At 33.5% G+C, this 121,896-nt stretch overlaps 10 protein-coding genes, 3 long non-coding RNA genes, 1 other non-coding gene and 1 pseudogene across 23 annotated transcripts; 9 read left to right on the forward strand and 6 right to left on the reverse strand.

Moving 5' to 3' along the window:
- Positions 1-17,837: 17,837 nt before the first annotated feature.
- LOC106449450 lies at positions 17,838-19,439 on the reverse strand. The gene is made up of 8 exons (XM_013891209.3): positions 19,163-19,439; positions 18,933-19,063; positions 18,754-18,831; positions 18,634-18,678; positions 18,507-18,551; positions 18,374-18,425; positions 18,200-18,296; positions 17,838-18,088 (listed from the first exon to the last, which is right to left on the reverse strand). The coding sequence occupies exons 1-8, from the start codon at positions 19,407-19,409 to the stop codon at positions 17,923-17,925; spliced, it is 861 nt and encodes a 286-aa protein (XP_013746663.3). The 5' UTR covers positions 19,410-19,439; the 3' UTR covers positions 17,838-17,922.
- An 18,391-nt stretch (positions 19,440-37,830) lies between these two features.
- On the forward strand, positions 37,831-38,573 carry LOC106409405. The gene has a single exon (XM_013850051.3). The coding sequence runs from the start codon at positions 37,911-37,913 to the stop codon at positions 38,322-38,324; it is 414 nt and encodes a 137-aa protein (XP_013705505.1). The 5' UTR covers positions 37,831-37,910; the 3' UTR covers positions 38,325-38,573.
- Positions 38,574-40,019: 1,446 nt separating this feature from the next.
- LOC125591063 lies at positions 40,020-40,138 on the reverse strand (annotated as a pseudogene).
- A 1,886-nt stretch (positions 40,139-42,024) lies between these two features.
- On the forward strand, positions 42,025-43,507 carry LOC106410715 (epoxide hydrolase A-like). Its single transcript, XM_013851286.3, has 3 exons — positions 42,025-42,711; positions 42,805-43,049; positions 43,136-43,507. The coding sequence occupies exons 1-3, from the start codon at positions 42,121-42,123 to the stop codon at positions 43,383-43,385; spliced, it is 1,086 nt and encodes a 361-aa protein (XP_013706740.1). The 5' UTR covers positions 42,025-42,120; the 3' UTR covers positions 43,386-43,507.
- Positions 43,485-45,742, reverse strand: LOC106410716 (nudix hydrolase 7-like). Of its 2 annotated transcripts, XM_048762867.1 has the most exons (9): positions 45,725-45,742; positions 45,343-45,621; positions 45,201-45,266; positions 44,962-45,102; positions 44,734-44,811; positions 44,281-44,331; positions 44,150-44,184; positions 43,967-44,078; positions 43,485-43,865 (listed from the first exon to the last, which is right to left on the reverse strand). In XM_048762867.1, the coding sequence occupies exons 2-9, from the start codon at positions 45,463-45,465 to the stop codon at positions 43,638-43,640; spliced, it is 834 nt and encodes a 277-aa protein (XP_048618824.1). In that variant the 5' UTR covers positions 45,466-45,621; positions 45,725-45,742; the 3' UTR covers positions 43,485-43,637. The 2 variants fall into 2 exon arrangements, with proteins under 2 accessions (XP_048618824.1, XP_013706741.1); XM_013851287.3 differs by having other exon boundaries at positions 45,343-45,727.
- Positions 45,743-49,311: 3,569 nt separating this feature from the next.
- LOC106408369 lies at positions 49,312-50,250 on the forward strand. Its single transcript, XR_007326246.1, has 3 exons — positions 49,312-49,401; positions 49,603-49,695; positions 49,856-50,250. It is a non-coding gene; the product is annotated as an uncharacterized LOC106408369 (long non-coding RNA).
- A 193-nt stretch (positions 50,251-50,443) lies between these two features.
- Positions 50,444-52,888, forward strand: LOC106382633. Of its 2 annotated transcripts, XR_007326245.1 has the most exons (5): positions 50,450-50,631; positions 50,746-52,223; positions 52,302-52,409; positions 52,479-52,630; positions 52,867-52,888. It is a non-coding gene; the product is annotated as an uncharacterized LOC106382633 (long non-coding RNA). The 2 variants fall into 2 exon arrangements; XR_007326244.1 differs by lacking the exon at positions 52,867-52,888 and having other exon boundaries at positions 50,444-50,631; positions 52,479-52,695.
- Positions 52,889-65,835: 12,947 nt separating this feature from the next.
- Positions 65,836-73,327, forward strand: LOC106410196. 6 transcript variants are annotated; one of them, XR_007326243.1, is made up of 9 exons: positions 65,836-66,207; positions 66,329-66,819; positions 67,319-67,397; positions 71,644-71,884; positions 71,995-72,117; positions 72,199-72,555; positions 72,628-72,700; positions 72,769-72,864; positions 72,970-73,327. XR_007326243.1 is itself a non-coding variant. In XM_022705913.2 (3 exons), the coding sequence occupies exons 1-3, from the start codon at positions 66,061-66,063 to the stop codon at positions 66,733-66,735; spliced, it is 369 nt and encodes a 122-aa protein (XP_022561634.1). In that variant the 5' UTR covers positions 65,884-66,060; the 3' UTR covers positions 66,736-67,011. The 6 variants fall into 6 exon arrangements, 2 of the variants coding, with proteins under 2 accessions (XP_013706133.1, XP_022561634.1); XR_002659883.2 differs by having other exon boundaries at positions 65,839-66,207; positions 66,329-66,573; positions 66,729-66,819; positions 72,769-73,327; XR_002659884.2 differs by having other exon boundaries at positions 65,839-66,207; positions 66,329-66,543; positions 66,729-66,819; positions 72,769-73,327.
- A 438-nt stretch (positions 73,328-73,765) lies between these two features.
- On the reverse strand, positions 73,766-76,908 carry LOC106408370. Of its 2 annotated transcripts, XR_002659624.2 has the most exons (8): positions 76,326-76,908; positions 76,038-76,156; positions 75,622-75,775; positions 75,235-75,385; positions 75,009-75,117; positions 74,740-74,917; positions 74,463-74,591; positions 73,766-74,281 (listed from the first exon to the last, which is right to left on the reverse strand). It is a non-coding gene; the product is annotated as an uncharacterized LOC106408370 (long non-coding RNA). The 2 variants fall into 2 exon arrangements; XR_002659625.2 differs by lacking the exon at positions 75,622-75,775 and having other exon boundaries at positions 76,326-76,907.
- A 19,930-nt stretch (positions 76,909-96,838) lies between these two features.
- Positions 96,839-103,522, forward strand: LOC106408371 (probable leucine-rich repeat receptor-like serine/threonine-protein kinase At3g14840). Its single transcript, XM_013849159.3, has 23 exons — positions 96,839-96,920; positions 96,992-97,175; positions 97,246-97,317; positions 97,390-97,458; positions 97,526-97,597; positions 99,117-99,188; positions 99,268-99,339; positions 99,425-99,496; positions 99,596-99,667; positions 99,779-99,850; positions 99,952-100,026; positions 100,128-100,199; positions 100,280-100,345; positions 100,413-100,475; positions 100,559-100,597; positions 100,673-100,713; positions 100,814-101,196; positions 101,284-101,476; positions 101,564-101,725; positions 101,967-102,296; positions 102,414-102,651; positions 102,726-102,879; positions 102,971-103,522. The coding sequence occupies exons 1-23, from the start codon at positions 96,839-96,841 to the stop codon at positions 103,499-103,501; spliced, it is 3,186 nt and encodes a 1,061-aa protein (XP_013704613.1). The 3' UTR covers positions 103,502-103,522.
- Positions 103,523-103,709: 187 nt separating this feature from the next.
- On the reverse strand, positions 103,710-107,506 carry LOC106411353. The gene is made up of 7 exons (XM_013852106.3): positions 106,999-107,506; positions 106,494-106,691; positions 105,815-106,087; positions 105,434-105,536; positions 105,187-105,305; positions 104,755-104,931; positions 103,710-104,623 (listed from the first exon to the last, which is right to left on the reverse strand). The coding sequence occupies exons 1-7, from the start codon at positions 107,281-107,283 to the stop codon at positions 103,829-103,831; spliced, it is 1,950 nt and encodes a 649-aa protein (XP_013707560.2). The 5' UTR covers positions 107,284-107,506; the 3' UTR covers positions 103,710-103,828.
- A 2,158-nt stretch (positions 107,507-109,664) lies between these two features.
- LOC106407560 lies at positions 109,665-111,571 on the forward strand. The gene is made up of 5 exons (XM_013848438.3): positions 109,665-110,157; positions 110,291-110,508; positions 110,600-110,789; positions 110,878-111,055; positions 111,142-111,571. Exons 1-5 carry the CDS (start codon positions 109,879-109,881, stop codon positions 111,393-111,395), a joined length of 1,119 nt encoding a protein of 372 aa, XP_013703892.1. The 5' UTR covers positions 109,665-109,878; the 3' UTR covers positions 111,396-111,571.
- A 106-nt stretch (positions 111,572-111,677) lies between these two features.
- On the forward strand, positions 111,678-111,751 carry TRNAT-AGU. The gene has a single exon. It is a non-coding gene; the product is annotated as a tRNA-Thr (tRNA).
- Positions 111,752-115,656: 3,905 nt separating this feature from the next.
- Positions 115,657-119,037, forward strand: LOC106411444 (two-component response regulator ARR2). 2 transcript variants are annotated; one of them, XM_013852208.3, is made up of 6 exons: positions 115,657-116,089; positions 116,558-116,716; positions 116,795-117,181; positions 117,252-117,328; positions 117,680-118,663; positions 118,765-119,037. In XM_013852208.3, the coding sequence occupies exons 1-6, from the start codon at positions 115,954-115,956 to the stop codon at positions 118,831-118,833; spliced, it is 1,812 nt and encodes a 603-aa protein (XP_013707662.1). In that variant the 5' UTR covers positions 115,657-115,953; the 3' UTR covers positions 118,834-119,037. The 2 variants fall into 2 exon arrangements, with proteins under 2 accessions (XP_013707662.1, XP_013707663.1); XM_013852209.3 differs by having other exon boundaries at positions 115,665-116,089; positions 116,558-116,710.
- A 641-nt stretch (positions 119,038-119,678) lies between these two features.
- LOC106407535 (GATA transcription factor 17) lies at positions 119,679-120,853 on the reverse strand. The gene is made up of 3 exons (XM_013848407.3): positions 120,686-120,853; positions 120,436-120,609; positions 119,679-120,221 (listed from the first exon to the last, which is right to left on the reverse strand). The coding sequence occupies exons 2-3, from the start codon at positions 120,607-120,609 to the stop codon at positions 119,862-119,864; spliced, it is 534 nt and encodes a 177-aa protein (XP_013703861.1). The 5' UTR covers positions 120,686-120,853; the 3' UTR covers positions 119,679-119,861.
- Positions 120,854-121,896: the final 1,043 nt, after the last annotated feature.

A 121,896-nucleotide genomic window follows, 5' to 3' on the forward strand; every position in this document is an offset into this window, starting at 1 on the left:
CGTGAGAATTCTGCCATCCCCCGTAACAATGCGCCGTATGGTGTTCCTGACATTACGACTTTGAGTGACCTTGTGGAAAAACCGAGAGTTTCTATAGCCAAGCCCTAGCCACTGAACTCTAGATTTCTGATAGAAAAACTGCTCCTCAATGCCTGTTATATGGTGCCAATGCTCCCAAGCATCTGACGCAGCCTCAAAGGTGGACGTATGTGGGTTCTGCATAGCCTATGTTTGCCTCTTACATAACTCCTCATAAGCCTGCCTGACCCTACCAGGAAGGTCATCATATAAATCACGATTCAGACTCCTCATCTCAACATTTAGAGCTTTCAGCTTCTCCTGGAATTTTCCAAGGGCAGAGCGAGAGTGGAACAACGGTGGTGTCTCATTCCAGACCCTTGCCACCACTTCAAGAAATCGGGGATGGTTGGTGACGTGCGTGAAGAATTTGAATGGCTTCATGTTGCTCTGGGGGATGTCACGGAGCTGAACGTGCATGCGTAGGTGGTCGGAGAGTCCTCCCGACTCGAAAGTAGCAAAGGATTGGGGAAATGCACTTATCCAGCAACTATTGGCCATAACGCGATCCAACTTCTTACTTATGGGGTTTTCCTCTTGACAGTTTGTCCATGTGAAAGAGGGACCAACCTGAGCAATGTCCATCATGTCACACGACTGAACCACATTCTGGAAATCCCTTATCGCATTGGTGTCCATTATGGTATCAGAGAATCTTGACTGTTCCTCCGTTGATAAGGCAACGTTGAAATCACCCTGAATGATCCACGGGTTCTGCTCTACTGACCTCCCAATCACTTCCATCTCACGCCACAGCTCTCTGCGCTCACTAGCATAGTTGAAAGCATAAACAAACGAACATAGAAAGGTATCTCCAGTCGCTTTATATTTTACCCACAAGGTGATCATTTGCGAGCTGTTAGATACCGTACAGACCTCAACCTCATCCGAGTAGCAAACCCATATACGACCCAGACGGTGGCTCGAGTAGTTGTGAACACACCTCCATCCTGAAAAAGTAGCATCAAACACCTTTTGAAAATTTTCCTCCTTAACTCTAGTCTCAAGTAAACACCCAAATGACAGTTTAGCAGCTTTAACCCAGTACCGAACCGCCTTTTGTTTGCGTGGCTTATTGAACCCACGCATGTTCCAAGCAAAAATCGACGACATCAGTGCTTCCGGAGGGAAGCTTTCTTGCTTGTCTGTTTTTCCTTATATTGCTGCGTAATGACTTGAACTAGGTCTCTAGAGTTGACAATCTGTTTCTTCAAACCCCTACCCCTCCCACGACTATAGGAGCTTTGCCGTTGAATTGACACCCTTGTGTCACCAGTAAGATCAACACTCGCGTCTACAGACGGGGGGTCCTTTACTACAAAACCATCCTTATCAGCACCACCATCCTCTTCTACTTCCACCACCTTCGCTATATATCCCTTTAATACATCATTCTCCATATTTTCCTCCACAATGTCTTCATCCTCCCCATCAATCTCACCCTCCTCTCTCAGATCCTGAAGGACTTGGAACCCATTTGGCGATCTACAACTTTCAGCCTTTTTTATGGGAGAAGCCTGCCCACCTTTACTAGTTCCCACGTAAGCCCACTCTTCCTTATCAGTTGATTTCTCCGCTGCCACATCCAGAATAAGGGGTTTGCTACCCGTCAAACTCTCCTTCTCAGTCATGGATTCCAACTCCTCTATTAGCTTTGTCACGATCTCCTTACTAGCTTTCCCATTTTCCTCCTTAGAGGAGAAACCTTCCAACTCTACAATGTCGTTCTCACCCACTCTTGCACTATCCTCAGGAGTAACACGAACTACCGGTTTCACTGCTTGACAGTCATTTGCACGGTGCCCCCAGCGAGAGCAAGAGTTACATTTTGGAGGTAGCCAAGGGTAGTTGATAGTGATAGAGACAGGAACACCCTCCCGGTTCTGAAACGTGATCAAGTTGGGGAGAGGTTTAGTCAGGTCAACTTCCACCAAGACCCTAGCAACATCCATTCTGATGCACTGCTCCGTGCTTGGATGAAGCTTAATAAACCTCCCTGAGGTTCTGGCCAAGAACTTCAAGCCCTTCCTCGAGTAAAGATACCCTGGAACATTCAATAAATCAACCCACAAAGGCATAACAGAGAGATCAGGAGGAGAACGAGCAGTCTCCGGAGTCCATTCTCCCAACAACAGTGGAACATCGGAGATATGCCAGAACTTCCTATTCAATACCATGTTCCGTGTCGCAGCATCTTCAATTTTGAAAAGAACAGCCGTTTTTCCAATGAACTGAACATCAATCTTGGTCTTCTTCCCTGGTGAGCTCCAGATTCTATTCATAGTAGCGTGAATAGAGCCAATATGAGGGGCATCATTCATAAGGTACCCGACAATGAAGCTCCTCCACAAAGGCTCCACATCTTCGAACACTTCCTCATGAATCGCAACCTCTGCAACTCCATCTTTTACCACAAACTCGGGGCTATGATCAGCCGCCGAAGAGCCCTCCACAAGGGCCAAAGAATAGGAGACACGCTCCTCCCCAATTGATCCCAAAAAATGGCCAGGAGAGCCCCGATCCTCTGATATCTTCCGTTCCCCCTCAATCATCATCACTTTTGCAATCCCCACGCCATTGTCGGAGGAGGGGCCGCCGCCTCCGTCTTGTTTGGATCCAGGATCACCGTCGATTTTGGAACCGCCGTCGCCTATCATTCGCTTTAGGTTTTAGTTCTGTATTTGATCAATATTTTCAGAACAATAAGCGAAATTGGCTATAATATTAGTCATTAAAATTTCAGATTAAATATGAGATAAAAATAATGATGATGATATTATCGGTAGATATTGTTAATATCTATTTATTATTTAAAGGTCCTAAATTTCATGATAATTATATATTAAAGTATATTTTTAAAAAATATTAGTATATATATTGGTAAAATAGGTTAAGGTTTATTAATTATTTTAAATATCATGATAAATATATAAATATAAAAATAAAATTTAAATAATAATATTAATTAAACAAATGATTTATCCTAAAATTACGGAAAAAATGACAAGTAAGCAGATTAATTAAAATCATGGAGAAGAGGACAAGTAAGCAAATTCACTTGGTAAAATAAGTTAATGTGTATTAATTATTTTAAATATCATGATAAATATATAGATATAAAAATAAAAATTAAATAATAATATTAATTAAATATTTATCCTAAAATCATGGAAAAAATGACAAGTAAGCAAATTAATTAAAATCACGTAGAAGATGACAAGTAAGCAAATTTACTTCTCAAATAATAATATAAATAGATTAAGAAAACTAATTTTAGAAGTAAAAACGAACTTTAGTATAGTATAAATCAACGCTGGTTTCGATTACAATATATCTCTAAATCAAGTTCCAATATTAATGTGACCTAAAATTCATTCAAGAATGTAAATTTCTCTAAACAATTACAAGCAGTTACATACTGGATGGGAGATTCATAGTGATAGAAGACTAGGCACATCAACGCAGTGGTAGTTAAGAAAATGCGATCCTCTTCAGATCGACTGGTCTCGCCGCGATGAGTTGTTGTAGCAACCGTTATCTCTCGGCGCTTGCAGAGCGTACACCAGTCATGTCATTATGTGTTACGTTAAATCGTATATTATTTCTTAGTAAACATAGTTACTTATCGTCGGTCCATCCATCTTTTTCGATAAATTAGTATCATTCTCGATAGATTTACGAAACGCAAACTCAAAGCGTCCAAGACGCAGTTAGCTTAATTATATTTGACGTATCCCGTATATGTTAATGAATTCATCTTCTTGAAAATTCTCATTCTATAAATCAACCCAATCTACCTTGTTACGGCTCAGCTTTTTGTATCTATCTAAAATTGTAGGCTTTAGAGCATCATTATCCACGGTTTCTTAGGACGGGGTTCTTAGGGAAATATAAGAAACTGTTTCTTAATTTTCAACTAAAAAGTTAAGAAACTGTTTCTTAAAGTACTTTAAAAAACAATTTCTTATATTTTCCTAAGAACTCCGCTCTAAAAACCGTGGATAATGATGGTCTTATATGTCACCGTCTTTTGTTTGGTCAACACATGTAAACGATAAAGTCACAAAATCAAAAAATAATTGCAGCTATTAAACCCAATAAAATCTGGCTTTAATTGCAAAATGATCATACTCTTATCGTATACTCGTTCTGTTTCATAAATATAGACTTTTTAATATTTTCACACATATTAAAAAAACACATTAAACTATCATAATAAATGTATTGTTTTCTGTAATTTTCAATTTTCAATAACTCTTAACCAATAGTAATTCAATAAAGTCAATTAATTTTCTTGAAGTTTACAATTTTTTCATAGAAAACACAAAAAAATACATCTTTTTGAAACAAATTTTTTTTAAAAAAATCTATCATCAAAGAACGAATATAGTAGTATTTAGGTAAATCATTGGTTGTCATTCTGTAAATAAATGTGAATCTATATTCTGCTCAATTTCAAGAAATTTTCTTTCTTTCTTTCTTTCTTTCTTTCTTTCTTTCTTTGTGCTAATTTGATCTTTATATCATAAAGTTAATTTATTGGATGATTGCTAGCTTGTCATCGTGCAGAATATATAGCACGTGAAAACCAATAAATGTATACGCATGGTGTGCTGCTGGTGTCAGTGGCAAGAGCGCCAGTTGACTTAGATGGATTTTTCTATTAAAAGAAATTACTTGTATATTTCCTACAAAAACTGGGGAAGTATTGCAAATTTTAGTTAATGTCCCTGTAATATGTGTGATTTATGAAGTTGACTCTCCTAAAAGATTTTCTTGGCCGCCATTGGCCGTGGTGGGTGGTGGCATCATATAAATTAGAACCACCTAAAATAATGTGTTATAAGATATAATTACGTATATATAGCGTGTTAATTATCGGATCACATAACATAATATTTTGGTAGCCTAGACAATATCATATTAGCAAAGAGAGGAGCCAGTTCGTGGATGGAACATATCGATCGGGGCAAGGGGGAAGAGTATATTTTTTCAAACAACGTTTACTGTCCGGCGGAAGGTGACAGAAACACCATCAATCTATTGAATTTAAGAACGTGCATGCATGACTTTCTGAAAGAATCATAGGTAATCTCCAAAGAGGTAGATCGTATCAGGTTTATCATTCTCAAATGGGAACAACTGATTTTATCCTACACCATTACACAATTTATAAATTAGACGTACATATCATCCAACTATATATAAATAAGGATTGCAGTTTACGAGTTACCCATCACTCAGGAGATGCAAACATTGCAAGTGTTGAGACAAAAGATCATGAACTGTTAGTTTAATATTGAAAGAGTATCATGTATATGTTTTCCCCATTAGTTAATAATGAAAGTAAATTAAGTGTTCTTAGCAAAAAAAAAGAAAGTAAATTAAGTGTTTGATGAAAGAAATATATTCATTTGAAGTTGACTTTGCAGTTCATAATTATAGATTTTAACTGTTTTAATAATCGCCCCCGATTTTACATAATTCGACTTTTATACTAAGCATATACGTATTCGAATCACATGTATCGTCCTAACCTGTCAGAACATGTATTCATATATATAGTTAATAAAATAAAATACATTTATACGTAGCTAACGGAACGATACATCCTCAACTTCACCAAACCTTTTGTGTAACATTCAACTCATTAAAGATTTTACCGATGCAAACAGATATCATTTCACAAAAAAAAACAGGATCTAATCCGTTTTCTTTATTGGACAAAGAAATAAAACAGTCAATTCCGTATCATGATTCATGATCTATATCGCACTCTTCTAGTCAGGTCATGCCTGAATAAAAGCTGATAAAGCATATGCTTGAAGACCGGTGAAGATATATATTATAAATGGCCAATATTTCCAGAAATTTTATGTAGCTTAACCGGTTTCGTCATTGGCTTGGATGTACTGGCTTCGACGTTCCACAGTTTCATTTTTTAGAATTTTTACAGTTTATTTAAAAGAAATGAGCCAAAAAAATATTTATGCTTCATGGCCAATATATCTCGGGCACGGCCCTGCTTCTAGTGAAGAAGATTGAAAGTGTAGATATTTATTCTCATGTACGTTAGATTGTGTTGGAACTTGAAAGAAAAGTGAACGACTTAAGCAAAAAAATGTGGACAAGTATATGTAACCATCAAGCAACTATAAAAAGAATATTTAGATACGTACCCTCCTCCATCACACCTTCAGACTTAATTACAACCCCAATAATATATGACCACACTGATAATTTTTGGATTTTCTTTAGAATATAAAGAAACAAAACAATTTCCACTAATTTCAAAACGTATATGTTGCATAGACATGCCAGTTTGATATTGTAAATGGGTATAACATATACTAATTTTTATTTTATAAAATAAAAATGGTTGGAACATCGTTTTAAACAGAATATAAAATGTGCGACAAAAGCCACAAAAGAAAAGACAAGAAAATAACTAACCTAATTAATTTGTCGTATTACAATAATACAACATATTTTGTTCTTTGTTTTTTTGTTCCTCGTGAGACACATTTGAATGTGGACATATATTTTTGCCATTGGTTCCCTTCTCTATCTTTAAAATGACATGATCAGGGCTTTACGTCGTATCACACACAATCAAACCAACTCATGTTCTTGTGTAGTCATCTAAACCATTTATTTTCTAGATTCCTTCACTTTATCAGGAAGCAACCGGATCAAACAAACAAACCAACCACCTCCAACATGTCAGGACTCGACGGCGTGACAAATTGTAGTTTGATATCAAAAGTAAATTAAGTTTTATTGATGAATAAGCTTGGTTTATATACCAAGTTAAGCAATACTACAATAGAAAATCATAAAAGCCAATAGGAAATAGGATAAACATGAGAAAGCCTTATCTAAACTTAATTTGTATAATTCCTAAGTTATCTAGGAATCATACGCCAATACCCCCCCCTCAAGTTGGAGCATGAATATTGTTAATGCCTAACTTGAGAAAGAAGTCATCAAATTCCCGACGTCCCAAAGCCTTGTAAAGATATCTGCCAGTTGATCACGAGTCGATACGTAAGTGGTTCGAATGACGCCTTTGACAATTTCATTTTGAACAAATGCGCAAATGATACTCATGTGCTTGGTTTGTTCGTGTAGGACTGGATTTGCACTGATATGCAGTGCTGACTTATTATCACAACAGACGAGCATCAGATCCTTATGATCGATCCCAAGTTCGAGTAGTAACTCCTTGATCCATATAAGTTCTTTAGCAAGAGTTTTCATTGCTCGAAACTCAGCCTCCGTAGATGATAAGGAAACTGCGTTTTGTTTCTTCGTTTTCCACGTGATAGGAGAAGAGCCAAGTTGGATTATCCATCCAGTCAGGGAGCGACGAGACAGAGGGCATGCACCCCAATCAGCATCACACCAGCCAGTGACTGTAAATGGAGTATCGGCGCGAAATAAAACACCTTGTCCAATCGTTCCTTTTAAGTAGCGGACCACTTTCAAAGCAACACACCATTGCTCCTCACGTGGTTGTTGCATGAATTGGGAAAGAATGTGGATGGAGTAAGCAAGGTCCGGACATGTAGCTAGAAGATATATGAGACGTCCAACTAGATGTCGAAAGCGTTCTGGATCAGGAAGGAGATCCCCTTGAGCTTTGCTCAGCTTATGATTCTGGTCCATAGGTGAGCCGGCAGGTTTACACCCCAGAAGACCACACTCGGTGATAATATCTAGTGTATATTTTCGTTGACACAGATAGATACCCCTAGAGCTCCGAGCTACTTCCAATCCTAAGAAGTATTTGAGTATTCCCAAATCTTTCATGTGGAAACATGTAGATAAATATGCTTTGAATGTGTTGATCGCATTGGTAGAATCACCGGAAATAATTAGATCTTCGACATAGACAAGAATGCACAGAGATGTATTGTTCTTTGAGTAGATGAATAAGGAAGAGTCGGAATGAGTTTGAGAGAACCCGTACTTCACAAGCGCCTCAGTGAGTTTTGCAAACCAGCACTTTGGTGCCTGTTTTAATCCGTAAAGATATTTCCTTAGACGACAGACTCGTGTATTATTAGGATTAGAGAAACCTTGAGGCATCTTTATGTAAACCTCTTCATGAAGATCTCCGGGGAGAAAAGCATTATGAACGTCCATCTGATGGATTTCATGTTTATTCTTTGCAGCAACATCAAGAAACACTCGAACGGTTGTCATCTTGGCCACTGGTGAGAAAGTTTCTGTGTAATCCAAACCTTCTTTTTGATTATTCCCCAGAACCACCAGACGAGACTTATGACGTTCAATTGTTCCATCGGCATGGAATTTGATTGTATGAACCCACTTGGTGCCTAACGCCTTTTTGCCTGATGGTAACTCCTGGAGATCCCAAGTATGTTGTCCTTCTAGCGCGTCAACTTCTGATTTCATTGAATCGCGCCAAACTTTATGTTTCATTGCTTCTTTGAACGACTTTGGTTCAATGTTAGTTGCCAAAGCGATGAGATATCTGCAATGTTTAGTTGAAAACTGATCATAAGATAAGTAATCTGATAAAGGAAATAACGAACCTGAGGATGGCTGAGGAGTGGATGACGGGAGAGAAGGAGAGAGAGGCGGGATTGTAACCGAGCTGACCATAAAATCTCGATAACGAGAGGATTGAGTCTTTGTTCTGTGATCACGACCTAGATGTTCTTGAGATGGTTCTAATTCTGTATGCTTTGTTTCTGTATGCTCTGTTAGCTCTGTTTCTGTGGCAACAAGATGTACCGAACCAGTAGCTTCCTCGAGATATGATTGTTCCATAATATCTTCGTTATCAGAAGAAGATATGACAATTGGACATATAGCCGCAGGAGATTGCTGTGAAGTTTCAGCGTATGGAAATTTATTTTCTTGGAACGTTACATCTCTCGAAATAAACATGACCTCTTGCTCCAAATTGAATAGCTTCCATCCTTTTGTGCCAGAAGGATATCCTAGCAGGATGCATTTACGGCTGCGAGATGCAAATTTATCTCCTTTAGTATTTTTATTGTGAGCATATGCCAAGCATCCTAGAACCCGGAGATGAGAAACCGTTGGTGGCTGACCATTAAGGATTTCAAACGGAGTCCTATTTTGAAGAAGTGGAGAAGGCGTACGATTGATTAGATGAGCTGCCGTCAACACACACTCTCCCCAAAATTCAATAGGCAGATAGGCTTGGAATCTTAGAGCTCGTGAGATGTTGAGGATATGGCGGTGTTTTCTTTCAGCACGGCCATTCTGTTGTGGTGTATAGACGCATGAAGTCTCATGGATGATGCTGTGGTCTTTAAAGTATTGTGCGAGACACATAAATTCCGATCCATTATCACTCCTCAGTACCTTGATCTTCTTAGAGTATTGTCTCTCGATCAGGGCCATGAATTTTTGAATTTGTCGAGCTACCATTGTTTTATCTGGTTAGAGGTATAACCAAACTGCTCGGGAATGGTCATCAAGAATAGTCAGGAAATAACGGGAGCCACAGAATGTTGTAGTTCTATATGGTCCCCATAGATCACAGTGGATTAAATCAAACATCTCTTTTGCATTATGAAAACTATCTGAAAAACTTTGACGAGTTTGTTTAGCTCGAAAACATATATCACAAGACTTGATAAGATGGTCATCGTGTATCACTGGTGAACTATCTAAAGAAGAGACTATTCATGTAATGCGAGAAGACGGATGTCCAAAACGTTGATGCCACAGAACTGAATTCTCTCGACTAGTAGACTGAAGCGATGTCACAGACTCAATCCCTCGGAAACGGTACAATCCCTCTCACTCTCTTTCACCAGCTCCAATCAGCATCCTCGAGGTACGGTCCTGTAATATCATAAGCTTATCAGTAACTTGACCAACTAAGAAATTATCAGTAACTAGTTGGCCGAAAGATATAAGGTTTGTATGAAATCCCGCAACGTAATACACATTGGGAATGTGTAAAGTAGTTGTGAGCTTGATGTTTCCTTGCTTAGAGGCCATTGCCTCAGAGCCTGCGGGTAATAAAACCGGGATGGGTGTGATATCTCGTGTGTCTTCCATTATTTCTAAACAACCCGTCATATGATGAGTTGCCCCGGTATCCAAGATCCACACACATTCGTCTTTCTTACCCTTTAGATGCTCATTAGTTGTGGTGCCTTTGTTGATAAGCTTTTGAACAATTCTCCATTGTTCGTCAGTGATACCCGTGAGACCTAACCGATCGGCCTCTGTAACAACAACATTAGCTTGAACGTTTGATGAACCAGATTTAGTTACAGTAGCCGTGTTAGCTCGTGGTTGAACATTCTTTGCTTTATCGCTAGGTTTGTTGCGATTTTGAGTTCTGTTGCGTGGACGGTCCTCCCACCATTCAGGATAACCGATAATGGTAAAGCACCCTGAGGCTTCATGACCTGTTCGTCCACATGCAGTACATTGGCGAGAAGGATCTCTGTTTCCTGGTCACGATGATGTGTTTGGTTTTGAAGGATTATTTGAAGATTGAGATGAAGGTCGAGCTTGAGTTGAGAAGCCCATGACCGGTGTTTCAGGAGTTGCGGACGAGCGAATGATCTCGTTTTGTGAGACTGTCTGATAAACACTATCAAGATCTGGTAGTGGAGAGATTGCGCAGATTTGAGATCGTATCACCCCGTGAGTTGCATCGTCAAGTCCTGATAGGAAGTCATGAACTCGCAAGGTTTCTGTCTCTTGTTCTCTTGCTGAATTTAGATCACATTCACACTTTCCACAGCTGCATTGTTTGGAGTTCATACAGTTGGCGATACCGTCCCATATTTTGGTTAATCTCCCGAAGTAATCATCGATCGAAGAACCGTTTTGTTTGCAATTCGCCAGAGAAGTTCTTAGCTGCTGTAGACGTGCACCACTTTTGAGAGAATAACGCTTCCTGATCATCTCCCACAAGTCCTTTGCATTTTCCCCAGTTGAAATAGATGATCAAACTTTTGGTTCGATTGTTTGTTTTATCCATCCTGCAATAAGATGATTGTTTGCTATCCAATCTTCAAGGTAGGATGAATCGGCTGCCGGTTTTGGTAGACTGCCGTCAAGGAATCCATATTTCTTTCGCGAGCTTATGGCCATACGAAAGTTGATTGCCCATTCATCATAGTTTAACCCATTGAGAAGCGGTTGAGATATAAAAGCTCCAGGGTTATCATTAGATGATAGGTCATACGGTGAGATGGTTTTATACGTCAACTCGCCGGTCGTAGTTATCGACATTGTTTATGCCGTGAATGAAATCTTATTTTTCAAATCGAGAAATAAGAAGCCGAGAATAAGGTGGTGTTCTTGCGATTTTGCAAAGATCAACACCAAGAATAAGAATTTTGGATATTTTAGTTTTGTTCTTCCTCTGATACCATGACAAATTGTAGTTTGATATCAAAAGTAAGTTAAGTTTTATTGATGAATAAGCTTGGTTTATATACCAAGTTAAGCAATACTACAATAGGAAATCATAAAAGCCAATAGGAAATAGGATAAACATGAGAAAGCCTTATCTAAACTTAATTCGTATAATTCCTAAGTTATCTAGGAATCATACGCCAATACGGCGTAGAGCACAAAACCCTCAAGGTAAACGGCATAAACATGCACGTGGCCGAGCTTCCCGGATCCGGATCTGGAGGAGACCCAATCCTCCTCTTCATCCAGGGATTCCCGGAGCTTTGGTACACGTGGTGGCACCAGATGACTGCGTTTTCGTTCTATTATAGGTAAATATAGCATTCCTCTGTTATAGAAGAACATATTGGAGCAAAAATATCATCTTGATTTTTTTTTTTATTTTATAGATCTCTATTATAGAGATGGATTGGAGATGCTCTAAGAGAACTTGTTGCTTGCCTACTTTAGCAAACTCCGCCTCTATTTCTCCATACTCCTGCAAAACGTAAATCCCATTCTTCTGATTACAAAAAAAAAACAGAAAATTCAAAGAAAAAAAACACCATCTGGTGCCGCCACGTGTACTAGAGCTCCGGAAACCCGTGGAGGAAGAGTATCACCGAAGCAGGACGTGAAGCACCGTTGTCGGTGAAGGAGGGAGTTTTCTCGGTGAAGTGAATGTTGATTCCATTGACCTTCGCGAATCTGTTGATCCATGAAAGCTGCTCAAATTGTTTTGAAGAAAAATGATCGAAATTTTCAAAATTTGAGGGGAGAGATGAAGATGATCGTTCTTATCTTTTACTGTGACTGGTATAATAAGTAGCAGCGATGGAGACCGGTCGGTTCAAACTTGGAGTTGAGGATTTCACGCGGCTATTTCCGGTTCAATCAGATCAACTCCGGTTTACTTTTTTTTTTCTTTTTCTTTTTAAGCCAGTTAAACTCGACTTTCTATATCCAAGCCGTCCAACGTAGCCCATCGTTGTTCTTGTTATAAACCAAATGATGATCGACCATGGACCAGCCCGTACTGCAGGCCCAATCCGGAACATGATAAAGACAACCAGAGACTATGTGTTTATCTAGTATATATTCCATGTATATTTGTAACATAGTGTTTATCCTTATCCTTATCTTGTTAGGATAAACATGACCTTATGACTGTCTAATACCTTGTATATATATGGACCTTCTGGTCGACAGTAATAATAACAGAAGTATTTCCCCAACACTTCATTTACAACACGTTATCAGCACGACGTTGTTCTCATAAACCCTAACCCTAAAAACCAGAAATAAATCCGAGTAGTAAAAACCCTAATTCCCGACGAACTTCAAACATCTCTATCCCTCAGCTCCGGTGGATCCAGACGACAAGCCAGATACCAAATTAAATCTCTTGACGAGACGAAGCCAACGCCGCTAACCCCGCATCAATCGGAGTTCGGACGCGCCCTCACGCTCAGCTACAATACAGGCGGAAAATTTGTTCCAGAAACCAAAATCTCTCTCAACCATATACTAGTCTCCTATTTCAACAAGCAGCAACAAAAACAATAATTCCGAGCAATCCATCAGCTAACAAGGAAGATCTCTAACTGATAGACCGATCAACCCATCAAAAGTTTTCAGGTATCATCGAAAACTCATCTAAAACCCATAAAATATTAAATACCCCCATCCGCAACCATGTAGCTATATTTAGCAACATGTCTCTGGAAATAAAATAAAACCAGAAACCATAAACTCTTTAAAATCTCGAACCTGAACTTGTTTTGAACCTGTTCTTAATCTGAAACTGATTTTAAAATTGTTTAAAACTTTTCCTGATGATAGTTTCACATTAGAACTGTTTAGGATTGAAAGTTAAAACAATTTTTTTAAAAATCTGACTGCTATATGTTGAAAGAAACCGACTGTTACTTGCTTAAACTTATCATTATTGTTCTGTTTAATGTTCTTGTCTGATCTGAATCAACTAGAACTGTTAAGGACTGCATGTTACAAATTTTTTTTTGAAAATCTGATCATGGTTTCATAAATTAATCCGAGGTTTTACCTCCTGTTCTTGTCTGAGAAATTTGTTTTCCTGATGATTGATAACGACTAGAACTTGATTAGGATTGAAAAAAAATATATTTTTTTAATATTTAAAATCGAAATATCAGAGATATATCTGAGAAAATAAGATCTCAAAATCTAATTAGATCATGTTTGGAACAATATGAAACTAAAGATAAAGAGTGTTAACACCAAAGATGTATTTACATACATAAGAGCTCATAAAAGATTGTAGTACTTGGGATTTGAAGGATATAACCTGAGGATCATGAACCCACATAGAGTACTCATAAAACCTATATAGGGACGTGGGGTGTTCAAAGAATTCAAAGTAATTATAAGACAGATGGGCGTAGTAACCATGTACATACAGAAAAGCCATCTAAGAAAGAAACCAGTGATAAGAAATTTCGTGAGATAAGAAATTTCGTGAGATTAAAGGACATGACCACATGGTATAGTGTGTCCATGTTCCTTCTAAATAACGTTCAAGTATAGCTTGATTACACAAGAATACTCACAAGGACCAAGAAACAATTTATAAAGAGATATGCTCCTATATGGTGGATGCTACTACAGAAAATCAAGTTTAATTTTGTCTGGATATTTACTAAAGAAATAATGGTGTAGTAAGCAGCAAATGGATCACTGGATAAAGGTATCAACGTACCATAGAAATATGAGAAAGAAATTCTCATAGAACAAGCTTTGTTCCTAAGTTGTTTATGGATTGTAATATACAGCAGCTAAGTAATATGAAAGACTAAGTATTTACTTAGTACAGTCAGTCCATACAGAAAATATTATAATTCCTTGTGATCATAATAAAGACCAATTGAGAGAAAAATGTTTAATGGTTCAAAGGTTCAATGATACAAGTTATCGATTGATTAAACAGGCTATGTTTTACATATGGAAAGTCTGTAAAAAAATCATAGTCGTGTGTGTGTGTGTCAGCACGCCTAAGTGAGAACCATAAACCAGGATAGTGACAAGAAAGATGTCTGGTCGTGGCTTAATGATTATAAGCATTGCTAAAGCAAGAAAAGATCGATAAATATGTACAAAGGACATGAGTGTATGACTACGAATTCATTGTGTGATGAGTTTCATTGCAGCAAATAATTATTGATGTTATGACCTTAGGCACTCATGATTATGAACGAATATAGACAAGGTCTAGCTCAACATGGATCGACAAAAGAAAATAAAGAATGATTGGTTACAATGGATAAAGCCATTGGCACATACGAAGAGATATAAGTCCGAATGAACGAAAGATATGAAGTAGAGTTGTTCGTATGTGTTCTGGGTCTATGACTCAATATATATTGAATGTCCACGTTTTGGGAAAGCCATATAACCAAAGAGAATCCGTGGGACATGAAAAAAGACCTGCAAGTAAAGTTTTATTGCAGATTATAAAGTCCATCCGAGCACCGTTTGAAGCACCATCAGTTCATCCAAGACTTACAAGTTCATTCAAGGAGAATCCAGCTGATCATCTTCACCAAGTCATAGGCAACTTCAACGTTCAAGAAGACTCGGATACCAGATGGGAATGCGTCTACTACAGTGATGCATTCATCTGGGGGAGTTCATGTGTTGTACTCTTTTTCCTGTCTTTGGTTTCCCATTTTGCCACATTGGTTTTGGGGTTTTTCAGGAGAGGTTTTAATGAGGCAACATTAAGCATGCAACAAACCTGTACCGGATGTGTCGATCAAGGGGGAGTGTTATAAACCAAATGATGATCGACCATGGACCAGCCCGTACTGCAGGCCCAATCCGGAACATGATAAAGACAACCAGAGACTATGTGTTTATCTAGTATATATTCCATGTATATCTGTAACATAGTGTTTATCTTTATCCTTATCTTATTAGGATAAACATGACCTTATGACTATCTAATACCTTGTATATATATGGACCTTCTGGTCGACAGTAATAATAACAGAAGTATTTCCCCAACACTTCATTTACGACAGTTTTTTTTTTCTTCTTCTTCTAAATGTATATATTCTGACAATCTCATAGCATAGATTTGGTGTGGCAGAGGGATAACAAAGGTGTCGTTTTCACGCATTGCTATACTTTGTATATATAGTTTTCTGTCTCCTTCTTTGATGTGCACAAGTGTAAGGATGGTCATATTAATATTATATAGTACTGGCTTTTTTTGTTCATCCATCTACTCTCTTCACCATATCCTCTAATCTCTGTAGCTTATATTTTAAAGGTGTTACTATTTCTCAAACACCCATCACACTTGGTGGCAGGCCAAATGAATTGAGAGGTAACTCAATCATCATTATACGTGAATTGTATTCAAGCGAGTTTCATGGGGCGTATGTATATAGATGAGTAAGAAACATACCGGTTCATGTTTCAGCCCATTTATCGTAAAGCAATTCAGACCGGTCCGATCAAACTTGGTTATCTAAAAGTGTCTATATAGGCAAAAATATCAGTCAGCCAGTAAAATCATCAAAAATTAAAATATTATTTATACTAACAAATGATTGATGACACTACTAATAAAGTATACCAAATAAATAACTTAATTTCTAACAGATAATAAATCCTTTAAAATAAAATTCACTCTGGTTAAATTTGGAAAAAGGAAATTTAACTAACAAAAACAAAAGAAAAATCCATAGAACTGAAAAAATGATTTAAAAAGTAATCCCCAGATCATATTGACTTCTATACATGTCAACAGCATATTTTGAATTTATCAAAATTTTAGGAACAAGTTTTAACTATAAAATATAAAATATTAATCCATAATTTTTAAAAGTTTCAATAAGTAAAACATAAAAAGTAAGTGTTTGTATAAATGAAAAAGTGTTGCAGAAATGATTTTTTTTTGTCATCTGTATAAATGATTATATAAATACAACATTTAGAGGTGAATATGAAACAACAATCAAATTTGTTTCCGGACGACTTTATGATCTTCGTAGTATGCTGATCACATGGGATGATTGGTAAGTATTCCGAGTGCTTTTCATATCTTTTCTTTTTATAGTTATTTAGTTTACCAATCGTTATTTAAGAAAATAATTTAAAACTTCAGACCTAAGGTTTAATATAAATTATATTAGCTGAATTTTCTAAAGTTCTATAATTAATTTTCGAAAGTTATTGATATAAATTTGTAGATACAATATAAAAAGGACAATTTTCTCAAATAACCCTTTTAAAAAATTTGTCACAAAATAGTTTTTAAGAAAGAAAATGATCAAAATAGCTCATTTTAATTTTGAAATTTTAAATATTTATTTTTTATTTTTTAAAATTTGAAATCCTATCCCAAAACTCCAGCCATTAACTCTAAACCTTAAGTCTAAATTAGTTAAATCTAATGTAAAATGCATTTTTACCATTTAATAAAACTTATTTTGGTCTGAGAGTTATTTTTGTGACAAAAACTTAAAAATAACTATCATAACTTATAATATAAAAACTTACAACATATTCCCCTCATTCTGAAAATATTCATGTTTTAAAAAAAAAAATTTCAACAAGTATATTTTTACATTTTCAATACATTGTTTAATGGTAAAATATATATTTTTAAAAATGTGTACTCAAATCATATTGGTTAAAAGTTTTAGAAAATAGTTAATTGCAAAAAAGATTTATCAATAATCAAAACTTAATATATTTTTTAATAAGTGCAAAATTTCTAAAATTTACATCTTTTCGAAATAGTCTTCACGAATATGTTTATTCTGATGACAGAAAAGAAACATCTTTTTGAAACAGCATTTATACTTATGTTATAGACATGTTTCTTTTTGTCGACTCTCGATATGTTAATTTGTTTGATACATGAATAGCATCATAATAGTGTACAGATTGAATTCCTTCTGTGTGCAAACAGTTCAATTGAGTTAATCCTGTTAAGTTATTTGAGAATGGATTGTAGGTAGAACCTCGATTTGTATCGAGGCTTCCAAAAATTGACGGGCAGGACAACCAAAGTAAGGCAAGGCCCACTCGCCTTATAGAATAATGTCCGTGAAAATTTGGAGGCACGATCCGCCGTCTCTAAACGATCATAAGCGAATCATCCTTTTCCTCTGACAGAAACGGGTTACTTTACTTCGACCCACACATCCTCTTTTTATATCCCAGTGACAAATAACCCTTGCCCCAAACTCCCGATGTGGGACAAATTAAGTTTATAGTCGCCTGAGTTCTTAAGGTAATTTTACATTATTATTTATTTATTTATTTATTATTAACCTTTAATAAAATAAAACCAATCAGTTTGTATTTTTATATTATTAACGTCTTAAGAGTTTGAAAGAAGAAGAATATGTGAAGAAGCCATCTGTTTGATCAACCGCCATATCTGGACTTGAGAGCCTCAGGTGGTTCTTCCTCCATGATCCCTGAACCTTTGCTGCTTAAATACTTTCTTATGGTTGTCCTTCGATCTCCCAAGTATGTATGATCCAGAAAGTTATTGTAAGCTTCATCTCCCAGATTCTTAGCTGCCAACACACTGGAACCACCAAGATTCATTCCCAGACGTTCATTCAAGAAACCAACTTTTAGTGCTCTGTTATCTCATATCAAGTCTGAAATGACTTGGGAGTGAGAAAGTAGAGAGTACCAGTGTCTTAGATAGAGACGACAAGGTAAGATGTCGTCCCGCCATATCTTGTCAATGTTGAACCTTCCATAGTGTTGAAAGTAAACCTCTTTGTTTCCTGCACAAAACAAAAAAACAAGGCATATAGTTTCCACTTTTGAGATGTGTTTAGATAAGACTGAGAAGGGCACTAACCTTTGCATCTAATCCGGAAAAACTCCTCATCACTGTATCGACCACAAAGTACCTGTTCATGTATGCCTCGAAAACTCAGACTTCACAGTTCACACAAAGTCAGCATTTAGAAGAAAGATTTGTTTAAACTAACCGCAGAATGGGTGAAAGGATTGCCTTGCAATGTTTCAGGAACAACCTATAATGTGTGAAACAGGGATAGAATGAGCAGTGTTGATATCTTTAAAACTAAGAGTAAGAGGAGCTAAGTAACAACTCACAGCAAGAAAACGGAACTCAAGCTCCCTTTGAATAAAAGCAGGAATCTGTTGGAATCGTCAAGAGTCAATATATAATACCATCATCAACCAGGATTGAAGTCAAATAATGGTTTATTATACCTCAGTTTGTTTAATCTCAAAGACAGTCACTACAAGGCTCTCTCCTTCACAAGGCTCAACACTCAGGCTTGAGATCTCCTGTTTTCATCATCTCACACATTCACAAAACTCAGAGACTTGTTTTCTCTCTATACATCTATTATGCAAATCGAAACAAAACACACAAGCATTCGAGAGACCTTCGTTTGAAGATTGGCGATGCCGCGCTCGAAGAAGATGGGAGCGGCGTGTGCGAACACTCGCCGGAAGCCTTGCAGCTTCGCGACTCTGAAATTCTCCAAATCTGGGAAAGTACTCCTCGCGCTTCTCTCTAACGAGAAACAAAAGGCAATCAATCAATCAATCAATCATCGCGATGATCACGACCGATTATCATACACAAAGGGAGAAGCTTTTTAAATGTACTAACCGGAGAGAAGAGAGCCGAAGCCAGTGATGGAGATACGGTTCTCCGATGAGATGAGCTTCTCGAAATCAGATTCATCTACCAACTCCATCACCTGCGGCAGATCGGGGCTGCTGATGTCACAGGACATGGCTTTGTTTGATCGACGACGATCTTGTTTAAGTGGAGGAGAGGCGCGTGATTTGAACGTGCTAGACGGGAGCGCGTAGGAGAGAGGCAATGATGCGAGTGTGAGTGAGAGAACAGTCATTGGAGGAAGAAGACGGGTGAGGTGTGATGTGAAAGCATATTATATAGCGGTTGCCGCTGTCGCTGATGCCCGTGTTGAGATTTCTAACCGATTTAAGAAATTTGTACGATTTGGTTATGCTATTAGAAATTGATGTATTTGCGGATACTTATGATTGATTAACTATCAAATGCAATATCGATTCAATAATAAATTAACAATAATTATAAAATATCAAAAATTATAATATTATAATAAATCTAACAATTGTATTTAGAAAATTATAGTTTTAATTTTTTAAAAATTATAGAAAATATTTTTATTTGAAAATTTTATAATATTAATTAAAATATATTAGATATATTTTATTATTTTTGTAATTTCAATTTAATTTTTTTATTGAATATTTTTATTTTTGTATTTATATTGTTTTTTAAAAAATAAAAAAATTATCTTTTCGCAACTACCTACAAACGCAAACGCTAGCTGGAACCAACTTTTAAATTCATGAGGTTCAGAGCGGTTTGAAACGGTTTAAAGCGGTTTGAGCGATTGTTACAAAACGCCAACAACCGCTACCAACCGCAAAAGCTGCGTTAGCGGGTGGTAGCGGGGAAACCAGTCATGCAACTACAATAATTATATAACAGTATTTAAGTTGTACATACAAAATTATCAAATTTTGCACGCAATAGTAATAGTAATAGTAATGGTAATGGTAATGGTAATGGTAATGGTAATGGTAATGTGTGTGGCAACAGTCCGAGTTAACACGAGTAGAGGCTATATCCTGCTGAAATTTTCCCAAAATCTGTAGAGGCTTGCAAGAACAGCAGGCGCAAGTGTTGGAGGTGGACTTAGTACTCTGGTAATTAATCTACCATAAATCAAGATTGGTCCATTAAAATCTATTTACCACTTAAAGTCCACTAGCCATTTGACCTAATGGTTGCCATTAACTCCTCTATAAATAGAAATGTCTCTCATTTTTAGAGAGGATGATCTCTCTTATAGAGAAAACCCACATACAAAACATGCATTACAGATGGCTTGATTCCTTTCGAGCAGACATAGAAAGTCTCGAACGAGACACATCTATAAACACAAAACACCTCCAACATCACCTTATCATCACCTAGCCACAACTTCACTAACAACACGAAACTCTGGTTCCACTTCTTACTCTAAGTCTCTAACCAGTGGCGGAGCTAGGATTTGGATTTACATGATCTATTGAGACTTGAACTCAAGACATGCGAGTCAAAAGAGAGACATTGACCAGTTCACTACAACAATAACTTCATACATAAACTTAAAAAACTATTTTTTTAATAGATTTCATAGGGTTCACTTGACACCCCTCACTCTAAGGTGGCTCCGCCACTGACTCGGCTATTAGTCATAGTTTAAACACTATGTTGGATCTCCCCTCAACAACCAGTTTTATCAGGAAACACAAACTTGGAAAGGCAAAACAGAGATATATCTTAGGTTAACATTTCGAGTAGAGGGTATATATATATAGCCTGAACTCTTCCCAAAAATCTGTAGAGGCTTGCAAGAACCCACCACGCATGCAGCAGATCACAAGCACATATATAACAAGCCAGGCTAATCTCACCCAAACAGTTGGTGACAAATTAACGCACAACAAGGACCACATCCGATAGATTATTACTAAAAGTACATAACTACGTATCATAGCCCTTGTGGTGGTGCAATAACAACATTATCATTTATCACAAACTACTAGAATCGTTTACACTTAACTAGTGTAAAATCGTAAGAGATTCTCATTTTTGCTTCTTCTTCTATAAGGAAAATACATTTTTATCTCGTTATGATGATGGGCCATGTTCAAATGGCATAACTAATTGAAAAACTCACAACACTACAAGGTACACAACTCACTCTCATACAACACTACAAGGTACACAACTCACTCTCCTACAAGGTAACTAATTCAAAAACTCACAACGCTACAAGGTACACAATTCATTCTCCTACCTCACAGCCCCAACAGGAGAACAAAACTACTGAATTTTCCAAACTTGTCCAACACTTTACCCCATTAGTAGATTCTCAATCTGCTCCAACTGAAACAACCATTATGGAGTCTTCTCCATCAAACATTACCATCAACGCAGTCCTAAAAACTCCAGTTGTTGATCCACTTACCACAATACCTCAAGCTGGAGCATTTGAGAGTCCATCTTGCTTCACTGTGCTAGGAGTTATGGATGAGGTTGGAACGGAGCCAATGAGCTCCTTCAGCTTGACAAAGGGTGGGAAGGAGACAAAACCTCCAATCAAATACCAAGATATATAATGGAAGACTATGAAAGGGAGAGGTAAGCATAGTCGTCGTAGTCGTGATTCGTCTCATTAGCTATTTCTTGTACATTTCTTTGTTGGTTATGGTAGTTTCGTCCTAAGTGTTTTAGGTATGAACTCTTCTCTATCTTAAAGTGTGCTTCATGCAAAATTTTCCTAACTATAAGGTTGTTTAGTCTTATCTTTGTAAACGTTTATGTTTTATCTAAATCTAAACTATTAAAACATGAGTACAAAAATGAAATGATCTTGAATTTTCCTCAATAATTACCATGAAATGCCACTAGTATTAATTGTACACATTCACTGGTACTTAGATAAAGCCTTTTATGCCATATGCCAAAAATGAATCGATAAGCCCATTAACATTTTGATTGATCCAAAGAATCGATAAGCATTTCAGGTATATCACAATACCTGCATAAAATGGTTTAAAAAAATTAGCAAAACGAGATGCAAAATTCTTATTCAATTAGCATTACAAACCAGAACTAATACATAAATTTAATAATGTAACTGTAGAAAATATTACTAAAGCGGATTATATGTATTACATGAATTAGATACAATTAATATATTAATTTTAAATAAATAGAATTCAAATTTATATATTAATTTATTATTTTCTAGAAAATCAATGTTTATAGATTTTCTAACGATTTTGTTGCACCGATCATTAAAACAAGATATCAGCTAAATCGGAAATATCAGTTCAGAACTATTCAGAGATGAACTAACTATTCCTAAAATCTTTCACTATCTTAATAACTTAACATAACAAGTCCCTAATAAAGCTATCACATTTATAAAAAAATATAAACGTACATGCTAATCACGGATTGATAGATTGATTGCAACATCTTTAGTATTATTCATAACTTTAAGTACTTACCATGTGATAAAAAAAATTAACCATAAAAATCTTTGCTAAAATATTCATAACATTTAGTACTCCATCTGTTTTATTATAAGTGTCGTTTTAGGTTTCGGCACACAGATTAAGGAAACAATTAATTTTGTACATTTCCTATAAAAAAACACTATTACCTATACACATAACCATATTTCAACCAATAGAAAAATAAATTTTGCATGAAATTAATAAATTTTGCATAAAATTAATAAATTTTGCATTGAAAATCGAAAACGACATTTATTTTGTAACGAAAAAAATTCTCTAAAACGATATTTAATATGAAACAGAAGGATTAGTTTAGAATCAAGTTTTCAAATAATTAGTTTAGAATTTATTACCATCGATATCTCACCTATAGAACTATATATACTCTTCATCTACGTTGAAAAATAACAATCACATTCAGATCAGAACCCAAAAAAATGTCGAGCAATGCAAGTTTCACACCCCACAACAGAGACATGCGTAGGGTTCTGTAGTAATTATATTCATCTTATTATCAAACATTTTGCTTTAAAAAAACAGTTTCATTAGTTTTATTATTTTAAACGTTTTTAGTTTAATGTTTTAGTTGTTCATAACACAGGCATTCACATAGCATGCCGGTTATGAATCATTCAGTGATTTTTTTTAAAAAAATATAAGGATTGACTTGTCGCATTTCTAAATTGTTTATGTCCTGCATTAATTTCATCTCATGAACACTGATTATTCCATTATCTATTTGATTAAAGTAGAAATATTTTAACAACATAAATAGCAGGTAAAAAAAAACATAGTGTTGTTCAAAAACATAAATAGCAATATATTAAAAAAAAAGTAACGGACTTATGTTATCAAGAAAAATTAGAAATTCATTATATTATGAAAACTATATATATATATATACGGGACAGCTTTAAAATATGCAAAAATAGCTGACCCATTCTAATTACCTAAAAGCATCTTTGTCTAAAATAATCATTAAAAAAAATTAAATTTTATATACATATTTCAAATCAAAATATTAATTTAAAATTGATTTATATCAAAAATTGATTCAAAAATATACATATATTCAAAAATTGATTTTACTAAAATGTTTTTTATAACCATTATAAAAATGTTTTAAATATATTTACAAAAAATACAATACAAAGCAATTTCAAACATCAACGTAAATTATGATTTTTATATTTCATATTAAGTTTTAAAAATATAATATATATGATTATTTATATGATGGTACATATAAAATACTATTAATTATCTGATTACTTTTATGATGATAGGTAAAAAAAATATTAATTATATGATGACACATATATGATATTTAATAGTGACATGAAAAAATAAATAACAACATATTTTTGCAATATTATATTTTCTATCTTATTAAAGTAGAAGTACCTTTGCGAATGTTTGGAAACAAGAATAACATAATGAAAAAGAAATATAATGTTGTTTGAAAATATGGATAGCAATATATTAAAAAAAATAACGAGCTTATGTTATTAAGAAAATTGAAGTCCATTATATTTTTATAAATTATCTGTTTGGACCAGATTTAAAATATACGAAAATGACTCAATCTAATTACTTGTTTTGTGCAACTGGTCCAATCTAATTAACTAAAAACAAATTTTGTCTAAACTAATCATTAAACAAAATTCAAAACAAAAATTGATTCAAAAATATACATGTATTCAAAAATTGATTTTTACTAATGTATTTTCCAGTAACCATTATAAAATTGTTTTCTATGTATATAAAAAATACAATACAAAGGAACTAATAGATTGAGTAAACTTTTTTCTAATTTTACCATCAAAATAGAATTCGATATACAATACTAAAAATAGCTATAATATTTGGGTTACAATATCAAATAAACAAAGAAACAAAAAATTAATATATGAATGTATTAGTATTCCTTTATTCGTATTATAAATGCAATAATAGTCAAACAATAATAAATAACGGGACAATAATTTTTAAAATCCAACAATTACCAGTTAGTTATGAATTTATAATGTTCTTACAAATTAAAGCAAACACCTGTGCCACGCAAGATCGATCTAGTTTAAATTTGAAAGCCTTTCTTCAAAAAAAAAAACTCACAACACTACAAGATTAGCTTATGCTAAACTAACGTGTATGCATCACTATACAACATAACTAGTTTTAGGGTCAATAAGGTCTGAACATTACGTAGTTAATTAAATCCTGAAGCAAGCTACCGATCCGCTGCAGTAACGAGCTAAACCAAGGTTAATATTATGCAACTTGAAACCCTGCAGGTAGTAATATATTTTTGATGAACTTTTTACATGATTCTTTGCAGGGTATTCATGTCTACATCGTACATGCATACATAACATGTCATGGAACTATGGAAGTATGCATGCGATGGGGTATCTGCTTTGGGAAGGTTACATTCCACTCGAAGAAGAAAAAGGTTTGTTAGGGTCTGTTCTTCATTATTATATTCTCTATCATTCTTCCCGCATTGGCATCCGATTCAACTCTACTTATTATACCTCTATTTCTGCTTTCCACAAAACACTTGGCACAACACGAATTTCCACAAAACATTATTCTCTCATTTAGCGATCTATTCAACTCCACTATTATTCCTCTTTGCTTTTCCTCGATACTATTTAAGGATGTTTCTTTTAATGATTGTCGTTGGAAAAAACTAATACATATACAAGTGTTGTTTAATCTAAACTAGCATTCGTGTTCTACCATCTTTGCAAAACAGTATTGGATACACTTATTTTTTATTAAAAATTGAAAATATTAAATGAGTTCTTGATAAGTGTTAACAAAAAATTGAAAGATTAAGTTTCTAATACAAAATATGAATATTTCAGTCATAATTGGCAAATCTCTATAATTAATCCAAAACAAGTTTTGTTAATAAAATAAAAGGGTAAAAAATAGCATTCATTAACCATGCATAAAACTAAATTAAAATTAACAAAATTAGTAAAAACTTTTATTTAAAACTTAAAGTAAATATTTATTTAAAATTAATATGAATGTTTATTTAAAAATAAAATTAATATTTATTTAAAATTAATATGAATGTTTATTTAAAAATAAAATAAATATTTATTTCAAAATTATTTCAAAATAAATAAAAGTCCATTTATGATAAATTTGAAAAGGGAAATTTCCTAGGATAACTTTTTTTAAGTTTTTGTCACAAAAATAGCTCTCAACGAAGAAAATGACCAAAATATATTTTATTAAAAGGGTAAAAATATTTTTATCCTAGGGTTAACTAATCTAGACTTAAGGTTTAGAGTTGAGGGGTGAGGTTTTGGGGATAATGTTTTAAATTTTTTTTAAAAAAATTAAAATTAAAATTTTTAAAATAAAATGGTTATTTTGGTCATTTTCTTTCTTAAAAACTATTTTTGTGACAAAATTTAAAAAATGGCTATTCGAGAAAATTGCTCGTTTTAAAATGGCCTAAGTGGATATAGTGTATCCTAATATTTATATGCGGTCAACAAAATGGACCGGAACGGGTCACAAACCCTTTTGCGAAAGAACGTAGCAGGCAAAGGAACCAATCTATCTATACTATTAAATTAGGAACATGACCTATTGATATAGGTTAAGTCCAACTATTTTTATAACTCCATCTAAATTATTATACATAACTAACTATGCATGTTTCAATATATATTTTGTAATCATTCTTCAGTTCCAAAATAATCAGGCCCACTACTTTCTACGGCTTTTTTTTTAACGACCTATACATCAAAAACTGTATGTATCTTATATTTTTGCATAGGTCCATTTTCTTTTTACAAAATCTATGTATCCTTATAGAATAATACATATAAAACAAATCGTATAATGATATGTCTATTGATTCCGACGAGCAGAAAACATATCTATTTCATTTAACTGTTTTTTCACAGAAACCCAGTTCTAATTACAACTTATATATTTGTTCAATTTTGACATTGTTCAATAAAGTTGTCAAAAATTATATTAGATTACTATTAAACACACATATAATTACAAAAAGCACAAATATAAAAATACTTTTTTTAAAAGATAAAAAAAAAAATATACCCGTCCTTTCAAGGACAGGTCAGAATCTAGTTTCTGTTTAAAAATAAAGTTCAACGTCGCATATATAAGATAATTTATATAGCATCTAAAACCTGACTTATTATGTAATGTGTAGATAATAATCGTTGCATGCGTTCTAGAAAAACAAAAGCAGAAACATTTAATACTAATTCTATTTAAATTGATCTAATGAAATAAGCCTAATTGGTGTAACTAGCAAAATATATTTAACTTGGTAAAAATAAGTATTTAATAATAATTGCGAAATTATTTAATTATTTAGATATAATAAAGTTTTATTTTTTAAAAAAAAATTGTATATTTATATTTTAAAATATATACCAAATTTTTACTAGATTATAATTTTAGAAAATTTGTGTGAATATTTTTAGTTGTTTTATTTCAATTAGTCGTCTCTTGAAGTCATGATTCTCTATTCCTTTTTTTTTACTTCGACAAGGCGAATACAAAATTTTGAAGGTTTCTCTTGCTTTTCGATTTTTGTTGCTTATATATGTTCAAGAAAAAAAACAAAAAGAGAAAAAAATTATTCAAAAAAAAAGATGTTATATTCGTGTTCATAGACTTGCTAACATGGAAATGTCACAACTCAAAATTCTAGATATAACTATGATCACGATCAGGGCCGGCTCATTGGGGTTTACAAGCGGTGCGACCGCTCCGGGCCCCAGTCCGGGTCTTCCGTAAAATAATAATTAAAAGGTCTAATTGTTTATAAATCTATATTTTATATATAAGAAAATTATAAATATAATAAATAAAATTGAAAAGGGTCTAAAATTATTTGATATGTATATAATTTTATTTTTATTACAAAATATATAAAATATTACTGATTAAATTTTAAAAATATTTTAAACATTATCTGTATATAAATTTTAGAGGATAAAAATAAAATTGTCCAAGAGCTTCCAACGGTATCGAGCCAGCACTGATCACGATGTGAAATTTTGGAGTAAGTGGATATGGACATGAATCACCATGAAGGATTCGTTTATGATGATTTTTTTCTTATGAAGAATGATTATGGTGATGTTTATTAAAAAAAAATATTATGGAAAAATCTAAATGAAAAATAAAATAAAATAAGGAATTGTTGTCTATGACTATCTTGAAAAGGAAAATTCGTCTTGCATGTACATATAAATACCAAACTGTTATAAAAAGAACTGGAATTTTATTATATCGCGCGAATTTAAATAAGGGCAAGATTTATACCCGTAGAATCTTTAACACTGATAGAAAGAGTTTATTATAGAGAGAAGAGAAGGTTGAGGGATGCGATTTACAATGAACGAAACGTTCGTATATATAGAAAGAAATTTACTGTGCAAATAGTGCAGCGGGCCCCACATCCTTTTATATTTTCAACATATACGGCTGCTTTATTTGACTTTCATAACACTCCCCCTTGGGGACCGGTGTCACTATCCATTCTCGCTTAACGTCTTTGTTGCCTCGTTAAAAACCTTTCCAGGAAAACCCTATGGGAAAAACCATAGTAAGGTAAAAAGAGTACAACTACGTAAGCTCCCCCTCGAATGAGCAGTCATAGATCCTTCTGATGACGCATTCCAATGTTGTGGATGTGTTTTCTGAATACCGAGGTAGGGAGTGATTTTGTGAAGAGGTCGGCTGCATTGTCGCATGATCGAACATATCTTACTTCGATCTCTTTATTCTTCTCGGGCTCTTGAGTGTATGAGAAGAACTTCGGAGGTATATGTTTGGTTCTATCGCTTTTGATATATCCGTCCTTTGTTTGAGCAACACATGCTGCATTATCTTCATATAGAATAGTTGGATCCGTATTTTCGCCAATCCCGCTGCTTGAACAGATGTGTCGGCTCATTGATCTCAGCCATACACATTCTCTACTTGCTTCATGGAGTGCAATGATTTCAGCATGATTTGAAGAAGTAGCCACGAGCGTTTGTTTCTGGGAACGCCAAGATATAGCAGTGCCTCCGATCGTAAAAACGTATCCTGTTTGCGATCGGGCTTTGTGTGGATCTGAAAGATATCCTGCATCTGCAAAACCAACCATTTGACCTTTTGAACTTTTAGGATAAAATAAGCCTAAATCAATGGTCCCTTGGAGATAACGAAAAACATGCTTAATCCCATTCCAATGTCTTCGAGTTGGGGATGAGCTGAATCTTGCCAAAAGATTCACAGCAAATGATATATCAGGCCGTGTACAATTTTCAAGGTACATCAACGCTCCAATTTCACTTAGATATGGTACTTCCGGACCAAGTATCTCTTCTTTTTCCTCAGGTGGTCGAAATGGATCACTTTCAATATTAAGTGACCTAACGACCATCGGGGTGCTAAGAGGAGTTGATTTATCCATGTTAAATCGTTTCAACACTCTTTTAGTGTATGTGGATTGATGCACAAATATACCATTTTGTGAATGTTCTATTTGTAGGCCAAGACAATACTGTGTCTGTACAAGATCTTTCATCTCAAATTCTCCTTTGAGATAGTCTGATGCCTTTTGTATTTCTTTTTGAGTTCCGATAATGTTAAGATCATCAACATATACCGCGATTACTACAAATCCGGATATTGTTTTCTTGATGAAAACACATGGGCATATAGGATCATTCACATATCCTTCTTTTGTTAAATGATCACTGAGACGATTATACCACATACGTCCAGATTGCTTTAACCCATATAATGATCTTTGCAATTTTATTTCACATAACTCTTTAGGTTTGGAACTTAATGCTTCTGGCATTTTAAATCCATCAGGAACTTTCATGTAGATATCAATGTCTAATGATCCATATAGATAAGCTGTAACAACATCCATGAGACGCATCTCTAGATTTTTGTCAGCTGCTAGACTCATCAGGAATCTAAATGTAATGGCATCCATAACTGGAGAATACGTTTCTTCATAATCGATTCCAGGTCTTTGAGAAAAACCTTGAGCCACTAGACGAGCTTTGTATCTCGTAATCTCATTTTTCTCATTTCGCATTCGAACGAAAACCCATTTGTACCCAACTGGTCTCACATCTGCAGGTGTGAGCACAATAGATCCAAATACTTTTCGTTTATTAAGCGAATCAAGTTCAGCTTGTATTGCATTTTTCCATTGTTCCCAATCATGTCTCTTTTGACATTCATAGACAGATTTTGGTTCTGGATCATCGATTTCTTCATTTATTTCACTTGACACAATATATGAGAAAGCATCATCAAGGTCATTTTGTTCATTTCTATTCCATATCCTTTTATTATGGATGTAATTAATAGAAATCTCATGATTATCTTTCGATTCATGATGCTCTGATTCATCAGAATCCTTATCATTTATTTCTTCCAAAATATTTTCTGCTATTTTGGGTGCATCATATATTTCAGCTTTCTTCTGTTTCCTAGAATTCTTATCCTTAGAACCAACAGGTCTACCACGCTTCAGGCGTGTTTTTGGCTCTCGTGTGTCATCCTCCTTTTCTTGTTCATTTGGCATTTTGATACGAGCAGGAGCATTTGCAGCTGGTATATGAGATTTAGTTACCGTCTTGGTATCTACAAATGAATCAGGTAGCTGATTAGCTATACTCTGTAAATGCATAATTCGTCGAACTTCTAGTTCTGACTCTTTAGTGGGAGGATCAAGATATAATAATGAAGGTACACTCCATTTGATGTCATTTTCTACATTTTTGTTTTCTCCCCCTAGAACTGGGAATACTTTCTCATCAAAATGACAATTGGCGAAACGTGCCGTAAAAACGTCACCAGTCTGTGGTTCTAGATATCGTATAATTGATGGAGAATCACAACCAACATATATTCCCAATCTCCTTTGTGGTCCCATCTTTGTACGTTGTGGTGGTGCTACAGGCACATATACCGCACAACCAAAGATTCTAAAGTGGGAAATATTTGGTTCTCGACCAAACGCTAACTGTAGTGGGGAATACTTATGGTATTCACTCGGTCTGATCCAAATGAGTGCTTCTGCATGCAAAATGGCATGTCCCCATACAGAGGTTGGAAGTTTTGATCTCATGATCAATGGTCTTGCAATCAATTGCAGACGCTTAATTAAAGATTCAGCTAAACCATTTTGCGTATGAACATGAGCAACCGAATGTTCAACTTCAATTCCCATTACCATACAATAGTCATTGAATGCTTGGGATGTGAATTCACCAGCGTTGTCTAGTCTAACTCTTTTAATAGTATAATCAGGAAACTGTGCTCGCAGTTTGATTATCTGAGTTAGAAATCTCGAAAATGCCACATTTCGAGATGATAATAGACAAACGTGTGACCATCTACTGGATGCGTCAATTAATACCATAAAATAGTGGAATGGTCCACAAGGTGGGTGTATAGGTCCACATATATCGCCTTGAATTCTTTCAAGGAACTTTGGTGATTCTTTATCGATTTTGGTTGGCGATGGCCTTACGATCAATTTTCCTAGAGAACATGCAACACATGTCATTTTATTCCCTTGAGAAATCTCCTGGATTTTCAGTGGATGACCATGTGAACTTTCTATGATTTTACGAATCATTGTAGTTCCTGGGTGGCCAAGGCGATCATGCCATAACGTGAACTCTTCTGGGTTTCGTTTTACTACAAGATTTGATTCGATCTCATCGATATAAGTATGATGTAGTCCTGAAGGAATTTCTGGAAACTTTTCCAATATGTGTTTTCTGCCACATTTCTCAGAAGTTACATACATGTATTTCTTTCCATCCTCAGTTGCAGACTGAGTATCATATCCGTGAAGATATATGTCTTTGAAACTCAACAAATTCCTTTTAGAACTTGGAGAATATAGAGCATTATTTATGGAAAATTTTGTTCCATTTGGTAACGTAAAGTTTGCTTTACCACTTCCTTCAATCATGTCTGCAGGACTTGATATTGTATTGACGACAATTCTTGTCGGTTTTATATCAGAGAAATATCTCTTTTGTCTCAGAATAGTGTGCGTCGTTCCACTATCTGGTATGCATATTTCACGAATCCGTTTCTTAGATTTTGCTCCATTTGCATTCTGATCCATTTCTGAAATTGTCATAAATATAAAAGGAAACATAAAATTCATTCATATAAGGAAAAACACAATAATTATACATTGAGGTGATGTTAAAACATCATTATTTGTTTAAAACAGGAAATGTAAAAATTATACATGACAATATTGAAAACTATTCAATAGTCTTATTATAAGCATTTCGGCTCTTTTCAGGAGTAATCTAGTCCAGCTCATTAGCGAAGTCGGAGGCATCGAGGTACGATGTCTCTTCAAAGTTTTCAGTGAGGTTCACTTCTTTAGCTTTGCCTTTCGTGGACTCTTGATATAACTTACAGAGATGTGAAGGAGTACAACAGGTACGGGACCAATGTCCTTTACAACCACATCTGTAACACACTGTCTCACGCTTCTGGGTGGTATCCTCTTGAGTTTCTTTACCTTTAGGAGGTTGTTCAGATCTAACCCATTTGTTAGATCTAATACTTTTAGGATAGTAAGGCTTTCCACGTTTGTTGTTGAAACGCCGACCACGACCTCGGTTGGTCTGGTTTCTCCTTCCCGAATATTCTACCGCCGTAGCATTCACTTCGGGAAATGCCTTGGCTCCCGTGGGTCGGGAATTATGGTTTTTGATTAGTAACTCATCGTTCTTTTCAGCCAACATGAGTGTTACCATCAATTCAGAAAATTTGGTGTACCCACATTTTCTGTAAATTCGGGATAAGACGTTGTGTTCTTTGTGGAAAGTATTGTATGTCTTGTCAAGCATTTCTGCTTTGGTGACAGGGTTACCACAATATTTTAATTGTGCAACTATCCTTAAGATAGTGGAATTGTAATCTCTAACCCTTTGGAAATCCTGAAACCTCAGGGTTTTCCACTCTTCAAGAGCGTGAGGGAGATTGATTTCCTTTTGATTATCGAACCTATCTTTTAAGGCTTGCCATAGTACGGCTGGGTCCTCAACGTCTCCATAGTCGTGAGTTAGATTCTCATCTAAATGCTTCTTCAGGAAGATTATCGCTTCGGCTATATGCTCGGGTGGCGATTTGTTACCGACTTCTATCGCTTCAGTTATCTTTTTTATTACAAGATAAGGTTTCACATTTGTGACCCATCTGACATAATTTTCGCCGGTTACTTTCAGAGCCCGGAACTGGAGTTTCTCGATGTTTGCCATTTGTATTTCCAAAACACAAAATAATAATTTTATTAGAACTTCATAATTTAAAAACCGTTTACATTAATCATGCAAGCAATTACAAGGAGAAGTGATGTAAAGAAAATTAAACCGATATTCATCTTAAATTCACTCGGAGTAAATTCTCCAACGAATAAACCATAAATAGAAACACAAATAAAAATGGCACATAAAAACAAAAGTGCGCGAATCATCTTTCTTGAAATGAAAAATCGGAGGAGAGCGATTTGAAATTTTTGAGAGAAGATGAAATGTTTTGGATGATGAAATGGAGTGAAAATGAGTTGTATTTATAGATGAAAATCACTGTTCATGACCGTTGGAGAAAGGGGAAATTTTTGAAAAAATTTCTTTGTGACCGTTGGGGTTAAATCGAGTGCACTAAAAATCAGTCTGAAAATATCGTATTAAACAGTCAATCAAATCTATAAAATTTCATAAAAGTAAAAATTATGGCAATGAAATATTTATGTTATGACAACAATTCATGCGACGGCTCAGCCGATCAATGCAGAGTAATAAATAAATTATACGGCGGCTCGGCCGACCAATTAATAATAAACAGAATATAAGGCGGCTCGGCCGACCAATAAATAATAAACAGAATATAAGGCGGCTCGGCCGACCAATAAATAATAAACATAATATAAGGCGGCTCGGCCGACCAATAAATAAATTAAATTACTAGTAAATAATATAGGCGATATTCCGGCCATTATAATATAATATAAATAATAGTAGAGGCGGTATACCGACCATTATAACAGGGTATAAATGATACAAATAAATTTTACCGAATCGCAGAGTGATCGTGCTGATAACGTGTTATAAAAAAAACTGGAATTTTATTATATCGCGGGAATTTAAATAAGGGCAAGATTTATACCTGTAAAATCTTTAACACTGATAGAAATAGTTTATTATAGAGAGAAGAGAAGGTTGAGGGATGCGATTTACAATGAACGAAACGTTCGTATATATAGAAAGAAATTTAGTGCAAATAGTGGAGCGAGCCCCACGTCTTTTTATATTTTCAACATATACGGCTGCTTTATTTGACTTTCATAGGACAAACCTTATATCACTTAATTAGAAGAAGAATCTAGAGTCATGAATTAGAAGAAGAAACAGGTTTTGTTGACCAAAGTAGACGATGATATAATATATCAAACCTTTAAACTTTAATTTTTGCCAAAAAACTAATGACATAAAATATGATCACAACGATGATGCACAGAAATAACTAGATAAAAAGAAGAAGATGTAAAAAAATATTTTAATAATAATTTAATTAAACTACTACTACCTTTATTTCAATATGTAAGTAATTTTGAAAGTTTTTATTGCTTCACAATGTAAGTTGTTTTCAAAATTCTATAAAAAAAAAGTAAAGTGATAAAAAATATTTAAAGAAGCAGTTTAATTCAAAGTTAGAAATATGATTTATCATTGTTTCTTTTCTTTCTTAAATTAAATGTTTAGGACATAAAGATGTTTTCTAATACTTGTATTTTCAAGGAAAACTACTTATAATTTGAAATAGAGGAAATATTTATGATTTGAAAAGATGACAAAGTAAATAGGCGATGACGTAAAACTTACTTTTAACAATAATTCAAGTAAATTATTACAATTAAAATACTAAATAAAACAAGGAAATTTTAATGTACATTTTTTTTATTATTTTGGTTCTCTGAGCTTTTTGCTGTCAACAAATCGTTGGCATATGCAGAGGCTGATCTACATTGGAGGTAGGGTTGCCAGCTGACACTCTTTAAATTATAAAATTTTGATTTTACAACGAGCGGAACAGTAGCTCAGTTTGTCCAACTTGCCCTTCTGATATCCCTAAAACCCGAGTTCGACAGCTAGTTTTCTTCTGTTTTTGAGACTGCCAAAAGACCTATTAAAATTTTTATTTTATCTGAAACATACTTGTTTTTGTTTGAATTGAACATAGAAGTATAATTTATTATTTTTGTTGACTTTCAAATCCAAATCGAACATTTGTGTGTATTTTACGTTAAAATCCGATACTTTTAAAATTATTGACACGTTTATATATTATAGTTTTCTTGTTAAATAAAAACATAATTTAATATTTAATATTTATAAATATTTATTTTATTTTGATTTTTAATAATAATTTAATTTAAGACACCGGTAAAAAAATTCTCGATTCACCGCTGAACATATTAGTATATTAGTATACTCTTAAATTATTTAGGAACCAGTTTCTGTATATAAGAAGTTTCAACTTGGCACAATATCATATCGGACAAGATATCGATCTTCCATTTATAATCCTAAACTATTATCTCATTCATAGATATTTTAATTAACGATTCGTAGATTATTTTTTCTTTGAACTGGCGATTCGTAGATATTGGAATCCTTGTAAACTCTTTTTCTTTAACGGACAAAGGCGGAAAAATCACTAATATTCTTAAAATCTTGGCAAAAAAATGTATTTAATTCCTACGTAGTAATAGTGTGGAATAATTGCATTATATATTGGAGAACTTAATTAAATCACATACTTTCTGCTACTATACGAAATTATCTAGCTGTTTTTAATTAGATGACAACAATTGTTATTATAAGATCATTTTATATGACCGGGTGACTGTGGTCGAGTGCTAAGAAGACGAGAATGAAACGCTAACAAATTTCGAGTTCGATCCACCTGCTCCGAGAAACTAAGTCATAATTATCCTGGTCACCTAACACGGATATGAGCCTATGCTTTAGGGTCCATTTGAATACCCGGAAAAAATGGTCTATCCGTGGGCTGCACCCCCCCTTGGAGATTAGGCTGAGCCTCTCCAAAGACCTGGAATACCCCGGGTTAATAAAAAAAAAAAAATCATTTTATATTCTTTAAGATTTACGCTTTTACGTAGTAGTGAAAATTTCCATGTTGGTTTGTAACTTTTTTTTTCTATGAATATGATAATCACGTTTTTAAAGTTTTCTTTTTAAAATGTCACAAAAGTGAGCTTCCGAAAGTTTATGATTCTATTCCAATTATGACTCGGGAAAACGTACATTCAAAGAAACTTCTATGGAACCTAACTTGATGATCATTATCAATTAGTAAGTCACAAATTCTTAAGTCAGTTCAATGCAAAAAATACATTGAAACAACAAATCTTATATATTAAAACAGAAGTCACAAGCTTGATTCATGTGTGATTTTTTAAAAAATAGACCTAATATATAGACATATTCCTATAAAATCATGTTACATTTAATATCTAATCTTATCATTTAAATTTTGGGCCTACCATAAATTTTTATTTGCTATCAATAGTTGGATTTAAACAATATATGATCCAATAGATATATAGATAGTATAAATTAAATAAATATAATTTAATGTTGTAATACTATATCTCTTCTATATGCTAAATATTTAAATATTTGTCGATGTTAACTTTTAAAATTATATAGATTTTTTTTTAAATAACAAAAATCATATTATCTAACAATGATTAATCTTTATTACCTTAAACCAATGAAAACAAATTTTAAACTATATAGTTTATTTTAAAAATTAAACAAAAACTAAATGTTTAATTATTTACTTGATAATATAAATCTATGAAGCGAAAAGTTTAATTTTTTAAAAACTTTATAAATTTGTGAAATGTTACAATATATTTGAATATGACAATAAAACAATATTTTACTAATCTTTATATATATAGTTACGGTTTTAATAATGAAATAATAATCCGAAAATATATATATATAAGAAGATACAAATACATGTGCACGTTTGAAATAATTTATTCAATGAAAAAAATATACAGTAAACTTATTATGTTTTAAAAATTGATAGACACATATATATTATAATATATACCAATTTAGAATTGAAAACAAAATATTTATATAAAAATAAATAAAAACAAAAATCTGCGCAACAACGAGTCGAGATCTGGTTTTGTTTATATCAAGTACTTCATACATTTTTATGATCATCAGTTAGTAACCGATATTTACAAATATACAATTTTTTATATTAATACTCTTTTAATAAAATACCTTACTTTAATTACTGTCAATTGGAAAAATATATATGATGGACGAGCTGTCTGTGGAAGATATTATGTGGTCGAGAAGGAAATCATGATGAATTGCTAACTATATGTGATTTTTAATATTTTGTTTTCAGAAAAATGATAAAAAATTCATGGAATCTAGTTTTTACTTTTTATATTTTCAAGTTTTTATTTTCTTCTGGTAGTTCGATTTCTATGCGGGAGTTATATTTCTAGACACCTACTGCGAACAATATGAATCAAAATTATCAGTGAAATAGAGCGATTGCTTTTGAAGATAAGTTACAAGATGCATGTTTATGCATAGTGGATTTGAATAATGAGTATATGTATGTTTGCATAGTGGATTTGAATAATGAGTATATGTATGTAAGTTTTTGATATTTAAAATTAGCATTACTTTGTATGAGATAATTAAGTAAATAATCTGACATATGTGAGTGAACTGAATGGATCGTACAGACCGTCAAACCGTCCATGGCCTTCGAAGGAGATATACATTATTGAGGGAACATTGCTTAAATAAATTATTATATTCGATTCCATATTGTGATGTTTACATGTATCGATAATTTTTTTATTCAGAATCTTATCATAACTTCCAACTTTTATTTTTTTTAATCTTGGATAACTTCAAAGAAAACGAATGTTCGTATGCAAATGCATTACTCGTTACAGTATTTCATTAGAAAAGTATAGAGAAGCTCTAGTTAAAAGTGTATGTTGGTTCCTTTAGTTACGAATAAGCTTTGTCTTTTTTTTTTTTGAACACAGAATAAGCTTTGTCTATATAAAGGCCATTGGCTTTCTTTTCCATATCAAACTGAAACCAAAGATAACACAGAAAAAAAAACACCTTTCTTCTCTTTATTGTGATTCATTGGCAATGGCTCAAAATGATAGAAATACAAGGATTGCTCAAAAGGCGTTTGAAATGGTCGATAAGGTGTACGGTAAGTCCCAGAAAATAACCCCTCCGCCACATGTTCCTAGAGACGAGTTCCCTTCTCGTTATAGCCAAAATTCTTACGAATATGGTGGTCCAAAAATGTATACCATAAAAGAGGCGATTAGTACTACTAGTTGCCGCCGAGTCATTTATCAGTATTCAAATGGGTCAACTATAAAAGAACCGGTTGTTCCTCACCCCACGGAACGTATTCAATACTTTGGTGGTGCCACTGCTCGTCCTTTTATCGGCCATACCAACCGGTTTGAGAGGCCAAAAGGGCGGGCTATTAACTGCGATGAGGCGGTCCAACTATATGGAGGGGTGCTTATAAAGGAATTTCGTAAGTAAGCCACGCAGGATGAGTTTATAAGATGGTGTTATATCTATATATTTTGTTTCTGCTTCCGAAAAAATGCAGACCAACACATGCTAAAGCTTGTTGTCAAGGCTTTCACTTAGAATAAGCTTTAGATTACTACCAAGTGTTGTGTCTTATATATCTACTAGTACTTAATTTGAGTTGATGAAGCTTATGTAATGTAAAATAATTACGCTCTTACTACTTACTAATAATGGAATCCTATATGTTAATGTAAATATGTGTTCTTAAGCATGCATAAAAGAGCATAAATAACCATGGCACGCCTCTAGAATCGGCTCCTGGTTTTTAAAGATTTCAAAAGGGGCAAAAATATCTGCCCTCTCAAGGAAAATGGACATTTAATTTCCCAAGATTTTCCAATTGGCAAGTTTGTTCTTCAACTATAACTCGTGCATAATAATAACCTCAAATTATATTTGACTATGCAAAATTGTGATTAGAAAAGGTTAACCGTTAAATATTTAATGGAAATTAGTTTATTTCAAACATGATTGCGATTGTAAAGTTAAATCTATCGATCGAAAAATAAATGTTTAATTCCATAACTATTTGCAATCGACATATTTGTTCCCCAACTATTACTGTGCAAAAAATATAAATTAAAGATTGTGATTAAAAAATAAATTCACAGAATACAATAAATCGACACACAAATTCACAAACACTTAGTATTGTGCATTTATGATTGAAAATCTTTTGGTTTAAAATATTTGATGCTAATAAATAGCTTTTTCTGGTTAATTATGTTTATTAGAGAAACATTAGATAGACGATATTACAACCGATAATTCTACATGTCTTATTGAAGATTCTCGTCTGACTGCATCACTCTTAGCCGCCCTATGAAATTCATTCCTTGCAATACTCTTTGTGCAATGTTGAAGATCACTTGTAAATCTTTTCTCTAATATTCTTTATAATTTGCCTTCTCGAAAGATTAAAACTCATATCTCATGGTATAGAAGCACTAATGAACTGTTTATCAAACCACTGAACCAAATGTGGTAATAAATAGTTAGTTCTAATGAAAATAGACGGCATATATACAAGTATTGATTACTGGTTGGTTCGTATTTTATATTTCAGTTTTAATTAATTAAGAAACCTAACTTTGGAAGTAAATTAAAATGAACTTTAGTATAGTATAAATCAATTCTGGCTTCGATTACGATATCTCCAAATGAAATTCCAATAATAATGTGACAGAAAATTCATTCAAGAATGTAAATTTCTCTAAACAATTACAAGCAGTTTACGTACTGGATGGGAGATTCGTAAAGATAGCAGACTAGGCACATCAACACAGTGGTAGTTAAGAAAATGCGATCTTCTTCAGATCGACAGGTCTCGCCGCTATGAGTTGTTCTAGCAACCGTCATCGCTAGGCGATAGCAGAGCGTACATCAGGAAGGTCATGTGTTACGTTAAATCATATATTATTTGTTAGTAAATGTAGTTCCTTATCATTTCGATAAATTAGTATCATTATCTATAGATAGATTTACGAAACGCAAACTCAAAGCGTCCCAGACGCAGTTAGCTTAATTATATTTGTCGTATATGTTAATGAATTCATCTTCTTGAAAACGTAAGTTCTATAAATCAACCCAAACTGTTATCCACCTTGTTTTTTTTTTTTTGCTAAAGAAACGATGACTTTTTGCTAAAGAAACGATGACTTCCCGGGAGGTCACCCATTCTAGTACTACTCTCGTCCAAGCACGTTTAACTGCGGAGTTCTGATGGGATCCGGTGCATTAGTGCTGATATGATCGCACCCTTATCTACCTTGTTACGGCTCAGCTTCTTGAATCTATCTAAAATTGTAGGCTTTACAATATGTCACAGTCTTTTGTTTGATCAGAACAAGTAAACGATACATTCATAAAATAAAATAAATAATAGCAGCTATTAAACCCAATAAAATCTGGCTTTAACTGCACAATGATCATACTCTTATCATATATTTAGGTAAAATTATGGTTGTCATTCTGTAAATAAGTGTGATTTATATTCTGCTCAATTTGACGAAATTTTCTTTCTTTGTTTATGATAATTTGATCTTTTATATCATAAAGTTAATTTATCGGATGAGTGCTAGCTTGTCATCGTGTAAAATATATAGCACGTGAAAACCAATAAATGTATATGTGTGTGTGCTGCCGTGGTCAGTGGCAGGAGGATCAGCTGACTTGGGTGGATTTTTCTATCAGACAAATTACTTGTATATAATTACCACCTAAAATAATGCGTTATAAGATATAATAAATATCATGATATTATATTAAATATATACATTGTGTTAATTATCGGATCACATGACATGATATTTTGGTAACCTAGAGAATATCGTATTAGCAAAGATAGGAGCCAGTTCGTGGAACATCGATCTGGGCAAGGGGGAAGAGTATATTTTTCCAAACAACGTTTACCGGCCGGCAGAAGGTGACCAAAACACCATCAATCTATTGAATCAAAGAACGTGCCTGCATGATTAACTATGAGAATCGTAGATAATCTCCAAAGAGGTACGTCGTATCAGGTTTATCATTCTCAAATGGGAACACAATTGATATACACAATTTATAAATCTAGACATATCATCCAAATATATCTAAATAAGGATTGAAGATTACGATTTACCCATCATCACTCTGAGTGATGTAAACATTGCAAGTGTTCAGACAAAAGATCATGAATTGTTCGTTAATATTGAAAGCGTATCATTTTTATGTTGCCCCCATTAGTTAATAATGGAAGTAAATTAAGTGTTTGGACGAAAATAAAATATCCATTTGAAGTTGATTTTGCAGTTCATAATTATATTATAATTATTTCTATAATTGCCACGATTTTACATAATTCGACTTTTATATTAAGCATATACGTACTGGAATCACATGTATCGTCCTAACTTGTCAGAACATGTATTCATATATGGTTAATAAAATAAAATAAAATACATTTATAAGTATCTAACGGAACGATATATCCTCAACTTCACACCAGACCTATAAAATTTGTTTAACGTAAAACTGATTAAAGATTTTACCGATGCAAACAGATATCATTTCCAAAAAGAAGTAACCTAATCCGTTTTCTTTGTTGGACAGAGATAAAACAGCCAATTCCGTATCATCATCTATATTGCAATCTTCTAGTGCAAAGAAAATTGAAAGTGTAGATTTCTTGATTCTCATGTACGTTAGACTGCGTTGGAACTTGGAAGAAAAGTGAACGACTTAAGCAAAAGATGTGGACAAGAATATGTAAACCATCAAGCAACTATAAAAAGAATATTTAGATACATATCCTCCTCCATCACACCTTCGGACTTACAGCCCCCAATTTGATATTGTAAATGGGTATAACATATAGAATATTTAGATATATATTTTGTGGATTTTCTTTAAAATATAAATAAACAAAAAAAATTCCACTAATTTCAAGATTTTGAAACGTAGATGTTGCACAGACATGTCAGTTTGATATTGTAAATGGGTATAACATATAGTAATTTTTATTTTACAAAATAAAAATGGTTGGAACATCGTTTTAAACAGAATATAAAACGCGTGACAAAAACCACAAAAGAAAATAGTTAAACTAAATAATTTGTCGGATACAATAATAATACATGGTATTCTGTTCTTTCTTTTTTGTTCCTCGTGAGACACATTTGATTGGGGACCATTGGTCGCCTTCCCTATCTTTAAAATGGTGTGATCAGTGCTTTACGTCGTATCACAACAAAACCAACTCATGGTCTTGTGTACATATCTAAACCATTTATTTTCTAGATTCCTTCACTTTCTCTGGAAGCAACCAGATCAAGCAAACAAACTAAGCACCTCCAACATGTCAGGACTCGACGGCGTAGAGCACAAAACCCTCAAGGTAAACGGCATAAACATGCACGTGGCCGAGCTTCCCGGATCCGGATCTGGAGGAGACCCGATCATCCTCTTCATCCACGGATTCCCGGAGCTTTGGTACACGTGGCGGCACCAGATGACTGCGCTTTCGTCCTTGGGGTACCGGACCATCGCGCCGGATCTTCGAGGGTACGGAGACACCGACGCGCCGGAGAAAGTGGAAGACTACACTTACTTCAACATTGTCGGAGACTTGGTGGCGCTCATCGACGCAGTGACCGGTGGAGACGAGGCGGTTTTCGTTGTGGGTCATGACTGGGGAGCGATGATCGCGTGGCAGTTGTGTATGTACCGACCGGAGAAAGTCAAGGCTCTGGTCAACATGAGTGTCCTCTTCTCTCCGAGGAACCCGGATCGTGTCCCGATTCCGACACTGAGACGTTTCTTTGGTGACGATTATTACATCTGCAGGTTTCAGGTAAATTAATCATAGTTCAGTTTCATTGGCTTAAAACTTTTTAAGATCTCTTTTTTCTTGGTTTTAAATCTTTTGATTGCTTATGTGATAAAGAAACCTGGAGAGATAGAAGCAGAGTTCAAGAAGCTGGGAACAGAGAAGGTGCTGAAAGAGTTCTTAACTTACAAAACGCCTGGACCGCTTTACCTCCCCAAAGGCAAACTCTTCAAAAGCTCAGAGAACGGTGCGTCTTCTGCGTTACCACCGTGGCTAACACAAGAGGACCTTGACTATTACGTCACCAATTACAACAACAAAGGCTTCACCGGACCAATTAACTACTACCGCAACATTGACCGGTACGTTTATCACCGGTTCAATAAGTAGTATATTAACCGATTATCAATTTAATAACCAATCGGTTTATGCTTTTTTTTTTAAACAGAAATTGGGAGCTGACTACACCTTGGACCGGAGCTAAGATTAGTGTACCGGTGAAGTTCATAGTGGGAGATCAGGATTTGACGTACAATTCGCCGGGGGCTAAGGAGTACATCAACGGTGGCGGATTCAAGAAAGACGTACCGTTGCTTGATGAAACCGTCGTGCTCAAGGGAGTGGGACATTTCCTCCATGAGGAAAGCCCTGAGGAGATCAATCAACACATTCACAGTTTCTTCCAAAAGTTTCTTTGAAATCAAAATCTACTTTATTTTAAATAAATAAAAAACGGATTAACATCCGTGTGTTTGTCAACATTTACATTTTATATGTATGTTCTTGTTCTTGTTGAGTGAAATTTCAAACGAAAGTGGATTAAACCAGAAATAACCATGAAACATAAACCGGTTAAGGCAATGCCAAGGAAGCATTTGTGCCAGAAAGATGGTTTTGTTTTTATTTAATTTAAATACAAATGCAAATTAGACGCAATAAACACTTGTTATTCAGAGAGAAGAGGATGATGATGCTTGGTCACGGGTTGCTATAAGGCTCTTGGCGTGATCAGCATTGCAGTAGACAAAGCTCTTTTTACCAGTTCCTGTGACAGTTTCCACAGTGGAGAATCCCACGTAGTCTTCATCGCACTTCTTCTCGCAGATCTCAGCCATGATCTTGAACATCTCCTTCTTCTGGTTCCATGGCTGATCTACGTATTCTTTGATCGGCATCCACTGCAAAAAAAAAAAAAAGAAAACTCTTTGTTCAGTTGATATTGGATAACAATAATTTTCTTGGCTCAACAAAGTTAGAAAGGTTTAAAGTAATAATATACCTTAGCTTCCAGGATCTCAGATTTTTGTTCAGTGATATCGTAAGAGCGTGGAGTTAAGACACAGAGGAAAAACAGATCGGTTTTCTGTTTCAAGAATGCTTTGTGGCTTTGCCTATACGAGAGTAAACCAATCAGGAACTGATGAGGTAAGATTAGATAAAATGAATGAAAACATGATTTTACCTGAAAGACAACACTTCGACAAAATCTGCAATAATCTGAAGTAAAGAAAAAAATCCAATAAAGAAAAAACACAGATTTTAGAATATTGAGGCAAAAGTAAATAAAAGATATATAAAAGTTGAGATGCATACACCAGTTTCTTCTTTCACTTCCCTAGCTACTCCATCGCAAATATCCTCGCCCTGTAAAAGGCAGCAAAAAAAAAAAAAAAAGAGACTGAGATCAGAACTTCATTTCCATGGACCACCGCTAATATGTATACTCCCTAGCTTACAAAGCTAAATCGTTATAAGAACGTTTATTGCGCAAAATTTTTGTAAACACATTTATGCTTCTGTTCTTATATAAAATCACTAACAAGACAGACTTGACTAATAGGAGACTCTCTCTCTCTCAAGTCTCTTAGATGAAACCTTTTATAAGCCAAGCGCTCAGTAGTTGCTCTCTAATCAGTTTTACTACATAGTCATTCAGGCCTAGACTATATCAATATTATAGACTTATACCTAAAGAGTTAAGCCGCTACATATCTTCCAAAACCTTAATCACGTGTCTCTTTGGGTGCTAAGGTGGGTTTGTTTTACCTCGTGGACAACACCAGTAGGGAGCTTCCAGACATTCTTGTCTCTGAAATAACCACTCTTTTCCTGGACAACGAGGACCTGCGCTCATTTGAATTTCGTTAGTTTCATCTCCGTTTAAGTTAAAGTCATGTCTTTTCATAAACGAACATTATTGAGATAGATTCTGCTCTTTCCTTGAGTCCCCACTTTTAGAGGATTGAAAGAAAAAAGGAATAAAATTAAGGGTACCTCTCGAGTGGATTTGTTGAGAACAAGAGCACCAACACCAACAATGTGAGAAGCATTGGCAGGGATAGTATCAGGGGTGTTTGAGATCCAACACACAAGCATCAAGTACTCTGGCTCCGCGTGATGATATCTAAACCCTTCCTGAACAACCAAACACACACAAAAACAAAGTCTATTACCAAAAAGTCAACAAACCAAAACAAAACAAGAAAAGATTTATCGAGAAAAAAATCTCTTACAGTAACAGCAGACTCGATAAGATTAGCAAATCCAAGAGGTAGCTTTATCCAAATCCCCTTCTTCCCCTACCAAATTTCAAACAAAAAAAAAACTCATTTTCGCATAGTCAAAGAGAGAAAGTGGTGGTGGTGGTGGGAGTACCTGTTCTCTCCAATGGGAAAGGGAAGCCCTGAGCCTATGGGTGAAAACTTCAGCATCCATTGGCTCATCCATGGTCACGGTAACTCCATCGTAATTGTCAGTCTCCCCGTTAAGTATATCCATCTCTCTCTCTCTCTCTGTCTTGTGTGGTGGTTATTATGCCGGAGAACACTTGTTCAAGCCAATCTAAAACCCGGACGCGACGATCTTCTTAATCAAAATCGAACTGTGTCTCGAGAAGAGGATTGACTTTGCTTTGATTAGTCATTTTGTTTTTCTCTATTTGTAATTGAAAAATAAGGAAATTGTAAACGAATGTTCTGTTGATTAAACTAGTAATATATAATGGAATGAGGATTGTTTCTTCTCTCTTCTTATCTACCTTGCTTCCACGAAGAGACGAAGACCTTTCCTAAAGGTTACAACCACCATTTTTTCAATTTCTCATCATTAATTGTTAAGACCTTTTCCTAAAGGATTTTTCCTGCTGGATTTTCAACTCATTGGCTTCACCTCTGACCAGTAATGGATTCCAATTTCAAAAGCCGGTTTACTCGGTTCTTATTGCTGAAGGATTAGCGGTTAGAGAAGCTCTTTTTTACGTCCAATACTTTCGGCATCTCTGAAATTTAGTTTCAATCAGACTCGCAAGCTCATCATAGCCATAAATTTGATAATCAAACTGATGAGTCTTTATGGAATTTTGTCGGATATCGAATCATTATCATCTATTTTTGATTTTTGCATTTTTACTTTCATTTCCAGAAAACATAATAAACATGCTGATAGCTTAGCCAAAACCTGTGTGTATAACTGTGTTTCCACTGCAGCCTAAAATCTTTTATCTTTAATGAATTATCAATTGTTAAAAAAAAATGACATGACCGTGAATAAAAAGTTTAAAGGTAAATTAATGTACCAAACCAACCCAAAGCCACTGATAACAAACAAAAAAATTATTTCTTATTAAACAATAATAAAATAAGAGACAAGTTTTTTGGTCTGTTTAGAAAGAGATTGGTAAGAAGGATGATTTTGGATTAAACCGGACATGTCTGATTCAACCGGAAATCCTCTCTAGTCTCTACTCCAAGTTTGACATGACCGGTCAAAGGATCCAATACACATTTCACCGGAAAACTCGCTCCCTCGCCGATACCGATGCTTTTAGAGTATAATCGAGTAGATTAAAAAATTTATGTTATGTCAAAATGGGGATCCTACCAGAAGGCAAGCCACCCAAACCATCGATTATGACATCCGATCAAAAAGACATATTTTAGTTTTATTTCTTATTAGTGTTTATAGAAAAAAAGATTGATAAGATTAAATTAATACTTATTGCACATTCGTATTTATGATAATTTGAAGGCATAATATTTAAATTTAAAACTGCTTTAAAAATGATGCATTCAAGTATAATTGGATAATTTGTTTATGGAAATACAAATTTTACAAGAATCAATACCAAAAAGGTTAGAAGTCCTATTAAAATACCCTTTTTAAAAAAAATGGAGGATGATTTTCTAACATACATAAATTGCTTATGTAAAAAAATAATTTTGAAGTTAAAACTGATAAATAGTTATTTGTGGTATAACATATCATACAAAATATCATCTAGATTGATTTTGTTATCAATTAAGACTTTTGTGACTAAAGATTTGATTACATTAGTTTAAGGAATGGTTTTGTAAGAAAAAAAAATGCAAAAACCTATATTTTAGTGATATAAATTTACTGTCTTTATAAACAGTTGATGTAATTTAGTTTTTTTTATTAAATTTTATTTACTTTTATATTAATATTTACAATATATCAAAGATAATAGGTTTAAAATTAGATTAAAGCATTATAAACCGTTAGGCCGACACTAGGACCAATCTGCATCTTCTTCAAAAGAACTGAAGTTTGTGGTTTTGGAAACCTTTCTTCATTTTCTTCCTTTCATTTTTACGCATTTGTTTAGATAACATATGTTCTGGTTTTCCAAAAAAAAACCTATGTTCTGGATGCAACGGCCTGTCTTGATACTGGTCAAGAGAAATCGATGAAGAAATTGTGTGAAAAATTGAACTTAAACCGGGTTTGATCTTATTTATCAGATGAAATTATTGAAATAAACCGGATTTAACCAAAAAATATTATACTCCTTTAATGATTCGGACCGGTCGATGTTTGTTGAGTTACTGCATCATAATGGTGGGGTATTCAATTTATAAGTTCTAGTGAATTTGAAAGAATTAAAGTTTCAATTAAATTCTTGTGTTATTTAATTATGCATTCCATTAAATTTTGTTAAAAAAAACTGTGTTGTTGGAATTTTTTCTTGTGTTATTGGATTATGTATATTTAAAATCATTATACTAAGATACTTTAAATTCTAGAGTTATTCAGTTCACTATTTTTCTATTTTTATTAAATATTTATGTCAAAGTTATTGATTATTATAATACAATAGATTTGGAAATGTAATGTTCGTAATGAATTTTAAAATATGTTATCATTTTGACGAATGACAAAATTATATCATTTGTTGTAATTCATAATCCATGGAGAAGCAAACTTTTTTATATTCTGATATAGTCTTATCTCTATATCTTTAAATAGTGATATAAAATAATTTCTTTTAATTATTTTTGTTAGTGGATTTTTTATTCCATTTTTAAATGAATTTCTTTATCTATAAGGTATGAAACTAATTATGTTTAATTTTTTTTAATCAAAATTGTGTTCTTTTTTGTGCAGTTTTAGTTCATGAAATCTAAAAGAATTGGTTTTTATCAAATTTATTTTTATTCCTGTAAAATATAAAATGAAATAATTAGACAAATACATTAAAATTCTCATCAAATCATTTAAAATACTTTAAAATCTATTATGTATGTCTTCAGTTGAATTTTTCAAAATCAATTAAATATCTGAATCAATACCCGCTCATAAATATTTGATTAAAGAAACCTGGAGAGAGAGAAGCAGAGTTTGAGAAGCTAGGAACATAGAATGTGCTGAAAGAGTTTTTAACTTACAAAACGCCTGGACCGCTTGTGTGGTGGTTATTAATGCCGAGGACACTGGTTCAAGCAATCTAAAACCCGGATGAGACGGTCTTCTTAACCAGAATCGAACTGTGTCGGGAGGAGAAGGGGATGATGATAGACTTTGCTTTGATTCGTCATTTTGTTTTTCTCTATTTGTAATTAAAAAATTGAAGAAATTGTAAATGAACGTTCTCTTGATTAAACTAGTAATATCTAACCTATATTAAAAGGGATATATGAAGGCTTCTAAGATGTGCCACGTCGGATTAAAAATTCATCCAATCAAAATGTTATATTTTGACATGTCACGCAGCTGTGTCCATCTGACTCTTCATTCTTCTTTACCATCTCCGTTCTCTAGCAATCACCGTTACTGTGAAACCCTCCTCATCAATCAAAGTTGCTATTTAATCTCTTCTTCACGGTTTTGTTCCATCTCCCGTAGATTCTCCTACGATATAAGCCGCTTCATCTAAACCCTGGATCAAGCCCAAATCGAAAACTATCACTAACGAAGCTACAATTACGACCACAAAATCCACCGGTAAGTCTCCTGCCTCCGAAGTTTCGGTCGGACCAAAATCCATTTCTGGGAGGCCAAAAACATTGCAAAAGGTGGGACCTTTATTGGCTTAGAGCTGCTAGGATCAAGCTGGAGGTCGCTGCGTAGGGTACCAGCCTAATCAGCACGTAGTACCTTTGTTAGTTTAGAATCTCAAAACACTATATTGGTTTGTGGGTTTCAGAAAAACTGAGAACTGTTCTTTATATTTGTATCCAGGAGATCGATTTTGAGTTTGAGACTGAATAAAAGAACTATCTTACCAGACAAGGAAATAATTAAGAGGTATATACACAACATCTTAATGAATGTAGCTTTTTGCTAGGAAGCGTATAAGTTCAATATTTTTCTTCCTATTCTGCAGCCATTGAAAGATGAAACTAAAAGACTTAGCTTTCTTCAAGAAAAAAAAATGTATATGGCAAATCTTTAAAAGCTCCTGCTAAAAACGAAAAGGTAATTTTGCTCCTTTGCACATGTAATAATTTCAGATACCTTGGCAACGCTGATGCTAGGGTAGGATTGTGTATTCTTTAGTCTTTTTTGCTCCTTCACCTGTAATAATTTCAGTTACCTTGGCAACGCAAGACGACCTAATGAATTTATGTTGAACCTGTGAACTATATTTCCTACTTATTATTTCTTTGATTTTAACAGAGAGACAATGTCAGGAACCAAAGGGAGCATCTGGTTTGTTTACTTGCTGATAATCATATAAGGTTGACTCCCAGGCCAGAGTTTCTGAATAAGGTACCTTCGATACTTCCCGCCACTCACCTAGACCCACTGACACTACTGATGAGTAAAACACCACAGCATTATCTCAATATTCCATCAATAAAAAGATACATATTTATCTGTTAACACTTTTAAGCAATGGAGTTTTGTGTTAATTAATGTATCGATGCAGCTCGACGATAGAGCCGTTGATGCCGTCAAGACAAAGTTCTTTAAGAACTACAAGAACTGGTGCAAATTTTTAGGACGTAAACATAGTTTAAGGTACCAGGCAACATTTTATTTTCACAAATGGCTTGAATGAGACACTTTTTGAATGATGTTTATACTCTTAATAAAAATTCACTCATTTAATTTATGCGAAGGCTTTCTCAAGGTGCTGAAGATATACAACAGCAGAAGATACTGTATATGGGTTTTTAAATCCTTTTTAGCTGATATGATTAGTCAAACACAAGAATTCATCAATATTTACCTGCTTTTTATGCTCAGATGGCTTATGAACTCCATGGTCTCCTGGCTGGAAATGTCAGCATCGTTACTGGAAAAAATATCAAGCCTTCTTACGGTGGAGATGATGAGACCTTTCTGCTGAAAAGGTAAATGTTTAAATGATAGGTTTATGACATCTTAATAATCTTGACCTTCTATACTCCATAGTTCTCTTTTCCATGAAATGGGAAGCAAGTAAGAATGCCACTGGCAAGGCCGCTCACTCAGATTGGTCCAACTATGATGAACTGTATGAATATTTTTGGTACGTTAAAAATCAAAGTCTGTAAATTGAATATTTACTTGGTTGGGAAATCTTAATTTTTTTTTTGTGACATTTGCACATCACTGTTATATAGGTCTCCAGATTGCTTCTATCTCGGCTGGCCAATGCGTGATGATGGAGATCTCTCTCCAGTATCTTCATTACAGCAGCTTTTCTACGCTTCCTCCAGAGTACGTCACCCTCAATGTTGCGACAAAACTTTCCCTGTTTGGAGTTCCTCTGTTTCATCATTTTGTTACTTATCTAGGAAATAACGATTACATTGTTTCTTCCTTCTATTCTAGGTATCTTGGATATTATCTTAAACTTCCCGGGTTTCCACAGATGGAAATTTACTGAAATTTTGAGAAATATTCTCAAGATCGCTGTAAGTCTCGCTTGGTGTGTAGTCTTACCACTTTGCGATGCCCAGTCCAATTCTTCTGCTCCTGGGATGCTGAAGCAATGGATATCATTCCTTCCACGAGACGTTAAAGGGGTTCCCCCGCTCCATATCTTGGCTGTCGCTCTTTGCTTGCTCCCAAATGTGCTGACGGCTATCATGTTCATTTTCCCTATGCTTCGACGCTGGATTGAGAATTCAGACTGGCATATAATTAGATTGCATGTGTGGTGGTCACAGGTATGATGCTGGATTTATAATTCCTTTCTTTTCATCCTGGATGAAAATTATGATTCTGTTTAGTCAGCAAATCCCTTTAGGCATGCTAGAAGAGCTCTGAACTCTGTTATGTCTTATGTTTTATATATTGCAGTGCTAATGGCATAAATTATTTGAGTATTTTCTATATATTTAAATTGCATTGTATGATTGTATCTAGAGACTATCTCTTGGCTCAGTTTAGCAGCTCAAATATGACTGAACCACCACAAACCTCACCGGCTATTCTTTTTTATGTTTGCAACAAGAGACAAGATTATATATATAAAAGCTCATGTGTCCATGGTTCTTAGTGTCTTTGTCTTTTTTAGTTTCTTTTTTTACTAGGAAACTTCTGATATTTGTATGTATTTGATTCATTCTTCTTAGTGTCATTGTCTTTTTTAGTTTTTTTTTTTTACTAGAGTGTTGTTTTTTGTCTGTCTAAAGACATACTCTCTGGGTTATCTCATAAAACGAAGAGGTGTAATAAATTGCTCCTTATCAACTGGACACGCACTGAAAATACTAAAGATTACCCATATTGGGATCTAAACTATCTTTTTCATCCCCGGATGCTGAAGATTACAACGTAGGCCAAATTGGCCAACAAGTCCACGGTGGTGCACCAGGTATGTCCATTCCTTACCTTACTTTACTTTCTCTACCAGTTATGTTTTGGTATTTACGGTTTATTGGATTCGTGTCGGCAACACGAGGAAAATCTCATCACATTCATGATCCGATGAAAGAGGTTAGGAGGAGATAGTTCCTCCAGGCACAAAGGATTTTCATGTCATGGCTACTTCCCACACTAAAGTCTGAGCCAACCAAAGCAGTGGAACCAGTACGAGGCCCCAATACCTCTCACGGACACGAAGCTCTGCCTCATCATGCAGGACCCTTAGGTGTGTCGGAAAAATAAGAAAAAGAGGCGTAGGAAAACGTATAACACACCCGTGTCTTTACTCTCTCTGACATGAGATGTCACTAGAACATTTGTTCCTGGTGACAACTTAGAGTCAACATCGAGAGAGACAGAGGATTGGAGGAAATGACGGCTGCTCGGGTCTTGGTGGGATCTCGAATTATAGTCCAAAGTCACTTTTCCCACCGGAAAAAGTAATAGCTTTGCACCCACGTTTTAGGGTTTTAAATTAGCGTTTCAGTTCTCTGATCCATGTTGTTTCCGTATCTCAGCTGGTGGAGAAATTGGAGCAGCACAGCTCTTGCGAGGAGGAAAGGAACATGTGATGATGTTCAACTAGGCTCCTGGAAGAGAGAGGGGATACAGTCAAGAAGAATGAAGTGAGTGTTTTTTTAGGTGAGTGACTTTTGTTTTCAAGATAAAAATGTTTTATGGATTTGACCCCACAGATCATACCTTCTTCTGAAACGGAAGCCTCTGCTGGTTGCGGTTAGGGCAAGCTGAACATGCCTTATATGATGCTAACGTCTGCAGAGAACTAAAACCTGATTGGTCTAAAAGATGTTGTTTCCGTGAAGGTGTTGCTCTTTGTTTCCTACAGGTAAAAATCATCTCACTTCTATTACAAAAAGCAGTTGACTTTGAACGCTGAAACATTATAATTCACTGAGTTATCAATGATTCTACAGAGATATGTTGAGGCAGCCAATGCCTTTTTACGAAGGAGTAAAGCAAAGAGATCAGTGATGAGTTCAGGTTTGTTTGAAACCCTCATTATGTTTTGGTTTTTTTTTTTCCTATCGTTTTTCAAGATACTGTCTTTTCTTTCTTCTACAGAGAAGTTGTAGATGCTCAAAAGAAAGTTTCCCGGTAAGGGAAAGATTAAGGCCAAACCATAAGATCTTCTAGAGAAGGCTCTTTTTAGTATATGTATGAAGTTTTGATATTGCTTCTTACCTTGGTCTCTCCCATGACATTGTTGCCTATCTTTACTTACACGTACTAAAAACTTCAGGCATAAAATTTTGTTTGTGCTCTGATTTTGTCATTGTGTTTGGATTTACAATTTTGATTTTTAAAAATTGTAAACAATGATTTTATTTGTTATACTTAACATTTTCTTTTTGCCACCAAAAATCTAATCTACTAAACCATTTTTATCTTTTGATATCTAATCTATTACTCATATTTGAATAATCTATTGCAATAACTCTCAACGATAGTATGATATTATCTAGACATTTTTATAACATTACATACAGTCCCGTTGTTGCCGACTTTTCACAAAGATGATGTCCCGTTGTTCCCGACTTTTCTCAACGATGATGTGTAACCATTGTCAGCTATATTTCCCCATCCAATTAGGCAACATGAAGAAAGGGGGAGACTTTATGCTGTAGACATGGTTTTGCTTGATCAGAAGGTTTATTTATCTCGAGACTAATATTATGTGTTTCTACAATAAGAGTCAGAGACAAGCAGAAGAGAAGCTCGAGAGATATGTAGTGCTGGTCCAAGTCATATTCCTAAATATAATCTTACAATATACTTAATGATGTAAAGATAACAAACAATATAAAACTGAAATTAAACACCCACTTTACTCATAGAAAGAAGAGTAAAACAAAAATTAAAATCTATGTTTCCAAAAGTTTCCTTAAAATTTAAATGCTGTAATCTTAGGTGAATATATAAATTTACAAATTTTAAAGTTTAACAACAATTTCTGACTTATAAACCTATGTTAAGCGGGACAGTTTTTTTTTTTTAGGTCTGAGTCTGCAAGAAATTTAATTATAGGACTTATTTGTGAAATAACCAAAAAAAGAGAAAATTAGATTTTTAGAGAGCGAAGAGAGAGATAGGAAGAGAATGGAGGAGAGATGGTAGGATTTTAGTTAGATAGTGAATTATATTTTTTTTTGGTGTTATTAAACCCAATTTCCCTTAATTATATATACACTTAAGTTGGTTAACTTTATAAAAAAATTTCTATGAGTTTTTAGTAAGAGTTAATGTTGGCTTATATACTAATAGTTTTTGTTTACAAAATTTTAATTTTTTTAAACCTATTAGATTTAGTAAATAACACTGAAATATTTTAATGTAATCAAACCTAAAATATTATGAGCAAATATTGCATCATGGACAAAAATGAGCCTTGATCAATAACAAAATCATGAATAGTCTGCTAAATTTTTACATTTCTCAAACATTTATCACAAACACAACCTTAAAAGTCTTTTTCCTCTTCTCTACTCTCACTCGAATACAAATAACTAAAGCAAATTACAAACTGATAAAACTATTCACTTTTACAAAACGAAATTGGAGGCGAAACAAAATACTTAGCGAATCTCTCAAATGGTTCCTAACTTTAACAAAGAACCCAGACATGTGAACATAGCCTTGGATGTTATAACTTTTGCATGATCTCAAGACAGAGGAAAAATAATTGTTTACCTAGAACATCCATGGAACACTATCATAGGCAAAAACCCGGGCGTAGCCCGGGAAAAAGCTCTAGTATAATGGAATTAGGACCGTTTCTCTCTTCTTATCTTCTATCTTGCTTCCACAAAGAGACAAAGACCTTTCCTAAATGTTACAACCACCATTTTTTCAATTTTTTTTAAGTATATAATTTCGTATGCAATTACATGTGTAGTTTCATTTCTGATCATTAATTGTTAAGACTTTTCCTAAAGGATGTTTCCTGCTGGATTTTCAACTCATTGGCTTCACCTCTGACCAGTAATGGATTCCAATCTCAAAATCCGGTTTAGAAAGAGATCGGTAAAGAAAATAAGAGACAAATTTTCTGGCCTGTTTAGAAAGAGATCGGTAAAGAAGGATGATTTTGTATTAAACCGGACATGCATGACTCAACTGGAAATAGCTGCATGAAATCCTCTCTAGTCTCTACTCCTTGTTTGACATGACCGGTCAAAAGATCCAATACGCATTTCACCGAGAAAACTCCCTCCGTCGCCGATAGCGGTACTTTTGGAGTATAATTGAGTAGATTGAAAACTTATGTTATGTCAAAATGGGGATCCTAACAGAAGGCAAGCCACCCAAACCATCGGTTTTGGCATCCGATGAAAGAGAAATATTTTAGTTTTATTTCTTCTTAGTGTTTATACGAAAAAAATTGATAAGATTAAATTAAAACTTGTTGGAAATTCATATTTATGATAATTTGAAGGCATAATATTGCATTCAAATATAATTGAATAATTTGTTCATGGAAATAAAAAAAATTACAAGAATCAATACCAAAAAGGTTAGAAGTCCTATTAAAATACCCTTTTTTAAAAAAAAAATGGAGGATGATTTTCTAACATACATAAATTGCGTAGTATGTATTGTTGAATATTCTAATATGGATCACTACATGTAAAAAAATAATTTTGAAGTTAAAACTGATAAATAGTTATTTGTGGTATAACATATCAAACAAATTATTATCTAGATTGATTTTGTTATCAATTAAGACTGTTATTATTGAAGATTTGATTACATTAGTTTAAGGAATGGTTTTGTAGAAAAAATGCAAAAAACTATATTTTAGTGCTTTAAATTTACTGTCTTTATAAACAGTTGATGTATTGTAGTTGCTTTATTAAATTTTATTTATTTTATATTAATATTTATAATAAATAAAATATATTAAAGAGCATAGTTTTAAAATTAGATTAGAGCATTATAAACAGTTAGACCGACACTACGACCAATATGCATCTTCTTCAAAGGAACTACAGTTTGGGGTTTTGGGAACTTTTCTTCATTTTATTCCTTTCAATTTTACGCATTTGGTTAGATAACATGTGTTCTGGTTTTACCAAAAAAACCTCTGTTCTCGATGCAACTACCTGTTTTGATACTGGTCAAAAGAAATCGATGAAGAAAGGGTGTGAAAAATTGAACTTAAACCAGGATTGATCTTATTTATCAGATGCAATTATTAAAATAGACCGGACTTAACCAAACAAAAAAAAGTTCTTTAATGATTCGGACCGGTAGATGTTTGTTGAGTTACTACATCATAATGGTGGGGTATTCAATTTAGAAGTTTAACTTAATTTGAAAGAATTCAAGTTTCAATTAATTTGTTTAATTATGCATTTCATTAATTTGTCTAAAAAAACTGTGTTATTGGATTTTTTTCTTGTGTTATTGGATTATGTTTATTTAAAATCATTGTACTAATATACTTTAAATTCTAGTGTTATTCAATTCACTATTTTTTTTAGTTTTATGAAATGTTTATGTTATTCACTTTTGGTGGATTTATGGAAACTATATTTGATATATATATATGTATATATATGTTAAATTTATTGATTATAATACAATATATTTGGAAATGTAATGTTCATAATTAATTTTAAGATATATTATCATTCGGACGAATGACAAAATTATATCATTAGTTGTAAACTTGTAATTCATAATACAAAGGAGGAGCAAAATTTTTTATATTCCGACATAGTCTTATCTCTATATCTTTAAATAGTGATATAAGATAATTACTTTTAATTATTTTTTGTTAGTGGAGTTTTTATTCCATAAAATGAATTTATTTATCTATATGGTATGAAAATAATTATGGTTTTATTATTTTTATCAGTAAAATTTGTGTTGTTTTTTTGTGCAGTTTTAGTTCGTGAAATTTAAAAGAATTAGTTTTTATCAAATTTATTTGTATTCTTTTAAAATCTAAAATTAAAGAATTAGACAAATACATTAAAATTCTCATCAAATCATTTAAAATACTTTAAATGTATTATTTATGTCTTCAGTTGATTTTTTCAAAATCAATTAATTTTTTGAATCCATACCACCTCATAAATATTCCATTTTCATCACTTCAAGTTGAATTTGATCATGATTTATGCACATTATCTCTCAAAGTTTTCAACACTCTTCTCTTTTTCTCATTTTGAGCTTCTCTTGTATTCTATTTGCTTTCTCTCATTTATTTCCTTCTTAAATCTGAAAACTACAAATTTAAATATCTCACTTCCAGTTGAAATTGATCATGATTCGGACCGGTTTGTTGAGTTAATACATCAAATTTAAATATCTCACTTCATCACTTGTTGAAATTGATCCTCATACTGTTTTCTTCACTTTGATACACTCTATTCTTCTCATAAGCTTCTCTTCTTTTCATCTTAAGCTTTTCTTACATTCTTTTTTTATCTCTCTTATTTTAATCCAAATCCAAAAACTCTAAGGGGGTGTTATTGGCTGTATAATTCTAAATCAACTCCATCAGATTTAAAATAGATAAGATTTAAAAAAAAATTTGAATTCAGTTTAAAATTTAATATATACGAGTTATCTATAATTTTAAAATCCTTATCAATTTATTTATAAATCAAAAAGATATCATTTTATTTCTATAACAGAATTGGACTACATTTAAAAGGATTCTAATTTGAAATTTATGTGAAGGAAATTTTTATAAGAATATAAACTGAAACAAAAATACTTCAAACGCAACAAAACTATATAATCATAAGATTACTATAGACAATGACAATATCATTTTAATTATTATGACAGTAAAAATGAAATGATGTTAATCCATGTGAATCAACAAGTTAACAAAATAAAGAGCACATATGAATTATCAAACGAAGAGATTGTGTTTCAACAAGTTAATCAATTTGATAGAAGGAAATCTGGGTTTGGTCCCAGAATGAAAGCTATTTTTCTATTGGAAAATAGGTTTGATGTATGCTCTTGTTCTTATAGATATAAAGTAGATAATGTTTCTTCTATTTTATATTGAGAAAATTTCCAAAACGGAACAAAAATTTAGGATGGTTGTCCTTTTAGTATAATACCATCACTAAGTTGTCCATATAGTATAATATTTTTTATAATACCAAAACTAACATTTCATTAATCAAATTAAACATATTTTAAAACCATTTTTAATGGAAAAGATAAAAATAAAATGTTTTAGAAAAGCAAAAGAAATGTAAAAAAAAAATTTTTTAAAAGGAACAAAACATACTGAAGTACGGAACCAAATATCCCTACTAACCCTAATCTTCTTCCATATCAAAATCCTCCACAACCATTCTTTTAAAATCTTCTAATGTAGAACTTGATTCCAATAACAGTAGCCTACCCCCTTTGTCATCAGCCGAAAAAACTCATCCAGTGGTTGAACCAAATTCCCAAACACCACATGTTGTATAGATATGCATCATAGAACAAGAGTTTGTGAAAATCACAAGACAAATTATGGAGAAATCATATATTGATGAAGAAGAAAAGGAAAAATTGTTTTTTTATATTTTGGCAAAGTAAATCGATCAAAACACGTTTTAGGAAGTTAGAATATTTTAAGAATATTTTTAGAATATTTTCTTAACAGAAACTTCCTTAATTTTCGAAAAAAACATGTTTTCTTATCCGTAGAAGGCACCTTCTACAATGAGTAGAACCATGACAAAAATCTTGAATGCAATTTCTACCTCATGTAGACGTACGTGTTGTACTTAGATTTCGCATTCCCGAAATTTTAGAATACTTCATAAAAGTAGAAACTGCATTTGAGAGAAAAGTAAATATATTTACCATTAGTAGAATTCGCATTCCTCATATTCAGAATTTTAATGAAAAGTAGATTTTTCGTTCTAAAAAAGGTAGATGGACTTGTTTATTCAGGAATTCGTTTTCTACTAACTCATTTTCCGTAGAAGACGAGTTCTACTTTTAGTAGAACAAAATTTAAAAATTTTATTTATCAAGTTTTTCAACCAAAAAAATATATGTGTTTGTGTATATCGGTGTTTTATTAATTTTTTATATTTTTAATAATTTTTCTGATTCATTAAACTATTTATTTCATTAAATTTCATAAAGAAAAAGGGTAAAAAGGAGATAAAATGGACAAAATTGATTTTATACCAAAAGGACAACCATGCTAAATTTTTGTTCCGTTTTGGTAGTTTTCCCTTTTATATTTTGTTTTTGTTTTGTCCATAAGTTAGCTTGACCTTAGAATTTACGTTAGATGTGTTTTGGTTTCACAAATCTCAAGGTAAAATGGAAGATTTTGATAGAAAGAGTTTACACAGAAAAGTAAATTTAAATCCCCTTCAGAATATTTCAAATCAAATGAATTGTAAACATCTATCAAACATGAATAACACTAGATTTAAAATGTTGAATTTTAATCTTTGATTGAATAACACAAGAATTAAAATTCTTTTGTTAAAAAGATTTGAAATACATAAACCAATAACACAAGATTTTAAAACTATTTAGTAAAGATATTTTAAATACAATAATCAATAACACTAGATTTAGAAACAAATTTTAAATCCATCATTGAATAACACTAAAATAGAAAACCTATAGAATTAATTCTAAATACACTATCAAATAACACACCTAAATAGAACTTTGCAAATCTACTCTTTCTATTTCTTTTATTTTTTCAATTTTTTTCTTATCTTTTTCTTATTTTTTTATTTTTTATATTTCTTTTGCTTCTCTTCGCTCTCTAGCAATACAAGAACTCGGAGGATTCTCGTGATGTTCCCAAAGGAACAATAATCTCGTCGGATCCATCCAAACTCATAGGAGTGGAAAATCCTGAATTGTACGCTCAAGCACGACTTTCCCCGATCTTCTTGACATATTACATGTTTTGTCTCACTAGCAGAAACTACAAGATGTACACTTTGCTGAAATTATATTCAATGATACCAGCGGTTACACAAACTGAGGTAAACGCCTCTTTGACATACATATTTAGGTAACAACTTTGAGTCTTGATGTTTGGATGGTAATAAATAACCAAAAAGGAATCTGATCCAAAGCGGTTGACATAATACATGCAGGGAGTACTTGTTCTGAAAGATTTCAATATCGCCGAGGAGGCTGGAGGTGCTGGAAAAGCCGTTGTGAAGACATTTCCAGTCACAGTAAACAATTAGTCTCTAGAGATACACTTGTATTGGGCTGGGAAAGGGACTGTAGCCACTCCTGTAAAACGTGTTTACGGTCCTCTTATATCAGCTATAGCTGTTGATCTAGGTAAATATGAAAACAAGATTAATTGGTTTTCTGATTCTATACCATCATTATCTAACCAAATTACATATTCGTTTCGCCAGTTATGAATGGGACCTCTTCAAGTTCACAGTCACACATATGGGTAGGAATCGGGGTTGGTTTGGCTGTGCATTTCTTGCTGTTGATTGGCTGTGGTATTCTCTGGTTTAAAGGTCTTCTAACATCCAAAAGCCGTGAAAATGCTGGAAGGGGAATTCAGTGCAGAGATGGATGCAAAGCTAGTTAACATATCCAATGAAAGTGAAAATAGAAGTGGAAGCTGAAGACAGTTCTGAAGAAGAAATCACAGAAGAGTTTTATGAAATCACATATGATATTTCTAAAATCAGCTTGGTGGGATCGAGATTTAAAGGAAAAGAAAGGGATGTAGCAAGTTCGTCTGGTTACTAGTAGCTTGATGTTAGTGTAAGTATTGTGTGATATTGCTAATGCTTAGTATGCTCATTAGTAAAGTTTATGGAGAGGAGTAAAACAGTTATATCTCCCTTTTCAGTTGCAAGATACACAATATAACTAATGAATGAATATTATAGATGCCTTTTGATTACAGTAAGCCTAAAATAATCACTATCAATTATTAGATAATACTATATTCTTTACATCGAAAAAATAGCATGTAAATTAAACTGTGTATAAATATTTATAATGTACAGTTGATGCTGAATGTAGGAAAGCTCATAGAGTGTAGGTCACACTCGAGCTCAGTAATCTAACCAATACCATCAAAACTAGAAGTATTTCCTCTTGTCCAAATGTAAGAAAACAAATAATTTTATACATACTTTTGTAATATGTTTGATTTTGTTTCTCAAAATGCAGCATACGTGTGAAAAAATGTTAACTGGTACAATCTCCAAAGAGATTGAAACATTACTTCTATATAAAGATTACCAGAGTTTGACCGGCGTTAAAACACGGCCGTGGCTTTGTTTCTAGTTTCTTCTTTAATTTAGTTTACAAAATTGGCAAAATATTTTTATAGAAGTTAAACTATTAGATTATATGTTCGGTTATTTAGGATGGTGTTGCTATCGTATCTGATTTTATCAATGACAATAAGCTAATATGTTAATAATTAGTACTTAACAAAAGTTTTTGTTATCCATAGCTAAATCCAATTGCAATCTGATTTGATTGGAACTCTAGAAATTGAAAACATTTTTAATTAAACATTTCTGGTTCATATATATGAAACAAATTTTACCAAAAAAATACGAAGCAACTTGAATGATGTTACAATTTAGGATTCAACCACTTATTTATAAATATATTTTCTGGTAAATATTATAGTTTTACTTGAATTATTGTGTTGTATTCTAAATAAGTAGTATTTTAATTCTGCTTCTATTTCTCGTGTCCCTAACATCTTAGTTCATGTATGGTTAAATATAGAAGAAGAAATATAATTTTCTAAGGCTATAAATATCATTTAGTCAATTTACGGGATATTATTTAACAATTTTCTAAGGGCATGACTGGTTTCCCTGCTACCATCCGCAAACGCAGCTTTGGTAGCGGTTGTTGGCTTTTTACAACAATCACTCAAACCGCTTCAAACCTCTTAAATTCAAAACCTGGTTTCATTTAGCGTTTGTGGTTGCGGGAGGGTAAATTTTTTTTCTTTTTTCAAAAACAATATAAATACAAAAATAAAAATTTTAAATTGAAATAAAAGAAATACTAAAATATGTCTATTATATTTTAATTTATATTATAAATTTTTAAAATAAAAATATTTTCTATAATTTTAAAAAATTTAAAATACAATTTTTCTATTTATTATAATATTATGATGTTTAATATTTTTATAATTATATAAAATATAAATATTGTTAATTATTTGTTAACTGATGTTCTATTTAATGGTTAACCAGTCATAAGTATCCCGCAAACGCACCAATTTATAACCGCAGTACCAGTCGTACAAATTTCTAAAAATTGTTTAAAACCGGAACCACGTGCATCCGCAAACTCCCACAACCGCAATCGCTGCGGTTACATCAGTCAGGTCCTAACACATTTCCTTGAAAAAAAGACATGACAAGAATAAAAATTTTAAAGATAAATTAAAAGGTTATTTGTAAAATACCCAAAAAACCATAATTAGATTTTGAGAGAGGATAGAAAGAGAAAAAATAAGAAGAAGAAAGACCAAAAAATAAGAAAGATGAAAAATAAGAGAGGAAGTAACTTTGATTATTGGTTAATTTAGTTTTATTTTTTGGTGTATATTACATGCAATTTCTAATAAATTAATGTATTAAACCAAACCAAACCCAGTAGAAGTAAAAAACAAATAAATTATTTTTAATAAAAAATAAAAATCCTCTATGCTCCAAGGTTAACCGGAAATGGATGATTTTGGATTAAACCAAACATGTTCAAATTTAACCGGAAATAGCCGCGTGAAATCCTCTACGCTCCAAGTTTAACATGACCCGTCAATGGGTTCAATACAAATCCTCTACGCTCCAAGTTTAACATGACCCGTCAATGGGTTTAATACGTATTGGACAAATTATCCAATTATATTATCATTTCGATTTGTGCAATTTAAAAGATTTTTGTTATTTTTTCTAATAATTTGATCAAAATATAGACCTAATAAAATGTATTATTATTTTTTGAAAAATATATTTATTTTTTCTTATTTTGTAACCTTTTCTAAACCATGTTATATATATTTATATACAAACTATATTGTCAATTTAATAGACATGTTTTTGTGATTTATATGCTCTCATAAGAGTTATAAAGTAAAAGGAAATTAAAACTAAAACTTAATTAGGAAATAATAAGCAAAAAAAGTACACGAATTTTTTTTATTAATGGCAATTTAATAAAATGTATTTAATTTGTTAAGGGTAACTATGTACTTGACCGTTTTATGAATTAACGTAAACATGTCACGTATAATTATACTATAATAAGACTCTTATGGTGTAAATTATCAAATTGTTTTAAGTTAGTCTTATTTTAAATCATTTTTTCAAAACAAAAATGTTGATCATACCATCAATTTGTGTTATTTGAAAGTTTTTTTATTGTTTTTGATCAAAAATGTAGTCCTAATAAAAAATTTAATTAGTCTCATATTTTCAGGCTATTTAACTTATATTTTCTAAAAATTTAATTATTTTTGTTTTTTTGGAAAGTTTCCTGTTCTAAATTAGGTTATATATATTTAATATATAAAATATCTATTGTAAACTTATAAATATGTTTTTGTGATTTATATGGTTTTATAAGAGTTATAAAGAAAAAGGAAATTATAACTAAAACTTAATCAGAAACTACTAAGCAAAAAAAGGAAATTAAAAAAAATTATTAATGGTAATTAGATAAAATGTGTTTAATTCATTAAGGAGAAATATGTAATTGACCATTTTAAGAATTAGTGTAACCATGGCACGTAGAAAATTGGCTTTTAAAATAATATTATAGAGAAATTATACTTTGGATCAATACATGTAAAAAAAAAAAAAATTCGAAGTTAAAATGGATAAGTAGTTATTTTTGGTATAACATATCACATAAAAGATTATCTGGATTGATTTTGTTATCAATTAAGACTTTTATGATTAAATATTTGATTACAATAGTTTAAGGAATGGGTTTGTAGGAAAACATGCAAAAACTATATTTTAGTGTTTTAAATTTACTGTTTTTATAAACAATTAATGTAATTCGGTTATTTTATTGAATTTTATTACTCTCATATTAATATTTATAATTTAAATAAAATATATCGAAGAGCATAGTTTAATTATTATTTTTTGGTAAAACATAATTTAAAAACTTGATTATGGCATTACAATTAGACCAATACTGTGACCTCTTCAAAAGAACTACAGTTTGTGGTTCTAGAAACTTTTCTTCATTTTCTTCCTTTCATTTTCACGCTTTTGTTCAGATGGCGTGTTGTGATTTAAGAAAGAAAAATGTGTTCTGGATGCAAGGATCTCTCTTGATACTAGAAAAAAAATTAATGAAGAAAGGGTGTGGCAAATAAAACTTAAACAAGGGTTGATCTTATTTATCAGATGAAATTATTGAATTATACCGGATTTAACCAAAAAAATAGTTTACTCTTTTAATGATTCGGACCAATCGCTATTTGTTGAGTTACTACATCAATTTAGAAGTTCAACTGAATTTGAAAGAATTGATATTAACTAAATTCTTGTGTTATTCAATAATGTATTTCTTCAATTTTTTAAAAAATTGTGTTATTAACTATTTTTCTTGTCATATTGGATTATGTATTTAAATCATTCTACTAAGATACTTTAAATTCTATTCAATTCACTAATTTTCTAATTCTATTATTTGTGTTATTCAATTTTGGAAGATTTTATTGTAATTGTATTTGAAAAGACTTTAATGAAAAAAATATTATAAAATGTAATGAATCAATTCTTAAGGTTCAAATTATGATTTCAAGAGAAGAAATTTATTGGTCATTATAATACTATAGATTTGAAAATACAATGTTTGCTATGAATTTAAAAATTTATTATCATTTTGATGAATGACAAAAGTATATCATTTGTTGTAATCCATATTACAATGGAAGAGAGATCTTCTTAATCAAAATCCAACTGTGTCTCGAGAAGAGTATAAACTAAAGGTGGGCGTTCGGGTATTCATTTGGGTCCAGTTTGGGTCTGTTTGGATTTTTGGATTTAAATTTTTTAGTCGGGTATTTAGAAAATTTCGGGTTCGGTTCGGTTTGGATCTTTGCGGATTCGGATAACCCGTTTAAATTATTTTTAAAATTTTAATATTCACATATAATTTAAATTTTTCAAAATCTAAAAATAAAAATAATATATAACATATAAATTTGAATAACGTATGATAAAATACCTAAAATTAGCATAAAAATTTGTTTAGTTTGAATATTTGGATGGACAATCAATATACATTTTAATTATTTTTGGTGTTTTGAGTATTGTTTAGTTATTTTACATATTTAATTTTGACTATTTGTATATATTTTAAAATATTATACAAAATTTTAAAATATCTTATAATTTTGGATATTTTTTGGATATTAAATCTAAAAAATAGCTAGACATATTCAAGTATATAAATATGATTCAGATATATTTGGATGGGTTTGGTTTCGGTTTTTTATATACTAAAATTTTGAACCTATTCAGATATATAACCAATTTTGATTCAGATACTACTTTTTCGATTCGGTTCGGTTCTTTGGATTTGGATTTTTTGTTTTGAAAAATGAGGAATTGTAGAGGAATTTCTCTTGATTAAATAATAATATAGAATGGAAGGAAGAATGTTTCTCTCTTCTCATCATCTGCTACTTTGCTTCGACGAAGAGACGAAGGGGTTTCATTGAGAAACAGCAACCATTTTTAATTTGTTTTTAAGTATAAGTATACATATGCAGTTTTTTTTTTTTTTTTGTCATCTGATATCTATCTGTCTATATTAATAAAATCAGTTTTTTTATCTCTATGGGGGGAATAATGACATCTGCCAACTGTTCATTGGCTCTTATTTTCGTGTTGGGCTTTATATGATAAATTCTATTCTGTTTTGTTTCCGGCCCATGTCATAACTCTGCCCGTAATAGAGTGACGTCGTCGACGTGTTGGGCTTATATACTAATAAACTTTTTTCGAAGTGTTGGGCTTATATACTAATAAACTCTGTTTTATTTTGTATCAGGCCCGTGCATGAAGACGATTGATTGCCCTATGACGGTTTCACCGTTTCGTGTTTCTTCTCTTTATTTCCTGTAAATTCTGCATTACCCCACTCATTAGCATTCAATCCGTTCTCTTCCCCATGGTTACTCAGTAGAGCTTTGGGTATAAATACCTACTCATTCAGACATGAACATCACAGCTTCGATGCGAATCAGAAGATAACTCTGTTCAATTTTCGGTTATTACAATGGTGAATTCACAAGTCCTTCTTACCGATTTGAAAGCAGGCCCGTGTTCCAACGTTGTCGAGGTTTGGTTGCGATTCGGGGAGGCCAGAAACGTGAGGAAAGGTGGTGAATTGATGAGTATTGACATACTTTTTGTCGATGAGAATGTAAGGTTCTTTTCATAATTTTTATTTGTAGTTTATTCCATTAAGATTCTGTGAAATTAACCGCCATTTGCGATAGTTACATACTCATAGTCTTAACGTTTTGATTTCTTTGTATTGACAGTCAACGGTTACGCAAGGATCTGTTGGTGCGAACCGTCAGCTTAGGTTCATGGATGGTTTATGCGAAGGCTCTCTTTACACGTTAACCGGATTTGAAGTCACACGCAGCAACACCAATTTTCGTTTGTCTGATGCTCCTTTCTCGATTCGGTTCAATGAAGGAACCAAACTTGAGAAGATACCGGCGTCTTTATTCTCTGAAACAGGCTTTTTCAGGTCTTTCTTCTTAGTGTCTTAAACCAACTGGTAAAGTACTAATCAGCTGCTACTGTAGGAGCCTGAAAGCTTCATCTCCTGAGTTTACAAGCATATGTGCAAGTTTCTTAGTCAATGATATGTGTTTTTGCGTGTCAAAACCCTTTGTCAAACTCTAATCACTATACCACAAATCTTGCGTGTAGATGCTAAAAGATGCCGAACTTAACGATGTGATTGCAGAAGACCGTATCCCTCTATGCTCTAGCTCTACTTCTAAGTCATTGTACCTTTCTGGTAATGATGCTCACTCTTTGTTTTTCATTTTCTTTGTTATTTCTCCTCCTCTGTCCTCAAAAGAGATAATAAAATGAGAGGATATTTTGTCTCGGTTTGACTCGAAAAGAATCTAATCGCCATGTAACCATTTTGAGTAATCATGTCATTGACTTAGGCTCCGATATATTAGATATATATTGGTGTTAGCTCTGTCTCCTCCCAGTTCATTTAAATTGTATTATATACTTTTAAATTATTGGATCAATGTGAACAAAGAATGTGTTTCCACGCATTAAAATAATGAACACTATTCTAAATTTTAATAGAGATAGAGATAAAATTATAAAACAAACCAACATATATGAAATTATGAATATGTCATCAATTTAATAAAATTAGGTTATTATGTTGATTAATAGTAAAAGCCTATCATATAATGGATTTCAAATCATTCATTATAAATCAATAAAAAAACTCCATAAACTAATCCAAAGAAATATTATCATCGCATGTGCAGATCAATCGTCGAGAAGCAGTTGGTAATATCATGGAACCATCAATCAACGATTTTAACCAAAAGCACTCAAGATAACCGGGTATGAGCAAGTGCAACCGAAGTCTCTTGCATCATTTCTAACCAGTTCAAAAAACAAAAAAAATAGAAATAAGAAAGAGAAAGCCTAAAGGAAAATAGAAGAGAAAAAAACGATTTTTTTTAAAAAAGACGTTTCTGAGGTTACTTCTTCACATGTCTTCTTCTTAGTGGTAAAAAAATATTAATCTATGAAAACCACTTATTCATTAATTTATAAAAACCGCTCATGCTGTTATTCATGTTGTGCTAAGCAAGTACAAAACAAAATAATATACTATTTTTACAAACCACTATTAAATACATCAAAAAATAATTTTCACATACGAATCCGGCGCGTAGCGCCGGAATACCACTAGTTATTAATAAACAAAGATAATAACACAGTGGAGGTCCAAAAAGCCCAAAATTAAAAAGAGACAACAAAAGCCCAAACAGAAAGAAAACGGGCCAAGCCAGAAACAAAGCCCAAAGGAAAACGGTGATCCCAATCCAAACTTCTCCACGCGTTAACATTTTGGCAAGGATGGGACACGTGCCCTAAAACCGGAACGTCACCGAACTTCACCGGCCAGCGCGTCACCGCCAGAACTACTAATCGAAAAACCACCGGAACACACAGGAAACAGGTTACCGTTCAAAGAGTTTCGTGCCAACGAGATATGAAGGTGAGAAAGACCCAGCCACACCGCTTTAGCTTCCATCGCCGAAAAACCTTACGACGCCATGGATCTATAGCCAAAAGAACTCCTCTTCATATGAAGGAATTCCAATAAAACACCGTTGTCAATCCAATCGAAGCCGGAATCTACTGGAACAGAGAGGCACAAAGAAGAGGAGAACCAACAGAATCCGGTACAATCCGAAGCTAATCCGCCATCAAACACCAGAAGATGATGTTAAACGGAGCCAGAAGGCGGCGGTCCAACACCGAAGAGTAAGGCGTGGGCCCCGGAGCCAAAAGTCGGTCGTCCACCAAAGGATAGGTGCGACACCAGAACATAAGCCGACCATACGATGCTATCAAATCCATCCACGCCGGAAAGGAAACCCGAACACCACGGATCAAGATTGCCGGAGAAGAAACCGGCACGAACGGCGAACCTCTCTCTAAAAGATAGAGGTGATATAAGAGAGAGGTTCCTCATTCTTAAATGTATGCAGTTTCTTTTCAACTAAGAAATTTCTCAAAATTTAATTTGTTTATTTTCTTATAAATAATTGACAAACTACTCCATTTCTATTCGTAAATTTTTTACTTCTGAGAATCTATACTATTATTTATGAAGTGATTTTGCTGATTTGTCACATTCTCCATAATTTTAGCTAATTTTGCTAATTTGTCATATTATTATTAGTTTTTAGCTTAAATATTTAATTTATTAATTTAAATAATATAAATATTTCGAAATTTTTAATTAATTTAAATAGTATACTATTTCGAAATTTCTAATTGGAATTATAATTATTTTAACTTCCACAAGTTTGTTATTAGTTTTTAGCTTAAATCATTAATTTATTCATTTAAATAATATAATTATCTCGAAATTTCTAATTGGAACTAAAATTATAATTGTTTTAACTTTCACAAGTGAAGACCAATTATTTTTTTCATGGATGTAAAATGTTTTAAATTTTATAGTTTCATTTTTCTCATTCATTCCTAATTGTATTGGTTATAGTTTTTTTTTCATTCTCTAGGTATAGTGTTTTCTGGTTGTTTCAATTGCTTGCGTTATTTTCATGATATCACTTTCATTCTGATGTGAACGTTCTCTTTTCAGTGGTTCAATCATTTTGTGCATATCAAACAATTTTTTTTTGTCAAACAATATTATGGGTGGAGTTGTTTGCATTAACGGCTGTATGAAAAACATCAAAGCTTAAGTCTCTCTTTAGCTTTAAATCCTTTTTGGGTTTTTGACATCAATATTTATGTACTTTCGATATTTGTTTTCTGTTTAGTTGGACTTTTATGTTTTTCTTTCTTTCGTTGAGTTTAAAAAACTAGGAAACAAATCGGTTTTGTTACATGCAGTTTGTAATTATGAATTAGTTATTCTAAATTATTTAATGGCAGTTATTTCAATTATATGTTTTATTACTGTTTAATTTATAAAAAAAGTTATGCTTTGATATTAAATTTAAAGAATTGTTTATGTAATCATGTTATGAACACGTGTTTAATGGTTTAATCTCTAAAACGGCTAAAGTAGATATATTTTTAATGAATAATTAGATTTATCATTATATAATTAACTATAATAATAATAAAACTATCATTATCTATTTTTTTGTTTATTAAATGTAAACTTATGAAATATTTCGATAACTCAATGTATATATTTATCAAGTAAACCAATAAAATATTATCATTATCTCAATTTTTTTTTTAAGTTTTCTTCTAAATTATCATCGAACTTTATTTTTATTTATTTTCTTTTTACTTGGATTTGTGTGTTTCAATGTTTTTTGATAATTTAATACATTTTCTTGGTTCAAAAATAGAAAGTAGATTAAGAGAGACCAAAAGTTCTCATTATTCGTTGTCCAAAAAAGAAATTCACATTCTTATTTTACTTTATTGTGTGTAATATTTGATATGTAATTATGCTCTCATGGTTTCATATTTTTATATCTTTCCTTTGTATTAAGAAGACGTAGACCGAAATAAAAATCAAAGAAAACTAAAATGATTAAGAATAAGTTATTGTCATGTTTAAATCATAAGAAATATATTAATAATTATTAGTAAAACGATTATACCTAGTTATATCTATAAGAGATATTAGTTCGGGTTTAGTGGAGTTTTCAGTACTATATATGTTCGTTAAATCTTATTCAGATACTCTAATTTTAAAGCTGAAGTTTATTTGTGGATTGTGTTTAGATGGGATTTTATCTAATATATAAAATCTCCCAAAATTCAAAAATGTTGAATTACTCAAAATCTATATTATAATAGTACACTTGCTGCTCTTTCTTAAGGCTATCCACCTCATTTTATGTTTTTAGTTTTTTTTTATATTAAATAATGTATTTGTAGTATTTAAACATAAGTTTATATTGAAAATTAATCTTTGCAGTTATAATAAAAATTAAAATTAGAAGTTTAATCAAATATTCTGATATAAATTTTATCCTAATTAAAATAATATAGAGGTGGGTCATAATTTTTTTCCAATTTCAAAATCTTAGCATCCCTTAAAAACTAAGAAATTAAATTTATAATTACATAAAATATATAAACATATTTGGAACTATAGTTTCTATTAAAATAAATTTGATAAAGAAAAATAATCTTGCGCTGTTGTTGTTTATTTCTAGAGCTTGACCCGTGACCGTATAAATATTTGTTTTAACTTTAATTTTTTTCTTTGTACTAATGGTATTACATAATTAGTAAATTAAAATGTATTACATAATTGTTAATATAACATTTTAAAACATAAAAATTTTATTTATTACTTTGAATAATTATATTTTGTGATTTTAACTGTCTATTAAATCACAATGTATCATATAAAAAATCCAATATTTATAACTAATTGGACTTATATTATGAAATTATTATACTAATAATATATGAATAAACTATTTTATATTTTATTTATATGTTATATAAATTGATTATGATGTGTGATTTTTTATTTATTATTTATTACTAACAAATATTAAAAATATTTAATATGTTAATATGAAGTATATTAGGAAATCTATTTTGGTTAAGATTTAATTAAATAAATCTATTATTTAAATTTTTTAAAAAAACATTAAATGCTTAAATCTATTATTTAAATTAGGAAAATACAAGTATACTTAAATATAGGTTCAATAAATATTTCAATGGCATTCTAATTTAAATAAATAGTAAAATTAAGGGGTATTTCTATTTTGTATTTCTCTTTTAATAATATAGATATTCTTGAATGATTTGTCGTGCTTATTGATTTTTTTGGACCATTTTAATTTGAAGTAAATACCCAGCTTAACTAACTAAACGAGAAAAAAGCCCAAATAAAGTTGTTCTTAAGTTAAGATCCAGGGTTTTAATCCTTGATTCCACTCAGAAACGAATACGTTACCTTTTGTGATGTTTTCAATGAATCCATGTAACTCTTTACCTTCTTCTGTCACTACATCTTCCCGGCTTACTTCACAAGCCGGAGTCACCGATCTCATATCCACACATTGCTTCATCCTACCTGCGCAGATTTCATCTACTAATCAAAAGTTTCATGATTCTCCAGTTGCTCAAGCAGTCGCTCGCCACTCAACCTTCAATGCTCTCCGCCTTGGTCGGAAAATGAGAGAAGAGGCTGTTCATCAATCCTCATTCGATGAGATCACCAACAGTTAATCCATGAACTAGAGCGTGTCTACTCGGAGTGTCCTAAGCCAAGCTGGCTCCGGCTTCAACAGTTGATCGGTGAACCCGTAAATGTTCCATTTTTGGCCAATATAGATCAAGGTCTGGTTTCAAAACCGGAGGTATTAATTACACTCTTTTCATAGATTCTTTCTCACAACTTAGAATCCGTGTTATATATTTAATCTTGGGACTTTTGGTTAACTGTGTTTTTGTGGCGTCGAGGCTCCAGAGAGTAAACAGGAAGCTTTCAGCGATGAATAAACTGTTGATGGAGGAGAATGATAGACAGCAAAAGCAAGTTTCTCAGCTTGTCTGTGAAAATGGATATATGAAGCAGCAGCTAACTACTGTTGTATGTCCTTTCTTTGTTTGAAAAACTCTTCTTCAAAGACTCGACCGTGTTAAGTTATTTGACTTGTGTTTGTAATTTCAGGTGAACGATGATGAGATACAATATGAAGAAGAAGACGTGGCCATCTCCATGAAGACCATCTTAATTGTTCAAATGTTTTAGTTATTATTATATTGCTTTTTATTTAATGGAGTTATGTTTCCATGATTTGAGGATGTGTGTTGCATCCACAGCTTACGTAGTAGTAGTAGTTAGTTTATTTCTCTAGCTTTGTATTTAAGCATGAGTTGGAAGTGAAATGAGGATATGAAAAGAAAATTGCAGTAAACTTGTGTTTTTGTTCTCTTAAGTCTTTGGGACCTACCAAACGATGCAAGCTGCGACTCTGTGGTTACAACTCCTCAGCAATTTTTTTAGAGATGCTAATAGTCCTGCTGGGTAAAGTTTTTTTTTTTTTTTTTGAATTGGTAGTGACTATTATTGGCCTAATCAGTGGGTTTTGGTTCCTAGGTTGATCTCGATTGCGGAGGAGACATTGTCAGAGTTCTTATCTGTTGATTGGGTTCAGATGCCTGGGATGAAGGTATATACTCCTCTCCTCTCATTACTTATGTGTGCTCCATTGAAATGATGTTTGTTGTGTGTGTTTAGCCTGGTCCGGATTCGGTTGGAATCTTTGCTATTTCGCAAAGATGCAGTGGAGTGGCAGCTCGTGCCTGTGGTATTGTCAGTTTAGAATCTGTCAAGGTAATAAAGGACCACTCTATTCAAACTTGGCGGTCTATAATCTTGAACACTTGGGCTGGAGAGGTGTTACTGTCGTCGTGAAGCCTTCTGTTCCTTTCAATCCAGATGTTGTAGATAGTTGCTTGGGAGACAAGGCGTTGGAGGAGCCTAGGGGAGCGCGTCCTCCTTATATTAAGCCACTCCGAGAACGCCGTCCATGTGTGAAACGCCAGTTGCCTAAACCCAGTCTTCGCAGGACCATACTCCCTCTCCAGAGTTCCTCTGACCAGTTGCATCTCACGTTTCCCAACCTCACGTATCTTGCATGAAGGAATCTCATGACTCATTTGTTTTCTAGTTTTATTAATAAGAGAAGTGGTCTTCCTTGACTATATGAACTAATCATACGTCACGTTTTCCATTTCATGTTTGTTAGGAGTTGATGCTCCACTTTGTTAACCAATCCTCATGTCACGTTTCCCGTTTCATGTTCGTTAGGAGTTGATTCTCCATTTTCTTTTGTTTTGTTTCATGTACGCTTTGTCATTTATATGAATGAAAAACTTAAAAAGATATAGTCTAAACTACCCAAAAAGAAATGTATGCTTTAATTTGTTCTTAAACAAATTTTCTTAACTTTAAAAAATACCTTAATTGGTATCAAAGCACTTGTGCTCTAAGGTATCAAAAAAGTGATCGGATTCACTTCTTACCGGATGAAACATGCACTGATCATTTTCACAATCCAAACATTTGTTAGTTTGTTCGCTATTATTGAACTGAAAGTTTTCATCAAGATTCATGTGTGTAAGTGTAGGCAAATGACTAAACATTGGATTATTTTGGTTCAGACTCAGAGCAGATACAAGAGATGTTTTGTATCTTCCGTTTCTTCTTATTATTTTGGATTATTATTTTGTAATAATTCCCATTCTTCTTATTAGAAACAAACAAACGGTACAAAACATCTTAAAAAGAAAATCATTACGCAAAAGGAATCTTGTCTTTACCTTATCTCGTTATTATAATAAAATAGCAAGCAAATAAAGACACAATATCATAAAACATATAGAAAGCGTATAAAACCAGCCATTCCTTAACCAAGTATGGTCGGACCGGTTTCGATTGCTCATCTTGGCTTTATTGCTAGTAAAAATCAGTAGGATAAGAAAACCAGTTTCCCCCAAATGTTAAATTTCCTTTATTTAAATTATCACAAACTTGTGAAAGTTAAATGGAATTATATTGGCGATAGATTTGACATTTTGGCCAAAACATTTCTTAAATAAAGATCGGTTTATATAGTTAACAGCCAATTTTGGTTAACGGTCACCTGATGATCATCATCAGCACCAGAGGAAACCAGAATATTTAGAGCGGCAGAGAATGCTAAACCAGTGATGATGTGCTTTTGGTGGCCTTTCAACTTTGTTTTCACCTGTAGATCGAAAGCAAGATTCTATTACAAATTTTCTGAAGCTAAAAGGAATGTAAAGATAAAAGATATATTATTAGTAATCAGCTCAACACAATCTTTACAGCAAAACTAAACCAGAAAATACGGATAACTTGTCTTTACAAAGGAAAACAGTAATCACTACCTCAAACGAATTAATTACCTCATCTACCCTGACATTGTAAATATGGATAGTTGAGTCCTCCATCCCAGTCGCAATAGTGTTATTCTCATGAGGATGAAATGTCAGGAACGTTGAAGCAGGAGGAGGTGGCATGAAAGTGGTCATTACCTGTGAACAGAGTGAAAAGTATCAGTCAGCTAATATATTCCACACAGACCATTTCTTTGTGTTGCAAAGCTGTCACCAAGTTATAGTGTTGTCGCATCACTGGAAAATACGTGTTTGAGCATTTCTAAAAAATAGATAGGCTGCTCACCTTGAAAGTCATCATATTGAACAAAGAAACCTTTCCACCCAAGCAGACATTACGTACGAGTCATTGTTAGAAAGAGCTATGCAAGGAACAGCTCCCTCACGATTCTCGGAGACATCATTTGTCATTAAGAGACCACTGTTAGGTTGCCAAATGCTGCGGGGTTGACACTAGCGATAGCCTTGAAGAAAATATAACAAGTGATCCAAGAACAAATAATTTTTATACATACATGTAAATATATAGTTTGTAGATGTTAAGGTTTGTATTACCTTTTCCAGTTGGATTTTGCTCGCTGCGGCTCCATATAGTATCTGGACACCATTTGTTCCAAGAGCCAAAATGCCAACACCCGAATTTGTATAAAAGAAGCCGTGCAACCTTGGAAATGAAAGTGGCAAATGATAATCCCCATTGTTTATAAAAGAAAAAGAAAAAACAGGATTAGTAACGGAGGTCCCCAGTTGACTATGTTTATTTCGCATTTAAATTACACACCTTGCTACCAGAATCCTTTGCTGTCTGGCATGGTCAACTGTCGGCACTGAGCGGGACCAGTAACTTCCATGAGCTCCAAGGGTCTGGACTTTTCAACTGACTCCAAGATTCTTGGTTTTTCCATAGTTCTTGACATTGCCTCAACTCCATTCTGACAAATGAAACACCAAAGTGCAAAGTCTTGTATAATATTTATAGAGAGAAACTTATGACTAAAACAAGATGCGTTTTTCAGTTTGGTCACGAATCAATTGGTTTGGTTGTGAGACTAAGTGCATGGATAAAGATATATTTTTTTAAAAATCAAATCCCCGATTTTGAGTGACGTGATAAGCGTATCAGGCTGGGATATAGCTACAAAACGCAGCGCTACATGTCATATTTTACCAACTGCCAAATATCGGTTGCGTGTAGTATCAAACTGAGCAATCCCTGCAGATTTCTTTTTAAAGCCCAGATATGTCCTCTTTATGGACCTTCACTCTCATTCCACTCAACTAGGAAAGAATCTCCGACTTTACTTGTTCCACAAAAAAATAGTCTGAAATAATGGCAACCGTTAACATATGTACTATGGCCGCAACTTGCAGCAGATGACCTGTAATCTTTACTAATTCGAAAACTGATTAAACTCATTATAAAAAACCTTCCTAACAATGGAAATAACGCAAACTTGTTGATTCTCCAATATAATTAGCTGACTTATATGAGCTATGTCCGCTTACTGAGTATTTTCTATGATTTTTACGAATATGTCACACGTTAGTGTCAAGTTCTAGCTCTTCAAAGTAAGAATAACGTACCTGCTACTATATAGCACCGTTGTACACCACTGTACTGGTGCATCATAGTCAACTCTAGAACCCATATTATCATAGAGCCAAGCCTTGATCTTACCATCAAGAGCAGTTGAGAATATAAGCTGCATGAAATAATAATTAATATGAAAGCACTCTTAATTTATCTCCACAGAGAATCCACTCTAGAAGAAGATAGTTTCAGTCCAATTCCAATCAATGGAACGGGGTTGCTATAGCAAATGAAGATAAATAAATCTTTCTTCTAGACTTGGTAAGAAGAGATGGCTGCACCTGTATATTTTCTTTCTGGTGAGGGAAAATGGAGTGAACTATGTTTCGTGCCCTTCAAAGGTGTAAAGTTTCTTCCCACTCAAATCCCAGACCTAGCATCCTCGTACTTATTCAAATTGAAGAAGTAGCCCGATTCCTCTGCACATCAAAAGTAGCGACAATATGCCAAATTATCGAATCAAACAACGAAAGAATAACTTACTTGTGGACGGATGGATTCCTTTGAACTGAAAGGATTAAGAACACTAAAACTCTGCTCAGAGATGACATTTTGTGCGATTCGAGATTGCTATAATTGAGTCGATCTGGTTAAGAAGAAGGTTACGTCGCAGTTGTAATCGGATTCAAGGTTTTTTTTCTTGTCTTGTGCGATTTTTTCGCGTCTCGAAATTAACATTACAAAAGCTCTGATCCTGGAAAGATAATTAAGTAATATTCAAATTTAAATTTCCCTTTTTTCTTTTTTCCTTTTTAATATAGAAGAAAGTGTGACTTTTGTTCTCCACTTTCTTCGATGCGTTTTTCTCACACCGACTTTGATTTGATAATCTACAGCTCTTATCTGAGATAAGCCAACCTCCCTTATCAAATGCGGTGATAGCCTGTTTGTCGGAACCGCTTGTACTCATGGTTTTGCATTTGGCGTTTTTACCCTGCAGCTCACCCCACCGAATATCCGTATTGGGCGGAACAGATACGACCTTTTTTTTTTTTTTTTTTTTTTAATGCATACTTTCACCTTAGATTATTAAAATTGGAGATTTAATCTGATTTAGAGCATCTTCATTGCATTAACTCCATTTTAAAAAGAACATCTTATAAAAAAAATCATTACTCAAACAAACAAACGGTACAGAACATCTTAAAAAGAAAATCATTACTCAAAAGGAATCTTGTCTTCACCTTATCTCGTTAATATTGTAATAAAAGAGCAAGCAAATAAACACACAATATCATAAAACATATAGAAACCGTACTTAAGAATATTTCAGAATTATAGAAAGCGAAGAAAAAAAAAACAGAACCCAATAAATGTTGTTACCCATAGATATAAATTATAAATATATTCTAAAATAAAATAAATGCCCCTAAAAGTATAAAAAAATTTGGTGTTTCTAATCTTTTCTTTGCCCCGTTTCTCTGTATCTGGCAGTCGGCAAAACACTCTTCTTTACTGTGCACACAGAACGAACGTCCTTTTACGTCGCAGCAATAAACCCATTTTCCTCTTAAGCACTCTTTGCATTTGGTTCGAAGACACAGTAAATTTATCTTGTTCTCCACGAATCCCTCCATGCTTTCACCTGAAAAAAATAAGTAACACATAAGATACAGAGATCGATTAGAGGATATAGTGAACACGGTAGATGGATGAACAAAAGCCATATAACATGAACATGCTTACATTCGTTCACACCAAAGAAGGATACAAAAACTATGCAAAGTATAGCAAAGCGTGACAACGACATATTTGTGATCCTTTTGCCACACAAATTTATGCTATGAGATTGTCAAAAACCCTACAGTTACATAAAGTCTGTCTATGGCTTCTATATATATAAGTTTTACTGTCTCATCTGATATGGGAATCTCACATAAAAGAAAAAAGGAATTGATATTAAGGATGGAAAATTTGATATATACTTTCCAATATTTGGTCCAAAAAGAGGATAATTTCCATATAATATGAACATGCTTAAGTGAACATATACGTTTAAAAAAAAAAAACGAAAGTTATGAAGTATATATTTTTACATTTCCAGTAAATACACATGTGTCAGCGATTATGGTAAAAGCCTAAAAAGTTATATTCTTTTTTTTTTTTGATAAAGAACCTAAAAATAAAACCGGATATAGCCGAGTATAAAACCAGCCATTCCTTAACCAAGTATGGTCGGACCGGTTTCTATTGCTCATCTTTGGCTTTATTGCTAGTAAAAATCAGTAGGATAAGAAAACCAGTTTCCCCCAAATTTTAAATTTCCATTATTTAAATTACCACCTTCGCTTAAGGGTGGATCTTAATTTCAGTCACAAACTTGTGAAAGTTAATGGAATTATATTGGCGATAGATTTGACATTTTGGCCAAAAAAAAGTTCTTAAATTAAGATCGGTTTATATAAAAAGTTATAAGTTAATAAGATAAGAAAGTCGACAAAAAATAAATAAAATAAATTGATAAAATTAAAAAAACTTACAAAAAACAATAGAAGAAAAGGAAAAGTGTATCGACGTTTGTCCTGAGTTCAATTTTTACTGGAAATTGAATTATTATTATGGACTAGGATTAAAATCGCTCTACGGGCGTGTGAAAAATTTCAAAATTGCTAAAAATAATTCAAATTTTAGTATATATTTGATTATAACCTTTTATATATACTTGTTTTATAATTTTTTGCATTATTATTTAATGCTGAAAAAGATTATAATAATTAGATATTATGTTTTACGTTGTGGAGAAATATATTAATGAATATTTGATTGTGATATATTATTTACTCATTAACCTTTAAAAAATGAAAAGTGATTTTGTTTTGTTACTTTTAATCTCTAAATGAATACTAAAAAATGATTATTTAAAATATAATTAAAATAAGTGGGGGGTTTATAACTCCAATTGTTATTAATAATTAAATTTTATTTCTAAATTATCAATCTCTAATGAATTTACAGAATTGATTTTTTTTGTGTGTGAAAATATAATTTTTACCTACCTTCTCTATGGATATTTTTTTTTCGTTTATTTCCATTGATCGAGTTTTGATGAGATGTCAAAAATAATATCATAAATGAATTTTTTATTTTTCTTTCTTATATATATTTTGTAGTTTTTCTCTAGTTTTATATTTTTGATTAGATCATGTAAATCTTTAAATAAACTACTATTTGTAAATTATTTTCACCAAATTCAAGTTATTCAATATATTATTTACAAAAATATATAATGTTTTATTTATTATTTCTTATTAAATTTTCAAACTGATTTTTATAAGATATTTGTTTTGATTATGTACTAAAGCATCCGACGATGTTCCACGCCTCTTTGATCTAAGTAAAGATAAGGAATAAAACCTCCATTCTTCCATGGCTTTTGAATTTGTTATTTCAACTTTCATCTCGAACTCTAACCCACTATCTCCGTATCAATCAAACTCTATCACTTCTATCAAATCCTAACTATGATAGATGTTTAATGTAATATTTTTATTTCTTATATTGTTTATTTATTTATATTTTATTTTCCTATATTGTATATTAGTTGTTCTATTTCTCTATTGTATATTTACTTATTATTATTTTTCTGATATTATATATTTACTTATTCTAATTATTTTGCCTTTATAGCAAGTGGTAATATTACAATAGATGTTAAACATATTATTTTGATTTCTTATGTTGTATATTTACTTATTACTAGGTGATTCTCCCGTGCTTATGCACGGATTCAAATATTTTAAAGTAAATATATTATAATAATTGATTATTATTTTTATTTTCAATGTTAAATCATTTTATAATTCATATTAATAATATTTTTTTGTTTTAGTTAGACATATAATTTTAGGTATATAATATCTAGTCAGTTTAGTTATCATTTGAGTATATTACATTGCATCTATTCCCCCTAATTTAACTACAAAATTATTTTTTCTAAATAGATTTATATTTTGATTAATTTCGCTATTTTTATTTAGTTTGGTTTTTCTCTTAGATAAGTTAATAATTTTTAGTAAGATTATGTATAACATAATATATATATATATATATATATACACACACACAAATAGACATGTGTGGGGGTTTCCTATCAAATTTTGATTCCATATGATAAAGTAAATATATAAAATTAACTAATATCTTATTTACATTTTAAATTTATTTTTTTAATTTATATGTATAAATATAATTTTAAATAATATCATATTATTTTCATTTAGGCATGTGATTTTGTATATAATATTTGTTTTGAAAATCAAATAAAAAATAAGATAAAGTTTCGATATATTCAAAATTACATAAATAAAGATCATATTATTTGAGAAGTCAGTTTCCTACGTGTCGTACTCACGTTAATTCTTATAATGGTTGATTACTGAGGTACCCTTCATGAAATTCATATATTACATTTAATTACCATATTAAAGATTATTTTCCTTTTTAGTATAGTTTTTTTATTATATTTTTTACAAACAACATATATTATAAAAGGTAAGTATTTAAAAATTTAAAAACGAATTTATAAAAATATTTATTTATATACAATGTGGTTTCACAAAATAGGAAAGTTAACGAAAATAATACTGATATGCAGAAAAAATAATATTTCATATGCCATTTAAACATAATCTTAATTCTTAGATAACATAAACTATATTTTCAAAGTAATAAACCGAGATATTTAAAAGCTATGAAGAAAATCTCTGTAAGATCAAAGTTCATCAGATCCACCTTCTTGTATCTCTCGTGGAAAACGTACCAATATGTTTATAAAACTAACTAGGTGTTTTGCGCGGGCATAATAATTTGGGCTTTCTACAAGATTGATTCAAAATTCAAAGTCAAACCTAAAACTAACCCATGTTTTTTTTTGGATTTTTCTTTTGTCCTATTCACCCCACAAGTTCATAATATTCACGAAAATGCCATCAATTTTTTTTTCTTTTTCGAAAATGACATTTTTACTCTCTCACCCTCATCATCTTCAAGTAACTACAAGATTGTCATTGTCATAAATACCCCAACCACCATGAACAACCAATTTGAAGCTCTTAATGCACCTAAAATCGATTTACACACTCTCTCTCTCACTTGTTATGAACTAAAAACAACATCTCTTTCACTTTGCCTCCATATTCATCCAAAAAACTCAAGCTTTTGATTCAAATTTTTTTATGGTTGATAGAGCCATTCAAGCATACTATTCTTGGTGGGTTACTTTCGTTTGAGATTCTGGGTGGTTGGAGAAGACTCTGTGTGCTAAGGAAGTCATCTCACTAGTTTAAGGTATGAAATTGAAATTTTTTCCAGATCTGTTCGTGTAGAAGACTTACACGTAAGTAGTCTGGCTGTAGAAGACTTACCCGTAAGTCTTCTGGTCAAACGGACGACTTACTTTTAAGTTGTCGAGGATAAATGGGTTAGTTTTACATTTGACCGAATTGTGTCAGATATTTGACTTTTCCTAGACGATTCCGGGAAAAAAAAAATTTCAATATTTTATTAAATCTGGACGACTTATCTGTAAGTCGTCTCAGGTTACTTTTGCAATTAAAAATAAAACTTAAATATTTAACTTTTCCCTGACGACCTACGCGGAAGTCGTCAAGTAAGACGACTTACTTGAAAGTCGTCCATGATAAGCAAAGTCGTCCAGATTTATTTCCTAGATTATGGTCAAACCTTGCTTATCTCAGACGACTTTCTCGTACGTCGTCTGCCTGGACGACTTTCAAGTAAGTCGTCTTGGTAAAGTTAAATATTTAAGTTTCTTTTTCGAATTGCAAACTAACCTGAGAAGACTTACAAATAAGTCGTCTAGCTTTAATAAAATATTGAAATTTTTGTTTTCCCGGAGACGACTTACTGGTAAGTCGTACAGAAAAAGTTAAATATCTGACACAATTCGGTCAAATGCAAAACTAACTCGTTTATCCTAGAAGACTTACTGGTAAGTCGTCCAGTTTTTTTTTTAACAAACAAAGCTGGACGACTTACTTGTAAGTCGTCCTATTTGAAATTCAATTGCAAAAATGACATGTTTGGACGACTTACTAGTAAGTCTTCCAGACGACTTACTGGTATGTCATCTGCGTCAATGTTTAGTAAACTTTCATTTTCTCTATGTTTACTAATGTGTTTTATTTTGAATTTTTGTAGATGATGCGTCAGTTACATGCAGTGTATGGAGAATGGTTGTTGAAAGATTGTCGTTGGGATTTTGTGGTTGATAATGTCAAAGGTGCGAGAATCATTTTTTTGGGGGAAGGTTCGACACATGCTGAACTGATGTTAGGAGTTTTCAAGGATCCCAAGACAAATGTTGTAGTATAAAAGATTGTCGAACAAGTTCTGAGGGATATCAAAGCACCGAGAATGCAAGTACTCGCTTAATCTAAGTGCAACCAATGATTTAGATGAGTTTTAAGCTATGACTAAAACTAAAAGGCAATAACAGAATGATACTTTCTTGACTAAGGGAAAAGAGAACTCATGGGCATAGGGATTAGACCTTGGGTGATCAAGTTTCGAACTAAGGATGACAAATGATAAATCAAACTATCGACCTTAAGCCTAGACACAATTCTAAGCAAGCTCTATGTCTAGATGAATGCTCATTTGCTAACATATCTCAAACATCAAATGTCTTTGGTTGAATAATATGAAAGCAATCATTACTAACAAGTCTATTAGCATTTTTAGCACCTTTAACAACAAATGTCTTTGGCAAAGTATACTAAAAGCCTAGGAGAGTTGTCTCAGGCATTTCATCAAACACTTTTTGGGTGGAAAATGCCTATTGATCAACTTTTGAGTGGCCAACTCAGAAGATGCATTATGAATACTCTACTAGCAAGGAACAAGAATGATCTACACTAAAACATCCTAGAACTAACCTAATCACCCTTAATCTCTCTAACCCATGAATTCAAAAGGTGATTACTCACTAATCTCCATGATTACTCTTAAACCCATATTGGATTTCAGATTAATCATGTAGAGAAATAGATAAGAAATCAACAAGAACACAAGAACATAACAATCAAAATCCAAGAGATAAACTTCTCAAGAGAGTTTTTGTGTATTTCTCAATAGATCAAAAGATAATCTGCCTGCCGGCTACAAAAGATGTTTAAAACATAGGTTTTAGAACTGTAAAACGTGCATAATGAAATGACCAAAAGGCCCTTAAGTAAATAGAAGTCGACCCAACAAGAGCGACCTCGGCATGTCGCTCCGACAAGTCGCTCCGGCCTCCGGGAGCGACCTCAGTGGGTCGCTCTGAGAGGTCGCTTCGGGCTTCGCTTCGTGTCGTCTCGCCATAGAGACACGAGTGACCTCGGGGCGTCGCTCTGGGCAAGTCGCTATGGGTTTCCAACAGGATGAATATGGCGAGCGACTTCACGGGGTCGCTCCAGCTAGGTCGCTCTGAGAGGTGCTTTGGAGCGACCTCATGACGTCGCTGCAGAACCTCGCTCCCCTGCTCTGCTCGTCCAATGATCACATATTTCACCTCCTTTGAGCTCCAAATGCATCCAAATGTCCCCAAGAACTCCATGTGGCACTCCAACACCTGATAAAGACTCGTGTATGCAAAATGTAACCTAAACATGGCTAAATCCTAGTCTATATGATCAAAATGCGGATGAATGGATAAGATAATGGAAATATGCAAGATATCATGAACTTCTTGCAATGGCTCAAGAAGATTATAACCTGGACATGAGCACAAAATTTGTGGAGATAACCTACTCATTACCAGCAGAATTGATGCAGGCTCCAGACACCCCTCCTATTCATGTTACAAGTGATACACAAGTTCGAAACTTGCTCGAGATAACCAAAACGCATGGAGTACGGCTTTGTGTATCAAGCGGTAGCAAGGTGGAAACGGTTTCAGAGTTCGGAGAAAAAGATGATGAAGCTGATGAAGCTGATGAATGTTTTGAAGATGATGATGATGATGATGATTTGGTTGAAGATGAAAATCATGATGGGGAGGAGGACGATGGGGAGGAGGATGCTGGTATCTCTATTGTTGCTGAAGCGGACGAGAATGGTGAGGATTACAATGTTTATGGAAAGGTTGAAGATGAGGATGAGGAAGATGATGATATGTATTTTGAAGATATCAAAAAGATTGAAGGAGGAAGATCGAATGGTAACAATATCTATGTCAATCAGAGTTTTGTTAGCAAGGATTCACTGCTTTCAGAGCTGCGGTTGACAGCAGTGAGGTTTAGGTTCTCCTTCAGAATATACAAGTCAACGAAAACTCTCCTTGTGAAAACATGTCCGGTTAGTGGTTGTCAATGGAAGGTCAGAGCGAGTGTGAAACATGGGACAAACACGTTTTGGGTAACAAAGCATGTGGAAAAACATACATACTCAGTGGGAGACCGACTCGCTCAGCGGAGACACTGTACTCCAAAGTATGTTGGTAGGCTTTTCATTGATCGTGTTGGAATCATTGATGGGGTTAATCCGCATCATATCACTGATGCAATGAAGAACATGTTTGGCATGACGCTTCATTACACCACTTCATACAGAGCACTTTTATATGCACAAATATTGGTGAGAGGATCAGCAGAATATGGGTATTCTCTGCCATCATATCTCGAGCAAATCTCCTTAGCAAATCCCGATTCTATCACGGCTATAGAACTTGATTCTATCAATAGATTTAAGTATCTATTTCTCTCTTTTGGAGCTTCTATCAAAGGTTTTAAGTATCAGAGAAGGGTCATTGTGGTGGATGGGACTCACTTAAATGGGAAGTATGGAGGTGTTATGTTAGTTGCAGCCGCACAAGATGAGAATTTTCAGATATTTCCATTGGCTTTTGGGATCGTAGATGCTGAAAATGAACCTACTTGGGAATGGTTTTTCACAAAATTGGCTAGTTGTGTATCTGATGAGCAGCCTCTGGTGATAGTCTCTGACCGGCATGCGGCCATTAAAAGTGCGTGTGATAAGGTGTTTCCTTGGGCAACCCGAAGAATATGTTATTATCACCTTCAAGATAACATTCTCAAAAAGTATAAAGGGAAACATCTCTTGTACTTGGTGAAAGGTGTTGCTTATGTTCATACGGTTTCAGATTTTGACTGGTACATGGCTGAGATACGGAGTGTAAACCCGGACCTTGCAACGTATTTGAAGAATGCTGACGTCAGCCTATGGTCAAGGGTTTATTGTCAGGGGGACAGGTACAACATAAAGACAAGCAACATCGCTGAATCTATTAATTCCGCTCTGAAGCGAGCTAGAGGATTTCTGGTTCAATTCCTGTTAGAGTTCATAAGGGAGAAGCTAGGAAAGTGGTTTTGGAAAAGGAGAGAAGATGCTTTGAGTCTCCCAACTCAACATAGTCGAGGTGTTGAATACTTGCTTGTTGTTCGATCGAAGATAGCGGATACGATGACGGTACAACCAATTGATGGATGGCGATTCTTTGTGAAAGGTGGGAAAATGGACTGTGTGGTTGATTTGGAACTTGGAAAGTGTGATTGTGGTGTCTATGCAGTGGAGAAAATTCCTTGCTCTCATGCTATAGCTGCTGGAACATCTGCTGGTTTGTATATCTCCACACTTGTATGTCCAGTGTACTCAAAGGATTTTCTGTTTGCAGGATACTCAGAGAATATATATCCTTGTGTTGGACAACAAGTTGAGGAACGCACATGCTTTCCTCCGGATGTAAAGCGTGGTCCGGGAAGACAGAAGAAATCAAGATGGCAATCTTGGTTGGAGCTATCCATGATGAGATGACGCAAACCCCGGAAGCAACACATGGTTTATAGATGCTCAAAATGCAAGGAAACTGGCCATACGAAACCACAATGTAAGTCGTCCAGTGATTAGTCTTCCAGAAGACCTTCCATTAAGTCGTCCAGAAGGTCGTCTAGTTAGTCGTCCAAGGTTTTTTCTTCCAGAAGACCTTCAATTAAGTCGTCCAGGAGGTCGTCCAGTTAATCGTCCAGGGTTTTTTCTTCCAGAAGACCTTCAAGTTAGTCGTCCAGTGTTCAGTCTATGTACTAAAAATTTGTGTAATGAACTTATTTGTGTCAACTTCTTTGTCAAATTGCACTACCAAACAAATTTGAGATGGTCTTGCCATTTATATTATCCGAAATATAGTTACAAAATAGGGATCAAGTACAAATACAAAATAAGGATCAAGTTCAAATACACACATCAGCCTAATCTATCATACAAAATAATCTAATGTGACCTATTAATCACCCGTCATACGCACCCAGGTTGTCATCCATGTCCTTGTTTTCGAACTCATGCGCGTCAGGAAGCTCTTGAAATATATCCACCGCCATCTTATCCCTCATACTCTTCCTGTTGGCCTTAGCAAAGTCTTTTTTACTAAACTATATTCCAAGAGCATGACATTCAATGTACTTTAGAGTGTACACGCCACAATTACCAGCTCGGGCCGGAGGTATATTGGTCGGTCTCTCATATGTGAATGGCTCCAGGCTGTATTGGGCACGTTGTTCGTCTGAGGAAGCGCACTCAACAAGCAGATAAGGGACCATGTAGAGAAAAGGCTTCATTACCACATCGAGTTCTTCTGGGGATATACTGGAACAAATGCTGTCAAAGACGACTATGTGCCTCTTAGGGATCGATATCCACATAGCAATCCAATGAGTGTCGGCGTAGTTCACTGGCGAATAGATATCATCAATATCCGTCCCCCAACCCTTGTTCGATTAGCAAAATGATGGTACCTGCACAATAATTCCACGCCCCACCAGGGAGTCTTCTTTCTAAGCCGTTCTGATCGTGCTCCGAGTCCTTAAAATCCTTGAAGTTGAATCTTCATTGCTGAGCAAAGAGATGATCAAGGAAGCACATTCTCTCGCTGCTGAAATGTTGTGGGTTAGCGTCATACCTCTTCCTCAGTACATTAATCCAAGCATCAATATGTTGCAGATAAAATAGAGTACAAGTCAGAAGATATCATACGACTTACTGGTAAGTCGTCTACGTATAAGACTTACCAGACGACTTACAAGTAATTTGTAGACGAATTAAGTCGTCTACGCAGACGACTTATCAGTAAGTCATCTAAGTCATAGCAGAAGACTTACACAGTCCTCCAGCCACTCTAAGGAGGTTCAGAGGATTTGATACCACTAAGTTCTACTTTTACGTGGTTTTTTATCGAGAGCTGTTCTATAATGACTGCAAACACAAAATGTTGAAAAGCGATCAGTTTTTGTACACTAAAGCAAACTATTATAGGAAAAGCAAGTTATAATGGGAAAAGCAAACACTTACGAACAAGCTTTCAACCAATCAGCGAGCTCCTTCAACTTCTTCTTGTCAATTGGTGCAAAAGGATTATAGTCTGGATAAAACTTTCTATTTGAAATGATTACTCTGGCCGTGTTGTTTGCCGTATAAGGAGATTGCTGTGAGGCAGCAAGTTTCCTTGTTCGATCACTCTTTGCACGGCAAAGTGCCAAAGCAACATCTTTCTTTTCCTGATATCTAGCATCTTTCTTCTGTATATCTGAAACAGTGGGTTGATTTTTGTCCAATAGAACAAGGCTCGGTTCTGGAGCTTTATCTTTCGAGGAACTAGCATCTGCGGGCACAGCTGCGGGCACATCTGGACCTTTATCCTCCGTCAAGCTCTTCCTTCCCGCGTTCGTCCCATTGACACTTTCACTCTGCAATATACAAGATGGGTTTATACAATAATAACCAAAGATCCATTTCAAACAATAATAAACAATGAGTGTCTTCAAACATGAAACAAAATACATATATAAAATCCATACACTATAAACAAAGCACACATGTTCTGACATACAAGAAACAAAGCAAATGCAACTTTTCAGTTCTTATTCTTAAGACTTTGTCTAGTCAATCTCTTGTTGGGAGAGGATTCGTTACTAACCCCGGGTTCGAGCGTCGGTTTAGGTGGAGAGGTAGTGTTTTAAGATGATGTCCCTTTCCGTTTTGTGGTGATACCAACCTTATTTTCTACAGCTTCCACCATTTGCGAAAAATACTTGATCTCCTTAAGGCACGTCTCAAACCTTTCCCTCATGGCATCAGCTATGTCCTTGGACATGGTTTTAATATCCTCTTTGGTCAACCCACCAACAGTCGTTGTCACCTCTTCACTAGCCTCTGCAGCTGCCTCTTCACTAGCTTCTGCAGGTGCCTCTTTAGGAGCTTTCTTCCGAGGTCTTGGACTGTCTTCCTTCACTACCTTTTTCTTCGCTGGACTCACAACCGCCGACTTTGTATTGACCCAAGTACCGGTGACTTCCCAGCAATCCATGGTCCACTTCCACGGTTTCTTCACAAACATGAGTTTAATTATGTTCTCCGCGAGCGTGTCCTCGACATCAAACTCCCATTTTGGAAACATTTCAGCAATGTCCTTCTGAACAAAGTTGATCACCCTAGTCTGCAGTAAATAGAAGATATGAACTTAGATATTTGACGGATTAAGAAAGATGGAAAGAAAAGACTTCACAGACGACTTATAATTAAGTCGTCTGGAAAGTCTTCCAGCTGGACGACTTAGTAGACGACTTATAATTAAGTAGTCTGGATAGTCTTCCCAGACGACTTAATTATAAGGCTTCTACTAAGTCATCCAGCTGGAAGACTTTCCAGACGACTTAATTATAAGTCTTCTTCTAAGTCGTCTAATTGGAAGACTTATCAGACGACTTAATTATAAGTTTTCTGCGGAGTTGTCCAGATTGAAGTAAATACCTGACTGAGGATAGCCTCTTTAAACTGTATGCGTCCTTTGCGACCCTTGTAAGCCAGTATCGGTGGAGACGGATTGTTTGGGAGAGGATTACCAAAAGTAGCACCCAATTCCGGAAGAGCTGTGTACACCCAGACCTGGAGAGCTTGCGCAAACCCATTAATAGTGTAACAACCCGAAATATCTCTGCCTTTCACAGAGTCCATCAGCACCTTAAACGCGACTCCCCCATGGATAATTCTCAAACTGTTCTAGCTCCATCACTAGCCTTGCCAGACTAACCCGTGTAGGGGTTGAATACTTTCTCCCTTCAATGTATCCAGTGAAGATGGCAAGGTACGCGAGCCGCTTGCGATCATCCCGAGACCACCCTTCACATCTCTCAAGTGCTGCTATTATCTTCTGAGTAGATGGCCCAGCTTCGACCTGAAATCCCATCATCTCCCAAAAAGAAGTCAACTCCTTTGTAACAACAGAGTAAGGTCTCTCAAGGTCCTTGATGTACTCGCAGTTTAGACCAGTGAGGTTTTCAAACTCTAACAGTGAAAACCTCACAGGTTCTGGACCAACGAGACTCCACAGTTCATACTTCTTCTTTATGTCCAGCTGGAAACTGAGCATGTAGTGAACCATCCTTGAAGCCAATCAAATCCCAGCTCTTGAAACTTGATGAAAACTCCCAACTTCAACTCCTTCAGCTCTTCATATTCGTCATCATGAAGAATTTTCTTTAAAGCAGCATGCAACGTCCAACAAGTATGATACGAAATGCTATGCAGTGTGGGGGGCTCTTCCCCTAATGTATATATCCTACGGGGGAGTTCTGGCATCTCCATTTTTTTTTCCTGCAAAACAATCAAAGACAACTATCTCAAACAATCAAAGACTTATAATTAAGTCGTCTGGCAAGTTTTCCAGCAGGAAGACTTTCCAGATGACTTAAATATAAGTCTTCCAAGACTTCTAGTTTTATGTTCATCTTTTCCTCAATCAATCACTCAACAGTAAGAGATATAACTTACCGGCGGCGGAGTTCAACGAGACGCCTCTGAGAGAATGCGCGCTAGGGTTTCCTCTCGGATCTTAAATAGAGGAAGCGGCTGTGAGAACGGTGGTGAGAACGACAGTGATAACGGCGGAGAGATAACCGGCGGTGAGAACGATGAGAACGATGGATTAGAGAGAATCGACGGAAATCGCCTTCGAAATCGCCTTTGAGAGAAACAGCTTTAGGATTTTCTGATTTTTGATAAACAGTGAAAAAAAAACACCTTATATATGGCCGGTAAATAATCCGGTTAGGTTTAAAAGTACATTGTAAAATTAAAGGTTTGGTCCGGTTTGGACGACTTACTAGTAAGTCGTCTGTTGAATATTGTACATCAGACGACTTACTAGTAAGTCGTCCCAGACCCTAAATTTAACCCCTAAACTAAATTGACTAAATTAACTAACTAACCACGTTATAAACCCGTAGTTATACTTAAATAGTGTTTACTATACACAGAAATAAACACACTTAGGTAAATTTTAAAGTTTTCAAAAAAACATTTATGCATTTCAAAATCTAACCCTAAGAACACATAAAATACTACAACATATGTTAGCAAAACCTAAACCAAAGAATATCATGACTCACTACTTTCACTCATCTATGTCGAAAATAATTAACTTTTGTTATATCTTAATTTATATATCTTAAAACATATGTTAATTACATAATTTCAATTTTTCACTTATCAAAATATTTTTTACATAAATTTTAAATTATTTCTAAGAAGAACTAGTCCAGACGACTTTCCAGTAAGTCGTCTGGACGAGTTACTGTAAAGTCGTCTGGGCAGACGACCCAGACGACTTACGGGGTTTAGAAACGAAAAAAAATTTCCTTTTTTTTTATTTGTTCACAAGGGGTTGGTTGTAATTTCAATAGTCTTTTAGGTTACTTTTGCATTTAATTCAAGTTTGGGTTTACTTTTGTGTTTGAAATCAAGTTGTGAGTCATATTTGGCAATTTTCCCTAATAATTTTACGAATATTTATAAGTAAATGTGTTTTTTTAAGTAAATGTGTTATCGGTTCAAAGACCACCATAATTGTTAATTTGTTTGAAATATCAATAATAAGTTAAACATCAATAATTGCCTTATATACTTTAGCAATTAGGCAATTTCGTAACTTTTATTTAAAAAAATAATAAAGAATATTAATAATAAATTTATGATTAATTTAATAAAAAACTTATTATCTAATTAGATGAACCAATTTATTCCTTTAATGATTCTAAGAATCATCCTAATAACGAGGATACAAAATAAAATTGTAATGTTTTTCAATTAATATATAAGGAAAATATGACTCATATTATAATTCTCCTATACATATACATGATACGTGTATAAATGGTCAATAGTTTTTTTCCGACAAACGATACTTAGATTGATGATGCAAGATGATCCAGATAATAACCAATTATAATACAATAGTTTGTTTCCATATATTTCTATAATTTTTTATCATAATTAAATGCTAATAGCACATTTGTAACTACTAAACCTTCAATTGGTGACCATATTTTAGAAAAAAAGTGATGAATTCTTTGTTTCTATAATTTTATACTAATGTTGATTTTTTGTCATTTTTATTACACGTAGGTCTCACCAAATTCCTCTTTTTCCTCATGTTTAGATGAATTATTGAAAAAATTTCCTTCTAAATTTTGGAAGAATAAATGAACTTAAAAAAAAACAATTATGGGATATCTTGAAAAATACTTTATTATTAGTTTAAATTTTTTTAAATACACAGTCTTTTTTACTTTTTTAAAACTACACTTTATTAAACATGAAAAGACATTTATATCCAGATTAGATATTTCAATAGCTAAAATATAAATTCGAAATTAAAAAAATAATAATATGAATTTGTTTGGTTCAGATAAATCTATCTTTAGATAAATATATTATTTAATTATCTATATTTTAGCTGATTTGTTTTGACTTTATCATGAGATTTTTATGTATAATTTGTTTCTATATTTTTAACGTAATATAAACAAGTTGTACGACTCTTCATTCTTCATACAAAAAAAGTTATGTCATTCTCTGCAAACATATTCATTCATTATCTATCAGCTTTAAGTGACTGTTCAGATTTATATAATTTAATTCCTGTTATTTTGTAGCAATTGTTTTGCTGTATAAAAATTCTTGTTATGAGGAATCCACGCAACAACAACGAGTACCTATATGGTTTATGGAACGCAATTGTCTGGTTCTTATCTTTTACAAATTACTTTCATTTATGTTGTTTAGATAGACATAGAGCAATATATGATTTTAAAAAATGGAAAAAGGTTGGGGAAGAACAGACACATAACGACAAATTTAAAATCAAAGAAAAATATGTTGTATGATAGAGGCCTCTTGGAATAGTACGGAATCGAACAGCTGAAAATAACTGGATTTACGAGAGCGAGGTGTCGTCCCCACATGGTGTTGCGCCTTTAGGCGTGAAAATGACGTTAGACATAACGGAGAAACTTTCAAAATATTTAAAGAAGCTTGAGATTAAAAGAAAAAGAAACTGGTGTTACAAAAAAAAAAAAAAAAAAAAACTTATTTTTAACGATAGCTTTGAGAGCGATAGATATCGTCGCGAGCAAGTGCTGCTACTTTGACTGGGACATCTAATAAAGTGTATGTTATTAAAGTATAAACGCACCCACCAGGCCACCGAGATGTTAAGTTATTAATTTCATTATCCATTTTAATATCTGGATAATTTCATTAACCAGTTTAACCAATCGGTTTTATGCATTTCTTTTTTAAAAAACAGAAATTGGGAACTAACTGCACCTTGGACCGGTGCTAAAATTCGTGTACCGGTGAAGTTCCTAGTCGGAAATCAGGATTTGACGTACAATTCGCCGGGGCTAAGGAGTATCAACTCAGGAGGATTAAAGAAAGATGTACCATTGCTTAATGAAGCCGTCGTGCTCAAGGAAGTGGGACATTTCCTCCATGAGGAAAACCCTGAGGAGATCAATAAAAAATATTTTATTTTCCATAAAAATATTTTCATTACATTTAGTTTTAAATTCATTATTTTTCTAAAAGTATAAAATAGTCATTTATAATTTTTATTTTGTTTAAATTTCTAATCTAGTTGTATTTAAATTAGTTTAATCTAATTTTCTTTAAATTAGTTCAATTTAGTAAAATTATTTTTTTCATTCTTCTGAAATAATATTTATTATACTACTTTATTTATTTTCAAAAATAAAATTTAATCAATTTTAGTTTCCTTGGTTATAGTTAAAAAATTAACTTATAAAAAAATTATTAAACCTAATGATCAGTCGAATGCTAATCACTCAATTAAATTATCTTATTGTAACTAAATTTTAAATGTGTGCAGTAATTTATAACTTGGTTACATTTGTTCTTATATTGAGTAATAAACTTAACTATAGTTTTACTTATTTAACTATCCAAAAGTATAAATATTTATATAATTTGATCATGTTACAATAATATAGACATCATGTAATAAAATTTTGAAATTTAATATTATATTCTTTGAAATATATTCTTGTAAAATAGATAACTTTTGGAACTGTGAAGCACATATTATTTTGAAAAAATATTTTCACATTTTAAATATTATAAATGCTAAAATATAAAGCACTTTTTTATTTACATATAATTATTTATATTCTGGTATTTATATTCTAGTATCATGTATGTATTATATTTAAAAAAAAATCAAAACATAAACAATATATAGAAAAATATAGTTTAAGAATGAAATATCTTTTTACGATTTTATCATAGACTGATGCTTTTTTATTAGAAACCTTCAAATATATAAAATACTTATAAAATTAATAAATATTTTATTTACTTTTGTTAACTTGTTTATTATGTAAGTTTACAATAATTATTTGAATATTTAAGTTATTTTTTCTATAATTTCTAATTATGGTAATTATAATTATACTTTGAATTTCAATAATTGAACTTCGTGTCATAATTATGTTAAACCATGTTATAGTTAGATATAATCTATATCATTATTTTAATAAACCATGTTATCATTTCTAGAATGATTGTGGTGAATACAACTAAATAATCACTTTTCATAATGTCGACGAGATTAAATTAAAAATATATAATTAAAACCGGAAATAGCATTGTATAAAATCTTTTTTTTTGAATGAAATATAAAATCAGTCATTCCTTAACCAAGTATGGTCCAACCGGTTTTCCTCCATTTCAAATTTGGATCATTTATTTATCAATTTTGTTTAAGTACGGATAGTAATTCCAGTCACCGATTTGTGAAGGCTAATGGAATCAATACCACGTGATCGAAGGTCTGAAAAGACTGATCGACGCGGTGGTCGGTGTTCGAGAAAAGATGTTTGTGGTGTCACACGATAGCATCTTTGTCAAATTTTGGTTGGTTTTTGAATTTTGGCCATGAGTTCTCCGGTCATCTCTGAATTATAACACTTTCTATAATTTTAAAAATTAACTATCATATATATATATATATATATATATATATATATCATTCAGGTTAGTTGGTAAGTGATAATAATTAGTTTTATACTTACATTTTATTTTAGATCTAACTAAAATAATTAAAAATTATAAAAAAAATTTATTATTACATTATGTAGTTTATAAATATATATAAAAAAGAATTGATCAAACGTTATTATTCTTTATATAATTTCAACACTTAGTAACCATAAATCATTATTTGTAATATAATTCAGATTATTTAGCAAGTGATATTAATTGGTTCGAGATTTATTTTTTATTTTAAATCTAAACTAAAATAAATTAGATTAAAAAAATTTTTACCAAGCAAATTATAACAATTTTCCTAAGACTTCACAGATGATCGACATGTAAGGAAAAGTCACTTCAGTGATTTCTCGTTTAATATATAAGAGGATTTCTATTTTTAGAAATATTATATAAGATATTGTAAATAATTTAAAATTGTGATAAAATAATTTTGTAAGCCATGATAGATAATTTTATAATTTTTTATTTGTATAAATGACTTATAAGACATATATGGACATTGTAAGATATTAATTAATAATTATTATAATACTTTATATACGAATAAAATGCTTTATATAAAAATATGAAATCATTATATCAATTTCGGTAAGTTGTGTTCTATTAGTTATTTTATGTAGTATATAGATATAGAAAGAATTAATCAAAAATTATTACACTTTCTATAATTTTGACAGTTAGTTACCATAAATTATTATTTGTAATATCATTTAGATTATTTGGTAAGTGATATTAATTAGTTCTTGACTTATCTTTTATTTTAGATCAAATTAAAATAATTGAAAATTGTAAATTTCAACCGATCAAATTATAACAATTTTTTTTGAAAAAAAAAAATTATGATTGACACCTAAAAAAAGTCATTCAACTGACTTCTCATTTATATATAGGAGGATTTTATTTGGACAATTGAATTTGTTTGGGTCTACTAAACCGATACAAGTCAAAAAGATCGATTTTATCGATTTAATTTTCATTTTATATTTGGCAATCGTTGTAGTGTAGGGTAGTCTCGGTTCAGTATTGGTTTGATTCAGTTTCAGTTTAAACAAGTAGATTTAGATTATAAAATCAGATTGCAAGCATATAAATTTATATCTGTTTTTATTGGGGCAGCTGCACCCTCCTTGTACGTTCGTTATAGATCCGTCCCTAGTTTCAGATATTAATCAAATTATCAATTATAAAAATATTATTTGATTAAACTCAATATATTTTCAATAAATTTGTTATTTAACTTATACAAGCTATATTTTTGTCGTTTAAAATAACTTTGAAAGTTTCACCTATCAACAATACGAGACTCGTTCTTTAACTATATGTGACAACATAGACAAATCATAATTCTATGACATGACTTTGTACGAACAAGAATCATACATAATGTAACGTAAACAAATTAAAATTAACAACTAACGATCTATAAACATAAGAAGCACAATTTAAACTTTAAAAACTTCAACAAATATTTTCATAATTAAACTTCAAATGCAATTGTCAAAATTTAAAAACATTAATATTGACCAAATAAAAAATATATATATTTAAGTTAATTATTCAAGTAATAGATAATTATGTTAGATACTTAATAATATCTTAATATATTTTGGATATATATTAGAGATTGAGATCCGTTTTGGTACAATTTTTAAAAAAGATTTTAAAATTTTGGGTTTTTCAGAATATTCATTTAGATTCGGTTCGGATAAAATCCGTAACATGAACTATCGTAAAACAAAATCCTTTCGGTATTTATGTCGCGTTCATATCGGTTTCAATTCATTTTTACTGGGTCGAGTTCGGTATGAATTTTTGGTTTCAGTATATTTACCCAACCATTGGAAACAAAGAAACAAATAAACTATTTCTTATTACCCTTCTTAATAAACAATAAAAGATAAGTGACCCAAAATAAAAAATAAAAAGACCAGTTTGGCGTCCTCAGAAAGAGATCGATAAAGAAAGATGATTTCTGATCAAACCGGACATAATCTGATTTAACCGGAAATAGCCACGTGAAATCCTTTCTACTCCCTGACCGGTCAATGGATTCAATATACACACTCTGCCGAGAAAACTCCCTCCGAAATCAAGTAGATGAAAAAGCTTTATGTGAGGTCAAAGTGGGGACCAAAAGCATCAGACTGCAGTTTCTTAGTTTCTTATTCTGGAAACTTTCTTACTTAGCGTGTTCTGGTTTTACCATGTGTTATGTGTGCTCTGTCTTGATACTCTGGTAAAAAGATTTCCATGAAGAAACATCTCCTTTTCACCAATTCAAGTTGAAACTGACACCATCTTTCTTAAGGTTTTCAGCATTGTTCTCTTCGTTTCATCCTTCTCTTACATTCCCTTTTATTTCTCTCTTTTCTTTTCTTCTCAACATCCATCTCTTTTTTTCTTTTCTTTAGCCCAAAAGACCACAAGAACACCAAACATGAAGATTCTCTTCTTGTTGTTCCTCCTCTTTTTGGGTTTTACTAAAGTCTATCCCACACCTACACTTTCCCTCCAAGAAGGTACTCTACTATTTATTTTGTATAAACACATCTAATGTGTTGATCTTTAGCTAATTTAACTTTCAAAACAGTTGATGTGCTCAAGGTCATTGCCAAGACAATGAAGAAGACAAACTGGAACTTTGGTATTGATCCCTGCGATACAAGATCAACAAATGGTGGATGGAGAAATCCAAATGCCATAAATGGTTCAGAAGACTTTGTGAGTTGCAACTGCACCTTTGACAACAACACATTGTGCCATGTCACTGGAATGTAAGTAATTTCTTATTAAAAGAGTAGTATCATGTAATATTTGGTTATGATATATTTGAAATCTATACAGAGTTATCAAGTCACAGGATCTTCAGGGTTCTCTACCGAAAGAGCTTGCTAGTCTTCCTTTTCTCCAAGAGCTGTAAGCAAATTACAAACACAATTACATTTTTATACCATTGCAAACTAATCAATTTTCACTCCTAATTTGCAGTAATCTAGCCAGAAATTTCTTATCTGGTTCAATACCAGCAGAATTGGGAGTCTTACCTCTTGTCCAGATGTAAGAAAACAAATCATTTTTGTACATATTTGTGTAATATGTTTTGATTTTATTTCTCCAAATGCAGGATACTTTTGGGAAATAGGTTAACTGGTACAATCCCCAAAGAGATTGGAAACATTGCTTCTTTAGAAAGACTGTGAGTAAATTTTCTTCCATCTCTTTTGATTGCGCTGATTCTATTTGATTTAGTTCTAGACACCGTTGGTTTCGTTTTGTTTGTAAACATATATGTTACTGTCTTAAACGACTTTGAAAACAACCAGAGAAATATATCTAAACATTCATCCACTGAAACAATTCAGAGCTTAACTCTTTAAGCTTCTTTATAGAGTTTAATGAACCACTTAAATACCTCCATCTCAATATACTTAAACATTCTTCCACCGAAACAATCCCAAAGACCTTGCAAGTTTTCTTTCCAGAGAAACCTACAGCTTGAAACTCTCACCCAAACAAAAATTGTAACCACGTAATACAAACTTGGCTTAGCGTGAAACTCTTTTCTTTGAAGCTGTCTTACAAGTTCTTTTAGATTCATAAATCCACCTGGACAGCTAAACACTAGTTCCCTCTGCAACTAGAATCCATATTTCAACACGCCTAATAGATTTAGCTCCAACTAATAAACAAACTCCGTCTGAATATGCTACACGTTCTGTAACATCAACTGCTCCACTTTCTTTTACTTGGAACTTGTTGTCAGCCACTTGAACTAGTTCCTTATAACAAAAGATCTTAAGAACGCTCCACTCTGTTAATGACGTTCTCAAAATGACCAGACAATGATGACTCTAGACATACTGTCATGTCAAACCGTTATATCCGGAGCTAACTAGATTTAAATATACTCCACATTTTGATGTACTCAATAATAACCTGTATACTTCCTTGAATATTCAATCTTCCACATCTCAGCTCCCATATAACAAAGCTTACTTATCACTCAAATATTCACGCTGTTTCACTTCTTAGTTTCCTTACCACTGATTTTTCCTATCAGTTTTCATCGAGAGTATATCTTGATTCAAGTCAATTTTAAACACATTCCCTTGTGTAACAATAGCTCTAACTTGATCATACCTCCAGCTACTCAGAAAAAAAAAACAGTTCACAATAGCTCTCATCTAGAAGCTGCAACATGATCACTTATTCCAAGAAAACAGAACCTTGAATTTGCTTTCAAATACTGCCTTTGCTCAAACTGTTTCCCACTTGACTTGATGACACTCATTGCCTTCTCCTTGTAGAACCTTTGGTGGTTCATGCATGAGAAGAAACACATTTGTCGTTTCAGAATTTCAGAACCAAGAACTCAACTTACCCATGACTTTCATCATCGTGAGTCTTCAACTTTCCAAATCCGGCGATTCTTGATAATTCACCATGTCACCATCTTCTTTCAGGCCCACAATGCTTCTGTTTTCTTCTTCCTTGAACTTTGCATGGTTTCAGAACCTGAGATTATCAGATTCTCTTGTACTTGACCTTACAACATTGCAAAATCAATATATTTAGGGAACTATCTAAATGTCGTTAATATGTCAACCTAGTTAGGAGAAAATTGATTCTGCTTGATTATTAGTAAATTCCTTAGATAATACTGCAACTATTTGTCCTCTGTTATTTTAAACAAGTATTTTTACCTATGGTTACAGTGTCTTGGAGAACAACCAGCTTTCAGGGTCATTACCTCCACAGCTCGGGAGTTTACTGAATCTTCAAAGACTGTATGAAACTTTATCGAGCTTGAGTTTCTGTATTTTTTTTAAAAAGCTTGATATAATTTTTAATAATTTCTTTTGACAGCTATCTTAGCTCCAACAAGTTCACGGGAAAGATTCCATCTACATTTGGAAAATTGATCAGCTTGAGAAACCTGTTAGTATCTCTTCTAAATAAGTTATATTTTGTATCTTGTAGACACACTGAGATTCTGATATTTTTTGTTTGGTACTGTAAACAGGCGTCTAAGTGACAATCAGTTCAAAGGAACACTTCCAGATTTCATTGAGAGGTGGACAGAACTTGAGTATATGTAAGATCTTTTCTCTTAATTTTTTAGTCTTGTGCCTCTTTTATCATTGATTTTTTTGTCATCTTGTGCTTATGATTGCTTGAATGTTCTTATGATTAGGGTTCTCCATTCGAGTGGCCTGGTTGGACCCATACCAATTTCCATTTCTGGTCTTACAAAACTGAAAGTATTGTAAGTAAACTGTATGCTAGATTCATCCTTGTGTTATGTAAGAAAGTCTTGTGTCATGTTTGCCATTGTGTCTGCTTACATATCTTTATTTATTTGCTTGATATTTTTTAGGATGATCAGCGACATGACTGGACCTGGATCTCAATTTCCACCACTAAGGAATATGCAAGAGTTGACAATGTTGTGAGTGTCAAATATTATATTTTAGCATCAAGCCTTACAAAAACAAATTTGCTGGTTCCAAAAGTTGAATGTTCACACTCGGTCTTACTATTTTTTCGCAGAGTTCTGAGAAACTTGAATCTTACAGGAGAGTTACCATCATATCTTGGAAGGAATACCAGTAACTTAACCCTCTTGTGAGTAGATTTGTATTTTTTCTGCAATAGACTCAGTGATCCCAAATAAAAGGAAAGTTTGACTCTGTTGGGAACTAACTGAGTAAGACTCGACTGTACAGAGACCTAAGCTTCAACCAACTAAGTGGAGTAATCCCTAATACTTATGAGGAGCTTGGAGATGTTAAGAATCTGTAAGTCACACTTCTCATTTAATTCCTGCCTTGTTATATAGTATTGGTCTTGAATTCGTTTCTGTTTTTTTTTCTTGCAGGTATCTTACAGGAAACATGTTAAACGGATCAGTCCCTAGGTGGATGTTAAATGGGAGAGGTCTAATGTGAGTTTCATTTACTGAATTGCACATAATGAAATGTTCTGTCTCTGATTTTTTTTTTCATTTGCAGAGATCTCACCTACAACAACTTCTCTGAAGATTCAATTACCACAAGCTGCTACCACAATAGCATGTAAGAAGCTTGATACAACTTCTGTTATTCATGGTATTTTCATGGAATCTCACTGCTTTGGTACATCTTATATGTCTTTGTAGGAATCTGTTTGCAAGTTCTTATACAAGGACAAACAACTCGTAAGTTTTGATTTCTCATAATCTGTTTGGAGCTTTTATTCCTTATACTAATGTAAAACTTACGTTATGTTGCAGCATGAATGTTTTCTGTCTTAAGAACTTCAGATGTCCAACAAGTAAGATTATTTAGTAGACTATCAGAAAATTGATATCAACACAAACTGTACTTCTATTATGTAGTTGTGCTTATCTTTGACAGTTTTTGTTTATCTATAGGTCTCGATAGTCTCTATATTAACTGTGGTGGAGATGAGGAGACGACTGTCAACGGGTTGGTTTTTCAAGCTGATGACTATGATAGAAAACCAGGTTACTATGAAAGTACGCGATGGTTCTCGAGCAATACAGGAATCTTCTTGGAGGATTCTCGCGGTGTTCCAAAAGGAACAACAATCTGGTCGGATTCATCCAAAGTCAAAGGAGTGGAAAATTCAAAATTGTACGCTCAAGCACGACTTTCACCGATCTCCTTGACATATTATATGTTGTGTCTCAGTAGCGGGAACTACAAGGTGTCTCTACACTTCGCTGAAATTATGTTCAATAAAAGCAAGAGTTACACGAGCTTGGGTAAACGCCTCTTTGACATACATATCCAGGTAACAACTTTGATTTGAGTCTTGACTGTTTGAATGGTAATAACCAATTGGGAATCTGATCCAAATCTGTTGACATAATGCATGCAGGGAGTCCTTGTTCTGAAAGATTTCAATATCGCTGAGCAGGCTGGAGGTGTTGGAAAAGTTGTTGTGAAGACATTTCCGGTCATAGTAAACAATGGGTCTCTGGAGATACGCTTGTATTGGGCTGGTAAAGGTACTGTAGCCACTCCTGTGAAAGGTGTTTACGGTCCTCTTATATCAGCTATAGCTGTTGATCGAGGTAAATATGAAAAAACATTTATTGGTTTTCTGATTTTGTAGCATCATTATCAAACAAAATTGACCATCATTATCTAACAAAATTAAACATTTGTTTCACCAGTTAAGAATGGGACCTCTTCAAGTTCACATTCACGCATATGGATAGGAATCGGGGTTGGTTTGGTTGTGCTTTTCTTGCTGTTGATTGGCTTTAGTATTCTATGGTTTAAAGGTCTTCTAACATCCAAAAGCCGTCTGGAACGAGGTACTATCAAAGCTTTTATGATTTGTCAAGTAAATTGTTAGATGCCTACTTGAAAGAGGGTTAGGAGTTTGTTTCTTCTGTTACTTTGCTGTCTTCTTGAAGAGGTTACCCCTCATAGTTTGGTTTAGTGTGGTTGGTTTGTTTTAGTGTAGCAGAAGTCTCTGAAAAACAAAATAATTAGCGACTAATAATTACCCCATTAATTAGCGACTTACTGTTTTCAATGTCCTGTTTGTTGCAGAATTCAAAAAGAAGAATTTCAACACCACCAGATTCTCCCTAAGGCAACTCAGTGCTGCCACAGACAATTTCAGTGAGGCTAACAAGATTGGTGAAGGAAGCTTCGGTAAGGTCTATAAAGGAATATTGACCAACGGCACTATAATTGCTGTGAAGCAGCTTGCAAAGAAGTCAAAGCAAGGGAGTGTAGAGTTTTTGAACGAGGTTGGTGTCATCTCAGCGTTGCAGCATCCTAATATGGTGAGATTACATGGGTTCTGCGTTGAAGGAAAGCAGCTCTTGCTAGTGTATGAGTTTGTGGAGAACAACAACCTTGCTAGAGCACTCTTTGGTAAGTCGTTTTTGACAAAACATATGATCTTACCTCTGTTTCTTTAGTGTATTGAGTTGTTGCAGACTTGAGAGTAATTGTTCTTTTGCTCTATATATATATATATATATATATCAGGTCCACAGGAAACTCAAATCAGCTTGGATTGGCCAACGAGACAGAAGATATGCCTAGGGGTAGCAAGAGGCTTAGCTTATATCCAAGAAGAATCACGCCTGAAGATTCTGCACAGGGACATCAAAGCCTCAAACATCTTGCTGGACAAGGATTTGAATGCCAAGATTGCAGACTTTGGTTTAGCCAAGTTGTTTCGTGAGGATGAATCACACATCACCACTAATCCTGCTGGAACTCCGTAAGTGAAAATCAAACCAAAGTACATCATATTTTCACCTGAGAGATAGTTGTTGACATGGTGAATGGATGCAGTGGTTACTGGGATCCAGAGTATGCCATGAAAGGCCAATTGTCAGACAAATCTGATGTGTACAGCTTTGGCGTGCTTGCTTTGGAGATTGTGTGCGGGAAGAGCAATAGTACAGAACGTTTAGATTCCACAAAGAACCTCTACTTTGTAGAATGGGTAAATAAATAAAGCAAAAACTCTTGTATCAAGAAAGTTTTGATTATCAAAACCTGTTTACGTACTGAATGTGGATTCTAGTTTTTTTCAGGCACGTCTTTTGTGGAAGCAGAACAAGTATGAAAATCTTGTGGATTCAAGGTTGCAAGATTATGACAGAGAAGAAGCTCTAGTGATGGTGAAAGTTGGTGTTTTGTGCACAAGCCGTTTGCCTGCAGACAGACCATACATGTCAGAAGCAGTGAAAATGCTGGAAGGGGAATTCAGTGAAGAGATGGATGCAAAGCTAGCTAACATAGCCAATGAATTGAAAGAGGAAGTGGAAGTGGAAGCAGAACCTCTAGACATTATGAAGCTTATGTCAGATGTCAGAATGGAGCTTGATGAACACAGGTCTGAAGAAGAAATAGCCAATGAAATGAAAGAGGAAGTGGAAGTGGAAGCAGAACCTCTAGACTTTATGAAGCTTATGTCAGATGTCAGAATGGAGCTTGATGAACACAGGTCTGAAGAAGAAATCACAGAGGAGATTTGCGGAATCGCAGATGACATTTCTGAAATCAGTTTGGTGGGATGGAAATTTAAAGGAAAAGAAAAGGCAGCAAGTTCATCTGGTTATTGACTTCAGTTTAGTGGCATGCATTACCTTTGTACATATACTTAGTAGCTTGGTGTTAGTCTAAGTATTGTGTGATACTGCTAATGATTAGGATGGTCACAAGTAAAGTTTATGGAGAGGAGTAAAACCGTTATATCACCCTTTTCAGTTGCAAGAAACACAATGCAATTTATGAATGAATATTAGAGATGCCTTTTGATTACAGTAAGCCTAAAATAATCACTATCAATTATTAGATAATATTATTCTTTACATCAAAAAAATAGTATGTAAAATTAAACTCTGTATGAATATTAAACAATGTACAGTTGATGCTGAATGTAGGAAAGCTCACGAAGAGTGTAGGTCACACTCGAGCTCAGTAATCAAGAGTTCCATCATCTTTTTATACATTGGCATGTAATGATCATTGATCATTGTTCTCGATAGCCTCATCTTTCTGTACAATTCTCTTGGCGTCTCGTATAATCTCACACGCTCCACCGTTGCCGTCCTTGTCCCCAACACCATTGCCTCATCACGCTCTGTTTCAGATTCTGTCTCGGTCACCGACACTATGTGCATTATCTTACCAGGCGGGTAGAACCGCTGGCTCTCTATAAAGTCAGACGACGATGCTGAAACCGGACTCTGGTTCTGTCCATTGGAGGAGTCACTGCCTCCTGTAATGACAGTCTCTTCCTCTGTTATCTCCTTTGCTGCCGCTGCTTCTTCTTCCATGGCTCCGCTGGCTCTTTCCTTCTCCTGTCGAGTCAGCTCTTTGTCCAGTTCGTCCCATAGCTCACCTTCTGTCACGTCTTCTTCTACTGAAGATGTTTCAGTGATCACTTGGTCGATTGAGATCAACGGCTCTTCTTCTTCTTCTGGTTCAGAGTCGCTGCTGCTTGAAGAACAATGCTCTGTTCTCTTGTGAGCCTTTCGGTCTATCACTACGGTTTGAGCCAGTAGAGCTTCTGTGCTTCTTCTTTCGGGTAATATAGCAGAGGCTTCGGGCATGTCTGTGACTTTAGAGTTAAGCTGAGAGCTGATAGCTCTACGACGTGGGCCCATGCAAGACCATGACGAGAGAGAAGAACGAGTCTGCACTACGGCTTGCGCTACGTCCTGTGCACGCTTTAGCATGACCTGAACAAATTTTACAGCATCAATCATCACCATGACAAGAAAAAACGAATCCACCAATCTATACATTTAGTTTTTTCAACATACGTAACCATTCACTCAAGAGATTAGTATTATGAACAGAAGATTTTTACCTGAGTGCCGCTTGAGACAGGCCGGAGAATCGCCCCAGCACCAGCCACTCTTGCTTTCGCACTGGCTATAGATGGCAAACGTGATCCTATGGCTGTTGCAGACCGATAAACGACACTAAGGACCCTGGTGTGCTCAACCTGATCACGCAGGTCATTTGACCATGAGGACGAGGTTACCTGCCAACATTTGAGAAAAAGGTATCTTAGTTGTATAAAAACGGGCGTCCATTAGTGACACAATTGTTTAACATACTATCTAATCTACTACGGTTATTAATTTATTATCAGGACTACATATAATGTGATGCACTGAAATGAAACATATCTAATCTACTACGGTTATTAATTTATTATCAGGACTACATATAATGTGATGCACTGAAATGAAACATGTGACATTACCATCAGATAATGGCAAAGCATGTCACGTACCTCAGAACGAAGGTCATCTACTGACGCAGCAGAGAACGTTGGGACGAGATCAGATCCATTGATAATAGTAGTAATGAAATGCTTGCCTGACTCTGCTAAATCCCAAGTCATACAAGCAGCTGCGAGTTGTTCAGATAAAAATTCAGAACAAACCATACGATTTGCAACTCTCAGAATAAATTGATATATAAATAGCTTCGGCATTAGAATGAGAGGAGATGAGAACATAACAGAATAATGGATGTACCTGGTGCAAAAGTGAAGCAAGTAGCGGAGGCAAACTCTTTTTGCTCCCTAAGAATATAGGTTAAAAGTGCAGCTGTCCCACCCCCAAGAGAATGACCCACAATCTGCAGTAATATATGCTCCTTAGAAACGAGTGATGCAGTAGATAAGAATATACAACAGCAAAGTTCTCAGGCCAAAATATATATCATTTGAAAATTTTTCAATTATCTCTCTAACACGTATGTTTAAAGGAATTGAGTTTTGCACGTGAAAATCAGTTAAAGTTAACTCCGATGACTGAGCATTTTACCATTTGTAGGTTGCCTAGGTTATATACACCTACTGGTATTAAAATCTATAGAATGCAATCCAGAAAGTAACTCTAGATACAGAGCATTACCTGAACCTTGTAACTAGGATTCTCATTAAGGGCCTTGATGAGGCACGGAACACTAAGTTTAGCAATCCAACGAGCTGCAGCAACCATTCCGCAATGTGCATAACCTAAAACTAAGTTGCTTAGCCCACCATCATGCAACACTGAATGATGGAAAGGGACCACAGCACCAGTTGCTGCTGTTAATGTATCTTTAATGCTATGAGTGCCACGTATCAGTAGCAAGAAACATTTTGAATTGGTATCACGTATGATCGTGAAGGCAGGCTGCAAAATCTGCAGGACCCAAAAAAAAACATCTGATCATGGATCCGGAAATAAACTAAACAAAAAACACAGAACAGTATAAAAATGTCAACCAGACAAAAACAATTGGCACTGATCTCTGTTCAAGCTTCCCCTTGATTTTAATTACCGTGTTGACCAGCATGATAGTCATTATATCAAAGAACAAAATTCAACTAATAAAACTCTTGCTAGCAACTAAGTCCAACGTTTAATACTGAAGACCAATCAGAAGATATATTATTATCTCCCAAAACACACATTCCTAAGAGAAGTTATCCAAATAGCATCAAAATATAGTGCTTAAGTAGTTGGAAAGAAAGCACATAGTTACCCTAAACAAGCTAATCATCACGAGTAGTAGCAAGAAGGGAAGAATCAAATAGACATGACATACCCCAGCTTTAGGCTTCTGAAGAAGGACATCTTCATGAGAATAACCAGCAGTTTCCAGAAACACAGGAAATGGTTTCTTGGAGAAAAGCATACAGAGAGTCAAAAACCTCAGTAACTCCGTCAACTCCATGATGATCTCTGGTCCTTTTAACTCTACACAATTACTTCCCGCATAAACACTAGCACTTGAAAAGTTTCCCTGAGAAAAAAAAAACATGTAAGCAACCAATGTCACTTCCAATGTCTCTAAAAAGAAATACACTTTGCACGGTAAACAGCTAAACTACACACAGTTTCGCATAACTATTCACTAAGTCATTAAATTACATGCAGGAGCCACACCACAAAGATGTAAGAACTACTTAAATAAAAAAACAAATCTTTTACATATATAATAATAAGAGAAAAATCAAGCGAGCTTGCTCAATTATGAATCCAATTTTGAAAAATTCAACCCTTAAAATCGAAAACTCATAAGATGGAGGTAGAGATCAGGAGGTGCAAACCTGCCTACGCATCAAATAGTTAATACCAAAAGCCAGATCGGCGATGGGCCATTTGCCCAGCGTCTCCGAATACGTAAACCGTAACGTCTCCGACAAAGTTGAAATAGTCTCGAGCCAAGTCGCCGGCGCTTGAGCCGGCCTCCTCACGATCCTCCTCCTTCCGGATCTCCCCGATTTACCCAGCTCCGAATCGTCCTCCCCGTCTCTCGCCCACACGATCCGCCTTCCCAGTAGATACAGAACCACCACAGCTCCCGTGGCGGTCACCATTGCACCCGCCGCCATCTCTAATCGCAACGAAAATCGAGAAACTTCCGAATCCAATTTCACTCCTCTCGCAGATTCAAGGGATTATATAACCCTCGCTGAAACGAAACGACGAAGAAGATTGTTCAACAGGAATCGATCATGATGCATGAATCGAATCTCCGATTTGGGGGCATTCATTCGTTGCGCAGAGAAGAAGGAGAAAGCGAGGATCGTTATGATTCATCAATTGTTTTTACTTTTTTTTTTCCGAAGGTCGAAATTACTTAAAAGGTTATGAACACGTCAGCATCCTAGTCAGGTTATTTAGGGGTGTTTTCGTCATTGTAAGCGTACGTGGATTTCTTGGTGATGAGTAGGTAATCCATTTAAGGTTAAGTCCAAAGGATGCAAGGAAGAAGAAGGCACGTTTGGAATTTAGATTTGTTGCATCTGCTTAAAGCGATTCCAATTCGGATTATCACTCTAATCAGAGGATTAGATACTGATTAATGATTACATAAACGTTAAGCTCCACAACCCATTTTATAATCGCGTTAATGGTGCTAGCTGGATGGACACGATTGCTTTTGAGTACTAAACTATATGTTTCTTTTCTTGTCTAGTTAGTTGTGTATATTATAATAATAATAATAAACCAAAAAACCTTTGTTGCTTTCACGACTTTGCATTCCAATTTATATCTTTTAAAAGTTTTTTTTTTCCGGCATTTTTAAAGTTAAGTTATAGAATGATGTTACTTTGGAACACTAATACAAGAAAAATACATGAGGATGAATGGCTCACGGTACAAAAAGGATGTGTTTTGATTTTTAATGAAAAATATATTAATATATATTCCTTCTGTATTATTTTTATATGTCATTTTAGTTTTTTTACACAAATTAAAGACATCAACAAATTTATTGTAATACACAACTTGAAGAGTCAAAGATGCAATTTGAAGAAGTCATTTCAGTGGAAAAAACGTTGTTATGTATATTATTCACAATTAAATATCTTGTTAAAATAAGTGAATTTTTGAATTCAAACTTTCACGTAAAAAGTTAAAATGATTAATATCGTTTATACTCTAATGAATAAAATATATAAAGTATCTACAAAATAAAAAATGAGTTTTAATTTTTGATTAAATAATAATAAAAATTATCCAAAATCTAAAAGTACATAATAAAATAAAAAGATAATTTATGTATATATTGTGTTGTTATTTGGAATTTTATTTTAATTAAAAGTTAATTTTTTTTTTGTCAGCCATAAAAAGTTTTTAAAAAAATAAAAAAGTTAAAAATTAAGAAATAGAAAATACATAGCTAAATACTCCTTCCGTTCCTAAATGATCCATGTTTTAGAAAAATATTTTGTTTTTAAAAGATCCATATTTTATATTTTCAATGTATGTAATAATGGCGAATTGTAAACTTCAAAAATATTAATTATGTTTACTGAATTTTGATTGGTTAAAAGTTATAGGAAATAGTTAAACACGGAAAATAATACATTTATTATCAAAATTTTAAGTGTTTTCTTAATAAGTGTGAAAATTCTAAAACATGGATCATTTAGGAACATAAAGATTATTAATCAAGTAAAATTTTTCGTTTTACATAACTGAAAGGAGGATTTTGAATGATTTTAAAGATTTTTTTATGTATAAGGAATACCGTGTAAAAACAAATTCAAAAAATTATAATACGTAAAAAAGTTCAAGTGAAAACAGAAAAAAAATTAGAATAATTTTTATATATATTGTGTTATTATCTGAATAAAACTTAATAAAAATTGAAAATAGAAAACACAAAATCATAACTAATAATTAATCAAATAAAATTCTTACTTATATAACTGGAAAGAAGATATTAATTTATTTCAAAGATTTATTTCTGTATAATGAAATATAATGTATAAATAAATTTCCAAAAAATATTATAAATAAAATTTATATATGAAAACATAAATAAAAATTTATCATTATAATTTTTTAATTAGTTATACATATAGTGATAAATAAATATAAAATGTTTATGTTTGCATGCGGTCACGAAACACCTAATTTATTGTAATACATAACTTTAAGTAAATCGACATCACAATTTACAACTAAAAGTGTGTCAAAATTATATATTATATAATTAAATTTTATAAGAAAAAACTGTCTCGCAATTTTAAAATGCTAGTCAGAACTTATGATTTCGTCAAAAATAACATTATTACCTTCACATTTTATTTTTATGTCAAAATTTGATCAATTATTGTATAACCAAAATCTTATTATATTTTCAAATCATTTAATTGTTATTGTTAGATATAAGAAATTTGCAAAACCGATTCTCGCCACAAAATCTTCCATATTATTTTTAGTAACATGAACATAGAACATTTCTAATTAATCAAAATCAAAATAATTTATATCAACTAACAAAATCCATCAATCTCCAACTTAATACTGAGAGATCTTATTCTTAATCCACTAAAACAAAATCTTAAAACCCTAACAACACAACCCTTTAATTTTCAAACTGCTCTCTCTTGATAGAGAAGAAGAAGACAACACAAAAAGACGCGTACGATTCCCGCAACTACTCTCTTTTCTCTTCATCGCCGGCCTGAAGAATGTCGACAACCCGTAGGATCCGCGGCGAGAATCGGTTCTACAACCCTCCCGCGATCAGGAAACTGCAACAGGAGCGGGAGAAGAAGAGACTCGAGGAGAACAAGGCCAAGGAGATAACACTCGATCGACAGAAGAAGGAGGAGGAGAAGCGTCCTTTACCCTCTCCCGACGAGTGCTCCACATCCGATGATTGCTCTGTCCCGGGTCGGGTCGGGTCTAATTTGGGGCGGTTTCTCGATTGCACCACTCCCGTCGTTCGAACCCAGTACTTGCCTTTGGTAATTTAAAGATTGTTTCTTTCTGATTTTCACGACTTGGGTTTGTGTTAGTATTGATTAAAGATCGTTTCTTTATTGTGATTCTTCGAGTTTGATGCTTTCTTTTTTTTTTTTTTTTGATTGATTGGTTCAGACAAGCACCAAGGGTTGGAGAACTCGTGGACCTGAGTTCTGTTCTTACTTCTTACTGAATGATTTGTGGGATTCGTTCGAGGAGTGGAGTGCTTACGGTGTTGGGGTTCCTCTTCTCTTGAATGGGATTGATTCGGTTGTTCAGTACTATGTTCCCTATCTCTCTGGAATCCAGCTTTATGAAGACCCATCAAGAAGAGCCTCTGCAAGTAGCAGGAAGTGAGTTCTTATCATTTGGATCTGCTTCTTTGGGTCTTGAAGAACTGAAATAGGCAAAACTGTTTTGTTTTAATGTGTGTTTGTTTAACAGGAGGGCTGGGGAAGAAAGTGATGGTGATTCGCCTAGAGACATGAGCAGCAATGGCTGCAGAGTCTCTTTGGAGGAGGATAAACCATGTGTTGGATCTTCCAGTGATGAGAGTGAAGACTCTCCTGGTGACCTCGTCTTTGAGTATCTTGAAGCTGCCATGCCATTTGGCCGTGAACCATTGACTGACAAGGCAAGTTTTTTTATTGTCTTTGCTTTATAACATGGAACACAAGTACAAACGTTATGTTCTGTCTCATAATTTATCTTTAAAATTGCAGATATTAAACCTGTCATCACAGTTTCCAGCACTCAGAACATACAGGAGCTGTGATCTATCGCCTTCGAGTTGGGTCTCTGTTGCTTGGTACCCGATATACCGAATACCGTTAGGTCAATCTTTACAAAACCTGGACGCTTGCTTCTTAACATTCCACTCCTTATCAACACCCTCTCGAGGTAAGCCCATCTTCGCATACACGTATAAAACGCATTTCTAGAAACAAGGTCGTTAATAAAACAACAATTATATCAAATTTTGTAAGGTACAAGCAGCAATGAGAACGGTCAAAGCTCAAGTAAATCGGTAGCACCATCGAAGAAGCTTACGTTGCCCACTTTCGGTCTGGCGTCTTACAAGTTCAAAATGTCGGTGTGGAGTCGAGAAAGCGACGTGGAAGAGAGCCAGAGGGTCGTGGCTTTGCTAAGAGAAGCTGAAGAGTGGCTGAGGCGGTTGAAGGTTATGTTGCCCGACTTTAGACACTTCGTAACGCATAGTGGTGGTTCGGCTTGGAGATGATGATAGCTTTTATTATAGTCATTTCTGAAATCTGAACTAATTAAATAAAAAGAGTGATTACTTTTGAAGGGACGTGAGAGTTTTGTACAGACGGTGATACTACATTTTGTTATGATACTGTGGAGGCTTTTTGTTATGTAATTGATGATACATATTTCAAAGAGTTATTAGAGGCAGCTTTCTCGTTCATATCATTATCGGTGTTTATTGCATTGTTGAAGATATCGAAATTTGTTTATTATGTTTATTTTTTGTTCGTTAACCAGTAACTGTATCCAAGAAGCTCTCGTAGCTCAGTTGGTTAGAGCACCCGTTTAGTAAGCGGGAGGTCTTGAGTTCGACTCTCAACGAGAGCAGATCATATTTTGATTTTTCTCTCCATTTTTACACTTTTGCTCCCCCCTTCTTTTTGTTTGTTTTTATAAAGATGGTATGTTTCCTTTCTTGTGTAGAGTTTGCGTACAATAATTGTCATTCTTTTGAATTTGATAACCACGTACCCACCACATACGTACAGCCTCCTTTTCTTCGGACAGACCATGACATCTCAAACGTCATTTATTAATTACTCAAAAATTAAAGACTTTATAGAGGAGTTGGGGATCCATAATGCAAAACGTCAATATCAAGAAAAAGTTAGGTCAGAGATAGTTTCAATTGGCTAAAGAAGGGGGCTGGTGGATTCACATGTGAATGTAATGGTTTGAAAAAGTCTTTATCAACTTACTATGGACACGTTGCAGCACGGGGAAGCTCCTCTTCAAATTGACACTACAACGACTATTTCAATTTTGTGGTCACTAACTTCGAGTTTTTTTAACAACGTCCTCGATAACCGAAAAAAACAATTGCATCAAAAACTATTTATCAATTACCTAAATAAACTATTTTTCAAATCATAAATTTTATTTGTTTTTTTATACGAAATTTAATAAATTTTATTTGTTGGAAACTTATGATATATAATGAAGAGAAATTATAATTAAAGATGCTATGAAATTGTTTTGGAGGAACTTTTGAGATTTATCAGATGATGTTGTGGGAGAAGGGAAGATGGCATGGGAGATGATTGACGGGGAACTTCGTGGATGCTAAATTTCAAATGAGTACGCAATTCAACTGCTAGAAAATAAACATGTATTTTCGGATCCATATCGTTTCTTTCAACTTCTGATTTGTTGTATACTTTCATAAAACAATAACATATCTATGACAATCCTAGAAAAACTAAACGAGAATTCTCTCTTGCAAGATTTCTAACGCTTATGTTTTTTTATGAACATTTCTAACGCCCATGCTAAAAAGAAAGATAATTAGATAGTTAGAAAAAGATAACGCCCACGTTACCAAGCACAAACATACACACGTTTGGAGTAAAGAAGGTTTTCAGAGAGAAGAGAGGCTATAGCTCTTCAGATGGCTACTCCAATCCAGGAGATTGGAATTGATATAGAAGTTTTTGATAAGATGGAAAAAATATCTCTGACATATATAAGATCACATCTCATCTGTTCCATATTTTGATAGGGGTGGACAAAATAAGAGTTAACAACTTTTGTATGTGTGTTAATGCAAATTATTCAAGCCATCTGTTATAAATTAAATATTATAATTTTGTGTATGTGTTATGCATGGATAATATAAATATAAAATCCCGAGAGTAAGTGACAAGGTTAAACTCAAAAGTTCTTTTTTTTTTTTAACTCAAAACTCAAAAGTTCTAAACAATATCTTTGTTGATTACCTTATATAATCATTTTTGAAAAGCTTTATATAAATCTAAACATTTGTCCTCCATGAATACAATTTTCTTACCAAGTTTCCAATATGGTTGGATAATTTATACAAAAATGTAACTAAATACTTTACATATTTGGTATTCGCGGTAAAGAAAAGGGTTCATCGTAGTGGAAAGCAAACAGACGAGGAGATCCACCAAAATCACTTAGCAAAGTGCGTTGCAGGCTTGCCGCCGCTTTACCCAATACTATTGGACACGTACGTTTTACAAATGTGATCACCTAACCATCAGCATGTATCTTAAGATATATGATCCCAACAAAAGTTAGAATAATATCCTAGTATACATATTATACAGCTTTTTAACACGATTAAACAATGTCTAATACAACAAGACAAGTTTAAGTGTGCATTATTTTTTATATATTTTATAAAATAAAATTGTTCTCTTACACTCCATTTTAATATTTTTGTATATGTTAATCTTAGTTTTTTGCAGCACGACGATTGACAGTTTTAGTGGTTATGCCCATTTTAATATTTTTGTTGACGAATAATTAACGAGCGCAAACATATATGCATATACATGTAGTGTTGTTAGAAGATGAGCTGCCTTTTAATCATATGCTTGAATGTGCGTTGTTTGTATTATTATGTGTTATCTAAAAGAAAGCATATATTATATGGTATTTTGCCCATTAATACGGTACATGTAGGTCATAGACTCTCAAGAAAGAAGCATGACAAAAAAAAATGGCATGGCTTATATAAGTTTATGATGAAATGGACATAGAACTGAACTTTTCAGAGTTAGAGTTTGGTAAAGTCTTTCATTCATTCGAGCATCATTATTCAGAATATTTTAATAAATATCTACCATTAATTATTTAATATTTAATTTAATTTATTTTCCAAAGTTTGAGAAATTTGTGCTAAAACATAAGTTTTGAAACTCTTAAAATATTAAGACGATGCAAGAAAAATATATAAAAGTAAATATTATTTTTTCCAACAAAGTAACAATGTTGGAGAAGGATGATAATTATATTAATTTGTTAAAAGGTTGAATTTATAATGAGTAAGTTTATGTTTTCATGTATGAGCTGGATCCACGCACTCTCTGGACCCACTTCTTACCCAATTATTATAAGCCCCCAAAGTCTAAAATAATATAACATCAGCCCCACATATTTCGTTATCTTACTAAAATAGCCTATGTTAATTTTTTTTGGGTCAAATAACAGCCTATGTTAATATGTTCCAATTATCAGCTGCGCTAGATACTTAGATTGTTTTTACAACAAACTGTGCTATGTGTGTTGCATAAGAATATAAGATATACATCAAAATATATATTTATTTTCCTTCTATTATTAAAGAACATAATTAGAAAACTAAAGTATATTCATATCTCCAAACTAGGTCTGAAACTTTTATCCGAGATCCGGATTCGATCCGTAATCCGATCCGGATCCGATCCGAAAATCCGGATATCCGGAGAGGTCGAATCTTGATCCGGATAGTAAAATGTTGGATCCGTCAAAGCCGAATCCGGATCCGTAAATTTTATTAATAACTATTTCAAAAATAGTAATATCTATATATAAAAACTAATTTTATTTAATATATTTTCAATTTTATAATAGTATATATAAATTTTATGTAAATTTTGTAATATTATACATAGAAATAACTAAAAACATTATATATATTTTTATTTTTAAATTATTGTTAATATTTTATATATATTAATATTATTTTTTATTTATTTTAAGGATCCAAATCCGGATCCGGATATCCGCCGGATATTATAATTTTTAGAAGGATATCCGACACCCGGATATCGGCAAACCCCGGATCCGGATAAGGATAGTAAAATTATGGATCCGCCGGATAAAAATCCGGATCAGGATATCTTAAAATTGCCCGGATACCCAATCCGTCCCAGGCCTACTCCATACTACAAACAATAGTTTCTGCAATATATTTACAATTAAAAATGATATTTTAAATTCAGTTATAATTAATAGGTAAAGGATATTTATACAAGATTTTCTATAGCAATATGAAAAATAAAAATACTAAATTTTAAAATAAATGAAATTTTAAAGTTAAATAAATAATAATCAGTTGTAAAAATAAATTATTTATACATTTTTCAGAATACTATTTAACTAAAATTATGTGATTAGTAAGTAAGATTTTTTTTTATGGATAAGACCATAGGTTAATTCTACCACTTTTATACAATAAATAATTAATGGAAAAATTGTGTATGGTTTAGCTAATCAAACTAATTGTAAATAATCAAGGTGAACTGTTTTTGATGAACTGGATGGAGTACAAGATTTCAGACGGTTTTGGATTTATGTTAATATTTTTCATCAGATGATATGTATTTAGAATGGACATGAAAGTAGAGTTGGAAAAAGTACATGGTCTATATCTGGAGAACAGTTAGAAAGAAAGGGCATGATGGGCATCTCATAGAGAGAGAGGGAGAGAGAATGAACTTTTCCATATATTACAGATTTAAATTTAAAAAATTGTTATCAGAACAGAGTAATAAAAAAAAAAATCTGAAATAACAGAGAGAAATCTCGAGAGCTTGAAGCTGAGCGGCGGAGAGACAAAGGCTAATGCTTTCTTCTTCAACTCTCACATCTCATCAACTCACCTTCCCACCAGCATAATAAAATACTTTTTATTCCATTTTTTACCGCAAAATTCTCAAATTTTTGTTTTGTCTTGGGAATATATTCTCTTCTTCGTTTCAAACTTTGTGTGTATCTTTCTTCGCTCAACTGGAGGAGGAGAGATGCTAAATCCGGGTGTAGTAGGTGGGTCGTCCAACTCGGACCCGTTTCCAGCGGGTCTACGAGTTCTGGTCGTGGACGATGACCCAACTTGTCTCATGATCTTAGAGAGGATGCTTAGGACTTGTCTATACAGAGGTACGCTTTCAAATTTCTGTTTTTCTTTTTTTTTTTTTTTACTTTTTAATCTCAAAAGTATTCAGAGGTTCACTCATCATCATGGTCGTGTTCTTCAACTGAATTCTTGGTCAAATTTGCGAAATTTTATTGGTAATCTTTTTTGTGTGTGTGGATTTTAATACGGTGAATTGACTTAAGCCAAATATAGAAGACATATCTTTGAAATTGACTCCAAACTTTCACCAAAACACTATTTGAATTGACTAGAAATGTTCACCAAGTAACTGTTAGATTCAGTGTATATATATTCATAAGCTCATGTGTTCTGTTTCAAATCAGTTTTTGATCTGTTTAATCTTCAAGAGATCCTTCTGATTGATTTATTTTCAGAATATTGATTTTTGGTATTTTGATTTTTTATTAATTTTATTATTTTTGTGTTTGATATTTGACCAAAGATTTACTCTGTTTCTGTTTTTATTACAGTAACAAAGTGTAACAGAGCAGAGATCGCATTGACTCTGCTTCGAAAGAACAAGAACGGTTTCGATATTGTAATCAGCGACGTCCACATGCCTGACATGAACGGCTTCAAGCTCCTCGAACACGTCGGTCTAGAGATGGACTTACCTGTCATCAGTAAACGTTTTAACAGCCCTCCCCTAAATTAAAACATCTCTTCTTCTCTTCAAGATCTGATCTCGTTTTTTAATATGTTTCTAGTGATGTCTGCGGACGATTCAAAGAGCGTTGTGTTGAAAGGAGTGACCCACGGTGCAGTAGACTACCTCATCAAACCCGTACGCATCGAGGCTCTCAAGAATATATGGCAGCATGTGGTGCGGAAGAAGCGGAACGTCTCGGAACATTCTGGAAGTGTTGAAGAGACCGGTGGAGACAGGCAGCAACAGCAGAGGGATGATGATGATGATGGTGGTGGTGATAACAACTCGTCTTCAGGTAATAATGAAGGGAACTTGAGGAGGCGCAAGGAAGAGGAGCAAGGGGATGATAAAGAGGACACTTCGAGTTTGAAGAAACCACGTGTGGTTTGGTCTGTTGAGTTGCATCAACAGTTTGTGGCTGCTGTGAATCATCTCGGTGTTGACAGTAAGTAAACAAAAAAAAAAAAACACTTGTTTGGTTATGCATCTCTGGTCTAATCTTTGATTCAATGCAGAAGCGGTTCCTAAGAAGATCTTGGAGATGATGAATGTACAGGGGCTAACGAGAGAAAACGTAGCCAGTCACCTTCAGGTAAAAGATTTGTGACTGAATACTACTCCATCGGTTTCAAAATAATGCATGTTTTAGATTTTTCACACATATTACAAAACATATTAAATTTTATTATTAAAAGTATGATTTTTTGTAATTATCTATTTCTCATAATTCTAAACCAATAAAAGTTTATTAAATGCAACTAATTTTTTTTTTTTAAGTTTACAATCAATCATTATTAGTTGATAAAAATGCATTGAAAATACAAAAAAATTATTTCAAAACAATTTTTTTTATTGTAACTTTATGAAAAGGTGGGAGTATTAGATTTTTGTCCTCGTTGATTCATGCTAACATCTAAGAGTTGGTGACATTGTGGAAATGCAGAAGTACAGGATATATCTAAAACGGCTTGGAGGAGTATCTCAGCACCAAGGAAACATGAACCATTCGTTTATGACTGGTCAAGATCCGAGCTACGGTCCGTTGAATGGGTTTGATCTTCAAGGTCTAGCTACTGCGGGTCAGCTCCCAGCTCAGAGCCTCGCACAGCTTCAAGAAGCTGGCCTTGGTCGGTCTTCTTCACTCATTAAACCGGGGATAACGTCAGTAGATCAGAGAAGCTTCTTCACCTTCCAAAACTCGAAATCGAGATTCGGAGATGGACATGGGCAGATGATGATGAACGGTGGTAGTGGTAATAAGCAGGTGAACTTGCTTCACGGTGTCCCAACGGGTCACATGCGCTTGCAGCAGCAACAAATGGCTGGTATGCGTGTAGCCGATCCATCAATGCAGCAGCAACAATCGATGTTGTCAAGAAGAAGCCTTCTCGATGATGCGGTGGTGGTTAGAAACAGCAGCAGAGTGTTACCAGGTGCTACACACTCGGTCTTCAACAACAGCTTCCCCTTGGCAAGTGCACCAGGGATGTCTGTGACAGATACAAAAGGCGGTTCATCATCTGCTACAGCAGCGTTTTGTAACCCGAGCTACGACATATTGAACAGCTTTCCCCAGCAGCAACATCACAACAACAACAGAGTGAACGAGTGGGATCCGCCGAATATGGGGATGGTCTTCAACTCTCATCAGGACAACACAGCATCGGCTGCTTTTTCAACTTCAGAAGCTTACTCTTCGTCTTCAACTCATAAGAGAAAGCGGGAGGCAGAGTTAGTGGCTGAGCATGGACAGAACCAGCAGCAGCCACAAAGCCGAAGTGTGAATCCTATGAACCAGGTTTACATGAATGGTGGTGGTTCGGTTAGAGTGAAGACAGAGACGGTGACTTGTCCTCCTCAGGCAACAACAATGTTTCACGAGCAGTATAGTAATCAAGAAGATCTCCTGAGCGCACTTCTCAAGCAGGTTTCATTTTCTATACTATTATGACATGACATGATATGATATGAATATTGTTGTCTTGTGGTTATAACTTTAACTCCATTCTCCGTTTTATCAAAATGCAGGAAGGATTTCCATTGTTAGATAGCGAGTTTGATTTTGAAGGATACTCCATCGATAATATTCCTGTCTGATCAGAGTAGACACTGCAAGATTCTTTGCTTTTCATCGAATGTGTTTTGTATTTTTGTCCTCAGTCTTACAGATTAGCAATGTCTTTTTTTTACCACAGATTAGCAATGTCTTTTTCTTAAGTCTTATGAACATTTGTGTAAATGTGTTTTTCTATGCGTTGTGGCTTCATAATAATAGAAAGATAAAGGTATTGATCCGGTCAATGAATACATCCACAGAATTCAAGTCTTAACTTCCTTTTTCTATTTCTTTTAAAGAACTGGCTTGGTTGGTTGGGGCCATTTGTGAGGACTAGTAACAAATCAATAAGAGAGAGTAACAAATAAAATACTATACAGTATACACACATAAGTGACTACTAATTAGAAACAATACGTTTTTATATTTAGACTGTCTTTGGATATCATGTATTATCCAGTTGGATTACGTGTTTTTAATATTCACTTGGATTGGATTTGAGTTCGAATATGATGTTCAGAATCAGATAGTGAGATATGAAAAAAAAAAATAATAATAGAAGGAAAATGATTGTATTGTCTCAATCACCGACTCTTCTTATTCACCAACAAAAAGCCCAATAACAGTCGTGAGCTGTTTCATAGCTGGCCCGTTTATATATCACGCGCTACGACAGAGCGTGTATGCGAAAGTATATGTACGATAGATAAGTGGGGAACAGCTGGAATTAATTTACAGAATTTTGAAAAAACCCAAATGTTTTAAAATTTCAGATTCACATTGTTGTAAATCATCTGACAAACGAAACCATAATTTTCTCTCCTCAATAGTAATTAGCATATTTTAAAACTAAAAAACACATAGTTGTAAAGAAAACGACACAAGATTGAATTCTTAACTAATACAAGAGTGAAAACGAATAGTCAATTAATTAGTAAGTGGCATAACATTAGTTTGGTCTTCAGACATGATCACCGATTACACATATAAATATTTCCTTACTAACTTATTTTCCCTAATCGTCTTCCTAAACCACTCCGGCAAAAAAAGAGTCGAGAATTAAAACTCTTTAACCACAAGAAAGAGCCATGAGAAGTACCGCTGCTCGTTCCTCTTCACCCATCTTCATCCATACCCTCTTCTTCTCCACCACAGATCTCTTCATGACCGGTACTTTAAACCCAAAATCCAAAAACCTGCTAGCGCCTTTCACACTCTTCTTGCTATTATTACAATCCTCAGTCACTGTCTTGATCTTGCTCTTGACGTTTCCCGAATCCCCATTTCCGTTCTTCACCGTCTGATTATCGAGAGCGAGATCATTGCCACTTTTGTTGTTCTTGATCTTATTATTATTATCCTCGTGTTTAATCCCATGAGCCGCTTGCCTCTTCTTCCTGCTCTTGATCCCACACGCATTACACAATGACTGCAACAACAAAAAAACAAAACTTTGATTCAGACAAGATTTAACCTTTTTACCCATAAGATCTACTTTCTGAACAACCAAGCTATGTTCTTTGTCTTTATGATCAACACTAATAAAGCAAAAAAAAAATAAAACACTTGCAGCAGACATAAGAACACAAGATCAAACCTACACTTGACTAGATCTACTTAAATCATATGGATTATGATCTTACTTTAGGACCAGCAGGGCCACCGCGCCAGAGAGGAGTCTTGTTTGTTCCGCAATCAACGCAAGTCTTCTTAGTATCGCCTCCACTTCCGCTGCTGCTACAGTTGCCGTTCTCAACATCCGACAAATCTCCCGCCGATTCAAGCTTCGTCGTCTTAGTTTCTTCCGTCATTGACATCTGCAAGCAGACAAGTTTAGTTCGAGAAGCGTGATTACAAGTAAGAAGGATCAAAACGATCAAAAGAAAAGCTTACATTGATCCACTTGTAGCTTAAGCTGAAGTATGAGCACAAGTACAAACAATGGAAATGGTGGAGATGAATCAGAAAGCTCTGCTTGCGAAGCTGAGAGAGTGTAGGGAGAAGTGTGTGAGAGAGATAGACGGCGGAGAGGAGTAACGGATAGACGAACGGAGTGGGCTTTTATAGTAACGGAGGAGGCGGGGACAATAAAAACCCTAAATTTCTTTTACTTACTATTTTACCCTCGAGCGTGGGGTTTTATTTACCATTGAGCCGCCCGCCAAAATAAACAAACAAGAAAACTGAAAGAAAAATGAGAGGGAAAATTAAAGTTTGTAACTTGTAATAACTCTAATTAATAATGACTAACAAACAAAGATAAAAGCATTCTTGTGGAAATAAATGGTTTTTTTTTTTGGTATTTACAAATTTACAATTTGTTTCGATTTGTATGCCATGTTAGATTTGCCAATTGCCAAATTGAGTTTAAGAGTTACATGCATTTGATATACTGTCTTTTTTTTTCGACACATTTTTATCGTCTGTCTTACACACGTTTTCTTTAAATTCTCCAAAAAAGTGAAATAATTGTTACTGAATTTGGTTTGTATTTTCAAAACAAATAACATCCACTCCCTCCGTTTCAGATTACTTGTCGTTGTAGGGTAAAATTTTTGTTTCAAAATTAGTGTAGTTTTATAATTTTAATGCAAAATTTATTAATTTTATATTTTAGTCTATTTTTTAATTGATTGAAATGTGGTTAGGTGTATTGGTAACGATGTTTTTATCTAGTAAATATGCAAAATTAAATATTTTCTTAATCTGTGTGCCGAAGTCTAAAATGACAAGTAGTCTGAAACGGATGGAGTAATATGTTTTATAAGTTTCAAGCTCTTTTCCTCTTTAATCAATTTTTTTTATTGGTAAGGTATGTTTTGTTCTTCTACACAACATTAATTACATCGATTTAGTCAGTCTGATAAAAACATTAGAGAACTTTTTTTAATATTAAACCCCACTTAAAGGTTGACGACAGGCATTAATAACATCGATTTACGGAGACATGAATAGTAAAAAACAATATATTGAGAGATAAGCGTGCATATGCAGACAAAACAATAGCCCAAAATGACTTGGATCGCACTGACAAGAAAAATAAAGTTTGACCTGTTATGAAATAAATTATAATTTATAGTATCGAGAAATTTAAATAAGAGTAG

The sequence above is a fragment of the Brassica napus genome, chromosome C7, assembly GCF_020379485.1.
Source record: "Brassica napus cultivar Da-Ae chromosome C7, Da-Ae, whole genome shotgun sequence".
Lineage (NCBI taxonomy): Eukaryota > Viridiplantae > Streptophyta > Magnoliopsida > Brassicales > Brassicaceae > Brassica > Brassica napus.

Excerpts from the sequence above, each read along its gene's own strand:
- LOC106449450 (XM_013891209.3), bottom strand. The coding sequence starts at position 19,409 with ATGACTGTTCTCTCACTCACACTCGCATCATTGCCTCTCTCCTACGCG. Across the intron at positions 18,426-18,506 it reads ATCCTTTCACCCATTCTGCG|GTACTTTGTGGTCGATACAG; the intron begins GTTAGTTTAAAC and ends ATACATGAACAG. Across the intron at positions 18,089-18,199 it reads CGTCTCTATCTAAGACACTG|TGTGTTGGCAGCTAAGAATC; the intron begins GTACTCTCTACT and ends TGGTGGTTCCAG.
- LOC106409405 (XM_013850051.3), top strand. The coding sequence starts at position 37,911 with ATGGCTCAAAATGATAGAAATACAAGGATTGCTCAAAAGGCGTTTGAA.
- LOC106410715 (XM_013851286.3), top strand. The coding sequence starts at position 42,121 with ATGGTCTTGTGTACATATCTAAACCATTTATTTTCTAGATTCCTTCAC. Across the intron at positions 42,712-42,804 it reads ATTACATCTGCAGGTTTCAG|AAACCTGGAGAGATAGAAGC; the intron begins GTAAATTAATCA and ends TATGTGATAAAG. Across the intron at positions 43,050-43,135 it reads TACTACCGCAACATTGACCG|AAATTGGGAGCTGACTACAC; the intron begins GTACGTTTATCA and ends TTTTTTAAACAG.
- LOC106410716 (XM_048762867.1), bottom strand. The coding sequence starts at position 45,465 with ATGGATATACTTAACGGGGAGACTGACAATTACGATGGAGTTACCGTG. Across the intron at positions 44,812-44,961 it reads TCAACAAATCCACTCGAGAG|GTCCTCGTTGTCCAGGAAAA; the intron begins GTACCCTTAATT and ends AAATGAGCGCAG. Across the intron at positions 44,079-44,149 it reads GTCGAAGTGTTGTCTTTCAG|GCAAAGCCACAAAGCATTCT; the intron begins GTAAAATCATGT and ends ACTCTCGTATAG.
- LOC106410196 (XM_013850679.3), top strand. The coding sequence starts at position 66,061 with ATGGTGAATTCACAAGTCCTTCTTACCGATTTGAAAGCAGGCCCGTGT. Across the intron at positions 66,208-66,328 it reads TACTTTTTGTCGATGAGAAT|TCAACGGTTACGCAAGGATC; the intron begins GTAAGGTTCTTT and ends TTGTATTGACAG.
- LOC106408371 (XM_013849159.3), top strand. The coding sequence starts at position 96,839 with ATGAAGATTCTCTTCTTGTTGTTCCTCCTCTTTTTGGGTTTTACTAAA. Across the intron at positions 100,027-100,127 it reads ACCAGTAACTTAACCCTCTT|AGACCTAAGCTTCAACCAAC; the intron begins GTGAGTAGATTT and ends TCGACTGTACAG. Across the intron at positions 101,477-101,563 it reads ATCAGCTATAGCTGTTGATC|AAACATTTGTTTCACCAGTT; the intron begins GAGGTAAATATG and ends TCTAACAAAATT.
- LOC106411353 (XM_013852106.3), bottom strand. The coding sequence starts at position 107,283 with ATGGCGGCGGGTGCAATGGTGACCGCCACGGGAGCTGTGGTGGTTCTG. Across the intron at positions 106,088-106,493 it reads TTCAGAAGCCTAAAGCTGGG|ATTTTGCAGCCTGCCTTCAC; the intron begins GTATGTCATGTC and ends TGGGTCCTGCAG. Across the intron at positions 104,932-105,186 it reads TAGATGACCTTCGTTCTGAG|GTAACCTCGTCCTCATGGTC; the intron begins GTACGTGACATG and ends AAATGTTGGCAG.
- LOC106407560 (XM_013848438.3), top strand. The coding sequence starts at position 109,879 with ATGTCGACAACCCGTAGGATCCGCGGCGAGAATCGGTTCTACAACCCT. Across the intron at positions 110,509-110,599 it reads GCCTCTGCAAGTAGCAGGAA|GAGGGCTGGGGAAGAAAGTG; the intron begins GTGAGTTCTTAT and ends TTTGTTTAACAG. Across the intron at positions 111,056-111,141 it reads CTTATCAACACCCTCTCGAG|GTACAAGCAGCAATGAGAAC; the intron begins GTAAGCCCATCT and ends AAATTTTGTAAG.
- LOC106411444 (XM_013852208.3), top strand. The coding sequence starts at position 115,954 with ATGCTAAATCCGGGTGTAGTAGGTGGGTCGTCCAACTCGGACCCGTTT. Across the intron at positions 116,717-116,794 it reads CTTACCTGTCATCAGTAAAC|TGATGTCTGCGGACGATTCA; the intron begins GTTTTAACAGCC and ends ATATGTTTCTAG. Across the intron at positions 118,664-118,764 it reads TGAGCGCACTTCTCAAGCAG|GAAGGATTTCCATTGTTAGA; the intron begins GTTTCATTTTCT and ends ATCAAAATGCAG.
- LOC106407535 (XM_013848407.3), bottom strand. The coding sequence starts at position 120,609 with ATGTCAATGACGGAAGAAACTAAGACGACGAAGCTTGAATCGGCGGGA. Across the intron at positions 120,222-120,435 it reads GTGGCCCTGCTGGTCCTAAA|TCATTGTGTAATGCGTGTGG; the intron begins GTAAGATCATAA and ends TTGTTGTTGCAG.